The 144,179-nt window shown below is 39.8% G+C and overlaps 4 protein-coding genes, 1 long non-coding RNA gene and 4 pseudogenes across 10 annotated transcripts in view; 2 read left to right on the top strand and 7 right to left on the bottom strand.

Annotated features, from left to right (window-relative positions):
- LOC100691531 (spermatid perinuclear RNA-binding protein) overlaps positions 1-14,024 on the bottom strand; it is a 101,839-nt gene extending 87,815 nt beyond the window's left edge. Inside the window, exon 1 of one of the 2 annotated variants that reach the window (XM_025896991.1) lies at positions 13,699-14,024. The gene's annotated coding sequence lies outside the window, so the exon portion shown is untranslated. The remainder of the gene's footprint in view (positions 1-13,698) is intronic. The other variant, XM_005451485.4, reaches the window with a different exon arrangement.
- A 31,848-nt stretch (positions 14,025-45,872) lies between these two features.
- Positions 45,873-51,879, bottom strand: LOC102082140 (uncharacterized). 2 transcript variants are annotated; one of them, XR_266099.4, is made up of 3 exons: positions 51,846-51,879; positions 46,871-46,954; positions 45,873-46,476 (listed from the first exon to the last, which is right to left on the bottom strand). It is a non-coding gene; the product is annotated as an uncharacterized LOC102082140 (long non-coding RNA). The 2 variants fall into 2 exon arrangements; XR_266100.4 differs by having other exon boundaries at positions 45,873-46,472.
- Positions 51,880-59,771: 7,892 nt separating this feature from the next.
- Positions 59,772-113,186, top strand: sh2d3cb (SH2 domain containing 3Cb). 2 transcript variants are annotated; one of them, XM_005451484.4, is made up of 12 exons: positions 59,772-59,902; positions 67,465-68,200; positions 75,831-75,870; positions 77,000-77,128; positions 80,080-80,474; positions 80,845-80,936; positions 106,936-107,396; positions 107,740-107,855; positions 108,602-108,773; positions 109,881-109,992; positions 110,117-110,326; positions 111,529-113,186. In XM_005451484.4, the coding sequence occupies exons 1-12, from the start codon at positions 59,884-59,886 to the stop codon at positions 111,696-111,698; spliced, it is 2,652 nt and encodes an 883-aa protein (XP_005451541.1). In that variant the 5' UTR covers positions 59,772-59,883; the 3' UTR covers positions 111,699-113,186. The 2 variants fall into 2 exon arrangements, with proteins under 2 accessions (XP_005451541.1, XP_003444568.2); XM_003444520.5 differs by lacking the exons at positions 59,772-59,902; positions 67,465-68,200 and adding an exon at positions 68,850-68,988.
- LOC109204571 (UDP-glucuronosyltransferase 2A2 pseudogene) lies at positions 81,593-85,874 on the bottom strand (annotated as a pseudogene).
- LOC109204569 (UDP-glucuronosyltransferase 2B31-like) lies at positions 88,516-105,608 on the bottom strand. Of its 3 annotated transcripts, XM_025897142.1 has the most exons (3): positions 105,474-105,608; positions 103,527-103,918; positions 88,516-90,260 (listed from the first exon to the last, which is right to left on the bottom strand). In XM_025897142.1, the coding sequence occupies exons 2-3, from the start codon at positions 103,902-103,904 to the stop codon at positions 89,058-89,060; spliced, it is 1,581 nt and encodes a 526-aa protein (XP_025752927.1). In that variant the 5' UTR covers positions 103,905-103,918; positions 105,474-105,608; the 3' UTR covers positions 88,516-89,057. The 3 variants fall into 3 exon arrangements, with proteins under 3 accessions (XP_025752927.1, XP_025752929.1, XP_025752928.1); XM_025897144.1 differs by lacking the exon at positions 103,527-103,918 and having other exon boundaries at positions 88,516-90,652; positions 105,474-105,588; XM_025897143.1 differs by lacking the exon at positions 88,516-90,260 and having other exon boundaries at positions 101,972-103,906; positions 105,474-105,605.
- On the bottom strand, positions 92,355-105,608 carry LOC109204570 (UDP-glucuronosyltransferase 2A2 pseudogene; annotated as a pseudogene).
- Positions 95,466-105,605, bottom strand: LOC109204566 (UDP-glucuronosyltransferase 2A2 pseudogene; annotated as a pseudogene).
- On the bottom strand, positions 99,092-105,611 carry LOC109204568 (UDP-glucuronosyltransferase 2A2 pseudogene; annotated as a pseudogene).
- Positions 113,187-115,660: 2,474 nt separating the features above from the next.
- Positions 115,661-120,586, top strand: tor2a (torsin family 2, member A). The gene is made up of 5 exons (XM_005451483.4): positions 115,661-115,889; positions 116,357-116,622; positions 117,166-117,341; positions 117,603-117,730; positions 118,850-120,586. The coding sequence occupies exons 1-5, from the start codon at positions 115,769-115,771 to the stop codon at positions 119,092-119,094; spliced, it is 936 nt and encodes a 311-aa protein (XP_005451540.1). The 5' UTR covers positions 115,661-115,768; the 3' UTR covers positions 119,095-120,586.
- The last annotated feature ends 23,593 nt before the right edge of the window (positions 120,587-144,179 follow it).

The following is a 144,179-nucleotide window of genomic DNA, read 5'->3' as shown; positions in this document are numbered from 1 at the left end:
CGCATATTTCTTTGGTCGTCATGCTGTGTTTAGGGATCATTGGCTGATGTCTTGATGATGAATAAAAGGGCCAGTTTCAGCTCAATGTGCCAGTGCCACCCTGAAATCCATTTTATGCTTATCCAGTGTATAAGCTCTGTCCTCTGTCCTACATCTACAGGAAGCTGGATGAACGTGAATGCACAGAGGAGAAAGTGAAGATCATCCTTTCATGCTGTGTGCAAAGTACCCTGCTTCTATGTGTGCCTTTTTCCAGCAAACCTCAAACAAGCAGTGGGTCATGCTCCTTCCATTTGAAAGTCCATCTCTTTCAAATGGTCTAGAGACTCATTGGCAACTGCCTGGCAACCACTGGTCGCTAGGAACACATGAGTATCCAACTAAACCAGTTACTCGCTAAGGGGTAGCTAAAGTGTGAAGAGAATGACGCAAACCAGAAACGGAAATTTCCTTTTCAGAGTAAAAGCATTTCGTTGAAACATGCTAGTTTCAGGGGTAAGGCACAGCTTTTACTGTGAAGGCGAACATTGTTCTTGCCAAATCTGGAAACCAAGTATCCTCCATCCTAGTCCTGTATCCCTGGGAGGCTTCCATCACCCCTGATTCAGCACAGTAACTGGAGTTTGTGTGGAAGAACTGGAGAACACAGCCTGGTTAGTGCAGGTAATGCACTGGCATGCGTACAGCTTGTTAGGACTGGTACAAATCCTAGTTCCTTGCAGGGTTGATTGGTTATTATAAAATATATGTCAGACTTTGATTGTGACTGGCAACCCAGCATTCACCACTGACCCCCTACATGTTACTGTGAATACCTTTGACCATTATAATCATAATAATCAATGCATTATTTCCAGCAGCCTGTAAACACATCACAACTGAATTTGAGCCTGACAGCTGATCAGGAAGCTGCGCCAGTGCCAAAATGTAATACAGTATACCTTCATGTCTGTGCAAGTTCAGCATATAGAGATTAAAAAATTTGTAAGTTTACTAATGCTTCTTCATTTATAAATTAGACAGCACTAAGGGAGAACACAAACTCATGAAGTGAGACTGGTTCATCTGTTGCTGACTCTTAAAGATCAATTAATCAATATTTTTACATTAGAAATTACATTAGAAAACCCAAATAAATGTGACAGGAGATGCTTCAAGTGATTAAGTGACAGATTTATTAGTAACCCTGCAGTTATTCTGAGTACTATTGTTTTGGCTCTCTCATCTCAGACTGCACTGTTTTATTTCCAGCAGAAACAGGAGATTTAAAATGATGCTCACCTCGCCCACCCATCTTCACAGCAATCATATCAGGTATTGGCAGTCTTACAGGGTGATGTTAGGACAATCAGACTATGAAGAACAGTTTGTCCTCACAGATTTACATTGTATTTGTGACAGCGCTTATTATACAAAAAAAGTTTGTCACCCTTCCCCAAAGAGATTCTGGACTTCTCCCAAATTCAAATCACTAGAGTGGCAATAACAATATTTCATTATCTGTGGATCAAGGTGATAAAAATAAATCATCAAATGAGCAGAAATACCAGGAAAATGCAAAGACTTCTTCAACTCAGGTGGCACGGACTCTTTGCACCAACTATAGACTAATCATGGTAACAAGCACAATAGCCTCTCTTAAACTGCATTTTGAGTCAGGAAATATCTGATGTGTACACACACACAGGCACAGATCCAGTGAAAACCGGTACATTTGCTTTTCTAAGTGAACTCTCAAACAATCTTGTTCATATGTTTCTTCTCCTGCAATCATTGTATTAGCAAAATACTTCATGACCAATAAAAAGCTAAACAACATAATCATCTGGTACATGAACTAATAAGCTCAAGCAGTACTGTCAGCAGCTGGAGTCCAAGTTGGTGCAGAGGGAGCGTCTCTGGCCAGAGTACATCATCTTTCCTTCAGAAGTACTTGCTACCTCTGTGGCAGAAACTTGGCCACTGAGCCAGGAAAAAAGAGAGGACTAATTGCTAAGATCATCTTTGCTAATTTATAGGTCAATATTGGTGGAAGACTTTGGGTTTTTGTCACTATAAAAAGACAATGGATACAATGAATTTTTGTATTTCTCACAGGCAAGTCATCTTTGAAAAAATTAAAGAGATTTGTGATATTTGGCCACATACAAATGTCATATACACATTTCTCTGTAAAAGATTGACAAGTATTATACTTAAAAGTCTGAACTCTTCAACATTTCACTCTTTATCTACAGCTTCCAGTTGCTTTGTGCTCTTGAAAACATGTCAGTTTGCACATCTGGTTGCATCATCTCCCAGTGCCCTTCTTTTTTCTTTTCCTTTTTAAAAGATCTGATATGTTCAGCCCTTCCTCACCTTTTTTTTAACTGCCCATCTTTTCTTTTTCACCACTTTTGGTGGAACATTGATTTTCATTACTGCTGCACAACCTTTTACTGCTCCACGTTTAATGGTTTTCCACAGGTGGTAGTGTCCATCCATCCATTAATTTATTGCTATTCAGAGGCTATGACATAGAGTCACTATTTTAAAAAAGTTAAACTGTTAAATATTAACTTTAATTCAGGCCAAAATACCAGCCAGCAGTTAAATAGCCCATCACCAATTGTTCCAACTCCAGAGATGTACTGCTTGGGCTAGCTGGTTAGTGGAACTTTCAAAATAAGAGTAAGAGAGTTGTCCACTTGAAAACTGGCCACTCATGCAAAGTAGAAATAAAATTAGTAACCAGACATAGTTTAGTAACAGTGAGCTACTGAATAGCACCACACAAGTTCATCGTCACAATCACAATCACAACACACATTAAATAGTTAAATAGCAAATAAAGAAATACTTCAAGGGGAGAGGTCTGGCTTTTAAAGCATGTCATTGAGGAATTGAGTGTAAATGTAAGCTAACAGGGCTGTGATGAAAGTCCATGCAGGGTTTGGTAAACAAGTTCTGGTGGTGGCAGAAATAAACTGACTGGCAGCTACCACAATTCAAACATCCAGAGTGCTGCAGGGTTTCTGTTTTCAGAGCACATCAAACAGCTCGGGAGAAGAGATGTCCTCAGGGACTCTGGAAAAAAGTTTAAAAAAAAACTGTCTCAGATGATGAGATATTCATTTCACCCTAGCAAAGCCAAAGAGACGCCGGCTCCAACTGGATTCTGTCATCATCAGGGCTCTAAAGCAAGGTTACTTTCTGAGGTTTGTAATGCAGGATGAGCTGGGCTCTCTAGCTTGGTGAAATGAGGGCGAAGGACGAGCTGAAATAAGAGAAGATGGAGCTGATGGTGGTAGCAAAGTCTCTACTCAGGTTTCAGTTTTACCTCAACAGCTCTGTTCAGTTACAGAGAACAAGAAGCTTCTGCAGACCAGCCAATACACGAGAGCAGACCGGAGTCTGAAGATCAATGCTGGCAGCAGGTCGAGAGAACAATATGCTGATGTAATTGTCATTAAATGTTAGTTTCAATTCATAATTTATGTGATTACATGTGTTCAGCATTGCACAACTTCTCTGTCATAAGAAATAAAGAAAGTGAAGTTCTAATCTTAATCTCAGTCATTGGCTGTGCTTTAAAAGGACAAATGGGTTTGTGCTGATCTGACAAATTTACAAATATCAGGATAAAAAAAGAAAAAAACCCAGTTTGAATTACAGAAGCCATACTACCCAAATATTGAGTTATCCGTCTCTAAGAACAGGCTGAATCTGTGGCCTCCACTGTAATAATGCATTATTAAAGAACATCAAATCTTATTGCTCCCATCTCCATTATTTATGTTTGACTTTTGATTATGTTTCCCTTATTAGATGTTTATTGAACTGCAGCATCACAGATGCATCTTATATTTTAGATTCCTTTGAGTCATGGACTTATGGTCCAGAATACTGACAGATATTCGACGATGTTGTGGTCTTTCAGCTGAGTTAGATCAACTCTTGATGGTGGCTGGCGATGCCAATTCTTCTTCTACTCTGTAACTCTCCAGCTCACTGAGGCTACAGAGCAGAACAAGGACTACCACCCTGTAGTCCCACAGTGGAGTTAAAGTTCCCCCACTGGAGAAGAAAGTAAGAGGAACTTGTTATTGCCGCTATTTATTGTCATAAAATACAGTCTTTTTCTGTGATAAACTCTAAATTTACTGTTTGACTGCGAGTTTTAAATGTCACCATTATTGGTGGAAAAATGTATAATCTCATCTCAATAATGCACAGTCAATTTATGAACATATTTTTCAGGTTAAAATGATCAATCCCCCAGTTTGACCTGCACTCTTCAACAAAAACGGGAAGCTTGTAGCTTAAAGAGATGCAGAGATATTTCACTATTGATATGGACCAGTGACAAGTGAGATTCCCACAAGATGAAAGCAAAGTATGACCTTCACTGCTAGATTTTCTTTGTGTATTTTTTACAAACGGTGACCCAGGTATATGGGAAATCTAAATGTCATACAGTTAGCATCCAAATATTATGTCACATTTAACCTCTGATCTCATTTCGACATTTTGTATCTGCTTTTCGAGTTGACCCCAAAACACATTTCTTATCTTTAAAAACATTACTGTCAAGAGAAAGAGAATGAGCTGCCTAGTTAGTTAGAAATATAGTGTAGTACAATATTAAATAATAAGCTCAAGTTATTCATGTCCAGTTATTTACAAATGAAATATTAATAACGTACCCCTAAATGATGTTTGTGTAATCAAAATAAACATCTATAATTAATCTATAACCTGATTTTTACTGCACTACAAACGTCTTAAAGAAAGTTTCAAAAGAACAACGAAAACAAAATGAGTATATATAAAATACAATACTTTTTCCTCAAAAGTAAATACTGCTCAGAGAGTGAACTGCCTTGGGGGAGGTTAGGTGGCGAAAAGGTGGCAGTAAAGCATCTAGAAGCTGTTTGCTACCACCTTTAAACAATAAAAATAGAAAACAAACACGTTAAAAGGCAGCGCAGTAAAATGTGTGAGCGGTGATATATACTCTGTCGTACAAAGGGGAGAAACAATCAAAGCAATAAACGACTACAGCCTTAAAAAAGTTAGTAGAATTAGTAAAACAATGCTACCTTGAAGCTAGCTAGTCATTATACAACAGTTCCCAGTGAATACTTAATAGTGGTTTTGGCCTAAGCACCACATTATTTAGCAAGTTATTCCACCATTTGTCATTCATGCATGTAGTTATTAAATAAGTGTGGCAAGTCTGTCTGGGTTGAGATCTCCTAACAGCAAATACTTTCATGAGGCTGGTTTCCATGGAGAGCTTTAGCTTCCCGCGATCTTCTAAATGTGTTTTCAAAGCCTTTCCATGCTAAAAAAATAAAATAAATAAAGACAAGCTCAGTATATGTTATTCATGAAAATGGAAGATCAACAGGGAATATAAAACATCCTGAGATATTCACTTAGTGCAGGCAGCTCTGCTATAAAGACACTGTGTGCTACTGCAGGGAGGGCAAATCAAAAGGACAGCATCAGTGCCATCCCCTGCATGTACTGCAGAACCTGAAGTGACCCACAACAGCTGGGGATAGCTAAAAAAACAAAAAACATACCATGTGATGGTGCTCCAGAGCTAATGTCACAACCGACACGTTGGGAAAAGACAGTGAAGTGATTTTAGACAGCTGCACAGCTGGGATGTCCAGCATGCAGTCCACCAAAAAGGTCCAATCCCGTCCACTGGATGACTTTGTAAAAAAGGAGGGCGTGCATTTTTAACTTTTACCTGTATTTTGTCCTTAACAATCTCAATTATTTCCATTATGATTATAATATAATGTCTGCAGACAATAGATACAGTTCAATCTGACTGTAATAAAAACACCTTTCTGCGAGTATTAGGCATGATAGCCCATGAGGCACATTAGAGCCTCAGCCATTTTGATTGCAAGCATGAAGTGAGCAGCAGAGAATTCACGTTTCCTGCTAACAGATGAAAATAAGCCTCTATGACTGAACCTGTCACTTTTATATGATGGACTTACGCGTTCATATTAAATAATGCACGCCGTCCCATTTTAAATAAAACACAAAACAAACAGAAGCAGCAGAAGGGACAGCCTCAGAGCATCACATGGCCCTCTTCCATTTACTGAAGCTATGCATATTTTTAAATGGACTTATTTTATCAGAATTGCCCTAACTAAAAAAGACCAATACCAATAATCAATAAAATGCTCAATATTAGCCCTAATAATCAGCTGATCCCCATTCATAACCCATAGATAATCCTTTTCACAAATAACAGCTGCATCTTCTTTTGATTGACATAAGAACTAGGAAGTCACTGGAAACAGTTACTAACTTGTCGCGTCTTAATCTGTTAACTTCTCAGTTAATAAAAGTATCAAGGAAAAACAATTTAAAGCTCATGATACTTATGGTGGAAAAATAAACACTGCATGGTTTTGTTTTGTTTTTTGTTTTTTATGTCAGACACAATGAGTTTGTGCTGATCTGAAGTCAACCTCAGCACCACAGCTTCAAACCAACTCTTAGTATTCACTGTTTGTGTATTCCTTACATACAGCACAGGACAACTCTAATTGAAATCAAAATGTCACACACACACTTGATCCTCATTTACAAGAGCAGTGTTGCATCCTCGTCAACACTTTTAGCTGCACCCCATCCCAAGGAGGCTGAGCTCCAAGGTTAGGCTCTGGTTACCGTTTCTATTTACCTTCCTTGGGATTGGAGAAGCCAGTTGCTTCGAGCAGTGCTCTGCTGACCGAGTACAACCCCCCCCCATCTGAAACCTGAACCTGTGACGTGTGTGTGTGTATTTGTCAGGTTCAGGCAAATGCAGGGAATGCAAATGCAGGGGAGTAGTAATGGTACAGAGATCCTCTTTGTTCCCAAACACTAATATTTCCATGTTTTAAGCTGCTGACTGTCCATTACAACAGAGGTAAGGACCAGAAGATCCCAATTTCTCTTCCCTGTTGCCTTTTAAGCAGTAAAACCTGAGCAGGAGAGGATCTGTTGCTATTCCATACCAACTTGCTTTCATTTGAGCCTCAAACTGTCATATAAAACATCAGCAGCATTACAAGTGAGTGTTAAGTCGTAATCAGCTGGTTCAATCTGGCACAGACATGCGACACAGTAACATCATTTAACATAGATTAGGCATGAGGGTTTTTTAACTTACCTCTACATCTGGTAAAAAGGCTTATTTTTGGCCTCTGAATCCTTTCTAATGACTCTGATTCACTTGTTATAAGAGCGGTCCAAGACTCAAAGCCTCCCCCACAGCTAAAAATTCACTCCACACAGTGCATGACTTCAGTCTCGGATTATTTTCTTGGGTGGGTGTGGGCAATTCTTAAGAACTCTGAATTTTTCTTATCTTAATTTGATATGCATTTGTGAAGATGTGATGACAATTGTACCAAGAATCAAGAGTCCTTGGTGATGACTCTAAAGGTTAATAATGTCCAAGTTGGCCAAAGCCCAAACTCAGGCAAAATAACCCACCCACAACTGTAAGCGTTCTTGGTAACATACAGATATTTTTGAAAAATCCAGACAAACCAAACCAAGTCAACCTCCTTAGTGGATGTAAAATAAGAAAAGGGTTCGGTGACAAAGCGAAAAAATACCATCACCACTAATGTAAAAATACAATTTCTCTCAGGTTTAAAGGCGTAGTTTTGGAAGATTCCTGTATGATTCTTTGCTGCTGTGTTGCCCGCTGCTCTGCTCTATGTGACCACAACTCTGTCTGTGGGTTTGTTTGATTACCTGTACCAGGTACACCTTAGGAACCTGAAGGTTTGTATCTATATCAGATATCATGATGCCATCATGTTGCCTAGCAACCACCTAGGAACAGGCTACAATTACCCATTTTTAGCATATAAATGTGGTGTGTTTTTATATTTTATTTTGTTTTACTTTTCTCAGTTTGATTAAGCGATGGTTTCCTGGTGTAGTGGTTAATACATTCACTTTACATCAAAAGATCCCTTCTTTCAGACCTGGAAGAGAACAAGCCTAAGGGTCTGTGACACTAGCTTGTGTCTCCTAGTGCCAGTCCCTACCTTGGATAAATGGAATATCAGCTCTTCTAGCCAACAAAATATGTCAACTGTCTACAATAATAACATGAATTCTACACGAACCTTGAGCCAACACCAGTTGGGCACAAAGCTAAACTGTACAAATTCCCTGAATGTGATTAAAATTCAGCTTAGAACTTCAACGTTTACATAGACTGATATAAATATAATGTGCAGTTTCATTCATTAAGCATTTTAATAGAATGAATCAATTTGTCTAACTTTCTGGGAAGGGTAGAAGTTGTGATGTCTGATATAAATACACACTGGATTTGTCTTGATTTCTCATTTTATCTTCACCTTGTTGTGTTCCCCAGGTTTCAGTTTCTCCTCTCTTGCAATGGTCCCTATTTCAACGTCAACCAGTATAAAAGCAGCACAATACATAAGATGCCATCTTCACATTCTGTTGATAGTTTTAGTTAACTTTGAATGTTTTACACTCTTTTTAAACAAAGGGCATTTTTAGTACTGCTATAATTTATTTATCATTCAGCCCTATACGAATCTAAACATTAGTATTAGTAACAGTATTTTTAGTATTAGTATTTAGTAGTTAGTATTTAGTAGTTAGTATTTTTCTGTAACTAACACAAAAAACATCAAGTAACCCATGAAATATGAACATACAAAAAAAGATAAGTGTTATTATCCAAAGGTTTGACCGGCTCAGCCTACTTGATATCCAATTGCGTGTATGCAGCCAATTAACTAAAATGAATTTCACACCTGAATGTCACAAAGCTTCAACTACTGCCATGGTAAATCCAAATCCTTATTCAATTCTTTTTTGTGTGAAATGTCTTTTGTCAAAAGCTTTGGTGCTGCTTGGCATTGTTTGCCAGAGTCTGAGAACTCTACTGAACCTCGCAGATTCAAAAGATACTCCCAATACTGTATCTGTTGTTTTGATGATGATCTTGTAGCATCCTGTCTAAAATTGGGCACGCACTAAACAACTGTCAGGCTAATTATACATGTGATTAAGACATGATCACTGGCAAATGGCCCAGGTCTCTTCCAGTTAGACTGAGCCAGTGTTTGGAGTCAGCAGATAGCCATGTAGTGAAAGAACTCGAGTCTCAATTTTTAAGAACTAGCGACTGGCATCATCTGCTTGTTCAGCACTTCAGCTGTAGTATATCAGTCATCTATGTCAATTTGGCAAAATCAATCTCTGGAGAAAACTGACCTTAAATGTTTATGTAGTTACAAGAATATTTTGCATGGACACCAGTAGGCTGGACGTGGATTGTTTTGGTATGTTTTACAAAGAAGTGAATATGCACATTTATAAAACACTTACAAAATTGAACCAGCTTTACTCTTAAACTGACACACACACACACACACACACACGTTCAGCTATCTTTGTGAGGACCCTCATTGACATAATGGTTTCCCTAAATGCCTTCAAAAATGTGAGGACCGGGTTGTGTGTCCTCAGAAGTGACTGCTGGTTCTCACAAGTATAGTAGAATGCAGATTTCGGTCCTCACAAAGATAGCTAGACAAGAACACACACACACACACACACACACACACACACACACACACACACACACACACACAGTATTGTTTTTTGATGGTTTTTCAGGTTGTGAATAGAACAAAAACTTCTAAATGGGGGAAAAAGTAATGGAGGGAAAAATACCTTGGCAGATGTAAAGAAAGAAACATTAGTAAACGCTCGGCAAGGTTAATGGCAAGGTTCGCCAAAAACGCCGGGCACGTCAACCATTTTTACACACCAACAATCACAGCTGCAGCTATTTATAGTACGAAGAATTAATCCTCCAATTAATAATTAAACAGTTATAAGATGCCTGGCACAATTTAACACACACAATGAATTATTTACAAGGCATGAATGGTACATTGTACATATTAATATTAATGTCTGAATAGGAAAAATTCTCATTTTACATGTGAACATGACAGATCAGATTTCCAAAAAATGAGGACATTTTCTCTAAGGAATGCCTGTGGTTTTAATGATTTTTTTAAATCAGTTTTAAATAAAATGTAAACAAACTAAAGTTCCCTAACTGAGACCTTTCAAAAACAATGGCTACATAAACTCTTTTCCGCATGTCAAATCTTTTCCTCATTAAACAAACATGGTCCAGGGTGTGTTCAAATGACCACAAGGCAATGGCAATGATTACACAGCCAGTGTAGTCTCTCCTTGTAACCTGAACATCCTCATTACAGCTGCAGAGGCTGCAGAGCTCTGAGCCTTTATTCTCAACAACCATGATGAAATTATTTGACTTATTATTATCAGTCCTTTGAGACGAGAAAGATCTTTGTTGCTTTTACTCTTATGGCAGCAGGAATATGGTGATTTATTTTATGTCCATGTATCTTCACATTGCCTACATATATTTTATTCAAACCTTAAAACTCACTATAGTACACTGGATGCTTGGGTTGGACAGGCCACTTTGTCATTTTATAGACCAAACCGCTGGTAGTAGTAGGAATGTTTTCCCAGGAAACTACAAAATAACCGTAACACTAACAACAACTAGAGTAATTTAACTTTATAACTTGAGAAGCGCTGCAAAATACTGCCACAAAATAAAACAGAATGTTTTTTGTTTTTGTTTTTTACCTTGGATGTTTTATTTTCGTTCAAGTCTTTGTAACCAGCTGCTTAAATCACTGCTTTTCCACCACGTAACCATATCAGTAATTTCCATCATATTGTTTACTTTTGGGCTGCAGAACGGTTTTTTGAATATTTTCCAAAGCACTGTGCTTTGGTGGAGTTTGCTGAAGGTACTAAATCTTTATCAAAGGCTGAGATTTGCCTCCAGCTCTGAGTCTTGCTGGGGCTTGTCTTGTTGTTGTGTGCACTTGGACATGTAAACACATGGCATTGCGATAGCAATGATATTGTGAAATATTCCACTTTTAAATCACTCCAAAAAATTATACATGGATGACGTGAAATGGCACACTGAAATGGTACAGTTCCAATTCAAAATTGCTGAAAATGCCCAGATGTGTTCTTGCTCCGCCCACTCTATTGAGGGTACATTAATCATGACTTGTGTCTGCTTGGTGTAGCCAAGTACCCCAGAATGCATTTCATCTGAAACTCAAAAGCGGCAATAGTGGAGGACAGCGGCTAAAACTGTAAGTAAAATTTAAAATATTGCTGTCTTTGATGAATTAAACAAACTTTTAAAATGTTTTTAGGCATGAATGCAGATGCGTAAACTTCAAATATCTGTTTGATTTATCATCAAGACATTGCCTGCTTGCAAAAGTGCTCCGATGTTTTTGTAGATGTCCATTTCTGCTGGTCTAACGTCCAGCTGCCCCACTAGCTGTCAGTTGACCACTCATTCAAGGCTCATTATACCTGGCGGAAACACCTGAGTCCTGGCGCATGAAAGTTAAACACCAGATATAATTCACTCATATTATTTCTAACTGTTGATGTTTGGTTTATTTCAGTGGTTTACTTGTTTCTGAGAAAATTGGTTTGTTCCCTAATGTAGAAATGTGCTGTACTTATTGTAACAGCTTATCCCAAATTAAAACGAACATTAAAAATATTTTAATCCAGGAGGAAAGTATGAGCTTTTTCTCTGGAAGCAGAAACATCTGGACCAGTATGTTTATGCTGTTCATGGAGACAGATGTCAAGTTATGAAACGATAAACCATAAATGACCAAATTATGTTTTTAATATTTACTCAACTCTAGTCTAAACGCCAGCTGTCTGTTGTAAGTTGTGGGAGTCTACTAGAATAAAAATGAAATCATTCTAGCATCTGAACAGTTTGTCTTTGTTCAAAAAACAGCATGAAACAGATCATATGAATCTATGGATAACTAATGATGATCATGAAGACTAAAAGCAGTGAGGTTGCTCTGAGTAGAAAAGTGCCATATAAGAACCAGTCCATTTCCCATTTCAGTAACGTGTGCATACATGTGCCATATAAATTACATTTTAAATCTAGAGGTGCTGACTACTATCATACTAGTCTTGTTTTAAGATCTAAAGAACAGTCGCCTCATTCACCCATTCACACTTTTTTCTTTGCTTTTTCTGAGTGAGTGCTTTCTATCTAACATTCACACACATTCACATTCCAATGGATGCATCAGAAAGCAACTTTGGGTTAGCATCCTACCCAAGGATATTTGGCACGCCAACTTGGAGTAGCCAGGGATCAAACCACCAACCATCCGATTAGTAGATGACCTGCTTCACCTCCTGAGCTACAGCCAACAACAAGTGTTTACTGCAATCTTTCTAAATTAAGCTATTTTCTAAATCTTTCTATATTATTTCACCTTGGTGGCTTTTTTATACTTATTGTTCTTCTTCAAAGAAATCTAGTAATTAAGCATATCATGGGCAATTTCCATCGTAAATATTAATCAGTGAAATTAAGGGGGAATGGGAGTAAAAACATAGCCGAGGTGGGGGAATAGGCTCCGCCCCCCCCCCCGCGACCCTAAAAAGGATACGCGGAAGAGAATAAATGATGGATGGATGGGAGTAAAAACATGGAGATGAGATGGGCTGAGCTGAGATGTCATGTCATGAAATACAATGCCATTCCACCTGTCCTCTGGAAGCTCAGACTCCTGCATGAACTGAAGTACTAGCAAAGTACACAAGTACAAACTTGCGTACTTCAGTATTGAGAAAGAGTCATGCACTGCGCAGCAATAGCTACAAAAACACAGCAACCACATAAACACAAGCTTGAGTAGCCCACAGACCTGGTCCACACATTTCTGACACTGCCCCCTGGTGACACTGCACAGCTACAACATGTACGTAACAGCCTGTTCTCTTGACAAGGCAGCACATTCTATGGAAAGCAAAGGTTTTGTCCTCTGATGTGGGTGGTAAAGAAAATGCGCACCTGAAAACTTCCTAGTTTGTCCTGTTGATGTGGGGTTTTTGTTTGTTTGTTTGTTACACTATATTCTAAGAGGGCCCAGTACCACCAAAGCCCCCCCCCCCGACACGCCTCTGAGAGTAGCATGAATATTAAGGCTGTTTGACCAAAAGATCCATATTTCAGCCTTTAGCGGATGGAGTGCCCGATATTTACAGCATTACTATGAGGCAGTGCAGCAGACAAAACATGCAGCATTAACAAGGCTGCAAAGTACTGATGCTGTTCAGTGGAAACCTGCAGGGTAATGTGTGATAAATCATGCAGGGTGCAGGTGCATCTGCGCTATGCGGGCCTACCTGTCCTCCTCAAATACTCCAACAAACAGGTGCTCTTTCTCCGCTGGTCAGAGCCACAAATGAACGCCAGCGAAAACTTCATTTGGCATTTACTAGCAGGTAGTACATGAACTACCTGCAGGAGAGGGTTTATACCCTGTAGAGGAGTGCTGACAGTTTGTTTGCTCTTAAAAGCCACATTCAGGACGGTTCGCGGGTCTCCACACGCGAGGAAAACTTCCCGTTAAACTGTCCGTCTCGTGAACGAGCAGTTGGTTCAAACACGTTCAAACAAAACACGGAGTCCTGAAGCTGAGCTAAAGCCGGTCTGAAGTTACACCAGGCACCCGCAGGGCAGCAGCCGACCGCTCATCCCAAAAACTGTCACAAAAAGCGGACACTTACCTCAAACCACTGTCCGCGGACGACCGGGAGGAGAACGGAAGAGAAGAAAGCTCAGCCGGTCAGCGAGTCCAAAGCCTCCGAAAACACTTTGCTGCTGTTGTTTCTGTCCTTTAACTGAATTCAAGTCCCGCTCCGGCGTCACTTTGTATCCGGACGGAAGCTCACAACGTGGAGTGAAGCCGGTGGCGGCGGAAGCAGCAGCAACAACAACAACGGCAGCAGCACCAACGGTCTCCGGCCAGCCTGCTGCCTGTCAGCGCTCAGCGCAGGGAGAGAGCGGAGACTGAAGCCGCGCATGCGCACGACAATCGCTACTGCAAAAACAGAGATCGTCTAATGAGCAGTTGCAGTCCAGTTTGTGGGGTTCGTGCCCTGGTCACTCTATCTTTAGAGTACAGTACAGCTGTACAACATTCAAGAATTCAAGCACCATTCTTACATTCTGTCCTTTTCTGCCTCTGGAAGCAGTCTTACATTCTCAGATAAATAGGACCAGGCAACATAAAAGCTGCAATCCCCCATTATCGTTTTTTTTTTATTTTTAAAAAAAAAGCAAAACAAAACAAAACAAGATTTTGACATAAAAATCTGGTTCTTGGAACCAATCTTTTTTTCCCCTATATAAAATTTTAACCTGCAGGGCTGACATATATGCTCTTGCATTCTGTATATTTCCCTGGAATTTAAACAATAAAGAGAAGAAAAACGTAGAGAGAAGGAAACGTGATTTTTCTTTTGGGCTGTCAACAGAACAAAAATGTCAGATGGAAAAAAAACAGCAATGGAGGGCAAAAGAAACAAGTATTTGCTCACATTTTAATACAAGAGTCTGTTTGGTTTTGGGACCAATCTTATATTTTCTAATAGAATCTTAAGTAATTTTTAACATGCAGATTTTAACCCGTAGAATTTCATAACCTTTAACCTCTAGAATGAAAAATCAGAATTGAAATAAAAGGGAGTAGCATTAAATCTGTTAAAAGTCTAAAAAGTGCACATTTAAAATTCGGTAGTTATATCTTTCCAAAATGTAAAAACATGAGAATGTGGGCTTGTTTCTTTTTTAAAATAATTACACTAATTCTTTAATTATCTTTGTCACACACTTAAAAGACAAAACGTCCCCTTTTTCAACGCCTATTCCACTTAATCCCAAGGGATAATCTGGCAGAATGAGATGCACACTAAATTCCTCCATGATTCTGTAGAAATTATAAGATGATTAAATATATTAAAATTATATAGGTTAAGATCCTATAGCATACAACCAACCAGGGTCCCTTCTGATAAAATCCTCAGGTACTGGTTCCTGTAGAATTTTCTTTTGTATCCTTTAAGGACCTTTTGAGTGGAAAAATGAAAGAATGGAACTGGATTAAAATTAAGTCAGAAATGTGCTTATTTTTTGCAAGTGGTTTTTCATCTATAATTCAGTTTTGAGTTTTTCTCAAGTTATGAACACACCGAAAACTGCATAAAAGCTAATGCAATTCTATCAGAGAGATACTGTAAGTCTGCACCCACATGTCTATCATATATTTGATATAACATATAAAATATTTTAAAATACCGTTTATTTTTCCCTAAAATCTAGCCTTTTATTGAGTTTCAATAGGTGCCTGGTGGTTAATCTAGACTCTTGGAAAAGAAAGGTATAACTTAAAATATTCTGAGATAATCTAAAGTTAATCAGATGAAACATTTCAATTTCTCACACACTTGGTCTCTATTAACTCTTAAATTTAGGAAAAACTGAATGTGTCCAATCAGCATGATGCTCAGGCAGTCTATATTTGTGTGCTTTGTTGTGTATGTCTAGGTTACAACAGCTAAAGCTTCTTTACAGTTTCACTCTCAGTCAGTAATACACAGAAAAATATCTGATTCCATGGATGATATTTTAGAAATTAGTACTAAATCTAAAAGCTGTTTTATTGCTCATTATTGATGGCTGTTAATGAATAGTGAATAATAAAGATTATTGATATTAGAAAATTCAGCGCTCTGGGAACACTGAATATTCCATCTGATTTATATTCCAGATTACAGTTTATTTATGCAGTTTTTTTTCTTTTCTTCATCCAACTCAATTTCATTTATAACACAGAAACAATGGTTGGTAGATGCATTATGCTTATTTAACCTTTGTGCTTCTACAAAGTTATTTACAGTGTGTTTCTCATTCACCCGTTCACACAGCTGCTACGGAAGATGCTGGTGTGCCATCTGCAGCACCTTAGCATAGTTCATAGATCAGTTATGCTTCGGGTTCACAGGTATTTAGATTGAGTCAGATACTGTATCTATGTGCTGCAACTTCTGTCCATTTGCAACAAACCATGCACGCATTTTCATGATTTTCACTCGGCTATACAGGTTTAATTTGAGCCTAACAGAGCTTCTACTGTTGGGCTTAAATGTGCTATACACTATATAGGAAAGTAAACTGTGCTTGGAAATCTGTACTTTTCTGCATTTTAGATGCAGTGTTGGTAAGATTTTCTGTGAGATGTGCAGCTTACTCAGGGTAAGGTGTAAAGGCTGAGGGGGAGGTAAGTTCCCTGCAGATTAGATAACACAAGCCAAGGACTTTCAGGGACTCTCTGGGCACAGCTGTACTAAAAATAGAGCTCAAAATTACAACTTTAATGTAGCTACATCAGGAGGCTAGCCTCTGCTGGGTGAAGATTAATGGATGATCGTCCACAGCTATTCTTACTGTGCATGCAAGCCCTCCCATTCAACTGTTTAAATGTTCCATCTGCAGCCTCTAATTTGAAAACTGTCGTGACATTGCACACCGTGCTTTGGTGCGCAGTCAATAGCAGGCTGCTGCAAAACAACCACTCAGACCTCTGCGGCGGTCGGCGTGCACCTCTAGTCTGGCTGGTTGTAACGTGATATTCTCAGAGCTAATTTGACTTCAGCCCACAACAAAGTCACTCAGTGCACTTACCAGTTAGTGTGAATCACTTTGCTGCTGAATTATCCACAGAAAATGTGACACAGCTGTACAGTTCATATGCCCACCAACTGACAACCAGCTTTCAAAATTTAAAAACACATCCAATTACTACAGAATTAGTAGCATTAAATAAATCATTCAATCAGTTGAGCCTCTTATTTTCTGGAGCCTTGACTTCTATAATTCCCTCCATTCTACCATAAAGGAAAAGACAGTCTCTTTACTCAGACTCCCTCTGAAGGGAATAACTTGGCTGTTGGTGGGAAGTGGGTGAGGTGGCATCATCGCCTCACCCAGTTCCTAACTTTTTGTTCATTTCAGAGTGAATTTTAAGATTTTACTGTAATCTTTCAAAACCCATCTGGGTCTGGCCTCAGGCTGCATTGCAGAATTCATATCCTAGCTTTACCTCTTCTCTTCTCTGGGGCCCTTCTTGCTGTGTCATGGCTGAGAACTAAGATCACATCCACATAAAACCATCAGAACCCTGTTTTTGTTTGTTAGGTCTAGGTGAGTGTCTGGGCAATAGGCTTGCACGCACTGCATGTATGCAAGTAAAGGCTTGGTTGTACATAGAAAATAATACTGGTGATGAACAAGAACAGCAAAAAGAGATTAGCAGAGCAGAAACCATCAGCACTGCCAGTCAAATATGGCATGAGAGCAATTCTGGAACCAGCATTGCCAAACAAAGTCATGGCGATGTGAAGACACCCGCACATGAAGGTTGAAATCACAAAAGGAATGTGAGCCTATCTGGAATGTGTTTTCACTTGATTTTTAAGTCATGCTGAGAGGTAAATATGAGTGCCTGCATCATTATTCCCCACAGTCCTTCTGCTGGTCTGGACTAAAACACAAATTCTCACTTTTCAGATTTAAACTGGGTTTCTACTGAGGGGTTATAAAACACATCAGCCTCATGGACGCTGGGTGTATTTGTAGTTTTAAAGTGAAGACAGTGTGAGTGTACCTTAGATCTAAAGGTGACTGCGGTTTTGGCATCAGGACCATCTACTTGTAAAACAACCTGAAGAAGCTTGCACACGCACGTTTTAATCTTCTATTGCTTTTATTCCTTCATTTAATTTATTTATGTTAACATTCACCTATTTGCCCTTTTTTGCACTTTACTTTAACCTAACCTTGATTTTATTTGACTTAACTATCTGGCCTTCTGTTTAAACTGATCTTCTAAATACACCTCTGCTTGTGTGTTGAAGTATTTTTAAATCTCTTTGAAACATATGTTATTGTGCTGCAGCACAGATGGCGATAAACTCAACTTTGCTGTCATTCTTCTATATAGAGAGTATACTGTAGGCTACAAGTAAATGAGAGATGGACTAAGGTGCATACACAATACAGCAAACACCACAGAAACAACAGTAATTAGTACAACCAGACAGACAACAGCACTCACAACTGTGCCAATAAAATATTGAAGTCACCAGAAGGCTGTAAATTGCATACCGGTAGGAAGTGTTATTACATCATATCCTTTAAAAAAAACAAGAAAGGTTTCTGGGTTTGAACCTGTTTGTCAGGTGCACCTCTGCATGTTCTCCTTTACCCTTTTTCCACTTTTCACTAGTGCCAGGGAGAAGGAGCGATCAGCCATGTTAGTTTTCCCCACAGAAATGACCACAGCTTCTAATAGTAATACTTCATAATAACTAGTTCTTAAACCAGTGGAAATGTGGACTGGATCTCAAAAAGGCACCAAGGCAGAGCTGAACCTTCCTCAGAGAGTCCAAACATGGGCCTTTCAGGTTAACTGTTGATTCTAAATTGGCCTTAAGTGTGGATGTGAGTGTGTGGTTGTCTGGGTCGCTGTTTTTGCACTGTGATGGACTTTCCTTTCCTGGGTGTATGCTGCCTTTCAACCAATGACACCAGGACATCTGCAGATGAATACACTAATTATACTATTACTACTACAAAAATAAATAAATAAAAAATAATAAATTGATGTGCACTGGCAAAGGAGGTGCTTTCCCACTTCACCTAAACGAGGAGAGTCTGGATTTTGTGCAAGATGATCTTTGCTTGTTTCCCCTCGCTGACCTCAGAGAACCTGTGCACTGTTACAAATGGCTGCACGTACCATGAAATGACAGTCTTTGTCCTGTAACTGATGAAATTCAAGAACGCTTCTTTTTTCCTGCTGCATCCTGTTATGTGGGGCTCATTTAAATACAAGAGAGGGACAGTGGGATTTGTGTGAAGATTCACAGCAAAGGTGTGAAGACTGTTAAAGTTTCATTTTCAAGCAATGCAACTATTACATGTCTCTGTAAATTAAAGAGGAAAAAGGGAAACCACATGTTCTGTGAGCATGTCGGCATTCAAGCGTACACTCCAGGTTCTCTGCTTGTTTCAAAAAAAAAATAAATCTCAAGTCTCCTTTCACCTCAAAAGACCTGATTTTTTGTTGTTGTTGTTGTTTATGTGGAAGAATCTTTATGACAAGGCTTGCTAGTCATGTCATTGTTGAGGGGGTGTGGCCAACGGGGCACATGGAGGATGTGTTCCAGTTACCATATTAGCATGCCAAAAGAAGATTTAGTTTGACCCAGATACGGAGCATGTTAAAAGCAGTATGTCAAAAATTCCAGGTTGTTTCACAACATCTGGGCAGATTTTGCAGCACTTCCAACCACTCTGACCAACAAAGACCTGTGCCAGCTACATGTCAAACTTAAACCCCTTATTTCCCTCAGTTTAGATCAAATTTACATGTGACTTAATTTAAATAAAATAACAAATAACACAAGTTAGTGTTATTAGAATGAAGCTGTGAGGAACATTAACAGAGAAGTGAGTCATGTCTGAATGATGTCACTTTAACCACTGGATAAAACCAGCGATGATCACATGTCTGAAAAAAGTTTTACCCGTGGTTTTCAAACTTTTTTTGCACCAAAGGACTAAAATTTCAAGGTACACCACAATAATCATCTGCACAAAACAGCTCGTCTGAGTTGGCACGAGTTCTTCTTTTGATTGCACTGTCAGATAAGGGCTGCTGCTTTCTGCAATCTGGACATGGCATTCACAACTCCACCAGTATATAACTTGTACTTTGCTTTCCTTGTCTTATCTATTCTATTCTATTCTATTCTATTCTATTCTATTCTATTCTAACAGCCTTGCTTTCTCTCAGAAGGGATGTTTAGTTTGCAGTGACACACTCAAACTGAGGTCTGCTGATGATTTCAGTGCAGTTGAAGCGACAGGCCGGTATATTTCATGATACCCCCCCCCACACACACACATTTTTATGTGTTTTGCTCCATAAAAGAAAGTGATCTCTTTCCCTATTACTAACCTCTTCATTGTCAAAGACCTAAGAGATAATGTAGAGCATGTCCATGCAAGCACTTAAACTGTATATATCTACATAGATCTCTCTCTATAGATATGCATCCATCCATCCATTCAATGCAAGCAATACTTCCCCAGAGACATCTAAAAATAGACATCAATTAAAGCCCAACAAAGTAAAAGTGTATTCTCTCCTTACATTTCTAACAGTCTTCTGTCCTCTAAAGGATCTCATGTTGCCTATTTCCATCCATCATGTAAATCACTGTCGTCTTGAAGCTGCAGCTGATTATTGTTTCTGGATTTAGCTCGACTTTGAGCCACCGATGATTCATGGGTGTGTCTTTGCTCTACTTACAAAGCTTCAGCTTGTCAAGCTCTGAAACGTATGGTTTTTCTGGTTGTTTGCATATTGTGGATAACCCTCTGGTCTTCGATGGGAGGCTGACAGGAGACCAGCATGTTAGATAAGCTACTCCTGGCTCTGCTTTGACTGCCCTGAGATCAGCCACGATCTGTGCGTCAGATACGTGCAAACAGAAGTAGTGGTAGCAAGTGAATACATAATTACTCTGATTTCTCATCTTCACAAATGAATTTTCTGTTGTTAATCACATTTGCCAACATGTCTGATGGAGATGAGTTTGTAGTCTGAACAAATTTTTAATAACTCCTTTAACACTTTAGTGATGAAATCCTTCACAGTGATTATTCTGATCACCAGGAGGGAACCGTCAGTTTCCACCATGTGTGTTTGGCAAGTGAAACAGCTGCAGGTACCAGCTGCACTTTCACATCAGCATGTATGACAAATCACTTAATTGTACAGATGTGCTAACCAGCTGGTTTTATAATGCACCTCCTTATTTTTTAAAATTACTGGATTATTGACAGTTAATTCTGTCATACTGTTCTGGTTTCTAATTTGGCTGTGATATTTTTTGCTACATGAATACAGATTAATTCAATATACTTTGTTTTCTTTCCTCTAAATCTGCTGCAGTAATATCAAATCATTGAATGCTGTTTTAATCTGGTTCACTTTTTCCACTTGTTCTTGGAGGAAGGTTTATTTCTTCTCAAAGTTTTATCAAGCCCTCATATTGTTTCAGATTCCTTAAAAATGTGACAACTCATGTCCGTGAATCCACATACCTGTAATTATATGGAGTTACAGACAGGAAACACAAAGCCACTGAACTGGAACGAGGGGTGCACCAGTAAGTCATCTCAAGCCAAATCTTAAAACGAGGTGCTGTGAAGGCAACTTTTGTTTTAAAGCCTCTCAGTAAACTTAACATGTCAGGACCTTGATCCGATTCCCATTTTCTAGTGTGGCTCTTTGTGAATTTTACACTACAGGGGTCAGTGGTCCATCACAGGGAAAACACTGAGAGACAAACAACCACACTCTCTCACATCCAAACCTACGGCGAGCTGCCCTGCCCATATACTCAGACATGTCTCCCTGTTGTTGCCAATGATGTCCTGACACACTTAAAGATGAAATACTTATTATTATTTTTTTGCTGAGAGGCGATTTTGGTTCCTAGAGCCTCCAGCAGAGTGGAGCATCTCACTTTTTTGACTAATCTCAGGTGTAAAGGCAGAAAAAGCTCTCTGGCAGCAGAAGCCCAGGCAATTCAGGTAACACAAAGTAATCCTGCTGGTGAGTCACCACCACCGTGCAGATGAATAAGCTAAGAAGTGCAGCGTGCTAATATACATCACATATTATCCAAATGAGCATTTGATTTTGATGACTTTATGCCACGTCATGTTGAAAATTACAATAATTGCAGCAATTTCCATGCTTAGCTGGCTGTTCTTGTTAATTAATAATCACACTCAGGTTCAGTTGAAAGTTGGTTGCTGATGAAGATGACATGTGACAGCTGATCATTTAGGCTCCTGTGGTTTAACCCGATGTGTGCGCACCATTGTTGTGTTTGGCATCTCTCACGCTGCAGCAAGGACACACACTCGCGCTATTTTTTCTGCTCTCATTCTCCTACGATATTTCTTTTTTTCTCTCTCACATTTAAAGTCAGCTGTCTCTTTCACACAAACACACACACAATCTCACATTTACACACGCACAAAGCTGACTCCCTCCATCTGGTATGCGTTTAACGCCACAGACGTCAGGTCCCCCACGTCTATCTATAACGGTGTGCATCAGCAGCCGTCTCAGCCCTTCAAGTGGAGAGAAGGACGAGGCTTATCTGTCATGTTGCACCGCTCTCAAGTAACACTGTTTAGATGGAGAGACACACTGGCTGTTGTACTGCTGCATCAGCAAAGTGCCGGGTTACAGGGGTGAGCGTGTGTGTGTGTGCGTGTGTGTGTGTGTGTGTGTGTGTGTGGCAGCCCTGTCTGCGTCACTTAGCAGCAGGTGGACTGTGGAGTGAGAGAGCCTCCCTCACTGCTGCAACCCTACAGCCTGTTTTCATATAAACACGCACAAGTTTGGATTGTTCCACTCTTGGCATCGCTGTTCTGGTTTCACACTTATTACAATCCTGTGGATTTATGTAAGCTGAAAACTTTTGAGCCACTAGCGCTGATATTTAGACTTTCATTCCTGCTACATTATGCACAGTCTTTGACTACTTTTTAGGCCATGTTCAGCTTCACCACAGCAGTGCAAATAAAAAAAGAAGTCCACTCTTTCTTTGATTTCAGTGAAAAGAGAATTCGATATGGAAGAGATCCCTGACTACATAAGAAGTTCAGTTCAGTTTGGTTTTATTTATATGGTGCAAATTCTCAACAACAGCTATTTCAAGGTGATTTGTATTGTAAAGATCCTGCAATATTATAGAGAGGATGTTGACAGATGATCCCTTTTGAGCAGCTCTTGGCAATAGTGGGGAGGAAGAAATACGAGGTGGGAAAAAAGACAGAAAAAAGAAGCATAGACAGATGAAAAACAACAAACAATCAGGCACCATATGATCTTAAAGGCCTCATAGTACTGCATAATTCTAATAGAGCACTTCACTCTCAGACTGCTGGATTACTTGTGGTTCCCAGGATATTTAAAAGTAGAATGGGAGGCAGAGCCTTCAGCTTTCAGGCCCCTCTTCTGTGAAACCAGCTCCAAGTATGTATTCGGAAACACACACGCTCTCAGTTTTTAAGATTAGGCTGAAATCTTTGCTTTTTGACAATGCATATAGGGCTGGATCAGCCGACCCTGAATCCTCCCTTAGTTAAATTGCAGCAGACTTAGGCTGCTGGGGGACTCCCATGATTCACTGTGTGTTTCTCCTTCTCTCACCCCTTTTTCACTTACTATGTGTTTATACACCAATCTGCATTTAATCACTAGTTTTTTATTAATCTCTGCCTTCACTAAAAGCTTTGTCAAAAAGAACAGAGTGTCTGCCTCCTCCACCCAAACTGGGAGCTCCCAGGAAGCTTATGGCTGAAGGCTTTGCCATTTTACTTTTAGAGACTCAAGGAACCACAAGTATGCCTGCAGTCAGTCCAAAAGCGAAGTGCTCGGTCGGCGTGATACAATACTAATAGGGCTTTAAAATAAGACAGGTCCTGATCATCGGATGTTGTATGTAAGCAGAATAATTCAACAGGGAGCCAGTTAAGGGAAACTAACATGCATATAATCTCTCTTTCTAGTCCCTGTTAGTACTTATGGTAATAAGGAATTACAACAGTCCAGCCTACAAATAACAAATGCATTACTTTTTTTGTAGCATCACTCTGAGACAGGACAGCATTGCACAGATTAAATAAGGCAGTCCTACAGATTTGTTCAGTGCAAGCTAAAGGACACATTCACAGAGGTGCATTCTGGAGGAGAGCAGCAACTAATGCACACAGTGAACCTGCATGCTCAGAGAAATTAAATAGATTAAGCTTTGTAAACTTCATATTGTTGAAAATATGTTTGTGTTTGTTTTGTGTTTTGAGTTTCTGCATTGTAGTTGTTCCCAGTTAAATTACTCAGCTGCAGTAACTCTCTGGAGACAAACACGTGGACGAGAAATCCACTGCCAGATGGACATTTTCTGGATGCACACATCACTCAGCCATCACAAATGCTGAGCTTAGCTTTTGTTTGACAAGCGAGTTGATGTTCAGAAAGCCCGTGACGAGCCAGAAGCAGCAGATTTTTATTCAGCGCTCTCTGAAGCTGAAGCAGTGAAACACAGTGGCAGACAGCTCCGGTGGGAGTGTTCACAGGTTCGGGTCCAGAGTACTTAATTGCAGAATTTAATCAGTTTTTGAGTTTGAGTTCTGGCCTGAAATTAAACAGTGTTGAGCTATTAATCTGATTTTCAGGGGCATTTTGCAGTGGTTATTAATCTTGGGTAGCGTTAAGTTTTTTTTCCTCCTACTTCTAAATGCAAATTACAAACCTTCCAGGAGCCTTCCTGCCCTCACTAACATAATGATAGAATTTTTACGTCATTTTTGTGTGTAAATACGTTCAGATTTACCTCTGAATCTGTGCTGACGATCTCTTTTGTTCATTGATTTGTTCAAGGTTTTGGTGAGTCTTAAAATCTGTGTTCTAAGGAGCTTGGAAAGAAAAGCATCTGGACTTAAAGAAGTAATTTATGCATTGCATGTACTGTATGTGTAGCTTTTATACAGAGGATCAGTCACAAAAGTCCATCCATCTGTTTTCTCCCACTTATCTGGGTCTGGGCTGTGGGGTCAGCAGTTTAAGTGGAGATGACCAGATCCTCTCTCCACAGCCACCTCCTCCAGCTCCCCAGTGGGACACTGAAGCATTCCTAGCATCCCTGTCAGAGAGGGGAGACAGGAAGGAGAGTTAGGAGTAGCCAAGATGAGTTCAAGGAAATATTGTAATTACTGAGAACAGTTTCTTTTCTGAAACAGGAGCTCTGGAGGGGTTACTGGCAGGCAGGTGAATATCTAAAGTATGTGGATGAGAGTCAGAAAGAGTGGACAGCTAGCTGGTAAGTACATTTCAGGTGCAGGAACTGACTGAGACAATCAGGTTCAGGTGACTGGTGGTGTTTGCACAACTCCTCAGAGAAGCAGGGATCCAGGTAAACAGGTTTGCAGGTCAGACTTGAAGCAGGCAATTGAGAGGCAGATGAAAAAACAAGGTTAGAGGGCAAAAAGTGGGCCTGATTACCACCATGATGACATTGGCAGCGAACTGCACCAACTGTGGGAAGAAAAACCCAAGTGACAGAGACTCAGCTCAAGGTGGGCCAGCAAGGAAATGCCAGCCCTGGACAATTTTCCTTCTATGGACCGAGGAAAAGAGGAGATACCAAACCCAAGCCCGCCTGGACCCGAACACCTGTTTTACTCTTATGCTCTAATCTACAGATAGGACTATATATACATTGAGGACTATCTTCCCTTTTTGTAAACATGTCTGTCATTCTTCTTCATGGGTTACCCTCCATGATTGCTTGCATTTTTTGTTTTTTAAAAAAAATTCCTGTTGGACCCCAAAGCCAGACTCATGAGAGCGGAAATAAGCTTAAAACACAGATTTTATTTGCTGGCAACAGATGGTGTTATTTTTTGGCAACTGAAAAATAAAATTAGAAGAAGCCACACCATTAGAGGAGCATTGAGAGATGAGAGAGGACACAACAAAGAACACGAGCAAACTGAAGGTTTAAGTACACAAGAGGGGATTAGGGACAAGTCGAAACACCTGGGGAAAACCGCACAGCTGAACTAAATCTAACTAATAGGACAGGATGAGAGACTATCAAAATAAAACAGGAAGTAACTGGAAGCTGAAACTTGACAAAACGAAATGGGTAACTGGATCACTGCATAGACAGAACACAAACAGACTGGGCAGATACAGGGACACGACTGGGGAGTCAGAAAGGTATCACAGAAGATGGTAACTGAGTAATACAAAACCAACAAAATGAACCAAAATATAAACAGATTACAAACAGAATACCAACCATACCTTAAATATTGAACATAGTGTAGCACTCATAGTGCACTAGTGGACGTATACAGACTGAGACACACTAACTCACATTAGACTGTTGTAGTCAGTTTTATACACACATGAGATTACACCAGTCAGTAGAGGTGTCTGTAAGCAAATACAGGTGTGAGCAGCTGAGAGGCATAATAACAGTATCACCGTCCATATAAAGTAAATCACAGGAGGGATAATGGTTTTACTGCAAGACGAAGAAACATAAAAATCCTGACAGACTAGAGTCACATGCTCAACAGTGACCTCAAGGACAAAAATAATTGTGCATCTGCTTATTTGTGAATTTGCCTGACTTAGCAATCATGAAACTACAGAGTAATGCAGAAAAAGCCCTGTAAATACAGATCAGGACCATCAGTTAGTGTTAGTGTTTTTTTCTTTCTTTGTTAGATGAAACAGGGCAGAATTTAACTAAATGTAACATGGCATGCTTACAAGGATGAGGCATATTCTGTTGGGGCACACCATATTAAGGTGTCTGCTGCAATGCAGCTATTAATGTGACTGGCAGACCGCAAGTGGTTTAGATTAACATCTGAATTGTAAAATGAAAGGGGCAATATTGACTTTAATAAATACCTGCAGCCTGAAAAAAGAGTGATGGATAGACACATGGCACAAAAACGTAATTGACTTAAAAATCTTGCAATAAAAATATTTTACATTCTTCTTCACATCCTGTAATTCAGCTGCTACACAGATTATAGTGGAATGGTTTGTCACACTCCAGCTCCCCTCTGGCTCATGGCTTTACGGCTGTCTCAACCTACAGGCCCACACAAGAGTTTTCCCTTGTGCTGATTCCCCTTCAGCTGCATCTCATGGTTCTGAATTGCCATGCTGTTTCCACTGAGAAATCTACACTTACACAATATTATTTTTAGTATGTTACTCACTCCTTCATTTGGTCTGCTTGTTTTTGTCCCAGTAGTTTGTGTTTGCTGGTGCGAGAATGCTGCTGGTCATTATTGGAATGAACCGGCTGTGTCTTTGGTTACCAATTAGAGCATTCTCAGTAGATCACCAGTGCATTTGTTGAATTTGAACTGTGCATGAATTTGTAAATCTGACCAGGAGCAACTTGGGGTTCAGCATCTTACCCAAGGACAGCACAGTGAACCGGGGATGGAACCACCAACTTTCTGATTAGCAGATGACCTGCTCTACCTCCTTAGCCACAGCCACCCCAGCAGCTTCACTGAAATGTATTCTCCCTCAATTTTATCAAGGTATCTAAAAGGGTAATGTCAGGGGGTTGTTTTTGTATTAATTTTACTGATCGTCAGCAGAATGTGGATCACGTAGCAGGACAGCTGTTGTAAACATAAAAGAATATCGAGGATACATTTGAGCAGAAGCAGTTAGGAGGAAAAAAACACCTCCTGAAAGTTTGCAGGTTTGATTTATGACTACCAGAATGACATGTTTGAGGTTTTGAGGTCACGTGCTTGGCAAAAGTCATCACAGCACCGTGATCACCCATTAGGCGATCACTTGATGGATCTTCAATAAAGGATTATAAATTTTGAATGCTGTTATCTTGAGCACCTCGTGTTTGTCTTTACTTATGATTTATGTGAGGATAAAATCACAGAACTAATTAATTAAGCAAACCTCATAATTCCTTCTTAACTGGGTTTATGTGGGGCAAAGCAATTTGTGGCTGATCACTCAGCTTTACAGAATGACTTTAGTGAATAGCCGGTGTTTTTACTGAATACATGAGTGGGTTGTTGCACAACATCAGTCCCACAGTCTGCTGCAGTCACGCTTTGAAAAAGAACAACTTAGTTTATTAATAGCAAGCAAACAAAAGGCATTTATAATCTTGGCAATTCAAATGCAAATTTAGCATTTGGTTTTCTTTTGATGAGCACAAAGATCAGTAGAGAATTTTAATTTATTTGTAAAGTGAAAAATGATGCCCTTTGCTACCCCTCTGCCTATGAGGCTCCACAAGAGCAATGATTTATTTTTTATTTGCTACTGAAAATCAATTATTTACTCATTTGCATTGTTTGGCATTCATTATTTTCCACCTTTGACCAGAAATAATTAGTGTAGATGTGTAATGACTAACATGAGAGTGCAGGTGAAGACTGAGGTTCATTAATACATTTTTTTCACTGTTTTTATAATATTATAGTTATGAAACCAAGTGAAAATAGCTTTAGGCTTGCTTAATTAAAAAACCCCAAAAAGCCATCAGTCTAATTTCTTGATGAAATGTCTGAATCATTCCTGCAAACACTGTGAAACAGCATTTCTTTTGCTTCTGTGCATTTGTTAGGAATGTATTTTCATCAGCGCAGTTTAACGTGGCTGAAGTTAGATATGTTTGCATTAACCAGATATAGCAATTTAGTCTGAGGCTCTAATTGGTCCTTCAGGTGCTGCTCTGGTGGTTGTGCTTACCTTCTCCACCAGGGCAGCGCCTGAGGGTTCTGTGTCCCCCCTGGATTCAACACCCAAACTTTACTCACCTGTTGTTCATCCCAGCTGATTACTCCTGGCAGCATTTAAGGCCTCGTGGAGTATTGGCCTTTGTTGGATCGTTGTATTCTCTTCAGTTAGTGTAGCCTGGCTCTTCTCTATGTGTTTTCCTGTGATCTCCTGGCTTGTCTCTCTAATTGGAGTCTAAGGAGCTTGGAAAGAAAAGCGTCTGGACTTCTTTAAGTTGCTTGAAGACATTTCACTTCTCATCTGAGAAGTTTCTTCAGTTCTAAGAGCAACTGGTGGAGAGGCCCAGATTTTAAGACCTATGGGAGTGTCCCCAAGAGGGTCATGGACCCCCTATTGATCCTCTACCTAATCACACGAGCCAAGGTATGAAATGGGTGTGGGTCACAATCAGCCAAGGTTTCAGGTGAACCCATTGTGAAACCTAGCCCCACCCTATCATGTGATTTACTGAGGTCAAATGGCCCAGGATGTGAGTGAGTGAGTGTTAAGGTGTCTGGGAAGGAATCTCAAAATTGGATTATTGATGGCAGACAGTTGGTGTCGTAAGCCCCGCCTCTGTTAAAGATGGTCGATCACAATAGACATAGATGGCTTCTTTCACTCCTCTTTCAAACCTTCTGTCTTCTCTGTCCAAAATGTGAACAATGAAATTTTTCCCAGAAGGTTTTTCTTCTGGGTTCTAGGCTTAGGCATCATGGATGTCTCACTTAGTTTTGGCACTGGGTACATTAGGTTAAAATATTCTCCTTCATAGTTCATGCATTTATTACTTCCAGGCTGGACTACTGTAATTCATTACTATCAGGATGTCCTAAAAACTCGCTGAAAAGCCTTCAGCTGATCCAAAATGCTGCAACAAGAGTCCTGACAGGGACTAGAAAGAGAGAGCAGATTTCTCCTGTTTTGGCTTCCCTTCATTGGCTTCCTGTTAAATCCAGAATTGAATTCAAAATCCTGCTCCTCACATACAAGGTCTTAAATAATCAGGCCCCATCTTATCTTAATGACCTTGTAGTACCATATCACCCTATTAGAGCACTTCGCTCTCACACTGCAGGCCTACTTGCTGTTCCTAGAGTATTTAAAAGTAGAATGGGAGGGAGAGCCTTCAGTTTTCAGGCCCCTCTTCTGTGGAACCAGCTTCCAGTTTGGATTCAGGAGACAGACACTATCTCTACTTTCAAGATTAGGCTTCAAACTTTCCTTTTTGCTAAAGCATATAGTTAGGGCTGGACCAGGTGACCCTGAATCCTCCCTTAGTTATGCTGCAATAGGTGTAGGCTGCCGGGGATTCCCATGATGCATTGAGTGTTTCTTTTCCAGTCACCTTTCTCACTCACTATGTGTTAATAGACCTCTCTGCATCGAATCATATCTGTTATTAATCTCTGTCTCTCTTCCACAGCATGTCTTTATCCTGCCTTCCTTCTCTCACCCCAACCGGTCGCAGCAGATGGCCCCGCCCCTCCCTGAGCCTGGTTCTGCCGGAGGTTTCTTCCTGTTAAAAGGGAGTTTTTCCTTCCCAGTGTCGCCAAAGTGCTTGCTCATAGGGGGTCATATGATTGTTGGGTTTTTCTCTGTATTTATTATTGTACGATCTACTGTGCAATATAAAGCACCTTGAGGCGACTGTTGTGATTTGGCGCTATATAAATAAAATTGGATTGAATTGAGTAATAGTCACCCTGACAATGATGCATTGAGTAACACATCACTCTTAGTTACGCCATAAGATTAAAGCACAAATGCTAAAGGACACCTTGTGTGTAAATTAGCCACACTAGCAGCAAAGCCATACGAAGTGATGCCCCAGGAATGAGGACACGCAGACTGAACTAATTCATTGTAGGACAAAAACACAGTTACAGTGACCCAATCTTCAACTGCGTATTTGGCTTTGTGTTTTTATACCCACTATTTGGTTTACCAAATGATATGCATCACCTGGCTTCAGGTTACGCTGACATCATAGTGATGGTGTGTTTCAATCACAAATTGTATGAATGCATTTTACTTTTTACATGAATTTGTTTGAATTATGAAAACACATTGAGTACTGCCACGCATCGAATGATGAAGTCCAGACTGCCTTACATTAACAGTCCAGTCTTTTGGTTATATCTCACTCATGGATGTTTGTGTAATAAGATAATTCATCTTCCAAAAATAAGTTTGCTTGTCTTGTCTGGTCCATGGCTGTTCATGACAAAACCCTAATTCTTGCTGACAAGGGGAAAACCCCAAGGCACGTCCTGTCAGTTGAAGTAGATTTCATTTTGCTGATCACAGGTGTGTGAGTTATAGATGGGATTTTAGAGCCTGCTTATTCTCAGTTCTTTATGCTCGGCATCTTTTCTGAGTCCAATGTAAACACACTGTGGGGAATGGACTTAGCTCTGAGTATAAGAATATAAGAAAGCTGCTGAAGATTTCAACATTTAAAGTTTTTTGAAGTTCAGTTCAAGTTCAAACCCTGTGAAAAAATCTAAATTGACTCGGGAAGACTGCCCAAGGAAAGGAAGACGAAGACTCAGCGATTAACAGCTGCTCAGATCTGCGCTCACATCGGTGCGTCCCAGAGTTCAAGCAGCAGATACATCTGACAGCTTTGCAAAGGCTGTCTGACCAAGAATCCGAGTGATTAAATGCTCTATTAAACTCCCAGCATGGTTGTGTGTTGGTAGTCTGTAGGTGCTATGCAGAGCAGTGCAGCAACATTTTGCAGTTTTGTGCTGTCACCAAACATACTCCATAGATCATTTTGACTTTTAAAAAAAATCTTCTATTAGATGCTGCATTTGGCAGCTTTGGCTCACTTAATAAGACTTTCCCAAATGCCATAAAATTAATGAATCCAGAGATGATTGGATAAACAGTTTCAGACATGCTCATATTCTTAATCAAGACAAATTGAGCATAACATTTGTTCAGTTTTAGCCAGGAGCCAAACTCATGCTTGAAAAGAGCAGATTGCAGTTTTGATGGCTCAGTCTATATCATTTTAGAGAGACTGAATGATTTGTTGAAGGCCAATATTATCACCCAATACTATCTATTTAGTGATCTATCAGCATTAGCATTTATAACAGCCTCTAACAGTACCTATAGTATAAATCTGAAAATAACACAAGTTTTTTTTTCCTAAAAGTAGACCTTGTAGACCTGGTAGATTGATCTATGGGACGAATTTACAAAGCCTACATTGCCTCGTTCGAGTTATTGTGACCACAAGATTTTCTGAAATTACAAAACTCCTGGATTCAAACTCATCTGAGATTCTTGGTAGATAACACCTGTGGGAGGAATCTGAAAGCTCGTTCTTGAGTTACCACATGGATGTCCATGCCACTCCACATGAGATGGTCATGATGTGAAACATGCGGTCACCTTGTTGGGAGTTAGGCCCGGACTAACAGGTGCTTTTGACTGTAAAGACAATAGCAGACAATAGCGAGTCACTGCCAGTCCCTGTCAACCTCAGGGTGAACTAAAAGGTGAAAGCTTACAGCTGTGAAGGAAAAAGGTGCACTGAACTTAAGATTAATTTGCATGCCCGGCCTTAACTGTGGAAGGGTGGAACAATATTGTTTTGACTGAAGTGCTCCTGACTGAAAGGCAGTTTGTGACTATTGCACCACAGTGCTGTAAATCTGTGTAATTAATTTTGTAGATTAGTGGTTGAGATGAGAAACTTAACATTTCTCCATAAAAGCTCACAAAAGAAAACAATAAAGCCTGACATCTGCATAATGACAGGCTGAGCTTTGAACTCTTCCCGTGGCTTTTGTCCTCACTGTGTTCTCACGCACACACAAAAACATGATGTTAACAGCAGCGAACGTCTTGTCGACACATCACCTCCCTCCTCTGCTTTTCTCTTTCGCACTTTCACTTCCACTGACGCACAAATCCTTACACTCTCTCAGTTCCTTTTCTTTTTTTCTCAGAGTCACCTTCAACCTCGCTGTTAATCACTCCTTTCACTTGAGGAAACCTCTTCCTCTGTTTTCTCCTCACTGCAGATCTTCCCATCGCCTCCATCTGCCCTTCACCTCCACCGCTGAATTACAATCAAGGGATCAGAAGAGACTTAAAAGACGAGAAGCAGCTGAGCACAGCAGTGAAACAAAATCAGCGAGGTGGTGTTGGCTGTACATGTGCGTATTTAAGTTTTGAAGGGATGTGGACACATGCTGGTCACGAGGGTCTCTGACTGTGCGTATATGTATGCAATCATAAGCAAACCCAGCATTAGCTCTAATCTACTGTATAATGGAAAATAGCAGGATAAAGTTCAAAAACAGTGTGTGCTCTGCTGCAAATACATATTCTTCTTAAAATCCTCTGCATAAGTATAAATAATTTGAATCCCATCTAAAGCCTCCGTATGGCTGATTTTTAATTGAGGCATTCAATTCCTGAATCAAACTGACTTTTATAACATCTTATAATGAAAATTTCTGCCATATTAAAAAGCCACTTAATATCACTATGACCAAGAAAGATGCACCACTGCTCTGTTTCATGAAATTTGGTAGAGCTGAAAAGGGGAAGCCCACGGAGAAGGTTAATGGATGTGTTGAAGGGGAACATGCTGAGGGTTGGCGTGACAGAAGAGATGAAGTTGGGATGGGGTGAGATGGAGGAAGATGATGTGCTGTGCTGACTCCTGAAGGGAGCAGCTGAAAGAAGAAGACGAAGAAGCAGCAGTTACAATATTATCAGTGTTTACTGCGGCTATATTAATACTCATATTTACACATTAACTTGCAGGTTTTATGAAGACAATAAGATAAAAGTAAAAATGTGTATTTTGATTGTCTGGCCTGATGAAGGTGCCACAAGCATCTGATTTGTGAAGCCCAAGGCTTTGTGGAGTACAGAGGCGTCCTCACAGGAAGTGACTAAAAGTGACGTAAATGGCAACATGTAGTGGACGAGTCTCGAATTCAACTTTTCTCAACTTCGAGGCAGACTTTGAAGTGATTACCAGTGAGGGACACCATTAACTGATATATGGCAGGGTGGTAAAATATATTAGCAGGTTACCTAGGCAACGGGAGCTCTGAATATCTAGTAGCAAGTAACTGTCAGCAACAAAGTAACAAACAGCATGTGAGTCACTTCATTCTTAGAATTTTATAGATAATGACTGAATTCCGAGATAATTTTCTCAGATGGAATAAAAAAAGACAATTTTCTGTTTGACATTTTAGCATGAAGACGTTATTGCCCATACCAAAGCATTGAGTTAAAGAAGCAACGTCACTTTCTCTAATGGCCACGTGAGACTCCTATGTTCAGACATCCACCTACAGAAGAAATAAATATTTTTACAGTGTCACAAAATATCTTTTATTAAGTTAAGTTTCTCCTTCATGAGAATTTTATGAATTTTATTTATTTTGTGTTAATAATTTGTTCATTTAGATGATGTTAGGCCTTAAACTTGTAGTGTGGCCACGTTGATTCCTGTTACTGAACTTGACTTCTTGACCGTGTTTGTGCTGTCGGTGTCTTTGGGAGACACAAACCTCCCCATAGGTCAGATTTTTGCTAGTTCTAACTGGTAAAAACCCGCCCCATGGATGATTTCCTCCCAGACCTCTTTTTTCAAGACTCAAGAGGAGCTTCTATCCTCAAGCCATCCGGGCCCTAAACCAACCCCCCCCCCCCCCCCCACACACACACACACCCCACACACACACACCCCCACACCCACACCCGCCCTCTCACATCATCTATAATTGACTGAGACTCTCCTCCAGACACTCAATTCCTTTAACTTTAAATATGTTTATAGTGTCCATTCTGTAAAATAGTCAGATGTCTATTCATATTAATGTCCAGAATTCACCTGCTTGCTGCTACTACTGCACATTCACCCAATGTATATACTATATATATATATGTATATATTTATAATGTTAATCCTCTACCCCCCCCTTTTTTTTTGCACATGTCGAGGAGCGTGTCAGGATACATTTCACTGTGTGTTATACTTGTATAACTATGCATGTGACAAATAAAGAACCTTAAACCTTGAACAATGCATTTTCATCAATTAGCATCAATTAGCTTTTGGATTATTCAGCTAAACACTAATGCTAGCATGGCCATAAACCACATTCATTACGTTGCTGTACACATGAAAAGATGGAACCTGAACCTTGTGGAAAAAACTCTGATAAGGCTAAGATTGGATATTTTACTATCAGACAAGACATTTACTCTGAGAATAAAATCAAAAAGCCTTCCAGAGTTTGCAATTTGACTTAGCACATTCATGTGAACAGAACTGGATTACAAAAGCTGCTGAAAACTGAAGTACAAATGGTTTCCGTTCACAGGAAGCTACAATCATGAGTGATTAATCTTTTCCTCTTTTATCCCGTCGCTTGCTTTGGGAATAAAAGCGCTCACACTCATGTCACCTCACAGTATTTCTGTCAGATGGAGCTTGCCAACGTGTGAAGCAGCTTTCATCTCCATCTTTTCTGTCACCCAAACTCAGGTTGACTCTGCAAGGTACCAAAAGTAGAGACAGTGATAACACCTTTAAATCTGTATGGAAACGGTGTCAGAACACATTTACAGTCATGGTGTGGGGCGGAGTGGGAGTGGGTGGGAGAGGTGAGTGTGGAAGCTGTGCCTGTTAAAGAATAACAAATTTCAGGGAGCTTGAAATTTAAAACTTTCATCTGATATGCCTCACACAGGCATAGACTGTATATAAAACTCCAAAAGTTGAATCTGTTCATCTGGACGTCGCGTTTTGTGGGAGAAACGTTTCGTCACTCATCCAAGTGACTTCTTCAGTCTCAGCTGACTGCAGGTTTCCCCAAATCTTATAAACAGTACATTTGCATAATGACTGAAACCACTGAAGGAACAACGGGCTGTGAGGTCAGTTCCTTAATCATAATTATGCAAATTCTCATGACCATTGATCAACAACCACTGACCAAAACCCACTGATCAAAGACCACTGATCAATGGCCATGAGTCCCATTCACAGATAGTTGGGGAATGGTTGCAATCACAGCATTGTAAGATGGTGACAGATGGACCCTTAGGCCCCCTCCTCGATTCAGAGATGGTCTTTCCCTTTTCACGTAAATGGCCTCCTTGACTCCGCGCTCAAACCAGCGTTCTTCCCTGTCCAGGATGTGTACATCCTCATCGTTGAAAGAGTGTCCACTGGCCTGTAGGTGTAAATAGACTCCTGGCCTGACGAGGTCGCTCTTCTGTGTTGTGCCATCCGCTTCGCCAGAGGTTGTTTGGTTTCCCCGATGTATAAATCCTGGCAATCCTCCTGGCACTTAACAGCGTGCAATATATTACTCTGTTTGTGTCGGGGGACCCGATCCTTGGGGTGGACCAGTTTTTGGCGCAGCGTATTTTGGGGTTTAAAAGCCACAGAGACCCGGTGTTTAGAAAAAATGCATCTCAACTGTTCGGATACTCCTGACACGTACGGGATCACTACAGGTTTTCCGTTGGGCAGCGGTTGTCCTTCTCTCCTGGATCAGCTGGAACTTTCTTTAGGTGTCTTCCCAGCTTTGACAAAAGTCCAGCTGGGATAACCACATTTACTTATTCTTGATGTGCTGTTCTTCTGCCTCCCTGGCCGCTGTGTCAGTGGGGATGGTGTTCGCTCTGTGTTGTAGCGTCCTGATGACACCCAGTTTGTGCTCCAGTGGATGATGAGAGTCAAACCTTAGATACTGATCCGTATGTGTAGGTTTACGGTACACGTCAGCTTTATATAAAAGACAGAGATAACAAGGTACAAATACTCTGTTGCTGTACTTAATTAGAGTGTTCAGGTATCTGTACTCTGAGTATTTATTTCTCTGACAGCTTTTTTACTTTTACTTCCTACGTTTTTAAATAAATATCTATATGTTCTACAGATACTAACAATATTTATGTATATCTACAGATAATTCACTTCACTGAGCTCCTTCCCAATATTTAACCCATTTGAACCAAAATGAAGGAAACAGTAACACAAGACAATCCTATTTGTGCATTCAGCAACGGGCTTATCGCAAGGAAGAGATGAAAAAGGCAAAAGATAAAAAATAAATGATTAATGCATTAATTGTACTGGACTCGAGGGTTAAAGAGGGCTAGAACGATCCGAAACAGCAGTCCATACATTGTGGTCACAGTCTTTCAGCAGGTAATTTTAAATGTAACGTTTCAGCTCAACAAACATCAGCAAACGCAGAAACAGTTTGTGTGTAGTTTGTTGCACAGTGTGTCGCTAGCTAAAGGTGCAGCTGCTGTATTTTAATGAAAGAAAGGAGTGAGGTAACTTCACTCAGAGATGGAGAAAGACGTAGGATAGACATGACAGGAGAGGATGAAGAGAATTATAGACTGCTTAGTGACATTTGATAGACTGGAGATTTAAAGCTCGAACTTGAGTAAATTCTTTCAAATTAGAATTTGGGTTGAAATAAAATCTTTAGTATATGCTTCATGTGTTTAACTGTAACACATAAGGACAGCTGCTGCCTGTAAAGAAACCTGACCAAGGTTTGAGTAAGCGTTTAGCTTGAAGTCTACAAGATGGATTTTCAACCATTGTGAAAATTCATCCAAATATAAACTAACTGCTTCTTAGTTCTTTGCACATCTCACACTTTTCATCATTATTATTTTATTATTACAATTTTTTGTAATAATGTCATCACATGATTGTACATAGGCAAATCCATTCTGTCTTTTGCTTTCCACATGTGCTGTTTAACTGCATGCAACCAAAACTGTCTCAGAATGTATCAGTCAGTTCTCTTCAACATCCGTTGCCTATCAGTTCTTCACATTCACCAACCTATTTATCTATTACTATCTATTACTTTTGTAATTTGTAAAGGATCTGAGCACAAACTTGACATTTTTTAGCAGAGGAGGCCCTCATGATTAAAAGAAGGATCCTCGTATTTATTTCTTCAACTATTTGTTCTAGTAACTTGTTTTTGATTCTCCTTCTTTAAGGCAGTAGCAATTTATATTTGTCCTACATCTACAAAGTACAGAGCGAAGTATAAAGCTGGTGCTGTTAACTTAGCAGGTGATAAATAACCATGAATGCCCTGAAATCTACTTTTGACAAAACTAAACTAATTCGATTGAGTTTAATTAATGACACAAGGCTTACACATGGGCATGTGCAGAGAGATGTTTTTCTGCAAGAGTCACAAAAAACTTTAGAAGTTGCATCTTCCATAAGAATCAAACTGAACTGTGTGAGTTTATATGTTAAACCTTTAACTCTCAGTGACTAAAAGTGCTTATCCTGTTCTAGTGTTTGCACGTAGGCTGTTCTCATTCTCAGGATGTAACACTATGCAAGTTTCTCAAGGGGGTGGATCAGTTAGCAGTGGTACGTGTGCACAGGGTGATGCCATTAGTTACATGGTGTTGTCACTCTGAACTCATCTTTTCTCAGTGCAAAGTCTGAAGGGCTGTGCTTTACTTTCCTAAACCTAATGAAATAGTTTTAGGTCACTGACTCTAACCAGCAAGTGAAAGGAAATGCAAGAAGTGAGTGAATACAAAACTAAACAGTGAGTGGGGAAAAAGGCGGGAATGGGAATGTGAACCACGGTGTTTTGACTGATCACACCACCCCAACAGGTACTTATGTGGACTTGTCTCTAAAGTAGGGCGTTCAACCCTCAGAGGTCAATACTCCCCCTGCCCCAATGCAAAAGACACCCTATGTGTAACTGTGAGATAGCGACATCACCCACTGGTGATCTGAAGCCTCTACGTTAGTGTTTTGGCCAAAGCCGTGCTGGTTTTTGTTGCCTCAGAAGTGACCAAACTGGGAGTAGACAATGAAGTGTAACCATAATCTGTTCAGGGCGACACCCAGAGCTGCACAGCAGGTGTGGGGAACTCAAGACATCAAGGTCCGGTGTCCTGCAGGTTTTAGATATCACCCTGGGTCAAAACACCTGAATCAAATAACTAGTTCATTACCAGGCCTCTGGAGAACTTCAAGACATTTATCCATTTAAATCAGCTGTGTTGGCTCAAGGACATCTAAAACCTGCAGGACACCGGCCTTTGCGGCCTGGAGTTCCCCACCCTGCTGTACACACATACCTGCTAAGTAACAGAATACAAAATCCTAGAATTTTACTCACCAAAACTGAAGCACAAACTTTTTCTCCTTCTTTTTTTCGGTTTTTTTAAACCTGTCTAGTCTGGAAGTTTTTTATTAGGAATCATAATCTGAATGCACTGTTGTGCCAAACATATCTGCTTTGCCAAAACAAGCTAAACTGTCTACAGGCTCTGCTTGTTAGTGTGTTTCCTTTTTATTTTTTTATTTATTCGTTTTTATTATTATTCACCTGAGTACATATGAACTATAACAAACCCAGAGCTTACAGGCAGGGAGGGATAGAAGCTGTAAAGAGAAGAGAAACAAACAAAAAAGCACAAGCTTCTTAGATGGGTTGTACCACACAGCAGGCTATGTTATTTGTCAAAAGGCACAATCAAATGGAAACAGTGTCACTTTAATTGTTAATAGTCTGTAAATGGATTATTAAAAAAAACCCTTGTAAAAAACAAAAAACAAAACAAAACGGGGAAATTACCTATAGTGAGTAAAACGGTTTTCTAGGCTGCAAACATGTTTATTTATGCTGTGAAGTTTTACCACGGGACTGTATGGGGATATACTCACTTTTGGAGACAGCCTCTAGTGGCCACTAGAGGAACTGCAGACTCTTTGCTGTTTACTTGCAAAACAAGATTTGCAGGTAATACTAATTGCATTAATTGGTATATTGTTCTAATAGTGACACATGATTACATTTCACAAGGAGGAGATGAATCTCTAATTAAATTTCAGTCCATTTTAATATCTGACCAGTATTGTTCCCCCTACAGTCTCAGAGCCGGCTTGAGATTTTTGGGTTGTTTTTTTATTTTTATTTTTATTTTTTACATCAAAACAATCTCAGTTATTACTATAATCATTTCATTTTAAGACCAAAACATTCTTCAGACGTAAATTCCGGAGCAGAGACCCGACTATAGTTTAAATCCCGGAAAGCTTGTGTAACAGCTCCTAAAGGGATGATGCGTGAGTGGTGCTTTTCATGTGTTCAGAGTGAGTTTGGACTTGAGAGCAGATGATTTCCTCTCTGCACTGGCAGCCTCTGGCCAATCGCCCGAGGCCAGAGGAAGAAAGACCACATGAAGTCCTGAATTAGATGGAGCCGTAAATATTTGATGAGCTGCTGCATGTTTCCAGCAGCTTCACGGGCGTCCAAGGTCAGAAGACTGTTCCGTGTCTCACTCTCTCACACACATAGATAAAAACACACATACATGGGGACAAACTCTGAGACAAGCATTGGCAGATGCTTATACTTACACTACACATGGAAGACTGGCACACGTGTCTTAGTGAGAAAATCCATTTCCCAACCTCTTAGTCTGCCTGCATCACAAACCAAAGCTTAACCTTGAAGTTTTACCCCCCAAACAGCTGTTTGAAGAAGTAAGAATTGAACAAAATGTTAGAAAACTTCTTTTTAAAAACATCCAGAGCCTAAATTAGCATCATTTTCTAGCCTAAATGTGACCTATTTTTTTCTCATATACTGGTGGATGGCCATATTAAACACAGCCAAAGTTTAAATAATGAGGTCAGTGTCTGCACAGCTAATCCCGATGAGACACAAACTCAGGCTCAGACTGCTCTGAAAATGCCAGAACCACCTCATTTGGTTCTTTTCAGTGAGAAGCAGCAGCTCTACACTGAGCTCCTCTCAAATGACTGAGCTCTTCACCCTGTGTCTAAGGCTGACCCAGACACATTACAGAGGAAGCTCATTTGTATGCCTGTACACTTGATCCTTTTCTCTTGATCACTACCCACAGCTTGTGGCTATTTGTGAATGGATGAACACTGGTGACTGTTCACCTTCAGCTCTTTTTTTCACCACAGCAGAAGCTGAATGCAACAATCTGTCAATCACCCGCTCCACTATTACCCCACTATTCCTCCCACACAGGATATTCAGACTCAGACTCATCCCCCTCAATGAATCACCACCTAACTGTGGTGGAGATTTTTGTGTTTCCGAGTGATCCCAGGAGGGTGTTGCTGGGGTTTCTTAACCCTGGTCGGGTCTCCAAAGGAAAACTGTTTCTATTTGAGGGTCTAAATTAAGTGTGACTCAAAATATGCGTATGATGCCAACATCTACTGATCACCGGTGCACCACCCTGGGCCCACGTCGTTAGGTAAGGGACAGATTGTGAGAAACTCATGGCTGGGCCCAAAGGAGCCTTCAGTCCTGTAATTTGTGGATTGGGCATCAATCAAAGGTCTCCCCAGGTGTCCAAACTGTCTTTAGAAACTTGGCACATCACATCATCTTGTATGGGAGATTAAGAGATACAGACTAGATAAAGACTTCAATGCACAGCTGAGGTTCTGAAATCAGTAGAGAGTAAAGAGGGGCTGGAGTTTTTAGAAAGGATGCTCAGCAGGTCAGGGTGATTGAGATAGAGATAGAAATGTGCTGAGAAGGTGGTAGGAGTACTGTGAGGAGCTGATGAATGTATGAAAGTGCAGAGGATTAGTAAAGGAAAAGTGATGGCAACTATGAAGAGGATGAAGAGCGGTGGCTGGTCCAGGAGAGAGAGCAGCAGAATTTTTAACCAGACTTGTAGAGTGAGACTGAGAAATGGAGATTTTCAAGAGCAAAGGTGAAGTGCAGAACTGTCATAAAGCTGATGAGCCATACCATGAAAGAGTTATCAAAGCTGGGTAAAGAAGAGAAGTGACAACCAGTGAGCAGCATTATGGCTTCAAGCAGAGAAAGAGCACTAAAGATGCAATATTGGCTTTGAGAGTGCTGATGGAGAACCTCGGTGTCTTTGTGGATGTGGAAAAATGATAGAGAGGATCTGTGTTACTGTATGAGGGTGTTGCAAGACATGTATGAGGACAGCACGAATGTGTTGAGGTGTGAGGAGACGTTCAAGCCTACTTGTCCATACACACACTCACACACACAGAGAAAGATGCCTGATCGATTCATCAATACAATTTGTGCTCTCATACATCATTAAAGTGTCGTCAATACTCAACTCATTTATATTTAAAAGCTGCCCAGAGGGCTCCGTCTGATCCAAAAGAAAAAAACAAAACAGCACAGCAGCACATGCAAAGTCCTTGCCTCCGTCTCTCTGCTGCTGCTGGCGTCCATCCATCTGTGCTGATATATACATGCTGCTGCCACTCATCCATCTGCTGTGAAACTCAGACTGGGTTTGCATGCTCGCTGAGGTGCTGGCCAATTGATGGAAGGGAAAAGAGACTGCAGCTCTGCCTGTTCATGGAAATCAGCCTTCAAAGAGAGATTATAATAGAAGCACTAATGAAACTGCGCCACTAAGAACATCATTTAAACATTTCTGAATTTACACAGCAGAAAATAATCCAGTCTAGGTTCCTTAAAAAGCTGGGAGGGCCCATCTTCAGTGTCCTCTGTCCTCTCTAGATTTAGAACAAATTGAAACTGAGGGCTGAGTTTACATAATGAATTAATAGAATAATATTTATTGAAGATTTGCATCTAAAAGCATTGCAGTCCACTGATGTCATGTCCATCATCTATTTAAGGCTCTGAAAAGACGATCTAGCCCTCACTTGAATCTAAAGATGACATAACAGAAGTTTTGAGTCATGAAATTTTGCAAAGATCAGGAATCTTGCTGGGTCACTGCTTACAAGATTACAGCTAAAATGCCCTTGGTGGAAATTTCCAAGAAGAAAAACTGTTGAACAAAGCAGCACGCCTGCCCTTGGCCAGAATTGTGGTTGTCTGTGTGTCCATGACAAAAAGAAGACACTGCACAAAGTGGATATGACAGTGGCAATAGTTGGGATAGAACAGAAAGACTGAAATTCCTTTTCATGTGGTTAGAATTTATTTGCATAATCTCAAACAAAAAACTGTAAGAAAATATTAAACATATTGGAATTTATTGGAATTTCAAGATAAGAAAAGGCTGACAGCTTTCATGATCATCTCATACCAAGAACAAAATTGTTCTGATTTTATTAAAGCTTTGGACATTTGTCTGCAACACTGAAGCTGCAGGAAAAGTTGTTTTGTTGAAGGCCATAATTATGCAAGTAACAGTAATCTTGTTGTGGCTAAGTTTCAAGCTGGGTGTCTTTAAACCATTGGAGAAGAACACGATGATGACATAATTAAAAGAACTCTATTCAACATTTACAGCAATGAAATCAGAGTGCCACATTCATGCTGTGAAAAAGTATGGATTTCTGGATTTCTTTTTTCTCCCACATTTGATACACTTACATCTTTCAGATCAAACAAATTGTAATATTAGACAAAGATAAACTGAATAAATACAAAATGATGTTTTGATAAAAGCTATCCAATGCTACCTATGTGTGTGTGTGTGTGTGTGTGTGTGTGTGTTGTGTTAGTCCCCGAAGGGAAATTACTCCTCTGCATTTAACCCATTCACCCAGTGAAGCAGTGGGCAGCCACCAATGCAGCGCCCGGGGAGCAGTGTGTAGGGACGGTACCTTGCTCAGGGGTACCTCAGGGTAGCCGTTCAGTGGAGTCGAACCTCCGACCTTCCGATCATGGGGCAGACACTCTACCTACTGAGCTATCCCTGCCTATGTGGACCTGTGTGGAAAAGTAACCTAAACCTAATAAATAAGTACCATATTTTTCATAAGGCGCGCTGGATTATAAGGTGCATTAAGCGTAACAAACAGTCAGATAAGTCAAACTTTACTCAACTCTTTCTTCTTGCTTCCTCCACTTCCGTACCATTGATTCATTAATGTTGAATTCTCTCACAGCTGCTCTATTCCAAGTATATTGGAATATTGTGGATGGATTATCTCAGTTGTTCTGCTGACTGAAGTTTGGTCCGTTTACAGCATCCTGCCATGCGATTGCATTTGTCCCTAACCATCAGGAACCCTCACGTTAACTTTTATCGAGTGAGAAAAGGGTGGCGTTCATCCGGCAACTTTACTGTTTGTTATGCTAACATAGCTGTGTGGCTAGTGTTCACGTAGCACATCATAATATATGAGCTAGCCCAACTTCAATAACCCTACAAACGTCACTGCTGTTTAGTTTTCTGTCTTCACTTATGTTGGAAGTGATAGCAAAGCTGTACATTTTAATTTTTTCAGAAATCTCTCAGTCAGAACATGGTGTATCATGTTTAGTTGGAAACTAGCGAGCTAACTTCCTGCTAACTTCTAACTCTGTTAATAAATTATGTTTTCATGGATGTCTAGATGTTAAACTTAATTGTTACACCTGGTAAAGCAGCAATGCTGATCATTTTATTAAAGATGAAAGAATTTAGATAGTTTTTAACTCTCAGTGATGCCGCAGTGTTTGTTTGACTTTGGGACTTGAAGGGACGGAGTTTAGGACCCAGATTACTCCGTGAGGCTCCTAACTACGGTAGCTGTAATGCTCTAACAATCCATCAAGCAGTGCGGCTTCGTTGCTTACCAAAGTCATACTAAATCATTTTTTGACAGATTTTTGAGCGCCGTGTACCACATAAAATCGGTTCGAGGTCAGTAAACACAACCAGAATTCATACATAAGGCACACTGTCGATTTTTGAGAAACAAAGGATTTTAAGTGCCTCATAGTGCGGAAATACGGTATACAATCAAGTGTTTGTGATAACTGGCAATGGGTCTTTCACATTACTTGGGCAGTCTTTGCAGAATTGGTTTCATTCAGACACATTGGAGGATTTCCAGGCACGAAATACCTGTTTAAGGTCATGCAAAGGCATCTCAATCTGATTCATGTTTGGTCTTTATTAGGCCTCTTTTTATTTTCCCTTTTGAGCCATTCAGAGGTGGATGTACTGGTTTGTCCTGTTGCATAACCCAAATGCACTTGAGCTTCAGGGCATAAAACTCCTCTGTTTACCAAAGTATACCAGAGTCAAATGTGACAGTTAAAGGCCAAACCTGGTCACCCAAAGGGACAATGAGCCAAAGCACAGCAGTAAATCTACAGCAGATTGGCTCAAAAAGAAATTAAATTAATGTGTTGCAAAGGCCCAGACGAAGTCCAGACCTCAACCCAGTTGAAATGCTGTGTTGAGAGACGTTGAGAGTTGAAGCAGTACGGTAAAGAGGGTCAGCTACAATTCTTCCACAACATTGTGAGAAACTGATAAAATTATATTGAAAAAATTACTTCAAGTTATTGTTTCTGAAGTTTGTTTTACTAGCTATACTGACATTTAAGCTCACTGACATTTAACAATGGGAAAAAAGGACTTAACGCACACAGAGGTACAACCAGTAAAATGGGACAAATAGGAGCGTCCATCCATTTTCTTCCACTTTAACATATAAAAGTTCTTTTCAATATTTTGCATTTTTTAAATTTCTGTGCTGGAATTTTATGCACAAAATAAAATACAGTCTCCCCTCAAAGTTAATGCAAATGCGCCTCCTGACAAGACAGTCCTCATGTTCTTGTGAAGAGAAAAAGCTTCTTTTAAAAAAAATCCTTACTTATGATTGAGACCTTGTTAGAACAAGGGTGGGAAGCACACCTCTCGGTGAATGATTTATCGGTTTTGGTCTTTCATATCACACTGAAAGAGATTATGTGCTGCAGAAATATCTTTTTAATTCAGCAGCAACTCACAAGCCCTCATTTGTCTCTACACGAATAGAGAAACCCTTTCAGTAGTGCGTGAATCTTGTCGGGAAATGATTTCTAAGCAGTGGGATGAACTCCAAACGCACACATGAACACAGGAGGGAAAATTCACATCCTCTGTAGCCTACTTCTTGGTGATAAGTCTTCTATTTTAGGCAGTTGTTAAGACAGGTAGTTTCACCTGGGAATTACGAGAAAGCCACAGAGTGGTGATAAATCACAGCCGTAGTGATGTGCTCAGCAAATGAAGCACAGAGGGAGAGCGGGTGAAATTAGCAGCAGAATGAGTCTCCTCCAGCCTCCAGAAGCTAAAAACAAAGGCGACATGTAAAGCAGCTCTCGAGGAAAGCGGCAAACTGGGCACAGACCGCAGTGAGATGAAAATAGTGACAAACTGTTCACGTCGCAGGATGGTTACCCATCCTCTCCCCTTGTGATTTTTAAAAACAAGGCCTGCACTGCGGCTCTTGTTAACAGTAAACAGTCCTGGTTGCCTGGCAGGAAAAATACCCCAGCGTTCATCAGTCAGAGGCAAATATCTGAGACGGCAACGGCGAAAAAGAGCGGCTCATCAATATTTCAGCACACGCGATAACAAAAAGGAGGCCACTGCCTTTATGCTGACATTTCTGTGTCATTATTCACAACGAGATCTCTGTTCATTAATGCTTCAGGGTATGTATGCAAGAGGGCTGACAGGCAGGGACAAAAAACCCACAGAGAAGCTTCTGGTTCATAGTCTTGTTACACAAGATGCAAAACTACTCATGCAGAAATAAAATAAACAGGGTAAAGGGCTTTCTAAAGCACAGAAAGTGCCACAAGTGCTTCACTGCAGACATGAAGGACATAAGCAAGAAGAAGAAGTGCGTATTAATCCACCGCTGAAAGAAGTCCTCAGCTAACGCACCACATCTGAGTCAAATTTGATAAAAAAAATGAAGTGAGCTGCTGTTTGAGGAGTCTAAAAAATCAAACTACAGTACCCTGTAATTGTTTCACCATTTTTGGGAAGCCAAGTACTTTTAGAAGTTACTTTCCTTGGTGGGTAATGTCACAGATTATTTTACAGTGGACGTCATTTGAATATAACCAGTGCACACCGGTGGCATGGCAGCCAGTTTCATTTATTTCAGCCTTCTCCTTTTATGCTTTACTTTCCTCGTTGGCTCTGTCTGCCAATCTCTTCCAGGTAATCAGTGGGTGGAGCTGACCTCGTTAAGGATGCCTCACACCTGAGCAGTTTGGGCGTAGTGTAGCGTAGCTCTGGCAGAAGCTCTTCCACAGGCTGACTGACGACAAACCTTTGTGTTATTGTTGTACATGGATGCTCTCACTCATACTCTGCATACTTACTGACTTGCTGGCAGACTGTTATTTGCTTTCCTTACTTTAATGAAAATAAAACACTAAACATCTTCCTAAGAGTACATGTGGCCTCCTCTATGCCGGTGACTAATAAGTAACTTTATTAAAACCAATACTGAAACTGCACAAGGACAATTTAAAAGTAAACACGTTACCCTGTCCTGTTTTTCTACACAATAATGATCTTCAGTGCACTATAAAGAGCCACAGCTGTCTGTACTGTAGCAGGGTGAGAGGATTTACCAGTGCTGAGAAAAAAAGGGACATAATTCACATCACATTTAAAAAAGATCGTACATAAAAGATGGATGTAGTCACCTTGAGGTTGCCCACCGGTTAGTGAAGTCTCATTATGAATCCTCGAGCTGAGCGTCTCGCTGCTACTAACTTCATGTTTTGAAACTGAGAAAAAAAAAAAAGTTAAAAACTGATACAAAAGCGAGCCTGTCTCCACAGACAAGCGTAAAAATGGCAGGAATGACCAAGTCAAGTTTATTTATATAACACATTTTAGACAACAAAATATACACTATATAAACGATTCACTAAAATATCAATAGATATAAACTAAAAAAAATCAAATAAAGCAAGTGAATTAAGGCTGTGATTGCATAATAAAAGCCAGGGTATTGAGAACATTAACACATTAACCATGTGTACAGCCGGGTTATTCATGTCATGTAATTATACTGTAAACAATAAATGCTTCGTAACTACAAATGAGATCACAGGTCTCGTGCTGCTGGTTAGTCCAAAATTACAGGCTGAGAAAATTCAGCCTGCTACAGTTGAACTGTTTGAATCAGGAATGTGCTCCCGCCTCCTGCTTTGGCTAATGTTCTTGCAGCATCCTTGCATATCAGCTGAAAGAAGAATCCAAATGCAAATGTAGTTTTAAAGGCTGTGTGCTTGACTTTACATAACATGAGGAGTAGATTAGGTTCGAATCTGTCCTAGAACGAGGCTCTTTCCACTCAGTGATCCCTTCTGATTGATCGAGATCTGATTCTGTGTTTCATTCAGAATTACTTTAGTCGACTGCCACAGGAAAGTGCCGTGCGTTTAATTAATGTGCAGTGATTTAGCATTGAGCACAGTGAAAAAAAAAAACATCATAAATTAGCAAGCTTACAGCTCAGCGGGCCAGATGGTGTCATTAGATGAGGGACACATTTTAATTTGATCAACCAGATGTCCTCATATTCTCCATGTTTATTTGCGGTAAAGAGACCTTGACAAAATCATGTCAGACGTCATTTTTCTTTGCTGACAGATGGCGCAGCCAGGAAAGTCCTTCAGCAGCCGCTCAATTCTTTCAGGGACACTTTCGAGAAGACTCTCCTGTGATTTCACTTCATGATCCCACAATGTTTTAAATTGATTGTAGACCTGGAACACAACTCTGATGTACTTTTTAAATTGATTAATGCCTCCCCCAAAATGCTAACACAACAAGTTGTCAATCAAAAGGTAGGCATGATCCTAAGCAAATCCTGCTTCATCTTTGTTTTACTCTAAATGGGAGAACAATTTGTGAAAGGAGCAACTTGCTTTTTAAAATAATATTTGAAACCAGAAGTTCTAATATCTGGAGGGTTTTTGGAGTAGAGCTGCCACTCCTGCATATCAAAAGGAGCCAGATGAAGTGGTTTGGGCATCTGGTTCGGAGGCCACCGAGGGATTTTCTGGGCACACCCAAAAGGGAAGAGACCCTTGGGTAGACCCAGAACCTGGTGGAAAAGCCTGGAAACACCTCGGGATCCCCCAGGAGGAACTGAAAAGTCTGGAATACCCTGGTTAGCCTGCTGCTAGCATGACCAAATGTTAGATAAGCAGAAAAGAATAGAAGGATAGAAGTCATATATACGGTGAGAAATAAGCTAATTTTCCCACTAACTTCCATACAGTTGGATTTTTTATGAAATTCAGATACTGTATATAAACGATGGCATAGACACAAGTTATGCTGCCAATGTTTGCAGCTTGGATGGCAAGCTAATGCTAATTATTGCTAAATAAAAAATTATTAAAATACATTTCACTCACCAAAACAAGCAAGCTGCATTATTTGTTAAATATTTGCATTAATACGCTCAAAAAGGCCCCAATAGCACACATACGGTCAAGAGGTCCAGTTTGGTGAGTTCAGCCTGCTCCTAGGTTTAAGTCACTTAACAAAAAACAAAAACAGTTGTTGGGAAGGGAAACTTACTAACGCTGTGACGGCCTTAAAGTTGAACTGCAACATTTATTCAGGAGGAGCCTTGTTGAAAGGAAGCACCCCCTGCTGGCTGCCGGCAAGAATGCAGGTTTAAAGCACTTTCTCTTGGCCTCCAGTTTTCAGACCCAGAGTCTATGTCCAAATGAACTAATATGTTTTATTTATTTCTGATTGACATACTTTTTAAACTAAACTGTTAAAAAAAGATACATATAAAATATAACCAAGCTTTGATGGTGTGACAATGTCATGGTAATATATGCTTACATATATATGCACAAAATGTTAAGGCTGGGGAGTTATAATCTTAATCTTAAATTAATTTTAAGATTTTTAAGATAATGATTATTGCAAACAAAATGCTGAAGATGCCTGAATGCTCTCTAACGTTTTATCGACCCATCCATCCACCCCTCCTCCCCACTCTGATTTGAGGCACTATAACGAGAGCTCTCAGAGGACGATGTTGCTCAAACATAAATATGTCTTTTTGGGCCCTTTCTGCTGATGTTGCCAGTTGAGATCAATTAGCAGTAAAACTGTTACCAAGTTACAGCCTTTATATCACAAATATGTTCCAAGTTTGTTTGTTTTTGTTACTGTAAGATGAGGAAAACTTGGATTTGCTTTGGTCGTGTCTCCGCATTTGACCGAAAGACTGACGTCCTTTTTGAGAGTGAACACACAGCTTAAAGCTTGACATTATTTAAAGTGAAAACAGTGTTAAGCTGACAGTAGATTTCATTATTTTTGGAGCAAATAGAACAGAAAGTGAACTGAACTGATTCACAACTCTTCCAGGATTACACCCTGACCGTGTCTAAGCCTCAGGGAAGTCCTAAACTGATGTGGAAACAAACACAATTTCATTTTTTAAGGACAAATGAAACTTTATTAGTGGTAGATAAAAAAGGGGATGCTTATTTTCACCCCATGCAGACAGTAATCCTATTTTGAGAACACACACAACTGTGGTGGATTTTTGTTTGATATGTATAACTATGTAACTATATACACTATATATCTATGCGCACTGAACATATATATTTAACGTTCATGTAGAGTCTTAAGCACAAGACATTTTGCTTCACCGAGGTTTATTAAGTTGGTACTGTAACAGGGCAGTTAATGTAGGGGGAGAGTTCTCTTGAATAATTTACTTAATAATTAATTAATTTAACATCTTTAATGCAGCACAACCAAAACAGTAACATTGTAACAGAGATCCTGAACACATAACGATAAAATATCATACAAAGTACACACACACACACACACACACACACACACACTTTGAACCCAAACTGAAGTGTTTTTAAGCATGTAACCTATGTATTATATGTTATAAGATTGTGCCACTTGCTGAATAAGATTTAATAATTAGGATTAATATCTGACCTTTGACCGTGTCATGACCTATTGTGATAAGCCAGAGCAGGGGTACTCAGAGTCCTGACTGGCCTTTGGCCAAGACCTTGGCCGCTATCTGACCCCAGCAGCTGTGCGGGGCGTGTGGGAAAGTTACCCAGCAGCAGGGGGCGGCGATACTGGTCCCTATATTAGGGGACCAGAGGACGCCCCCAGGGCTCTTTTCCTCCTGCTGCTGCTACCTGTCCGTCTCTGTGTTGCTCTGTTGTCTGTGCTTAAGGCTGTACACCCCAGGGTTTTGCTTTGCTTGTTTTCTGCTCTGTAATTTTCTTGCTAAATGTCTGTATGTATTTTTCCTGCTGTTCATATGATTCAGTGTATTAAACTCTGTTCCAAGAATTCTACTCTTTTACAGAGCATCTTTTTGAGTGTCTTGGTTTTAATTGGATTTGGATCTCCACATCGTTGGTGGAAGAAGGTTATCAGAATGGCTTCAAAATTTGCGACCACACAACTCCAAACTGATCCTGGGTCAATGAAAGTGCTTTCAGATGCAGATACTCCCGAGTCATGCTGCATCTCACTTTGATTTCATAAAAGACAGAATATTTTACCACAGATCTGTAAATCCAAAATCTGTAAATCTGACTGCAAACCTGCAAGTTGTATTCTTTTATGCTGGTCTTTATTATTTCACTGATCCTTATTTTACCTAAAGCTCCCCTCTCTCTAACTCTCTGAGCAACTTTATGCTTTTACTTCACTATATTAATTCAAGTATTAATGATTTTTGCATACAAAATATATGCTTTTTTTCCCCATATCCTTTAACCATGATACCAGCGAAACAGAGCATTCAAGATCCCCAAAGAGTGCAGCGTGCCTTCAGAAAGCTCAGAGAAACCAACAGAGATCAAGATTTAAAGAGAGATATCAATTTAGTATTTTTTCACTTTTCAGATATTATTCTGGGTAATTAATCGACTGCAGTTATAAATCTGGTGCATTACAAAAAAGTTTTTGCATATATTCTATATCCTAGAAAGAAAGCTGGATATACTTTCAGTATATTTATTGTAGAAAAAGAGCCGCAAAAACACTGTAAAATAAAGTGGCTCAATATAGAAAATTATTTAAATGATCTAAATAATCTAAAAATGAAGCAAAATGTCTCATTGGATAAAAACATGCTTGTGATGGCTGCACTTACAGCCACACAGTGGTAATATTAGTGGCTTATACATAACACTGCGTTGATGTTTGTCTTTCTTTAAATATACCCATATGGAAAAGATATATATAAATCTTATAAAGTTTGTATCTGTCTTGTGTGAAACTTGTATGAAAAGCATACAAGAGTGAAAACAAATATAAGATCCCTTGAAAAATTATATAAATGAAACTTGTGTGTTTTGGATACTTACTAAAACAATATATGAAAGTAATGAGAAAGTGGCCACTTTCATGAGTAAATCATTTAAGCCTTATATGATTCACTATATGAAGTAGGACACATCTTATGCAAGTCTTTTATAAGTTTTTACTATTTTGTTTTCCATATGGGAAGGAATTAATTTACAGGACAATGAATAACTGGTTTTGGTTTAGAATTAATTCTCATACTCACATAACACTGTATTCTAAAATAATCGTGCACATTTTAGTTTACACTGTATGATTCAATCTCTTCGTTTTCTGAGTTACCTCAGTTGCAGCTGCTCCAGTCCCTTGATTGAGGAGCCAAGAGGTGCAAAAGGGGTGGAGCAAGCCTATATGGAGAGCAGCAAATTGGCTCATACCATAACTCGGGATCATAGGGGGGAATTGGAGTTCGTTATGTTAGTTTCAGTTAGAATTTGTGTGTCTTACCCCTGTTTGTGTTTTTGTGGGCTGATCAGCCTTTCCTTTGGCTCGTTTGGTTAGGTCAGTTTGTTTGAGTTATCAGTGTTGTTTGTTGTCAATTTTGAGTAGAGTTCTGTTATTTTGACCTCTTTTTATGGGCCCAAGATTTAGATTTTTTGTATGATTTAACGAACTATGTTTTGGGGTTAAATAGAAAAACCTTTTTTGGACTTTAAGCTGTGCCTGAGTTTCCTTTGCTGCTCGGTCCATCACAATGCTGTAAATATAATGGCAATAATGAGTCCAAAAATAAACAAATCAATAAAACAAAATACTTACTGATCTGTTTGTTGGCTCTGTAAAATAAACCAAAATTTCTCTTTGTGTTTGGTATGTGCAGTGGTGTAAGGGCAGCAAACAGTGCGGGGTATTTAAAATAAAATAACTCGTAGACGTGAGAGGTCTGAGGAGTTTCTCTTTGAAATTGAAGAAGTTTGAAGAGTCATGAAAGTTTCCTGTAAGTGTCCTTGTAGTCATTTTCTAAGCTGTAAGCCAGGTCAAAGTTCTCTTGAGAAAATTTTAAAAACATTACAAGAATTTGTTTGAGCTGGTTATTCTCTTGGATGCCAAAGATTTGTGAAAGGACCATCGGAGAGAGAAAAAAACAACACTTCAGATATATTTGAAGTGAATTCTTCTGGTCTTACTCAGTTAGGATTCTAAATGCAGTAACGGGTGTGAGTACCATCGCTTCCTCTGGCAGTGAATTAACTGGGAAGTGGAGATCTGTACTTCAGTGAAGTTTAGAGACCCTGAAATTGAAGATGAAAACAAGATATGGACAAACTGCACAAGAGCACAAATTAAACAGACAGACTCTTATCAATACTTGGAAACTAAACCGCTTCCTTCCTTATAATAAGAGCTTCTGTTAAAACTGTGAAGTACATGCTGCTGCTCATAAAGACATGAAAACAGTCACCAGTGACCTCGAGTTCCCTCTCGCTGCTGTTTGAGGACTTATGCTGCCACCTAGTGGCTAAGACCAGAAACATGAAGAACACGAAGGCCACAGCAGCAGTCAGTCAGCAACGAACTATATATTTAGGCTTTTTTGGGTGAAGAGTATCTCTATCCTCTAACACTCACCTCTAACCTACGATATCCTAGAAAGAAAGAAGGATTTACTTACAATATATTTATTGTAGAAAAAGATCCACAAAAGCAAAATAAAGTAAAATAAAATGTCTCAATATAGAAAATTATGTAAATTCTCTAAATATCTAAATAAATATCTAAATCCTCTAACACAATCACAGCTTAGGCAAGTTTGGCTCGTTTGCAAGTTCAAGAAACTTTTTCACTCAGCACTCAGTGTAAGATGAGATAGTGGGCGTGATAGCAGAAAAATGTTGAGGTGGACCGTTTTGCGGTGATGGATGGGTTTTTTTTTCACACATGTAAATTTGCACGTTGAAGTGTTTGCTGTTCAGGAAGTTGTCTCATACAGAAACGACCTACTGCCCTACTTAGTCTCTTTCTGCTGTACCTGCACGGTGGCAGTCGTTGTTTTGCTGCATTTTAGCAAATACACTTACTGTCAGCTGTGAGAGTACTTTGATTTGCTGTTTTCATACAGTAACATGTCTTCCTTGGTACAGCCTTTGTTTGTCTGTGCTTACTCAATGTTTAGATGACATAACAGCTGGTGTATGCAGCAGACAGAAAGTCACAGCTGGCAGCTGGGACAGAACAAAACACAGTTCAGGCCCAGTAACAGACCAGTCTGTGTGTGAAACGAGCTTTTATTCCTCGAAAATGTCTCACAAACCTCAGTCTGTGTCAGCAGCAGTGTGTAAACGTAGAACAGAACCGATTAAAGGAAGTTTGGATATCACTTGTCCTTAGCCAAAATGCTTTCAGAATAAATGTTATCAAACTTTAGAAATTATGAGTCACTGAAACCAGAAATGACGCTTAAAACGGCTGATGGTTTGTTGGTTTTCATGACGTGTTTGTCGGTCAATTCTAAGATTAAAGTTCCTAACTGAAACCAGAAATTAGTGAAATATTTTTTAGTAGGTGCTCATTTTCTGATGGCCAGTCTCTCAAAACTATCAACCACTTGAGCTTTTGAGCTCTACTCTGACCTGGACTTTTCTTTTAGTGGGAAATCTGTAATCCTACAAGGTAAAGTTAGACATTTAAAAAAAACATATTAAAATATGGGTGGTACGGTGGCATGATGGTTAGCACTGTTGCCTCACAGCAAGGAAGTCATGAGTTCTATTCCATCAGGCCGGGTCTTTCTGTGTGGAGTTTGTATGTTGTCCCCGTGTTTGTGTGGTTCCAGCTTCCTCCCAAAGTCCAAAGACATGTAGTTAGTGGGGATAGGTTATCTGGAAACTCTAAGTTGCCCATAGTTGCGACACATTGGTGCCTCCCACCCTAAGACAGCTGGGATAGGCTCCACCGTACCCCACAACCCTGAAAAGGATAAGCAAAGGCAAATGGATGGACATTAAAATATATATTTTAATGTACACTGCTCAAAACAATTAAAATACCATTTTTTAAACAGAGTATATATTAAGACATTTAAACCTCTGGGACATAGATCTGGTCCACTGAGTACCAGTAGTACAGAAGTTAATTAGTTTCAGTTGCTTTGGTGTTTATGGAATCAACAGCAGGTTCAGTGGAGGGGCAACAATGAGACAACCCCTGAAACAGGAATAGTTTTGTTGGTGACAGCTGCTGACATTTTTCCCTGCTCATCTTTTTTTGACTCTTTTTCAGTAGTTTTGCATTGGGCTGTTGAGACCTGGACCCTGCAGAGGGTGCACAGGTAGCTCACCTCCTCCACAATGGCACATCAACACGTGCCATTACCAGAAGGTCTGCTGTGTGTCCCAGTACAGGTTTAAGGGCATGCAGGAGATTCCAGGAGATAGTCGGTTAATGTAAGAGAGCTGGACAGGGCCATAGAAGGTCCTTAACCCATTAGCAGGACCGGTATCTGCTCCTTCAAGCAAGCAGGAACAGGATGAGCACTGCCAGAGTTACAAAGATGATCTCCAGCAGGACACTGACGTGAATGTGTCTGACCTAACAGTCAGAAACAGACTTTGTCAAAGTGGCCTGAGAACTGAATGTCCTTTAGTGGAACCTGTGATTACTTCCTGGCTCTATGGAGCCAGATTGGCATGTACCAGAGCATTTCAGAAGTGGCAAATCCACCACTGGCACCCTGTACTTTTCACAGATGAGAGCAGGTTGACTCTGACCACGTGCGACAGACGTGAAAAGGTCAGAAGAGGGTGGGGAGAACATTATGTTACCTGTGACATCATTTGACATGATGAGAGAGATAGCCTCTATTAGTCTAACCTGGATTCAGGTTAGGCGAGCGTTATGGGCCAATCACCACCGATTTCAAAGCTATACCACCGATGTCAAACGGTGGTGGTCCAATGCCCGTCTGGGGCAACATATCCATGAAGGGGTGCACAGATCTCTACAGGCAGGTCAGCGGCACCCCGACCGCCATTAGGTATCAAGATGAAATCCTAGGACTCATTGTCAGACCCTACGCTAGTCCTGGGTTCCTTGGTTACATGACAATGCACAGCATATGCAGGCAGTTTCTGGAGGATGAAGAAATTGATACCACTGACCAACCCGTAATGCTTGCCTAACCTGAATCCAATAGGACACCTCTGGGACATTATGCTTTGTCCATGGGTGGCTGCCAGGTTGCGCCTCAGACTGTCCAGGAGCTCAGTGATGTCCCGGTCCAGATCTGAGGGGAGATCCTCAAAGAAACAATCCTTGGTCTCATAGGGAACATTCCCCAACGCTGTTAAGCATGCATACGAGCATGTGGGGGACGTGCAAACTACTATTTTGCCAAAATGGACTAGCTGGCTGCATTATTTTTTCACTTTGATTTTCAGGGCGTCTTTGAATTCAACTCTCTGTAGGTTTATTCTGAACACATCATGCTGTCCATAGCAGTACAGACATCCAGAATGCTGTTTGTTCCCATTAGATCTGAAGGGTTTTCAAAGCGTGCCTTTAATTTTTTTTCTAACAGACTATATATTTGATTTACTGTTCCTTAGAATTTGAAGTGTCTTTCCTCTTTCGTGCCATGTATCATTGAATAAATTAGTTTGGTTGTAGAGACATCTGTAAACAGACACGTTGCCAAGTGATGAAACAAACTGACATCATGTCATAATATTCTGGGTAATTGATGAAACTGCAACGATGGGATCTGGCTTTGCCGGACTCAAAATAAAGTCGATCTATTTGTGGTTGAATAGCCTCTGTGTAACTGCTTCCCTTTTTCAGATTTTTAGATTGTTACATAGTGAAGAGAGGTAAAATATTAACACATAAAGTGGCCACAAACAGACATCCAACTCATCAAAATAATGTAGATGTGTGTAAACGACCACCAGTCGGCTGTTTTAACTGTCGTATTTGGATTCAGGAAATCAAAATCCATTAGAAACAGCCCACACTGAAGCAGACACGTTTGAAAAATCTATGGCCACCATCACCAGATGTCGTAACCTCTTCATGTCACGTCCGGTGTGGCAGACGTGTGGAATTGAAGATAGGACCTAAAATGCGGCAGCTCTGGTGCAGGTGAGTATTTATTGAACCGGAGTAGATACAAACAATAGAGGCAGGTAATCACGAAACTGGAAAACCTAAACTGGGCAAACTAACAAAACAAACCAGAAACGTAGGTGCAGGGAGACACAGGAAAATCCACAGGAAGACGGACAGAGAGACGCAGGGAGACTGAGGGGAACAACACAGACGAACCAGCAACGAGGACGGGTGAACACACACTATAAATACACACCAGTAATCAGGGGATGGGAAACAGGAGGGAAACACACCTGGGAAACATAACAACTAACAGGGCAGGGGAAACGTAAACAGAACTCGCTGACATAAGACAGAGACCTTCAAAGTAAAACAGGAAACCCATGCATATAATGACACAGACTCAGAGACGCGGACTAAACACAGAGACCTACTACACTAAGGGGATGCACAAGCAGGGAAGACACCAAACAGAGGGAACACCACTAAACCCTAGGAAACCCAAAACAACAGTTATATTACAAACCATCAAAAGTAAAAGTACAGAACCAAAAACACTGGGTCACCGACCCAGGACCATGACACTTCAGCTCCAAACTCAGCCAGGATTTCAATTTCTTGCGGCTCAAGTACTAAATTGTTATTATTATTAGTTTGTGTTGACTTGTGTGGATAATTAAATGTTAGATAATTCAGTGTGATGGCTTTTATAACAGAGCAATCTCCATAGTGAGATGTCCATAATGAAAACTGAAATTTGTTAAATGTAATGAAAAGTCTATTGTGCATTCTTTTTCATTTTCCTTTGTGTTTGTCTCCTCGCAGTCACTCTTCTATTGCCACTAATCTCTAACTGGGATTGTTCAGTGGGAACTTTTAACTGGTTTCTCTGAGTCCTGCAGCCTGAGGGGTTTTCCTTGTGTCTCCTTCCAAGTAATGGTTTAGAGACACTGCTTGTCCTCTGAGAGCATTACTACAAAGCCTTCTGTGCATTTTAAAATAATTTTCTGTTCTGTTTTTTATTTAAACCAAGTGTGATGCATTGATCTTCTGATGCTGTGCTCACATCAGGTGCTTTGGGCCCAGCTGATTCAGTTCCCCAAAGTGGTTTAAAGCTGTGCACGTCCTTAGAAACCTTCAGTCCAGCTATGAGTTGACTCCCAGTCCCTTCTTTGTCAGAATAAAAACTGGACTTTAGATTCTTTAACCTCATCTCAACAGTTCAGGATACTTTGTAAAAATGCTACCATGGAAACGAATTGCAGTTTTTTCTCAGAATACATAAACAGCTGTCACGTCAGCCGCTTACAGTAAAGTTCCCAACAGAAGCTCCGCCTTTAAAGAGTCTCCTTTTTCATTTAGATTTTTTTTTCTAAGAAACCAGTCATGGCCACACTAATGGTCCTTGACAAATAAAGAATAAAACTAAATCCCATTGTTGCTTAGTGCGGGAAGCTTGAGGCACATACACATTTCTTGGAGCCTGATTAAAATGAAAACTACCTGAGAATCATTTGAATGCTGGAATTAACATAGCTGATGACACTTATCTGCTTCAGTCTGATTGCTGACCTGGAAATAAAGCGGAATCTGAAATATTTCATCATTTCAGAAAATCTTGTGCTCCTACCGCCTCTGACTAGTCTTCGGCTTTGCATGAATGAAGGACTGATGTCTGATATGGTCACAGAGTTTTGAACGTCAGTGAGTGGAAGTGGTTAAAAAAAAAGTTACATGACAAAAAGGTGCAGATGAATGTAAAATCCTTTCAGTTGGTGTTGGGATTTTGCTTCACCAGGAAATGTTGGCAGGAAATGTTGCAAGATGCTGACAGCTCTGTGCCTCCACCTACTGAGCCTGTAAACAGACGAAAGTCCTCGTGCTGTGCTTACATGTTTTCCTTTCCCATGATTCGTGTCTGTTAAAGAGGAATGTTCGGTGCTATAACAGCTTGAAAAAAAGCAATGAGAATATGAGCAGACAGCAACACTTGCTTGCATGTTCTTTAATATTCTGTAATATTTTCTGCACTACACTTGTCTATAATTGTAACTTTTATTTAAATACATTTTCATATAAAGTAATCATGTTAAATTATATATATATAATTTACTTTAACAATTCAATTCCACCATCAGGCTGGGGTCTTTCTGTTTGCTTGTCCTCCCCGTGTTTGCGTGGGTTCTCTCCGGGAACAAAGTAGGAAACCCCCCAAAAAGGTTATTGTGAATAATGTTTTAAAAATGGGGATATGATTTTTTTTCTTTTGCCTTCTGCAGTTGGGTCATGCTAGAAAAGGATTTTGAATCACTCCTTTTAGAAATGTTTAACATGCAGGGCGTTTCAGAGGAGTTTGGACGCCACCCAGTGATTTTAAGAACTGAAACAGGAAGTGAAACTATTTAAATTGGCAGTGTTTGCTTTAAAAAGACTTTTAAAAAATTGGTTTAAATGCGACTTTTTAGGCTTTGACTTGGTATGGTGTACAGCAGAAACATGCCAAACACTCTGCCGAGCCAACAGGACTATGTTACTTAAAGAATGCATTATTTTATTGATCATCAGCGTCTCTTTTTTTCTACTTTTGATCAAAAATCTGACTGTATGGATAAAGCTTATGATGCAGATGTAATGAAAGAAGAAAAGCAAGAAAATAAAAATAAGTATATTAAAACACACACACAGTAGATACCGATGGATACTGTAAACATACACGTTTGATTATGGCAGACACACATAATCAAACATTATATAGTTTGCTAAAAGGCAACAACAGACAAGAGATGATTTATTTGTATATAGTCCCCACGTCTTGAATATATCTTTAAATTCATAACTGCTGCTAATGTTTCTTGTGTATAGATTATAGAGATACCAAAAAAAGAGGGTTCAGCTACCACTGTGTACCTACTAGTGTCTGAATTTATTCACATAAATTATATTTAAAGTAAAAATATATAATTTTCTTCTAGGAACCACAGTGTGAGTTCCTGTTTGTTGATATGTTGGTTGGGTAGTGACTTAGTGAGAAAACAGTCATTTGCTGTTGCATCTCACACTTCCAGTGTAAAGTGACGATATGATTTGTCATCTGATTGCTACAAGACAGCATAGCGAAAACTTGAAATGTTACCCCCAGCTTCCGCTGCGTTCACAAGACAGGAAGTAGATTCATTCTGTTGAGTAAAGAGCATGGTGCTGGAAAGACGTGGAGGACACTGGTTTTAAAGAGTGCTTTACATGTAATCAGGAAACCCACACACTCCACCAGTGAGCCATGAGCAAACGGAAACTGAGTAAGTTATGTTTTATTTTGTTGACAGGGAATTATTTGGAAGAATATATATAATCACAGTACCTGTTATCTGTCGCTCTAAAGGATCCAGCGAAGGTAAATCAAATCCGTCAGTGAGAGGAACACCTGATGGTAGACGGAACTTTCTCTGATTTTAGGCTGATTTTAAAGACTGTTTAAAGTTTTACATTTTGGTGTAAAATACTAAAAAGAAAAGGTAGTGACAGCAGAATTCACACAAAGCATTAAAGTAAAAAAAAATCTTTGCTCTGAAGTCCAGTAATATTTTTTTCTAAAGTTTAGATCATCCACAGGTCACAAGATAAAACTGGCTGGGCATGATATGAATTAAAGTTGTGCTTCTGTTCTATACAAAGCTTAAAACCTCAGTTTCAGGATTGAAACAGTCATTTTCCAACATTTTTGTTGGATGACTTATCATCTTACAACATTACAGATCTACTAACAAGGAAGTTTAAATTTAGGATGTAACTATAAGTTAAAGGTGTAATCCTTCTAAGTAATAGTACAAAAGTTGTGGCATCAAACCAGCCTGTGTCTCTCTGCCGGGCACGCAGCTTTCTGAGATAAATCTACAGATTTCATGTGACATGTTGTAAATAGATATTTGGGATCTTGATCATCCATTCGTCCATTCTCTTCCGCTTATCCTTATCAGGGTCATGGGGGGATCTCAGTTCAGTTCAGTTCAACTTTCTTTATATAACTCCAAATCACAACAACAGTTGCCTCAGTGTGGTTTATATGGTAAGATGAGGACCATACGATAAAACAGAGGAATACCCAGCAACATTATGAGCAGGACCTTTGGCGACAGTAGGAAGGAAAAACTCCCTTTTAACAGGAAGAAGCCTCCGGCAGGACCAGACTCAGGAGAGGGGCGGGGCCATCTGCCACTACCAGTTGGGGTGAGAGGAGGAAGACAGGGCAAAAGACATGCTGTGGAAGAGAGACAGAGATTAATAACAAGTAATAATTAAATGCAGAGAGGTGTATAAACACATAGTCAGTGAAAAAGAAATGTATTATGGAAATCCCCCAGCAGCCTTTAACTATTGCAGCATAACTAAGGGAGGATTCAGGGTCACCTGATCCAGCAGTAAACTGTATGCTTTAGCAAAAAAAGAAAAAGTCTGATCTTAAAAGTAGAGATGTGTCTGTCTCCCGAATCCAAGCTGGGAGCTGGTTCTTTAGAAGAGGCCTGAAAACTGAAGGCTCTGCCTCCCATTCTATTTTTAAATATTGTACGAACCACAAGTAAACCTGCAGCCTGAGAGCGAAGTGCTCTAATGGGGTGATATGGTACGATGAGGTCTTTGATATAAGATGGAGCCTGACTATTCACAATCTTGTATGTGAGGAGCCGGATTTTAACTTTAATTTTGGATTTAACAGGGAGCCAATGAAGGGAAGCAATACATGAGAAATATGCTCTGTTTCTAGTCCCTGTCAGGACCCTTGCTGCAGCATTCTGGAGCAACTTTGAGGGTTTCAAGACATCCTGATAATAACAAATTACATTAGTCCAGCCTGGAAGTAGGAAGTAAGCCTAATAAGCCATTTGAAGACATTCATTTTTTAAAATGTTTTACACACAGGTGATAAATTACCATTAAATGTTCTAAACTGTGTTGTAGAAAAGTCCAGTGACTGTGTATCTGCAATGGAAGTTGCAGAAACTGGAAACACTCTCCATGTTTAATTTGTTTGTGACGGCCGTTTTTCACTAAATGCGATCGGGTGAGAATTTGTGTATTAAAGTAGTTATCAGTGTTGTTTTTGCAAAGCAGATCTTGATCTCAGTCAGACTTCCTGACACAAAACTATTTACTGCTGCCTTGCCACTTCTGCTTACTCCTTCTATCACTGCGGCTGGTGCTGCACATTTTACTGTAATCGATAGTTCAAACACCTCCCCCTCTGCTGTGGTCTTCTGTTTATTCTTTTAGCTACTTAAATTCTGTTGTTGTCTTTAACAGTTCTGCCATTTTTGGTGTTCACTGGTGTTCACTTCACTTTCTTTGCTTTTTTGTCTGTCGCTTGCACAACTTTTTCATATGTTTGACTGATTGCTGTTGCCATCTTATTTTTCCAAAGCCCAAAGTAACCATTACATGCAAAGGTAAAGCTATCAGCTGAACTTGCAGACTTCTGAAATATGCCATATGATGAAAGCCAAAAGAATTTTAAACAATTCATTAAATTTGTAACCAGATAATGTTTATTGTATGTTTTTTAAATTATGTTTTTAATCAGATTGGAATATCACAGCAGCCAAATGACGAAAGCAGCGTCTCAAATTTGTTTTTGAGTCTGGTCTCCTAAAAACAACCTGCAACCTGTCCTAGCAGACTCAGACTGACACAGTCACTCTCTGACTGACTTTCTAATAACTACCTTCTTATTTGTAAGTGCAAACAGATTGCCTAAGCATGGCAATCAATCTGACTCAGCACCCAGTTTGTGTCTTTGCAGTCAGAGGTTCTCCTTTTATTCAGCTGGTTGTATTCATGTTATATTCCTATATAAAGCAAGGCTGCAAACGCCTTTGTCATGTTACAGTTAAATGATATCCTGCAGCAGCTACGTCACTGTTTGTGGAGGAATTTCTGAATCTCTTTTTCAGATCTTTGAGCTTCTGGCTGGATTATGAAAGTAGGTTTCTGGGTATGTGGATGGCAACATATATGTGATCTTCACTCATTTATCATGCTTACTTGCCACATTTTCACAAAGTGATTTCATGCAATTGCTAACTTTCAATCTAAAAATAAGAGTAGACTAACTCAGTTTTGATGCACCAAAGTGAGACTGAAGTGAGTGATCGCAGTCCTTCGAAGCAACCATTTCAAAAGCGAGTAGGGAACTTGTTTATTGCACAAAGTTACAGTAATTTTAGTCAGACCACAGTCTTCCACCACAGTTTTCCTTGGTGTGACTTTAGCACTGAAAAGAAATGTTACTTCGAATCAACTTTAACAATTACCATCATTTTGTTACAGCTAAGTTTATTTGTTTTACTAAGACTGTAATTTAATATAAACCTTTGACTTGAAGTACAGATTCTCATATTTGACAAATTGTTTGTGTTGATTATTTTCATGGTAAGTTATTTTTAATTTTAGGTACAGTGAAATAAACAGTGTTAACCCAGAAATCCCATTTTTCTGTTGCAACAGTCGAGTGCAATGCAACACTTTTTCAGTGTAGAAGCATTTTTAAAATTAAGCAATCTCTAGTGGTTTTATGTAAAAGCATATAAATAAAATGAGCTCAGGTGGCCACTTTTAGATCGGGCACAATCCTTATTTACCTATATAAGTTCAGTCACCACCAGTAGACTCGAACCCCAGTGTACTTAAGTCTGCTGGAGACAAAATGAATGAAAACCATCAATTATCTGAACTGCTAGAGGCTGAGAGGCTCACACCGACTCATTCATACCTTAGATTAATTCAGAATCACCATTTAACCCAACATGCATGTCTTTGGGCTGCGGCAGGAAGCTGGAGCATCGGGAGAGAACACACGACACTAAAGAAGTGCCCCGAAACAGGAACCTCCTCCTGTGAGGTGACATTGCGACCCACACCATGACATGATAAAATACATCTTGTTTAACATCTGTTGATATCAGTCACAAATATTTGAGCATTGAAAATCCCCCCAAAAACTTAGTGTAACTTATCACAGGCTACATTTGTAAATATTATAATATGGAACTGTAACAAAGCGGAGGAAGTAATCTAAAGCAAATATATTTGAAACTGTCTTGTATGTATGGTACATAAGACATGAATAATATTACTATATATTAACTTTTAGTAGAGCTGAAGTAGAAAAGTAGTAGTAGAAACACAGAGACAGTGGTATTAGACCAGTCTGGTAAAAGAGGCTGATGTAAGTTTATTTGTGCAAGCCCATAAATGAATGTGCTCTATTGATGCTCGTTCCTGCGTGTCCGCTGTTGCTTTGTCCACTGTTCCACTTACAAACATCTTTTTGCTCCATTGTAAACGAAGCATAGACGCGCCTTTGTGCTGTTTGAAGGAACAGCGGCCCGGCTGAGCGCACAGAGCTGAGCTAAGAAAAGACAGCGAATTCCTGCTGACAGGACAACAGGCCTCTGTGCATCTCTTCTTCTGCTGCTTGACTTGGTAGCTGTCTTAAAACAACTGATTTTCACCCATGAGGCAGCCTGAGGACATTTATTCAGTCTGTGAAAACAAATCAGCTTCAGGCTTCGGCACAACAACAGCCTCCAATGGAGCTCAGTTGAGTAGTTTTAAAAAGTTAAAATTTTAAAGTCACGTTGTTGCTTTTAGTGTCATGTTGTCCTTTGACATTTACAGAAATAGCTTAGGATCATAAATGCTGAAGTGAATCTGCCTGCTGTACAAAAACATTCATTTTGGCACATCGTGGCACTATTTTTTAAAACAGAAATTGGCAAAGGACCTAGCTGCACATTTTGTAAAATCTCCTTGTCTGCTGTTATAATTTGGCACTATATAAATAAATCAGATCTGAGTTAACTGTAGATCATTTTTCCTCAGCTCTTCAGCGTAATTGTATCTCAAAGAAAGCGAAACAAGTTTAAAAACAGAATGAACTCAACGCCTAACAAGTCCTTTGGGATTTTTTAATATTTCCACAAGCAAACAAATGCAATTGCTACCAAAATAAAACAGGAAGTGCATGTCAGAGAGACAAAGCACGCATTGACAACAAACAGAGGGAGACAAAGGGAATGAAAAACAGTCCAGGTAGCAGGCATGCACAGTCGGGCCTGGTCTGGGCTACTTTTGGTATGTACGGTTTAGTTATGGCACCATCAGGTGTTCTGTGGGTATAAAGCAGGTTAGGCATGGGTTATAGAAAGTACTATGTGGGCCAGATGTGCCCCAGATGTCACAACTGATCTGACCTCCGGCTCAAGGTTCAATGTGGTTCATAGGAAACCGCAGATGTGGGCCATATCTAGGCCAAATGTTCATTTCTCTCTGAGATGAGACAGGACAGCACTAAAAAACACAGAGAAGGGGATGAATTAAGTAAAAACAGGAAGCAAAACTCACCATAAACTTAACAAAAGCCAACAGCATAGTAAGGAATAAATGACACAAAGGGAAATGCCCACATCTGTTTTTTGGAAAGAGAGGTGGTTTTTAAGTTGATTGTTTAGTACTACTGTGTTTAACTTAACTCTGTTCAGTGGGATGTGCTCTGAAATATGACAGGCAATAAAGATCATTTTCTCATTGTTATGGTCATGGAAATCGATTAAGAACAATGTGGAAGTGACACATGCTGGCTCAAGTGTAAAAGATAACATCTACCCTCCATCAACCCCATCTTTGTATCTCTCTCCGAATCATGAGTCCATGTTTAGCTGCTGATTTAAATACAGTCAGTGCCTCCAGAGCCTAATTGGTCCTTTGGGAAAACACTTGAACACTGGTGAAAGTTCAGAAGCTTCACCTCATAAGAGAGAAACAAGAGTCCGACGACATTCCTCAAATGCCTCCAACGCAAAGAAAACATGTTGGTTTGCAGCTGTAGGTCTAAATAGGGACATAATGGCTCTGCACTGATGCTTATGTGTGTTTAAAATGTGAATGTTCATGTCACTAAGGGGCTAACCCAAATTAAAAAGATGACCCTGTGCAGGGATCAACCAGTGCATCACTGCAAAACGAGCCAGATTAAAATCATTTTGTCGCTTTTAAACTTGATGAATTTGGGGGTTTTCAGTTTTTAGCACACAGGTTGTGTTTTCCTGTTTTTCTATTTTTTAGAAGATAAAAGATGACAAAGAAATTGATTGAAATCACTCAGCAAGCAAAAAAGTTGAGAAACTCTCTGACTAAATACCTAAAGTCAGAGAATATAAAGACATCATGAACTAAAAAAACAATTTAAAAAAACTGCATGTTCATGTTTCCAAAACACGTCCGATAAACAAGCTTGAAATCACAGACTGTATACAAAAGATGGATGCTACCATGATGTCCTTTCTTTTTTGAGCTCTTATTTTGAAGATAACTTTAAACACAGTCTCACAGTATTTTAAAAGGATTCCAGGAATAATCTGACTAACAATGTCACCTGGTATGAGTTACGAATCATCTCAAGATTTTACTGAGTAAACTTCTATTAGCAAGTAACAAATCTGTCAAAAATAAAACAAACATGTGGGTATATAAAGTCTGTGGTTCTGACACAAGCCTATCACTGTTCCTAAAAAGGTGTCATGTTTTGTTTACTTTATATATATGGTTAGGTTTATATATGGTTTATATATATGGTTTAGGCCCTACAAAGGCACTACTAATTACTTGGTTAGGGTTAGAAAAACGTGGTTTTTCTGAGGTTTGGTTCAAAATATGAGGTTACAGGTCGACTATTGCATTTGAATGTGATGCCAAGACCTTGTTACTATTGCAATTTGTGACGTGCTGAGAGTGAGAATGAGCCCTACTGTGGCAAATGCTGCATAAAACCTTTGGACAGAAATGTGAGACAGCAGCAGCTTTGAGAAAACATCTGTATATGACACAACAGGGAGGAAACAGCTGGCATTTTAGGTCACTGCCAGGTGTTTTTTTTTGTTTTTTTAAATAAAACCAGACCTCATACAGGGATCTGACAAGGAAGCCAAAATCACTGTACACTCTATACCCTGCTTACCCGTCTATTTCACTCTAAATGGGACTAACATTTACAAAATGAACATCAAGTTTTATTAAAGAGGACTTTAAGCTGGGTCAGTACAGTGGTTAGCTCTGTTCCTTTTCAGGAAATCTGGATGGGGACTTTCTGATTAGAGTTTTCATGTTTTCCCCGTTTTTGCGTGGGCTTTCTACAGGTACTCCAGCTTCCTCCTACAGTCCAAAGACATAATGAGTAGGGTTAGTTTGGTGATTTTAAATTGGCTGTTGCTCTGTGTTAGCCCTGTAATAGCTGGGATAGGCTCCAGCCTCCCTGTGTCACTGATAAGGATAACCGGAAGAGAATGGGTGGATGGAGGACTTTAAACGGGCAATTAAGACCATAAAGTCATCAGCAAAGTGTATACTGATGTCATAGATTAAATCAGAAGAGGCTAAATTTCTCATAGTCTTCTATACATTCAGACATGCTTTTGCAACCAAAGGAGTCACCCCCTGTTGGCCATTCGGAAGACTGAAAGCACTTCATTATTCAGAGCCAAAGGCTAAATCCATCATTTATATACTCTAAGCTGCCATCATACAATCCGTGTCATTCATAACCAGTTTTATTTTTTCATATCTTTTAGTTAAAACATTTTCCAACCCTGCAGTTCTGTTGACACATCAATATCCATGAAAGTCTGAACCAGAAGCAAAGCAATTTATGCTCTTTTGACTCAATGAAGGGCTGAAAGTTTTCAAAGAATGTATTTTGCTTGATTGATTTTTGCAAGTGTTCTCCATCTGCGTAATTTCAAAATCCCTTTATTAACGTTTTTGCACTTTAAAAAAAATGTAAACCCCTTTTTAACTAACTCTTCTTCTCCAGATTTAAAACTGTTCGGGAGCCTCTCCAACCTCTCCTTCCGCCGCTCAACGGGGAAGAAGAGCACCAAAGAGCCCCTGGAGTGTGATGGGAACCTTTCCGGGGGCAAATCTGCAGGGATGGGCAACCAGTCGGTGGACGACATGGAGTCCTGCCTCCACAGCTCCACCTACGCCCGATCCTGTGAGATGTACACACATGTGGGGACTGTGCCTCGCAATGACAAGCAGAAGAAGAGCTTCAAGGGGCTGAAGGAGAAGAAGGCCAAGACAGAGGAGGAGGAGGAGGAGGAGAAAGGGATGAGCGAGAGGCAGGGCAATTTGAAGGCGGGAGAGCATGTCCGGGACTCGCCCCTGCTTGGTGCTCTGACAAGCCTTAGTGTGAACAATATGGAAAAGCCTCAGCCAGCTTCTGCATTGGCCCGGTCACTGCCAGTGACACCGACATCCAGCCGGACTTCACCTTTGACCTCAGAATCTGACAGCTGTGATCCTGCTGTGGAACCTTTAACCAGCAGTGAGGCATTAAAGAGCAAGAATGATTTAGAAATAGCCAGAGAGCCTTCAGTTAAGAGCCACAAGGCCACTTCGAACCAGGATCTGTATGTGCCGATGGATCCTATAGCTGAAACAGCCCACAGCCACCTGGACCCCCAAACAGAGAGACCGCGAGGCGTCACACGTACACAGGAAACCACCACAACCGTGAAAAGCTCACAGGAAGTGGAGTATGCTGACAAGTGAGATGTTTATTTATTTTTCTCTCAGAAGATGCAGGTCAGAAGTACACATCCTGATTGTTATTCAGGCAGTCAATTCATATCAGTAGAAAAACGTTTTTACTTAGAAACATAAGAAAAACAGACTGAAAATTCACAAAAGTGTCTTTGTGAGAAAAACTATTAGTAGAAAATAATAATAATCACGAGAGTTTGAAAAAAGGTCGTTTCATGACCTGACACCCAGCTGCTTTTTAGTGGAAATAAATTTAATATTGACTTGACCTGAAATAAATCAGTCACTTAATCGATCTATTGGTCTATTAAATTATCTATTAAAAATAAAAAGATATAAATATTAAAAATAAAACATAAAAATTAAATCTACTTAAATTAAAATAAAAAATAATATAAAATGCACAACACTCTATAAGCTCGAGTCACTGAATCAAATAATGCTGGATAAAAATATTTAAAATGAATAGATCTAAAAATGTAAATACAATGAAATAATAGAAAATATAGTCTGTAACAGAAGAGACAATAAAAGTAACTCTGTGGTAAAATAATAACTAATTAATTATTGAAAAGAAACTAAGTAACATTATGACACTCTCTAAAAAATAAAACTCTCAAATATTCAACACATGAAGATTAAAATGCACTGTGAAAGTGGCTGTCGCTGCGGACATGCGCAGTAGCACCGCTCCCACTCACTATCAGTCAGCTGGGCAAAGCCGTGAGGACTGACCTCGGGACAAGATGTGTGAAGTTGGGGACTTAAAGTTAAGCGGTGCGAGGAGGGAAAGGTGAGAAAACCGCATCCGCTATTAACTCTTTATTCACTGATAACACAGAGGCAGGCTGTGAGATCAGAGTTTGTGTTTCTTTAATATGAACACACACAAACTGAGGGTTGTTTTTTTTCTGAAACAGAGAGACAGAAAACTATCTGTCACGATCATCTGTTAATCTGCTTCGGGGGAAGTTTCAGCTCCGAGGCTTTGATATTTTTATCCCTTCGATCGCTTTTTTTTCGTTTGAAGTATATTTTTAAAGGCGGAAATAGAGGCGTGTTTTTGGTTAGTTTGGTGCCATAAAACCTGAAACGTGGATCAGTAAAACATTTACTAGCTACAAGTCGACTTTGAAGTGAGTGGGCTTGCTGGCTCTGGACCGGTCTGTTAGTTACATAAGCGGAGGAATTTGATCCTGCGCTGCTTCACTCTGAATAGTGATAAGACTTCTTTGGCAGAGATGCAGCAGCAGGTTTAACTTCGTCTCTTTTCCACCTGACTTGTATGTCCCGCTGCATGCTGTCACAGTTTCGCGACCTTGTGTCAGTCGCTTAGTGCTGGCTTCAAGGAAAAGCATCCAAATTATAAAAGAAATGAATGATTCTCATACAAATAAAAGGCTATGGAATTACTTAAATGTTATGGCCCTGCAGGTAAAAGTCTTAATCAAGCTGAAGTAAATGATCAGGTCTTCAAATGTGGGTAAAAACCTGAATTAAAGTTTATAAATCAGAAAATAAAGCACAGACAGTAAAAAACACTTAAGATTACTTTGGCATGTCTATATTTCCCCAAATGAAAGTCAATGAAATGAAAATTCAATTTTTTTTCTAGACTAAGGAAACGTCACAAACTCTGTGACAAATTCTGGTGTGTAGCATGAAATTGAATTTTTTGGTAATTGCTTTTTCCAGTAGATATTGTCCTGTTATTCCTATTAACATTATGCTGTAATCAAGAATTTAGTTTGTAAAAACTAAAATCATCAGAATTTGACTTTAAGTTAGTTTTCGTTTGCAAAGATCTGTTTCAAGCTTCTAAATGTCACCAAACATTTGAGTAAAACAGTGAAGTGACGGTGTGATTCGTGTAGATGTAGTAATATCTGATACCAGTGAATTACTGGAAAAATAAAGCTCAGAGGTGAAAAAATTTACAAAGTCAGAATCGCAAAAGTGCTCAAAAAATTGAACAAAATATCGATACATCCAAAATCTCAACTTCATATACAGTTCATCTGACAGCTGTGATAACAGGCCTGCTAATTATCACCAGCCTGATCATTTGATTTGAACTCGCTTAACCTGCGAATTCAATTCAGAGAATTCAAGAGGTTAACGAAGGCCAACAAGAGTGAAAGTAAAAGGAAATGTGTCTGTATCTGTAAAACAACAACCTCTGAAATGATGAGAATGATGAATATTTGGTTGTTTTACTTAAAAATCGTCTTATGTTGTTTCATTATGAAGTCTTATTGTTAGCATTTTGGCTCCTGTCATTTTATTTATTAATGTTTTGGATACAGAAATAACCATATCTGAAGGAAGAGGTGTTTGTCTTTATTCATAGACTGTATGTGTGCATCACACAGAAGACAAGTACCTATCAACTAGTGCTAAGAATATCAGTCACCAGCACTGACGCTAACACATCTCAGATGTTTTGTAGCAGACAGAAAGTCGTATTATTGGTCAGATAATTCTATTAAAAACTCTCCAAAAAGCACAAACTACACAGACACAGTGAGTCATGTTCAGAAAGTCCAGTTAGGGGCGACGAGCACCCGTTCTTTCAAACTCAAAGCTTTAGGAGAAAGAAGATCTCCCAACCAAAAAACCTCTGTATCTGTTTAAAAAACTAACAGCAAATGGCTTTAAGACTCACATCAGCCTCGAAGGAAAGCTTTTAGTTTTATTATCGACTTTCAGTAGCAGAATCAGAGGAAATGGTGTCCCGTAGCTGTCAGGGAAAAAGGTTCAGAGTGGATTTCTGGATAAACAGAGACGACTTTTAAACGTCCAGCCTCCCATTAACAGTGTGTTTCTTTTAACTACTGGTGCAGTGCCTGTTCTGGGTAAGTGTAGCCCCAACTTACAGATTTTCCCTGACTGTGCAGTTAATTGGAAGTTGCTGGTTTGAAAAGAAGAACGCTGTATGGTCACACTTGTTGAATGTGCATGTAGTGAAAACATAACTGAATGACTTAAGCTGTTTGTCACAGGAAACCAAAGACTAACATTTTTTTAAATGTCTGTTTGTGTTTTTGAGAACTGGTCTGAATTTTGTTATTCCACATTTCAACCCTGCACCATGGGGACAGTACAACGCCTTAAGATGTAGACGATGGTCTTCAAACCTCAGTGTGGGACCAAAACACCGCCATGTCGGACACTTTTAGATGTGGTATCGCTAAACTAAGTGACGTGCGTTCATGTGGATGAATGCCCTCACAAAGATATTTAAACAAACATGGCTGTGTTTGTATGTGGGCCCCGTCCCTGCAGATAAAGTGGAGCCACAGTCACAGTAGTGGACTCACTAGGACCAGGAAAACGATGAGAACTCTTCATCCAAACGACCAGAAACCCATCAAGTTTGAGGCATATCCCACGAACGATCGATGAGACAGGCGAATTGGAGATTTCTCAAATTATTAGTAAGAGTACAGAAGAGCAGTTTTAGTTTCCTAAAATTACCCACAGCCCAGCCGCAGAGGTGTCACATCAGCTTTCAGCTGTTCACAGTTTCAGAGGAATTGCACTGCCAGAACTGAGCACGTTCTGAATTCTCACCTCATTGCAATAAAGGAGGTAATTCAAGTTTAAGAAGCCATCAGAGCAGAAGTGGTCATTGAGGCTGAACTTGACCTGCTTTTAAAAAGTCATCCAGGTTTGGTGACTTTCTTTTTCCACTCTGTGTTTGTTGCAGTCAGCCTCAGCTCTTTGCAACTAATGTCATTATTAGGGAAGCGTTAAACCACAGGCAGAGTCTCTCTGACTGTGTGGCTGTTGTTTGATGGCGTAACAGCTGCTGGCAGTCAGAGCAGGAACTGCTGTAAGATTTGGTGCTGGTTTGAGGAGTGCAGCCCTGAAGTGGAGGGAGTTTCCCCCTCATGGATAAGGCCACTGCAAGCACTCTTATAACTTAACAGTGAACAGACTTTAACTGTGGTTTGCTCCAAGTGTGAAGAAAAAATGTGAGCAGAAGAATATTGACCGAGTGTGAAGGTATCCTGTCCACGTATAGGTGGATGTTGACCACTGGTTATAAGCTGGTTATAAGCTTATTCTTAGATATAGCTGCAGGTCTCCAGTTTGTCGCCTTTAAATAGAGATAAAAACATCTATCATTATATCTCACATCAGGTGACCTGAGCCGTCTCCTTACAGAGACCTCAGGGTTGAGGGCGTTACTCTTTTATCCTCTGGGTTGTGTGAAAAGTAGTGAAAAATTCAAACACAATCACCGGGCAACCACCAGTCTTTTTTCCTGTTCTCAAGGAGGTTCACATCCTATTTTTACAGAATTCGTCATTAATAAGTAATAAGCTACATTCCTCATTGCAAGGAAATGACTGAGTCATTATGTGTTTTGAATGGAAAAATCAGCTTAACTTTTTAATAAATAATTACATGAATATAGCAAATATATAATACAATATAAATGTTCTGAACCTGCATTTATTGGTTAAGTAATAAGCTACAGTCGATTACAAGATAGATAAAAAGAAAAAATGTAAAAATATATTTGCATTTGCACTTTCAGTCTTTACTGCTATCATATGTGGTCGTTTGCTGTCACCCGATATCTGATCCACATCAGACGACTGTATCCATACTCGCTTTTAAACCATTTGGAACGTCTAGGCATGCATTTATTTTATTTTATTCTGTGTGATGTGTCGTAGGGGTAGAGGTGCTCTCTGTTTTTATTCGCTCCAAGGATCTCAGAATTGGAACATCCTGATACTTGGAAGCTTGGAGTTTTTCAGCCCTGAGTTTGAAGAAGCACGTATGAAGCAGCTTTTACTGGAATGAATGGGGTGCCGTGTTGTATCCTGGGAGCTTTGTCTTTCTCTGACTTCCTGTTTATTATATTGTCCTCAATAATACCATAAAAATACCCCCCTCCTCCTCCTCCTTTCTAGCCCTAAAGGGTTTAATCTAATAATTAAAACAGCCAGTGAGCGTCTGCATCATTCCGAAACAGCACAAGCAGTATATCAGGGCTTAAAATCATCTGCGTGGGGTTTAGTTTTTGAATGCCAGCGAGTTTCTCATGCTGTATGTCCACATCTGTGAGTGTGTGCTGCCTGTACTCAGAGTTTGTGTTTGGGAACAAAAGGTCACCTCCCTTGACTCTTGGAAGTATGCAGCCAGTTGAGGAAGAGCAGAGAGTTTCACCCTGCCAGTGTGCTGTGTTTCTGCGCTGACATAACGCATCAGAGCTGTCAGAAAGAAACAAAGCTTTTGGGGGTTTTTTTGGGGTTTTTTTTGTTTAAAGCATCATTTTAAAAGTGTCAGTGGTCCTCTGGGTGCTGAGTTTAGTTTTGTGAGCCCCAAAGGCCTCAGATTTGGTGAGGATCCAGCTGTTGTGTGGATGGACATCATGGAGAAAAAATGTTTCTTTTGCTTCAGTCTGAAAAACAGACCGTTTGCAGATACGAGCAGGAATATTCCCAATCCTCCCTGGAGGAGTTTGTTGGGTTGCATGTTGTTGCTGGGCGGTGTCGAATGAACTCACTGCTGCTGTCAGAGAGTTTCGCAAGAGGGCCGATGGACAGGAGACAGAAAAAAGCATGTACAACTTCTGCTGCTGCTACCAGAACTATGATAATATTGCTACTCACATATCAAGATATGGGATTTTTAAAAAATCAAGTAAATTTAATGACAAACAATAAGGAAAACGTGCTGTTTGAAAACAGGGCTGTTGGATTTCCAGCCTTTAATCAAGGCCGAACAATAAAAGAAAAAAGCTGAATTTGACCATGATGTCAGTTGTTTGCTGTTTTGCATCTGATACCATAGAGTTGCTATGTCAATGACACGTTGTCAGACCACAACTCTGCAACAGTTTAAACTCTAATCTTGCATGAGTGCGACAGGAAATATGTCACAGTAGATGAAAATTACAAAACACGTTGAATGTTTGTTGAAAGTTGCATAAAATGTGGTTTCTGGAAACAGCGGGCACCAAAGCCCCCGTGGCTACATTTAGTAGTTACCTGACTCAGACACACTGAATCCTGTGGAGGTTCAGTGGATGATGTAGCAGTGTCAGCTATTTCAACATCTTGCAGGCTCTACTGTGATTCTGACGCGTCGCAGAAGCGACCGTCTTCTCTGCAACTCTAAAAATAGTGCCAGTTGTAGCTGCACAGAGCAGATGGGGGGTTAGGACGACATGGTATGGTGTAAACATTACATGCAAACACGCTGTGCAGCTCCAGTGTATTAACTGACTCCCAGCTATAGACTGTATAAAAGTTGGACATAAATATTGTGGCGTCTGATACTGGTTAGTAAAACACCGCCATGAAGCTTTGAGCTGAGCGGCCTCAGACATGACAGGCGGAGGTGGGCGGGGGGAGAGATCTGACTGAACCACCCCACAGTTGCTAGTTAACAACTTCTCAATTACGAGTCATTGGCAGCTGATCAAGCGGCAGGCGATTCTCTCTCCTCTAACAAGGCTCCCTGAGAAACACAAGGGCTATACTGAAACTTTGATGTTTTATGATTTTTTGTTATAACATGCTGACGTCAGCCATTTTTTAAAATTACAATATGATCAAGGGCAAATGCTTAGCCTACCTAGATACTCGTGCCCCCCAAGGCCTAGCTTATTGTTGTGAAGTTTGAAGACGATCCATAAAAAATTCTGGGTAATATAAAGTTTTTACTGATTGTCACATTTGCTGTGATCTTGACCTCATTTTCACCTAAGTTAAATCAGCGCTGGATGCTGTCGGTATCTACCATCACACAGAATCTGAGAATGATATGTGGACGCTAGACTGCGAACAGGCAGACCGATTACATACTTGATTACAATATGACCTTAAAGTAGCAACTGAGACCAGAAACTATTTAAAATTGTGTTTAGTGTGTTTAGTGAGGTCATACAGCAATGAGCTGAGTCCTGTTTTTACACAGACTTCTGTACAATGTCTTTGCCCCCCTGGTGGTCATTAAAAAGAATACACATTTAGGGCACTACCACTTTGGCTTCACTCTTCTGACACAGAAACTAGTCATTGGTCCCAGATTCTTCCTGGTTGGATCTTTATTGTATGTTGGTCGATCGATTTTTCTTTTCCCATCACTGCTCTGTTGATCTCTACTGAGCAATTTATGTACACTTAATTTATTCAGAGCAGCCGTCATTCATGAAAACACAGAGCTCTTGTATCGCATCCAATAAGAAACAAAAAATTAAAAGTAGAAGAAAAATAAATAAACAAATACTAACCTGACCAATACAGGATTTTAAAGACTGATACCGATATTTGGTGATTTTGTTTTTTTCTAGCAGAAAGATGAAACCAACACATTTTTCTAAGATGTGTTAAACATAGTTGTTTATTTATTTACTTGATTGTCATCTGCCAAACTCTGCTCAGATCAGCTGGAGTTTATTTGTGGCATTGGATGTGTTGAAGAGAGAGAACCCTCTTCTTTAATTTGCTTTGTTTAATATTTATTTTTCCCTGTTATTAATACCTCATTAGACTCTTTTTTTTTAGAAACTTTCACGTGAATTATTAGCTGTTAGGTAATTGGGGACTCTTACAAAAAAAAAGTTCAAACTAATATTTTTAATAAATCAAACTTGTTTCCTTTGTTTTTTAGGCATCGGGACATGACAGATGGTGGAGGAGAATATGTGAAAGTAAGCTTACTTTTTTGTGTGACTTTAAAGTATATTTTACTCTCATTTTGATTCAGCTTCCTTTTGCTTTCTCACTTCCTCTGGTCAAGCCTTTTTCCAGCTGTATATAGGACCTCTCACCTCTGTGATTCCCTACACTCGGCTCTGTGGCTCTAATTCAATGAGGACAGTGACAGAAAAGCCTCGGGGAATGTGGCCCCTCTGCGGTGACATACTTCTGAGCTGACTTGGTTACCGCTGGGAATGGTGGTGTCTCGGCCGGCGGCCTTGTTTAGGAAAGGTGGAGAGAGACGTGGAGAGCAAGACGATTTCCACTCCATTGACTTATAATTGGATATTTGACAAACACACTTGTCTAAATGGTACAAGCTGCCAGTGAATGATAATGCTAATGAAATTAGAGCTGGAGGCTTCCAGGTCTTTACCACACAACACACACACCATCTTATTTTGTTTTGAAGTGGTCCTGGCCCCGTTCCCAGCCTTTGATTCACAGTTCAACGGGGCAAACCATTCTGTCAAAGCAGAAGGGGGTGGGAGGTGTCAGGGACCAGAAAAACAACATGTCACCTATAAAGCTGAGGAATGTGTTTGTGTGTGTGTCCACACTCCCAGTATTCCCAGCTTGTCCTCAACATAAACTTTTGTATACAGTAGCTTCTTCTTCTTTTTTTTTTGCATAAAGACACGACAGACAAAGGCCGCTGAGCGATGACCCCCACCTAACAATTACGTTGCCACAGTGACAAGGCCAAAACTCCAGCATGGGTCTGGGTTTTGGGCCTCTGGTGCCGCCACTGTGGATGCCAGTGTGGGAATGCCAGAGCTGTCCATCCTCCCTCTCTCTATTCCTCCTCTCTCATCCCACTCTGTCCTCTGTTAACAGACATTCACACAAAAACAGCAGAGAAGGCTGCAGATTGGCTACATGCTTGTATTTTAGCCATTTCTTTAAAAAGCCAATCTGGTTTAGACTTTTTTTCAGGAAGGAAAAACGCGGAAGATAAAAGACTGGGATTTGACCTTTAGCCAGCAGAGGTCACACAATGGCTTAAACTCATGTTGTTGCCTTCCTGTGTTCGTACATGGGGGGGTTGTTTCTCAACGTGCGCCTGTCATGTCTTTTAAGTTCTCCAAGGAGAAGTTCTGGTTGGAGGCGCCGTCTGAGAAACTGAGGAAGCAGCTGGAGGAAGAGCTGAGGCTGAGCGGCACAAACCTGAAGAGCCACGCTTGGTACCACGGATGCATCCCCTGGCAGGTCTGCCTCTGACCTATGCACATGCAAATACACACATTTTTTTTTTGCAGCTGTCATTACTTGTGTTATTTAGGGTTACACAAAAAGGAACTATGAATAAAGGATGTTTTTAGCTTTCATACATTAAGTTCAGACAACGTTGAGAGAATCAGTTCTGGACATTATGCACCACTACTTATGCAGCATACGGCAGGAAATAGTCTGTTTCAGTCCTGAACATACTGGCTGTTCAATGTTTAGGCATCGAGGGGTACTCAGTTGTTACGAGACAGTTAAACAGCATCACTTGCATGGAACTGGGCATCACACAGGCCAGACTCTAATGGACTGTTTAATTTTGACCAAGCATTTCCAGGGCTGCACGGTGTGTCAACAGGTAGACCCAACAACTACCTGCTAGGCCTATGACCTCCATTAAATTGACTTACCAAACTGGACCTCTCAACCATGTTTAGTATCTTGCGGAGCACTTTTAATGATGCTATCTGGCAAATAATATGGCTTGCTTTGTAGTAAATACTTTCCATGAATTTGGTTGTAGGTAGCATTAGCTAGTAAGTTTAAATGTGTATGAATATTCCAGCTCTAAGAAACTAAGAAATGTGGCATTGACCAAAGACGAAGCTTCAAAATGCAGAGGCTTAAATCAGTGGGTGGTCTCACAATGGCTACTTCTATTTATAGTCCAATTGCCCGACTGTGGTTCTGACGGCTACGTCAGGTAATATCTGGAAAAATACATGTGGGGGAGAAAAAAACAGTTCCCAGCATCTGCCCTGCAAGCAAGCAAGCGTTTTCACCACAAACCAGCTCTGAACATTACGTAACAAAAATGGCTTTAGTTTCTTAGTTACTGGTCGACGTCACTACAGACTAGACCGTGGGATAGTAATCGATTAGAAATGCAGCAATGAAACAAAAACAAGAGAGTGGAAATAGTGGGCAGTGGTGGTTAAGTGGGTGTGGGGATGGTAGTGACTGGGGGGGAGGGTATACTCTCAGAGGTTGGTTTAATTTTGGTTTCTTTACTTTCCCTTTCACTTTTTCAAAACATTGGACTCCAGTTGCTTCATCACCAAAGTTTCGATGCTGGTGATGAAGCAACTGGAGCTAAAGAAAACTGGCATACTTAACCAATCAGGGAAACCTTCAGAAGTACTACACATCTCCTGACCCAGAGTGTAAGTGAGCATGAACCAAAGAGTCAAAGTTTGTTTTTCAACACGCAACAAAAGTCTTGTAGGAGTGTGCATTTCCATAATTGTTCATACAGTCGACCCACTAACGGAAAAATATTTTTCCTGTGATGTGCTCTGTGGGCTGTTTTTTCACCGAATCTGCTGTTGGTTTTGTCAGATATTTGTCTAGGCTGTGAAAGGAAAGGACTTTTAGGTGTTCTCCTTATTAGGACAGGGATTGTTTTGTGCCGATATGTGTGAATATGAAAGGTTTAGTGTTAGATTGTTAATCGGAATCTACACAGGTGATACTGAGTAACAAAAAAGTAACATAAAGAGTAATGTAACAAAGTAGTTCTACAGAGAATAAAGAAGAAAACTAAAACATAAAATGAAGTTAAAAAATATGTAATGTTCAGAAGTCAGATGTATCCAACATCCTTTAATGGAAGGACAAGCTGATAGGCTGTTGTGGGAATGAAGGCTACATGAAGGGAAAAGGTTGTTGTTTCAGGGGAAAAGCTCATGCTGTGTTAAAAAGCATCTTCAATCTAAGAGTCTAATGAGCTCACTGAAACATGGATAACTATATCACCATTAGAACACCTTTTCTTTTGCATCTTTTCTTTTTCTGTCAGATTTGCTGTATTGCTTCCTGATAAAACAGAGAGTATCTTTGGGTTTTGAAAAAACATTTTATTAAAGCAAGCTTGTTTTAAAGAAATGCCTTTGCCCCATCCAGCTAGAACTGGATTCAGAGCAGAACTGAACAATCAGAACCTGTAGAAATAACTTCCATGGGTTTTCTTAATTGCTTATCCAGTTGAGGGTCAATGGGGCCTGTCCCAGCAGACAGAGGGTGAAAGGTGGAGTACACTCTGGACAGTTTGCCGGTTTATCGCAGTGCTAACAGAGAGACAGAAAACCATTCACATTTGCAAAACCCAGAGAGAACCCATACAGTCACAGGGAGAACCTGCAAACCCCACACAGCAAAGCGCTAGCCTGCAAAGCTTACCACTGAACTACTGCATTTATTCAGATACCACAGTCATGTAGCTATTAGGCCACAAGAGGGAGCGTCGGGCTAAACTTTGGAGACAGAATGATGTTAGAAGGAGTTTAGGTATACTTTATAGTACAAAACCCCTTCAAAAGGTTTTCCTCTCTGTTCAATACATGGCACCCTCTATTCTTAGTTTTGATTTTAAATACAAAACTCAAAAAAGCAGAAAGCAGAAGCAGAAAAGCTGATGCTTCCACAATTCTTAACAATCATTTAGTGTCAATACGAAAAGGGAATTTAGTGAAATAAAGGTCAGCATGATAGTGTTTGGAAATGCTTGTTTATTTTTCATGAATCCTGTTTACTTTAACTTAGTTTGACTTTATTTTTTCCCCTGGTGGTTCACCGTCCAGCAGCAGCCCTATTCAAGCCTCACAGTTTGAGAAACACTTTCAGGAATGAGATTTAAACTAACTTGGATTTCTTCCTCTGTGTCTGAGTGTTTAGATGTGCAAATGTTAAAAACCTTTCACAAATATTGTTTACATCACTATTAAAAACAGATACATTTTGAGTGATGTGACTAGTATTGTATTTTTTTGTCTTGAACTCAATTCATTCCAAACAATTTTTAAAATAAACCTTATATATCAATTAGACAAAATAAAATAAAAGTGAAACATCACACTGCGTCTTTAATCACATTGGTATGAATGTAACAATGATGAAATGTCTAATAACTAACAGAAATTAAAACATCTGTTCAGGTGTCGGAGAGCCTTGTGGTGAACCATGGCGACTTCCTCGTCAGGGACTCTCAGTCCAGTCAGGGTGACTTTGTCCTTACCAGCCGGTGGGAGCAGAAAACACTTCACTTCCTCATCGGGAAGGTGGTGGTTCAGTCCGCTGAGACGTACACTCGGGTTCAGTACAGCTTGGAGGGCGAGGCCTTCGACTCCTTACCTGCCCTTGTTCATTTCTATGTGGGCAGCCGGGCGGCTCTGACTCGGTGGAGCGGAGCTCAGATTCACCAGCCAGTCAACAGGACGTTGCCACTTAGCTACCTGGAGACGGCTTTCCGCACCACTGCCATCACCTCATCGGGTCAAAAGGGGCTGAGGAACGGTAGCATGGGAGGAGAGGAGAGGGTCTGTCCGAGAAGGTGTGGTTCCACTTGTTTAATTCCTTTTAAGTTACGATTTTTATGTGTAACATAATAAATGCACAGCATGAACTCATGTGAAAAACTATGACACATGAGGACTGTAAATGAATTGTCTGACTTTTGACTGTTTAAGGCTATAAAGTTTATTTTATAGTAAGAAAGAAAAACATAATCCAATAAAAAGTTTGCCACGTTGAATTTCTTGATTCACATGGGGAAAAACAATGGAGGGCTTCATAGAGCAGTTAATTAAAAACATGAACTCATCCTCTTTACAATCTTGTATTAATCTGCTAAAGTAAATGTGGTGGATGAAATTAAAATGAGTCCTGTGGTTCTGTAATATGTGCCATCTCTCTCTATGTAGTCCTTCCTCTAACAACCACAAGGAGGCAGACGTGAACAGGGAACAGGATGGCCAGCTGAGTCCTGGAGAATTGTTTCTTTCTACTAGCCGCTGTAAGTTAAACCTTTTCTCCTCTTGCCTCACAGCTTGATAATCCCCTAAATACTCATCAGTATTATGATGAATCAATAGTACAGCAGTAGGAAGAGGGTCAAGAAAAAGAGTCTTATTTGGGTTGTTATTGCCCCAACAGCCTGGTCTGCCTGGCTTTTAGTCAACAGCCAGGAACTTCAACCTGATTCGGAGGATCTGTGGCTGCTTGCTCTCTGGCTTGTATAACCTCAGCAGCAGGTCACTTGTGTAGACCTGGGCTAAACCCTTAGACACCTTAACCTCTCAACATACACCGAATTAGGGTCAAGCGGTGATTTAGCCACATACTAACTGAGCATTCTGTCAGAATCGACATGATTTTATGTTTTAAATATAGTCAGTTTGCTTTTCCAGTAAAAGATGACATCTGATGAATAGTAAGAGTTAAAAGAAATCATTCAAAATTTATTCAAAGAACAAAGTATAACAAGATCTGGGCAAGAATAATCAGGAATTCTAATAAAGACATCAAACTGTTGATAAAGGTTCAAATTTAATTTCAAACTTAGGAAGTAATCCATCACGGTTGATGCAAAATATCATTGTCAAATACATTTCAATGAACTTTAATTCACTGTGAAAGCCATGTCCTAAACATTTTCTGAATGTCAAAAACTTGGGAAAACAACTTTAAATGAATGAAAGAATACATATTCTGTTTGGTTTATTAGGCTTAATAATAGGGTAAGGTTTATGATTGGGGTCACTGCCGATGATGATGCATGCACACTACCAGTCAAAAGTTTGGACACCTTCTCATTGAATGGGTTTTCTTTATTTTTACTACTTTCTAGTAAAAATACATGTTTCTGCTTCTTTAGATACATACTGAAGACATCAAATATATGAAGCAAGATATCTGGAATTATGTATACATATATATATATAAGATAAATAACTCCAAATATGTCTCATATTTTATATTCCTGAAAGTAGCCACCCTTTGCTTTGTTGACAGCGTTGCAAACCTTTAGCCTTCTCTCAGTGAGCTTCGTGATGTAGTCACCTGAAATGGTTTTCACTTCACAGGTGTGCCTTGTCAGGCTTCATTTGCGGAATTTCTTGCCTTCTTAATGGGGTTGGGACCATCAGTTGTGTTGTGCAGAAGTCAGATTGGTACACAGCTGATAGCCCTATTTAACAACTGTTAGAATTCATATTATGGCAAGAATCAATCAGCTAAGTAAAGAGAAACGACAGTTCATCATTACTTTAAGAGCTGAAGGTCAGTCGATCCGTAAAATTGTTAAAACTTTGAATGTGCCCCCAAGTGCAATCGCAAAAACCATCAAACGCTACAATGAAACTGGCTCACATTAGGACCACCCCAGGAAAGGAAGACCAAGAGTCACCTCTGCTGCTGAGGACAAATTCATTCGAGTCACCAGCCTCAGAAACTGCAAGTTAACAGCACCTCAGATTAGAGCCCAGATAAATGCCACACAGAGTTCCAGCAGCAGACACATCTCTACATCAGCTGTTCAGAGGACACTGTGTGAATCAGGTCTTTATCATCAAATAGCAGTTAAGTAACCACGACTAAGGAAAAGCATCAAGCAGAAGAAATTTGTTTAGGACAAGAAACACAAGGAATGGACATTAGACCACTGGAAATCTGTGCTTTGGTCTGATGAGTCCAAATTTGAGATCTTTGGTTCCACCTGCCGTGTCTTTGTGCAATGCAGAAAATGTGAACGAATGCAGCTGCATGCCATCCCATGCGGCTTGTGTTTACTTGGACCATCATTTATTTTTCAACAGGACAATGACCTCAAACACACCTCCAGGCTGTGTAAGGGCTATTTGATAAAGAAGGAGAGTGATAAGAGTGCTGTGCCAGATGGCCTGGCCTCCATAGTCACCTGACCTAAACCCAATTGAGATGGTTTGGGATGAGATGGACAGCAAAGTGAAGGCAAAAAGGCCAACAAGTGCTTGTGATCTCTGGAAACTCCTTCAAGACTGTTGGAAAACTATTTCGAGTGACCTCTTGAAGCTCAACGAGAGAATGCCAAGAGTGTGCAAAGCAGTAATCAAAGCAAAGGGAGGCTATTTTGAAGAATCTAAAGTCAAAAATATTTTTTGTTATTTCACACTTTTTTGTTTAAATTCAGTATGTGTTCATTCATAGTTTTGATGCCTTGACAGAGAGTCTACAAAGTAAATACTCAAGAAAATAAAGAAAACCCATTAAATGAGAAGGTGTGCCCAAACATTTGTAGACATCAAAGGTTTAAAAGACAAAACTAGTAAGAATTTAAATTGTGTTTTTTGAAGCTGCAAACTAATTAGATAGCAGAAATCCCAAAATCATGTAGTAATTATTAATATAGCTAGATTAATAATTACATCAGCAATAAAAACATTTAGGCATTTTCTTAAATAACCAATCCTGACAGATTGTGATTAATGCTGACAGGTAAGACAGTGCAACAGTGTGGTTTTCATTATATATATTGCTCACTGTGTCTGTATTACGGTAAATATAATGGCCAAATTGCGAATGTTTTTTTTTTTCTGTAATTACATTTTAATTTCATTTAACTTTTTGAAGGGTACATGTATGGATTATAAAGATTATACATCATCAGTAATGTCAGTCAGCAACATTGCCTTGTTTATCTGTATTCACACTTGACAAGATGAAAATTCAAAAAACATTTATATTGAGCTCATTTTCAGAAACTAAATACAGAAGTAAGTGGTTACAAATTTTGTAACACAATCATCATTCCTTTTTGACTTTGTTTCTGTAAAATAACTTATGCAACAGAAACCTGAATGCTGAAACAAAAATGGTAAATACTAGCAAAATAACTGCCAGCAGAAAAGCTGCCACATCGATCGAGTAGTACTGGATCCTGGACATCTTGTAAGACTCCGTCCTTAAGTGCGCCGCTCCTTTGTGCCGCATGACAAACTCGATCCAGAACATGGCTCGGTCCAGCGGTTTCATAGGCTGATCTCTTTGGATGCTGGACAGCTCCTTCATCTTCTCCCTGTAGGATGGTTGGTAGAGCACCTCCTTTAGCGCCTCCAAGAAGTTTTCTTTGTTCACTGTTGCAATATCAAGGACTTTGGCCACACCTCTTGCTTTCATCCTGAAGAAGTTATCAGCCTGGTCAAACATAAGTGGCAGGCCAACCAGGGGCACACCGTGGTAAATGGCCTCCTGTATCCCATTGGTGCCTCCATGGGCCACAAACACTCTGGTCTTGGGGTGACCCAGGAGGTCATTTTGGGGCAACCAGTCCAAGATTCGCGTGTTATTACCGAGGGTGGATGGTCTTTTGCCTTTGTGCCTCCAAATCACCTTCTGAGGAAGTTCTGCAAAAGCAGCAGCAATGTCTTCAGCAATGTCCTCTGGAAGTTCTTCCACCACAGATCCCAGTGTCATCACAATGACACCATGTTCACCTGAGCTCTGCACAAAGTCCTCTAGCTCTTTAGACAGGGGCTTGGAGGGTTTGCACTGAAATCCTGACATGTAGACAACGTTTGGCATTGTGGGTCGAGGGAACTCAAAGGTGAAATCATTTCTCATCAGCCAGATGTCTGCTGACTGAAACAGCTCCATGTAATGTACATCACTGCCAAAATGACGATGGACAAAAGGTTTGTAGTTTGGTTCTGTGATATACCAATTTTGTAAAGTTAAGAAGAAAAAGTAGAGCATATTCTGGACACGCTGAATGAAAGTCATCTTGTCAGTCAGCTCTGACAGGGGTGTAGGGATGTAAGAGAGTGGGGAAGGTGCAATTGCAAAATGGCAATGAAAGTGGACATTAAAGACAAGTGGAAGACCCAAACGGTGAGCCATAAGAACACCTGCACCAATCCAAGGATCAGTCAGAACCAAATCATATTTGGCATCACGGAGGCTCTGCATCAGCTTGGTATCCTCAAACATTCCCTCAACCATCTCAAGCACCTTGACATGCATTTGAATCAGCTGTTTCATTAAGTCATACTCCATTGATAATCGAGTCCAAAGTGAAGCACCTTGTCGACGCATGGTCAGTGTTTCCATTACAAATGCCCCAAAACGCTCTTTATCAATTCCGGCCGAGGAATTTATAGTGATGGTCTTGTAGTGAGGGGACTCTGACTTGATGTACCAGGTGTCATTTGGCCGCACCACTGTGACTTCATGACCTCTGGAGTGAAGCTCTTCAATGATGATATTCATGTTGATCCAGTGACTTCCATCCACAGGGAACACTAAGACTTTCCCTCCATTTACCAACAATGTAGAGCATAGCAGCACTGCAAGTGCCACCAAGTTTGGATGGGACATCTCTGAAAGAGTCAGACAAAGATGTCAAGATGTTAGATTATTACTTAAGCCAATGGTTTGAGTTCAACACTTTGTATCACCCTAATAACCAATGAGAAATATACCTGAGATAAAGTTTAAGTTGGGAAAATATGGAGTGGCCATTATTTACACTTGATCACTGGAGGCCAGATGTATTTGCCAGCTCTGCTTTGGTTTTGGCTTCGATAAGATAACAACTCAGATTTAAAGGTTAAGATATAGATGTAGATTATTATCTTAATGTCACGAGCATCTTACTCACAGCAGTGATCATCCTGGGCAGTTGACCTCATTCATGATAAGTTAGTGAATTTGCTGCTAAATTTTCATACCTTTTTAACATCGCAGTCACAAGGAAACAACAAAACAAGAAATAACTTCTGTATAACTAAAAAATGATCCCCCAAAAGAGCATGAGACTTCTTCTCTTGATTAGAGTTATGGTGTAATTTCAGGTTTTGGAAGCAGTCCATCAATGTTAATGTCAAATGTTACAATCAGAGAAATTTTGATGACCTTTAGTTGAATTCCACAGTCAACATTCATATAAACTACTGGTCAAAGTTTTAAAACACCCCCAGTTTTTCTAGTTAATTTAATTGAAAATTATGCAGTTTAGTGTCTAATTGCACACTGAAATAAAAACATAGTACAATTAAGCAATTGGAGTTAAAAAAAGAAATCATGGAATCAATTTATAGACAAAATCTATTCTAAACTTTTCACTCATCAAAGTAGCCACTTTTGGCAGATATAACAGCCGAGCATACCCGTGGCATTCTTCCTACAGTAAAAATCAAATATTCTTTACAGAGTTCTTCCCATATGTGTTGCAGAAGTTCCCATAAATGTATGGCCATTGTAGGCTGCTTTGCTTTCACTCTTCTGTCCTGTTCATCCTAAACCAGCTCGATGGGGTTTAAGTCCTGAGACTGTGCTGCCACTCCATGTTTTCAAGCTTACCATCTTGTTCTTTTTTCCTGAGGTAGTTCTGGCATAGCTTGGACTTATGTTTTGGGTCATTATCTTGCTGTAGGATGAACCTCTGACCAACTAGATGCAGAGGGTATTGCATGGTGCTGCAGAATGCTGTGGTAGCTGCTTTGGTTCAGGGTGCTGCTCATTCTGTACAAATCACCAACCCTGGATCCAGCAAAACGGCCCCAGACCATCATACTTCCTCCTCCATGTTTGACAGTGGATGGCACACACCGGGGAACAAGCTTTTCGCCTACTCGATGGCGTACAAAGATCCTGCCTGATTAACCGAAGATTTCTAATTTTGATTCATCAGTCCATTATATCTTCTTCTAGTTTTCAGTGGTCCAATGGTGGCGTTTCATGACCCAGGAAAGCCTCTATGTCTTATTATGACACCTTAGCAATGGCTTTCTTCTTGGCTTTCTTTCATCCTGTCAAACCTGCAGCTCAAAGTCTTCTTTTCACAGTTGAAACTGAGACTTGCTTACTACGACCACTAAGCTGTGCTTGAAGCTGTTGTCCTGTGAGCCGCTTATCATTCAAGCTGTTAACTCTCAGAAGCTTGTCCTCTGATTCAGTTGTGGCTTTGGGTCTGCCCGACCTCTTCCTGTCAGAGTTTCCCCCAGTTTCTGAGTGCCTTTTGATGGTGAAGGAAACTGTACTCACTGACACCTTGACTTTCTTTGCAATTTCTCTGTAGGACAGACCTACATTTTTAATTGTTTTGATGGTCTGGCTCTCTTCCATTGTTAATTGTCTTTCTCGCCCTTTTTGTAGCAACACACTGCTTTCTGCTGTACAATACTGTTCAACTGATGCTCATTAGGGTCTGGTACCACAGTGTGTTCCCACACTGCTTTTATGGAGACAGAGAGGGGTGTAAGTGATCCAGAAAAGTTGGGACACCTGTAGGAATTAATAGCACCAGCTTTCAAGGCTTGATCAACCTCCATTGCTGCAGAACAGCTTTAAATTGTTAACCAATTTTATGTTCCCTGAAGTCTTCTTTAGTTTCAGTAACTAAAAACTTGTATTGATTCAGGTCAAATTAAATAATTTGAGGAAACACAAATAAGCGTCTTTATTTCTTATTTGAAAGTGACCAAATATTTCTGTTCTTCAGGATGAGACCAATTTGAGCAAATTCGTGAGCCTTTGCGTTCTTCCAGTTAAGTAGTACAGTCCAATATATCACTTTACTCATATTCTGTTTGCATAAGGTTAATGACGAGGTTGGTGTCATTGCCGATGATGACTTAGACCTCAAAAAGTTTAAGAGTAAAAACAAGAAGAACTTTTCAAAAATTTCATGTTTTTTTTTTAAAAAAGGGTAATGCTCAAATCTGACAAAAAAAAACCTGACTTCTAAAGAAAACTCACATAATAAATAGGTGTCAGATGAAAAACTTTCATAAATCCTGAATATATGATTCAACTAGTTAAATACGGAGCCCCGCAAGGGACATCGCGGAAAAAAAAATGAAGATGAACTTCTGCGAGATCTCGCAAAACTTTTGCGAGATCTCGCAAAGTAGGCTGCGTCCTTCGGAGGCCGCCAGCTCGAAGCTGACCGGGAGGTCGAGGGACGATGTGTCGGGAGTGCGGTGTTCCCCCCAGCTCTAGTGGGCCTCGACCTCCCGGTCAGCTTCGAGCTGGTGGGTAACAGATGTCTCCGAAATGTCGGAGCACTTTTGCAAATAAGTGATGTCTTGATAAAAAGTGCAGATATTTGAAGTTTACACAGCTACATTCATGCCTGAAAATATCTTAAAAGTTTATTTTGTGACCCAGAAAGAGTAATATTAAAACTAAGTAGCTGCCGCCATTGTTGAAAAATGGAATTGGCTGGGCCGTGTTATAAATTCTGGGGTAGGTTGGGCCACGAAGGATACACCGACTCAGCCTTCAAATGCGACCTGCGAAGGATTGCAGCCTATTTTGCGAGATCTCGCAAAAGTTCATCTTTATTTTTTTTTTTTCCTCCAATGTCCCTTACGGGGCTCTGAAGTTAAATGTAGTTAAGTTAAAAATAAATGTAACAATGGAGACATTGCTGTATATATTTTTAGTGTTCTATGGTAATATGTAATACTGGGCACCAAAATGGTTGTAGCAGATTTCAAGTTACTTTATTTTCTATTCCAGCAACATTTAAAATAGAGTGGGAAAAATATACAGTACATAGTGAACTTCAGTTACTTGCACACTGTTTCTATATTACTGTGAATATGTTGGTCAGGTTACAGCAATTTTTTAATACATTTGAAAAATATCACCATAAAATTCTGTGACATTTCTACAACAATACATATAATAAAATATATTCTATAGTTGAGCACTGCATGAGGCCAAACTCTTCTTATGTGCTCTTAATAAAGGTTTGAATATCATCACCATACAGGAGTGAGAAACATTTAATTGTCTTCCTGTTTAACTGTTAGACAATTTTAGGAAATGTGGTGATTCTTAAAGTGTTTACAACAGCAGAATATTCAAAGTCATATTAATTTAAACCCGTAACTGATTTGCTTTACTTATTTTCTACTTTGCCACCAAACTTGCCTGCAATGTATTTACATTTCAAAGTTTCAAGATCCAAATGCAAATGAACAAAAAGACATCTAAAATATGAGTAGACTGAGGTCATTAGAAAATGTGAGGTTTGTATTGTTGCACTGAGCTGCACACACTCAAGTTTGTTACACTACGAGTACAAATGTATCTCTGTTCTTCTCCTGAATAGAGAACAGATGGCAAGCATACAAATTTTGTAACACAATCATCATTCCTTTTTGACTTTGCTTCTGTAAAATAACTTATGCAACAGAAACCTGACTGCTGAAATAAAAATGGTAAATACTAGAAAAATAACTGCCAGCAGAAAAGCTGCCACATCCATCGAGTAGTACTGGATCCTGGACATCTTGTAAGACTCCGTCCTTAAGTGCGCCGCTCCTTTGTGCCGCATGACAAACTCGATCCAGAACATGGCTCGGTCCAGCGGTTTCATAGGCTGATCTCTTTGGATGCTGGACAGCTCCTTCATCTTCTCCCTGTAGGATGGTTGGTAGAGCACCTCCTTTAGCGCCTCCAAGAAGTTTTCTTTGTTCACTGTTGCAATATCAAGGACTTTGGCCACACCTCTTGCTTTCATCCTGAAGAAGTTATCAGCCTGGTCAAACATAAGTGGCAGGCCAACCAGGGGCACACCGTGGTAAATGGCCTCCTGTATCCCATTGGTGCCTCCGTGGGCCACAAACACTCTGGTCTTGGGGTGACCCAGGAGGTCATTTTGGGGCAACCAGTCCAAGATTCGCGTGTTATTACCGAGGGTGGATGGTCTTTTGCCTTTGTGCCTCCAAATCACCTTCTGAGGAAGTTCTGCAAAAGCAGCAGCAATGTCTTCAGCAATGTCCTCTGGAAGTTCTTCTACCAGTGTTCCCAGTGTCATCACAATGACACCATGTTCACCCGAGCTCTGCACAAAGTCCTCTAGCTCTTTAGACAGGGGCTTGGAGGGTTTGCACTGAAATCCTGACATGTAGACAACGTTTGGCATTGTGGGTCGAGGGAACTCAAAGGTGAAATCATTTCTCATCAGCCAGATGTCTGCTGACTGAAACAGCTCCATGTAATGTACATCACTGCCAAAATGACGATGGACAAATGGTTTGTAGTTTGGTTCTGTGACGAACCAAATTTGAAAACTTGTGAAGAAAAAGTAGAGCATATTCTGGACACGCTGAATGAAAGTCATCTTGTCAGTCAGCTCTGTCCCTGGTATAGGGATGTATGAGAGTGGGGAAGGTGCAATTGCTATATGGCCTTCACCCTGAATAGTCCATCGGACATTAAAGACAAGTGGAAGACGCAGTCGGTGAGCCATAAGAACACCTGTACCAATCGTAGGATCAGTAAGAACCAAATCATATTTGGCATCATGGAGGCTCTGCATCAGCTTGGTGTCCTCAAACATGCGTTCCACCATCTCAAGCACTTTTTTATTCATTTCATAAAACTCTTTCACTAAATCATATTCCATTGATAAACGTGTCCAAAGTGAAGCACCTTGTCGACGCATGATTAGTGTTTTCATAACAAATCCACCAAAGCGTTCTTCATCAAATCCAGCAGAGGAATTTATAGTGATGGACTTGTAGTGAGGGGACTCTGACTTGATGTACCAGGTGTCATTTGGCCGCACCACTGTGACTTCATGACCTCTGGAGTGAAGCTCTTCAATTATGATATTCATGTTGATCCAGTGACTTCCATCCACAGGGAACACCAAGACTTTCCCTCCATTTACCAACAATGTAGAGCATAGCAGCACTGCAAGTGTCACCAAGTTTGGATGGGACATCTCTGAAAGAGAGTCTGACAAAGATGTCAAGATGTTAGATCGTCTCTTATGAGCAAGGTGTTTGAGTTCAACAGTTTGTATCACCTTAATAACTAATGAGAGATATACCCTAGACAAAGTTTAAGTTGGGAAAATATGGACTGGCCAATATTTAAACTTGACCACTGGATGTGAGATGTATTTGCCAACTCAGATTTAAAGGTTAAGATATAGATGTAGACTTTATTATCTTAAAGTCGTGAGCCTCTCACTCACAGCAGTGAGCATCTCGTACAGTTGATCTCATTATTGATAAGTTAGGGACTTTGTTGCTAAATTTTCATACCTTTTTAACACCGTAGTCACAAGAAAACAGCAATACAAGAAATAACTTCTGTATTACTAAACAATGATTCCACCAAAAAAACATGAAACTTGTCCTCTTGATTAGGGTTCATTTCAAATGTTACAATCAGCTAAACCTTTTTTGTACTTAATTTGAATTCTAGAGTCAACATTTATATATGTAAACTTCATTGATTCTTATAAATATTCATGTTTAACATTTAATCTTTTACTTTTAGTTTTTGAATATGACTTTGCTCATTATCTGCAGTAGTGTTTTGTTTTAAGAGATAAATTAAAGTTTGTGTTCCTTCAGTAAATAGAGGCTGACAAGAAGTTTGGGAGCTAGAGACGAGATGTTGTACAGTAAAGGTGATTTTGGTGTGGAACCCCAGACTGTTCATATGATCTTAATTTAAGTCTAGATATGAGGAAAAAATGGCAAAATTCACTGTACCATTTGAAAAAAAATAAATAAATGAAAAAAAAAAGAAGCAATGCAGGTAAATTTGAGAAACTAAAGTGAAACTCTAAACACTATGAGATTATCCTTCAAGTCTTCTTTGGTTTCAATAACTAAAAACTTGCATTGATTCAGGTAAATTTAATAATCTAAGGAAACACAAATAAGCTTCTTTATTTCTTATTTGAAAGCGATGGAAAATTTCTGTTCTCCAGGATAAGACCAGTTTGAACAAATTCTTCAACTTTCACGTTCTTCCAGTAAAGTGATACAGTCCAATATTTCACTTTACTCATGCAGCAAATAAGACATTAGTGCTTCATGAAAAGTAATCATATTAATCCTAACCCTAACTTTGTTGTTTTTCATATATTGTCAGTGAGAATGTTTAGTAGTTTTTTGTCTGATTATCAAAACCTTAGGAAACAGTTTTAAATAAATACTACTCAGGGTTGGGGTCATTGCCGATGATGACTTTGACTTCAAAAGGTTTAAGAGTAAAAACAATAAGAACTTTTAAAATGTTTCATGTAACAAAATGGTAAAGCTGAAACTTGACAAAAATAGTGACTTCAATTATCCCTCAGTGAAAAAAGAAAAATCGCATAATAAATAGGTGTCAGATGAAAAACTTTCATAAATCCTGAATATATGATTTAACTAGTTAAATCTAGTTATGTTATTATTACATTGAACAATGAAGACATTTCTGTACATATTTTTTGTTAAAACAGCAAAGTGATGAATAGTGATCCATAGTTAAATGTAATAAAGTGCGTGTATCAAGTTGAATCAAGATTCAAGTTACTTTATTTTGTATTCCAGCTGCATTTAAAATAGAGTGGTAAAAATATACAGTACATAGTGAACTTTAGCTACTTGCACACTGTTTCTATATTACTGTGAATATGCTGGTCAGGTTACAGAAGTTTTTGTAATAAATTTCGAAAATATCACCATCAAATTCTGTAACATTTCTACAAAAATACATATAATAAAATATATTCTATTGTTGAGCACTGCATGAGGCCAAACTCTTCTTATGTGCTCTTAATAAAGGATTAGGCATCATCACCATATGACAGTCAGAAACATTTAATTGTCTCCCTGTTTAACTGTTAGACAGTTTTAGGAAATGTGGTGATTCTCAAAGTGTCTACAACAACAAAATCAAATGAATTTAAACCCATAACTGATTCATCAATTTGCTTGCCTGATTTTCAAACTTTTTACTGAACAACACTGAAAATAATTTCTATTTTAAGTTTTTAAGATCCTGACAAAGAAACAAAAAGACATTTGAAATATGAGTAGACCAAGGTTATTAGAAAATTTGAGGTTTGTATAGCTGAACTGAGCTGCACACACTCAGGTTTGTTTGACTGCCAGTACAAATTTATCTCTTTCTTTCTCCTGAATAGAGAACAGGCGACAAGCATAAAAATGTTGTGACACAATCATCATTCCTTTTTGACTTTGCTTCTGTAAAATAACTTATGCAACAGAAACCTGACTGCTGAAACAAAAATGGTAAATACTAGCAAAATAACTGCCAACAGAAAGGCTGCCACATCCATCGAGTAGTACTGGATGCTGGACATCTTGTAAGACTCCGTCCTTAAGTGCGCCGCTCCTTTGTGCCGCATGACAAACTCGATCCAGAACATGGCTCGGTCCAGCGGTTTCATAGGCTGATCTCTTTGGATGCTGGACAGCTCCTTCATCTTCTCCCTGTAGGATGGTTGGTAGAGCACCTCCTTTAGCGCCTCCAAGAAGTTTTCTTTGTTCACTGTTGCAATATCAAGGACTTTGGCCACACCTCTTGCTTTCATCCTGAAGAAGTTATCAGCCTGGTCAAATATAAGGGGCAGGCCAACCAGGGGCACACCGTGGTAAATGGCCTCCTGTATCCCATTGGTGCCTCCATGGGCCACAAACACTCTGGTCTTGGGGTGACCCAGGAGGTCATTTTGGGGCAACCAGTCCAAGATTCGCGTGTTATTACCGAGGGTGGATGGTCTTTTGCCTTTGTGCCTCCAAATCACCTTCTGAGGAAGTTCTGCAAAAGCAGCAGCAATGTCTTCAGCAATGTCCTCTGGAAGTTTTTCCACCACAGATCCTAGTGTCATCACAATGACACCATGTTCACCCGAGCTCTGCACAAAGTCCTCTAGCTCTTTAGACAGGGGCTTGGAGGGTTTGCACTGAAATCCTGACATGTAGACAACGTTTGGCATTGTGGGTCGAGGGAACTCAAAGGTGAAATCATTTCTCATCAGCCAGATGTCTGCTGATTGAAACAGCTCCATGTAATGTACATCACTGCCAAAATGACGATGGACAAATGGTTTGTAGTTTGGTTCTGTGATATACCAATTTTGTAAAGTTAAGAAGAAAAAGTAGAGCATATTCTGGACACGCTGAATGAAAGTCATCTTGTCAGTCAGCTCTGACCCTGGTATAGGGATGTAAGAGAGTGGGGAAGGTGCAATTGCAAAGTGGCCTTCACCCTGAATAGTCCATCGGACATTAAAGACAAGTGGAAGACGCAGTCGGTGAGCCATAAGAACACCTGTACCAACTGCAGGATCAGTCAGAACCAAATCATATTTGGCATCACGGAGGCTCTGCATCAGCTTGGTATCCTCAAACATTCCCTCAACCATCTCAAGCGCCTTGACATGCATTTGATACAACTGTTTCACTAAGTCATACTCCATCGATAAGCGAGTCCAAAGTGAAGCACCTTGTCGACGCATGGTCAGTGTTTCCATTACAAATGCCCCAAAGTGCTCTTTGTTAAAACCATTTGAGAACTTTATAGTGATGGTCTTGTAGTGAGGGGACTCTGACTTGATGTACCAGGTGTCATTTGGCCGCACCACTGTGACTTCATGACCTCTGGAGTGAAGCTCTTCGATGATGATATTCATGTTGATCCAGTGACTTCCATCCACAGGGAACACCAAGACTTTCCCTCCATTTACCAACAATGTAGAGCATAGCAGCACTGCAAGTGCCACCAAGTTTGGATGGGACATCTCTGAAAGAGAGTCTGACAAAGATGTTAAGATGTTAGATCATCTCTTATGAGCAAGGTGTTTGAGTTGAAGAGTTTGTATCACCCTAATAAATAAGGAGAAATACTTGAGATAAAGTTTAAGTTGGGAAAATATGAACTGGCCAATATTTAAGCGTGACCACTGGATGTCAGACGTATTTGTCAGCTGCTTTGGTTTTGGCTTCGATAAGATAAAAACTTAGATTTAAAGGTTAAGATATAGGTGTGAATTATTATCTTAAAGTCACGAGCCTCTTACTCACAGCAGTGATCATCCTATACAGTTGATGTCATTATAGATAAGTTAGAGATTATTTGCTAGGTTTTGATACGTTTTCAACACTGTAGTCACAAGGAAACAGCAAAAGTTTTAAATAAATAGATATTACATATTCTGTTCGCATAGGGTTAATGTGGGGGTTTGGGTCATTGCCGATGATGACTTAAACCTCAAAAGATTTAAGAGTAAACACAATAAGAACTTTAAAAATGTGTCATGTGATAAAAGGGTAAAGCTCAAATCTTACCAAAAAATGATTTCAATTATCCCTCAATGAAAAAAGAAAGAGAAAACAAAGAATAAATAGGTGTCAAATGAAAAACGTTCATAAATTCTGAATATATGATTCAACGATTTAAATATAGTTATGTTTATAATAAATGTAACACTGGAGACATTTCTGTATATATTTTTTTCATCATTAAAGGGATCAATAGTGATCTAGGGTAATACGTAATACATTGCATCAGAATGGTCGTATGAGATCTTAAATTACTTTATTTTGTGTTCCAGCAACATTTATAATAGAGTGGGAAAAATATAAAGAACATAGTGAATTTCATTTACTTGCACACTGTTTCTATAATACTGTGAATGTTTTGGTCTGGTTACAGAAGTTTTTTTTAATATAGATTTGAAAAAATAGCAGCATAAAATTTTGTAACATTTGTGCAAACGTACATACAATAAAATATTCTCTATTGTTGAGCACTACATGAAACCAAACTCTTCTTATGTGCCCTCAATGAAGGATTGGACATCATCACCATACGTCAGTCAGAAAAATGTAATTGTCTCCCCTTTTAACTGTCAGACAATTTTAGGAAATGTAGTGATTTTATTTTTAAAGTGTTTACAACAGAAGAATATTCAAAATTAATATAAACCCGTAACTCATTTGCTTTACCCATTTTCATCATCATTCCTGTTTGACTTTGTTTCTGTAAAATAACTTATGCAACAGAAACCTGACTGCTGAAATAAAAATGGTAAATACTAGAAAAATAACTGCCAGCAGAAAAGCTGCCACATCCATCGAGTAGTACTGGATCCTGGACATCTTGTAAGACTCCGTCCTTAAGTGCGCCGCTCCTTTGTGCCGCATGACAAACTCGATCCAGAACATGGCTCGGTCCAGCGGTTTCATAGGCTGATCTCTTTGGATGCTGGACAGCTCCTTCATCTTCTCCCTGTAGGATGGTTGGTAGAGCACCTCCTTTAGCGCCTCCAAGAAGTTTTCTTTGTTCACTGTTGCAATATCAAGGACTTTGGCCACACCTCTTGCTTTCATCCTGAAGAAGTTATCAGCCTGGTCAAACATAAGTGGCAGGCCAACCAGGGGCACACCGTGGTAAATGGCCTCCTGTATCCCATTGGTGCCTCCATGGGCCACAAACACTCTGGTCTTGGGGTGACCCAGGAGGTCATTTTGGGGCAACCAGTCCAAGATTCGCGTGTTATTACCGAGGGTGGATGGTCTTTTGCCTTTGTGCCTCCAAATCACCTTCTGAGGAAGTTCTGCAAAAGCAGCAGCAATGTCTTCAGCAATGTCCTCTGGAAGTTCTTCTACCAGTGTTCCCAGTGTCATCACAATGACACCATGTTCACCCGAACTCTGCACAAAGTCCTCTAGCTCTTTAGACAGGGGCTTGGAGGGTTTGCACTGAAATCCTGACATGTAGACAACGTTTGGCATTGTGGGTCGAGGGAACTCAAAGGTGAAATCATTTCTCATCAGCCAGATGTCTGCTGACTGAAACAGCTCCATGTAATGTACGTCACTGCCAAAATGACGATGGACAAATGGTTTGTAGTTTGGTTCTGTGATATACCAAATTTGTAAAGTATAGAAGAAAAAGTAGAGCATATTCTGGACACGCTGAATGAAAGTCATCTTGTCAGTCAGCTCTGACCCTGGTGTAGGGATGTATGAGAGTGGGGAAGGCGCAATTGCAAAATGACCTTCACCCTGAATTGTCCATCTGACATTAAAGACAAGTGGAAGACGCAGACGGTGAGCCATTAAAGCACCAGTACCAATCCCAGGATCAGTCAGAACCAAATCATATTTGGCATCATGGAGGCTCTGCATCAGCTTGGTGTCCTCAAACATTCCCTCAACCATTTCAAGCACCTTCACATGCATTTGATAAAAATGTGTCATCAGATCATACTCCATTGATAATCGAGTCCAAAGTGAAGCACCTTGTCGACGCATGTCTAGTATTTTCATAACAAATCCCCCAAAGCGTTCTTCATCAAATCCAGCAGAGGAATTTATAGTGATGGTCTTGTAGTGAGGGGACTCTGACTTGATGTACCAGGTGTCGTTTGGCCGCACCACTGTGATTTCATGACCTCTGGAGTGAAGCTCTTCAACAATGATATTCATGTTGATCCAGTGACTTCCATCCAGTGGGAACACCAAGACTTTCCCTCCATTTACCAACAATGTAGAGCATAGCAGCACTGCAAGTGCCACCAAGTTTGGATGGGACATCTCTGAAAGAGAGTCTGACAAAGATGTCAAGATGTTAGATCGTCTCTTATGAGGAGATGGTGTTTGAGTTCAACAGTTTGTATCACCTTAATAACTAATGAGAGATATACCCTAGACAAAGTTTAAGTTGGGAAAATATGGACTGGCCAATATTTAAACTTGACCACTGGATGTGAGATGTATTTGCCAACTCAGATTTAAAGGTTAAGATATAGATGTAGACTTTATTATCTTAAAGTCGTGAGCCTCTCACTCACAGCAGTGAGCATCTCGTACAGTTGATCTCATTATTGATAAGTTAGGGACTTTGCTGCTAAATTTTCATACCTTTTTAACACCGTAGTCACAAGAAAACAGCAATACAAGAAATAACTTCTGTATTACTAAACAATGATTCCACCAAAAAACATGAAACTTGTCCTCTTGATTAGGGTTAATTTCAAATGCTACAATCAGCTAAACCTTTTTGTACTTAATTTGAATTCTAGAGTCAACATTTATATATGTAAACTTCATTGATTCTTATAAATATTCATGTTTAACATTTAATCTTTTACTTTTAGTTTTTGAATATGACTTTGCTCATTATCTGCAGTAGTGTTTTGTTTTAAGAGATAAATTAAAGTTTGTGTTCCTTCAGTAAATAGAGGCTGACAAGAAGTTTGGGAGCTAGAGACGAGATGTTGTACAGTAAAGGTGATTTTGGTGTGGAACCCCAGACTGTTCATATGATCTTAATTTAAGTCTAGATATGAGGAAAAAATGGCAAAATTCACTGTACCATTTGAAAAAAAATAAATAAATGAAAAAAAAAAAGAAGCAATGCAGGTGAATTTGAGAAACTAAAGTGAAACTCTAAACACTATGAGATTATCCTTCAAGTCTTCTTTGGTTTCAATAACTAAAAACTTGCATTGATTCAGGTAAATTAAATAATCTAAGGAAACACAAATAAGCTTCTTTATTTCTTATTTGAAAGCGATGGAAAATTTCTGTTCTCCAGGATAAGACCAGTTTGAACAAATTCTTCAACTTTCACGTTCTTCCAGTAAAGTGATACAGTCCAATATTTCACTTTACTCATGCAGCAAATAAGACATTAGTGCTTCATGAAAAGTAATCATATTAATCCTAACCCTAACTTTGTTGTTTTTCATATATTGTCAGTGAGAATGTTTAGTAGTTTTTTGTCTGATTATCAAAACCTTAGGAAACAGTTTTAAATAAATACTACTCAGGGTTGGGGTCATTGCCGATGATGACTTTGACTTCAAAAGGTTTAAGAGTAAAAACAATAAGAACTTTTAAAATGTTTCATGTAACAAAATGGTAAGGCTGAAACTTGACAAAAATAGTGACTTCAATTATCCCTCAGTGAAAAAAGAAAAATCGCATAATAAATAGGTGTCAGATGAAAAACTTTCATAAATCCCGAATATATGATTTAACTAGTTAAATCTAGTTATGTTATTATTACATTGAACAATGAAGACATTTCTGTACATATTTTTTGTTAAAACAGCAAAGTGATGAATAGTGATCCATAGTTAAATGTAATAAAGTGCGTGTATCAAGTTGAATCAAGATTCAAGTTACTTTATTTTGTATTCCAGCTGCATTTAAAATAGAGTGTTAAAAATATACAGTACATAGTGAACTTTAGCTACTTGCACACTGTTTCTATATTACTGTGAATATGCTGGTCAGGTTACAGAAGTTTTTGTAATAAATTTCAAAAATATCACCATCAAATTCTGTAACATTTCTACAAAAATACATATAATAAAATATATTCTATTGTTGAGCACTGCATGAGGCCAAACTCTTCTTATGTGCTCTTAATAAAGGATTAGGCATCATCACCATATGACAGTCAGAAACATTTAATTGTCTCCCTGTCTAACTGTTAGACAGTTTTAGCAAATGTGGTGATTCTCAAAGTGTCTACAACAACAGAATATTCAAAATCAAATGAATTTAAACCCATAACTGATTCATCAATTTGCTTGCCTGATTTTCAAACTTTTTACTGAACAACACTGAAAATAATTTCTATTTTAAGTTTTTAAGATCCTGACAAAGAAACAAAAAGACATTTGAAATATGAGTAGACCAAGGTTATTAGAAAATTTGAGGTTTGTATAGCTGAACTGAGCTGCACACACTCAGGTTTGTTTGACTGCCAGTACAAATTTATCTCTTTCTTTCTCCTGAATAGAGAACAGGCGACAAGCATAAAAATGTTGTGACACAATCATCATTCCTTTTTGACTTTGTTTCTGTAAAATAAATTATGCATCAGAAATCTGAATGCTGAAACAAAAATGGTAAATACTAGCAAAATAACTGCCAGCAGAAAGGCTGCCACATCCATCGAGTAGTACTGGATGCTGGACATCTTGTAAGACTCCGTCCTTAAGTGTGCCGCTCCTTTGTGCCGCATGACAAACTCGATCCAGAACATGGCTCGGTCCAGCGGTTTCATAGGCTGATCTCTTTGGATGCTGGACAGCTCCTTCATCTTCTCCCTGTAGGATGGTTGGTAGAGTGCCTCCTTTAGCGACTCCAAGAAGTTTTCTTTGTTCACTGTTGCAATATCAAGGACTTTGGCCACACCTCTTGCTTTCATCCTGAAGAGGTTATCAGCCTGGTCAAACATAAGTGGCAGGCCAACCAGGGGCACACCGTGGTAAATGGCCTCCTGTATCCCATTGGTGCCTCCGTGGGCCACAAACACTCTGGTCTTGGGGTGACCCAGGAGGTCATTTTGGGGCAACCAGTCCAAGATTAATGTGTTATTACCGAGGGTGGATGGTCTTTTGCCTTTGTGCCGCCAAATCACCTTCTGTGGAAGTTCTGCAAAGGCAGCAGCAATGTCTTCAGCGATGTCCTCTGGAAGTTTTTCCACCACAGATCCCAGTGTCATCACAATGACACCATGTTCACCCGAACTCTGCACAAAGTCCTCTAGCTCTTTAGACAGGGGCTTGGAGGGTTTGCACTGAAATCCTGACATGTAGACAACGTTTGGCATTGTGGGTCGAGGGAACTCAAAGGTGAAATCATTTCTCATCAGCCAGATGTCTGCTGACTGAAACAGCTCCATGTAATGTACGTCACTGCCAAAATGACGATGGACAAATGGTTTGTAGTTTGGTTCTGTGATATACCAATTTTGTAAAGTTAAGAAGAAAAAGTAGAGCATATTCTGGACACGCTGAATGAAAGTCATCTTGTCAGTCAGCTCTGACCCTGGTATAGGGATGTATGAGAGTGGGGAAGGTGCAATTGCAAAATGGCCTTCACCCTGAATAGTCCATCGGACATTAAAGACAAGTGGAAGACCCAAACGGTGAGCCATAAGAACACCTGTACCAACTGCAGGATCAGTCAGAACCAAATCATATTTGGCATCACGGAGGCTCTGCATCAGCTTGGTGTCCTCAAACATTCCCTCAACCATCTCAAGCGCCTTGACATGCATTTGAATCAGCTGTTTCACTAAGTCATGCTCCATCGATAAGCGAGTCCAAAGTGAAGCACCTTGTCGACGCATGGTCAGTGTTTCCATTACAAATGCCCCAAAGTGCTCTTTGTTAAAACCATTTGAGAACTTTATAGTGATGGACTTGTAGTGAGGGGACTCTGACTTGATGTACCAGGTGTCGTTTGGCCGCACCACTGTGACTTCATGACCTCTGGAGTGAAGCTCTTCGATGATGATGTTCATGTTGATCCAGTGACTTCCATCCACAGGGAACACCAAGACTTTCCCTCCATTTACCAACAATGTAGAGCATAGCAGCACTGCAAGTGCCACCAAGTTTGGATGGCACATCTCTGAAAGAGAGTCTGACAAAGATGTCAAGATGTTAGATCGTCTCTTATGAGCAAGGTGTTTGAGTTGAAGAGTTTGTAGCACCCTAATAAATAAGGAGAAATACTTGAGATAAAGTTTAAGTTGGGAAAATATGAACTGGCCAATATTTAAGCTTGACCACTGGATGTCAGACGTATTTGTCAGCTGCTTTGGTTTTGGCTTCGATAAGATAAAAACTTAGATTTAAAGGTTAAGATATAGGTGTGAATTATTATCTTAAAGTCACGAGCCTCTTATTCACAGCAGTGATCATCCTATACAGTTGATGTCATTATAGATAAGTTAGAGATTATTTGCTAGGTTTTGATACTTTTTCAACACTGTAGTCACAAGGAAACAGCAAAAGTTTTAAATAAACAGATATTACATGTTCTGTTCGCATAGGGTTAATGTGGGGGTTTGGGTCATTGCCGATGATGACTTAAACCTCAAAAGATTTAAGAGTAAACACAATAAGAACTTTAAAAATGTGTCATGTGATAAAAGGGTAAAGCTAAAATCTTACCAAAAAAATGACTTCAATTATCCCTCAATGAAAAAAGAAAGAGAAAACAAAGAATAAATAGGTGTCAAATGAAAAACGTTCATAAATTTTGAATATATGATTCAAGGATTTAAATATAGTTATGTTTATAATAAATGTAACACTGGAGACATTTCTGTATATATTTTTTTCATCATTAAAAGGATCAATAGTGATCTAGGGTAATACGTAATACATTGCATCAGAATGGTCGTATGAGATCTTAAATTACTTTATTTTGTGTTCCAGCAACATTTATAATACAGTGGGAAAATATAAAGAACATAGTGAATTTCATTTACTTGCACACTGTTTCTATAATACTGTGAATGTTTTGGTCTGGTTACAGAAGTTTTTTTTAATATAGATTTGAAAAAATAGCAGCATAAAATTTTGTAACATTTGTGCAAACATACATACAATAAAATATTCTCTATTGTTGAGCACTACATGAAGCCAAACTCTTCTTATGTGCCCTCAATGAAGGATTGGACATCATCACCATACGTCAGTCAGAAAAATGTAATTGTCTCCACTTTTAACTGTCAGACAATTTTAGGAAATGTGGTGATTTTATTTTTAAAGTGTTTACAACAGAAGAATATTGAAAATTAATATAAACCCGTAACTCATTTGCTTTACCCATTTTCATCATCATTCCTGTTTGATTTTGTTTCTGTAAAATAACTTATGCAACAGAAACCTGACTGCTGAAACAAAAATGGTAAATACTAGAAAAATAACTGCCAGCAGAAAAGCTGCCACATCCATCGAGTAGTACTGGATGCTGGACATCTTGTAAGACTCCGTCCTTAAGTGCGCCGCTCCTTTGTGCCGCATGACAAACTCGATCCAGAACATGGCTCGGTCCAGCGGTTTCATAGGCTGATCTCTTTGGATGCTGGACAGCTCCTTCATCTTCTCCCTGTAGGATGGTTGGTAGAGCACCTCCTTTAGCGCCTCCAAGAAGTTTTCTTTGTTCACTGTTGCAATATCAAGGACTTTGGCCACACCTCTTGCTTTCATCCTGAAGAAGTTATCAGCCTGGTCAAACAAAAGTGGCAGGCCAACCAGGGGCACACCGTGGTAAATGGCCTCCTGTATCCCATTGGTGCCTCCGTGGGCCACAAACACTCTGGTCTTGGGGTGACCCAGGAGTTCATTTTGGGGCAACCAGTCCAAGATTCGCGTGTTATTACCGAGGGTGGATGGTCTTTTGCCTTTGTGCCTCCATATCACCTTCTGAGGAAGTTCTGCAAAAGCAGCAGCAATGTCTTCAGCGATGTCCTCTGGAAGTTCTTCTACCAGTGTTCCCAGTGTCATCACAATGACACCATGTTCACCCGAACTCTGCACAAAGTCCTCTAGCTCTTTAGACAGGGGCTTGGAGGGTTTGCACTGAAATCCTGACATGTAGACAACGTTTGGCATTGTGGGTCGAGGGAACTCAAAGGTGAAATCATTTCTCATCAGCCAGATGTCTGCTGACTGAAACAGCTCCATGTAATGTACGTCACTGCCAAAATGACGATGGAAAAATGGTTTGTAGTTTGGTTCTGTGATACACCAAAATCGTAAAGTATAGAAGAAAAAGTAGAGCATATTCTGGACACGCTGAATGAAAGTCATCTTGTCAGTCAGCTCTGACCCTGGTATGGGGATGTATGAGAGTGGGGAAGGTGCAATTGCAAAATGGCCTTCACCCTGAATAGTCCATCTGACATTAAAGACAAGTGGAAGACGCAGACGGTGAGCCATTAAAGCACCTGTACCAATCGTAGGATCAGTCAGAACCAAATCATATTTGGCGTCATGGAGGCTCTGCATCAGCTTGGTGTCCTCAAACATGCGTTCCACCATCTCAAGCGCCTTGACATGCAATTCATAAAACTCTTTCACTAAATCATACTCCATCGATAAACGAGTCCAAAGAGAAGCACCTTGTCGACGCATGATTAGTGTTTTCATAACAAATGCTCCAAAGCGCTTATGATCAAAACCATTTGAGTATGTTATAGTGATGGACTTGTAGTGAGGGGACTCTGACTTGATCTGCCAGGTGTCGTTTGGCCGCACCACTGTGACTTCATGACCTCTGGAATGAAGCTCTTCAATGATGATATTCATGTTGATCCAGTGACTTCCATCCACAGGGAACACCAAGACTTTCCCTCCATTTACCAACAATGTAGAGCATAGCAGCACTGCAAGTGCCACCAAGTTTGGATGGCACATCTCTGAAAGAGATTCTGACAAAGATGTTAAGATGTCAAATCTCTCCTTCTGTTTAGTAAGGGCTTTGAGTTTAAGGTTTTCTATCAACTTAAAAACAAACAAAAATGAGTGAGAAAATTCCTTCCTGCATACACACTGGAAGATATTGGCAGTGATGTAGTGACTCCAGATCAAGAAATGACAATGAATTTCTGCAACTTGCAATGATGACAACCAAAACGTAAGTTATAAATGTTTAAGAAAACCTTAGATGCTATCTAGTCATTCTTATTAAACATAAGCATGACATTTAAATCCAAGAGGCCAATTTATTTTCCTGATTAGAAGTCGGGATGTATTTAAAAAGGTAACTTCTGATCCTTGTAATTTCACTTTGGGAATGTGGCATTGTAATATACTGTGGTATTTTACAATGCACATCGTTAGTAATCTAGATTGCTAATCTGAGTAAATAACATAACTCAGTCATTTCAGTTTATGTTTGACAGCAAAGGTTGCTGTATAGCTAAAACCACCCTGATTCACACCACCACCAGTCTTTCTACAAAGGATTTCCAGTAGTTTTTCACTAAGCTGAGGCACCCTACTTTAATACTTGCATAGCTTCCAGATTTTCTGCAGCTGACTGGTTCAACTGCAGTGTGGGAATTCCTCCCTCTAAATCTCAGGAGGTTTAAAAGAAGGTAACAAAGCTGTTTGCTGTTTTTTGTTCCCTCTCTGGTTTCACAGCTGCCAGCAATAATGGGTATCAAATTATAAAGCAAAATGTAAAAGCTGCCATTGTTTAATGGTAAATGGTAAATGGCCTGTATTTGTATAGCACTTTACTTTGTCCCTATGGACCCCAAAGCGCTTTACACTACATTCAGTCATTCACACACACACATTCACACACTGGTGATGGCAAGCTACATTGTAGCCACAGCTGCCCTGGGGCACACTGACAGAGGCGAGGCTGCCGGACACTGGCGCCACCGGGCCCTCTGACCACCACCAGTCAAAAGACCTTTTGTGCTTGCAAGACTTAACATTTTTTCCTTAGTTCCAAAATTAAAATAATCAAAACAAAACAAAACTTTATTAGAAAAATCTTTCTGTTTTGCAACAAAAAAGTAACTCCATGTTCTCTCTGTATTTAGTTTGAGAAAGTCTGAACTTGTGTGACCTTTAAAGCTTCCTTCTTTTTTTCGAAAAGAAAACAATTTTCCAAGCTGAAATGCATCCGATTCCAAAACAATTCATTCTTTTTCTTGCTTTTGTTCCATGTGATCAGAACAAACTATGACTGTGAATGAGGATGGTTTATATAGTGAGATTCCTCCATGCAGTCATAATGCTCAGCCTTGTTATTGTTGAGAGGAGACATCTGGAAAATCTTCTATTCCTCTGTGAGAATCCATATGCTACTACTTAGCTGGTCGGTCATGCATATGTCAGAACAGAACTTGCAGCGTAACTACACAAAGAAATGCTCTAAAACAGCATTAAAGGTATTTTGGGTTTACATTAAAATGCCATTTTATCTTCTAAAACTCTTGCTGATCTTGGGTTTTTGATCTAAGTACTTACCTAGAGCGTCCCTGTAAAAAGATCTCACGTTTCAACCAGAGCCTGTTGTTTGTGTGTCTAGCCTGCTTCACAGCCGGTCTCTGAGTGAATGACTGCCGTCGGGCTCTGACGAGCAAAACACCTCTGACCGCGTCGGCTCTAAGGTAGCAGCAGTAAGGTTCAGAGCCTTTTGTAGTTTTCAGCAGCAAGGTTGGTTGCATAAGAGAGAACTGAATCAAATGCTCACGTTGTGAACTCTGATCTATAGATGTAGTAGATAATACTGTTGCTACAGGTTACTAGACAAAGGCAAGTGTATCTGAAATGAATAAGGGGTTTGGGGTGAAGACATTTGAGGATAAAATGGAAGTAATTGAAAAATTGAAGGCAACATAGAAATAACGTGCAAATGTGGACAGAAAGCAGTAAAACTTTATGAGAATACCACACATGGGTAATGTGTAATTATTAAACTGTTGTAATTGAGTGTGATGTAAGTAGAAGGTTATCGGCGTGTTTAGTCAAACAGTGTGTTCATCTACATGAACTTCATTACCTCGCCCTCTGACTTACAAAAGTGAACGTGTTGTTTCACAAGACAAATAAATTGCACATTAAAACAAATAGCAGGGCATGAGTTAATGAGCAGGAAAAAAACATTAACAAGAAAAAATTCCCAAGTAAAGCTGCAATAGAGTTCGAAAGAGTTAATGCAAGTCTTCAAAAGATACATTGTACTGTAGGTGTGTCCTGTTAATTGATTAATTAATTAAATGATTCACATGATTCTACTGGATGTCCTCACATGGTAGATTAATTGCATTCAGAGACAACAATTAATGATAAAAAGGAATCCACATTTCTGTTTATTAAAAAACAAATTGAGCAGTGCTGCTTGATATTAACTGACATGACTGAGTGAAGTCAAAGAAACCAAAGACGGTGAATAAACTAAATGACATAAAAGTTTGTAAGTAAAGATCCAAATCAGGGAGAGAAATATTATGGCATCGGTAAACTCAATCTAGACAATAATGAAGGCAGAAATTAACTGACAGAAAGGAAGTGAAAATGCAGAAAGCAAAAAAGAAATTATCCTTCAAAATAAAGCAGGAAGTAAACTGAAAAAGGGAAACACCGAGACACAGACTAAGGTGAAAATAAGAGGCGCACAAAATATGAAAGTTTAACATTAATTAACTATGAGTCAACCCAAAAGCCATGATGGTATAATATTCCTCTCGAGCCCTAAATTAATTGTCCAAAACTATTAACCACAGTGATCAGCTATACTGATGATATTTTTATCAGTTTATTTCATTGTCATGCGTTCATTAGTCTATAATAATCATCCACAAAGAATGTGCCACTTTCTCTTATTATGTATCTCAAGTAGTGTCTGAAATATTTATATTTATTCTGCTTTTTTTGGATAAATATTTGTAAACATCTTTTTCCTCCTTTTCCCTCCCTTCTTCTCCAGCCCCCCAATCCAGAACTCCGTCCAGCAGCCGGACTCCCACTGTGACTCCGTCCCTGCCGAGGCGCTCGGACACCGTCCAACCTCTGCCCTCTCCCAGCAGCACCCTACAGAGACAGCATCTTGACAGACCCCAACCTCACCACACCCAGGTCTCTCCCTCCTCTCATGCAGACGGGAGCTGCTACACAGAGCTGTACCCTGGTCCTCAGAGCTATGTGGAGAGGCTGCAGGCAGAAGAAGGGTCAGCAGGGGTCGACCCACTGAGGGCCGAGGATGGGAATGTGTACTTTTCGCCTGTGGTGGAGACGGTCTCCTGTTTCAAACCCAGCAGGTACCAGTCACCACTGATGGGAAAAGAGAATAAGCCTCTAGAAGTGGGCATCCTGCGGAGGGTGAAGGAGCTTCTGGCGGAGGTCGATCCCAGGACGGTGGCCAAACACATCACCAAGGCTGACTGCATGGTACTGTTTATAGCTGCACTAATCAATATTTGTAAAGTAATAGGGATTTTTTTAAGGATGGACTGCAGCTCTGCAGAAAGGTTTAGGGATTGCTTTATTTTAGTCTGAATGCAGTGGCAACTATGCAGAAGGAAAACTAGGGCTAGCCATGCGTTAGTGATAACAGGTAAACTATGGGGTATTTGTTTGAATGCAAATTCTAAACCATTTCTAAATCAAAGTGTTATTGATGTGTGAAAACATGCAGATGTTTCAGGAGATTTTAAAGTGTATTTTCCTGCTCATCCTGTTTCTGCTAACTGAAATCTAATGCAGCAGTTCTCACATCTGTGTGTGGTCCTAGGTGGCCAGAATTCTGGAGGTCACACCAGAGGTGCAAAGAATGATGGGTGTTACCTCTGGGATGGAGCTGCTCACGCTGCCACATGGACAACAGTTAAGACTAGACCTGCTGGAGAGGTGAATACTGTTCAACCAGTTCAGCTCTTCATAGCGTGATAGAGCGGTGTATATCTGACATCATACATACATTGCAAAAGCATAAAAATAGTTTTTTTGCCTAGATTCTATGTAAAAGATTGATGTAAGTGAACTGTAACCTCATCACGAGCCTTCTAGGCTGCTGTTTGTTGAGACTTTTGTCCATCAAGTTGGTTTTTAGTTATCTGCAAAGTTATCTACTAGCAAATTTTTTTACAAACTGGAACCATAAACTATAATGCTGCTAATTAAGTTACTAGACTAGACTAGAGAGACCAACCTGGCTTTGTTACCAGGCTATAAGACTTTCTGCTGTTAAGTGGGGCATTTATACACAGGAGTCTGTGGGGTTTGGGTCATTTTTGTAGTCAGGCTCAAGTCATTAGGGAAACTGCCGTTTTTGGGACTTCTGCCTCGAGTTCCTTTTTCAGCCACAAAAGTTGTTACTTGAGTGTCACAACAGCAATGACATGGTGTGTTATTCCTAATTTATTCATAGTAATTCATAATTCTTTCGATCTTTTTTTTTAGCCTTCTTTTAACTACATGATTTATTTAGTCTGTTTGAAACCATATGTCTGCTTTCCCTCTCAATCTTGTCTCCCTATTCCCGGCTCCTGCTGCTTGAAATGGAAGTCTTATTCTGAATTTAAGGACCTCTTTAAGCAAAATGTGATCACTGTATGGGCTGATATGACATGTGATATAACATAACATTCCTGCAGGTTTCAAACCATGTCGATCATGTTGGCTGTACATGTGTTGGGCTGCACGGGGACGACCGAAGAACGAGCCTGCCTGCTTCATAAAATCATCCAAATCGCTGCTGAGCTCAAGAGCACAATGGGCAATATGTTTGGCTTCGCTGCTGTCATGAGAGCCTTGGAGCTGCCGCAGGTAAACACGCACTGCACGGAGCTTTGGTTATTTGTGTTCATGGAGATAGTGGAGACACACAGGAAACAACCAGTAGAGCAAGGGATGTGTAACAAAGGTTGCCCGGGGTGAGGTTAAACCAGGGTATAGGTAAGAGATTAACAAATATTATTGACTTGACGGCACAGCATAGTACAATAAACACTGAGGCTGTAACCCCTTGCCTACTGTGTATACTGCTATAGCGTGACAGTATCGCACCATGACTCACCTTTAGTGAGGATGCTTAATTTCAGGAATAGCTGAGAGGCGCTCTGATATTTAATGTTATCGCTTACTTGATTTAGCCTTTGACCCTCTTTTCGGTTTCCCTGCTTCAAGGTGTCAGGCTGTAAAATGTCACAATTCTGATATCAGGGTCCTTTATCACATTCTCAAACAAAAGGTGCAAAGTCATTTATTGATAACTTATCAACCCTTCAGTGACTTTTTAACTCAAATGCAGAAAAGTTTCTTCACTTTAAATTTTTTCTTAGTTATTATTAATATATTTTTAAAATTTAGCCTGTCTTGTCTGGCAAAATTTCTGTGCATATTCAAAAAAACTTTCTTTACATAAAAAAGAAGTCACCTCTGAATATTTTTAGGAATCATATACATCTCAACTATATTTTCAGACTGAAAAAAAAAGACAGGCACAATTTCCTTAAGATTAGCTGTCAAAATAACAAAAACTCTAAAGGTGGCTTATAACTGTACAGCTATATAAAGCTCTTTGAGTGCTTAAGTAGAGTAGAAAAGCACTATATAAGAATCAGTCCATTTGACTTAATTTTTTAAATGTTCACAATCACTTTGTTTTGAGGCTCTTGAGGCCCATTTGGTAACATCTTCAGGCTAAGCTGCCTGTGCCTGCATGTGGAAACCGTCATTACTGCCAGCTTTCAATAGACTAGAATAGAATAGAGTAGCCCTCTATTGTCATTGTATATGTACAACAAAATTGTGGGTTCAGCTGTGCAGGTAATATAAATAGTAAGACAAATCGAATGACTAAAAAACAAAATGAATATATGCAAAACAAGAAGAAGGCACAAACAGCATTGGTGTTGTTCTTCGGTCTTTCAGGTGTCCCGTCTGCAGGAGACTTGGATGGCCTTACGGCAGCGGCACACAGAAGGCGCCATTCTCTACGAAAAAACTCTCAGGCCATTTATGAAGAGCCTGAACGATGGAAGAGGTAGAGCATCTCGTGAACTCCACACCACATGATAAAAGCATGGAGAAACAATTGCTGCTCATTCCTTGGTGCTATACCGTTGTTTCCACAACAAACATGATCTCTGTATCTGTCAACCCTCCAGAAAGCTGTCCGCTGTCCAACACCACTTTCCCCCACGTCCTCCCTCTTCTGACTCTGATGGAGAAGAATGCGGTGGTGGGTGAGGAGGGGACAGAACTGTGGGAAACAGTGGAAGTCGGGGTGGAAGTGGTCATGTTCCACCTTGGGGCGGCAAGAACCATTGCCCAGCTAGGGGGCATCTACCGCGCTAACGCTGAGAGCAAACTACAAGGTGAGAGAGCTTTGACAAAAACAAAATGCAGTATGTCTGCTTTATAACATTAGCAAATTAAATACAAACCTTTAGAAAATTTAAACATGAAAGACCACAGGGATCCGTCTTGGGACCTGCTGTATTTACCCTCCACACAGTTGCCATTCCACTGCAGGAACTCGGATCGCATGTTAGGTGCTGCAGCTTCCTGCTGTTCTTCATGTTGTTTGTAATGTGCTTTCACTTTTTTTCCCTTTCTTTTTTTCAATGCTGCTTTCCTCAAATTTTAGCAGAAAAGTAGCCTAGCATTTCTTAGCAGCCACTTAAGCATTGGTAGCCTAGAACATGTTTTTTTTTTCAATCTGGAAAAAGTCCAACACACTGGTTCCAACCAGGTGGCAACCTGCAATAAAATATAATAAAGTCAGATTGAGGCATGCATGAAATGCATGCAAGTCAAACTACATTTGAAACCTTTTATTGAAGAGACTGGTACATGCTCTTTCACTTCTCCTGTAAATAAACTCTTCCTTTCTTCTTCTGCTCCTGATGGGGTCTCCATCCATCTCACCCTATGCCCATCATCCTCCACTGTCACGCCAACCCTCTGCATGCCAAATCTTTTCTGTGGTCTTCCTCTCTTCCTCCTGCCTGGCAGTTCAACGTTCAGCATCCTTTGTCCAATACATCCACCATCCCTCCTCTACATGTCCAAATCATCTCAGTCTTGCCTCTCTAACAAACCCATCAACCTGGGCTGTCTTCTGATATACTCTTTTCCTGTCTATCCCGGTCACTTCCAATGAAAATCTTCAGCTTTGCCTCCTGTCTTTTTGTCAGGGGCACTGCCTCTAAACCATGCATCATAGCAGGTCTCACTTCCATCTAGTAAAACTTCTCTTTCGCTCTGGCTTCTGTCACACATCACCCCTCATGCTCATCCACACTCCCTCCACCCTGGCTTGACTCTCTTCTTCACCTTTCTTGTGCACTCTACGTCTGTTCTGATGTTTGACCTCCGATATTTAGACTCTACCTTCATTACCTCTGCTCCTTGCAGCTTCCCTGTTCATCCCTCTTATTCACACACATGTATTCTGTTCTTGTTCATGTTTGAGACAGGTCCAGTTACAGGGACCTCTGTGGTAGAAATGGTAGTCCTCTTGTTCCTCTCTACACTCCTGTGCTGCTATTAATGGTAAACTGATGTGATGTTGCAGGTTTCCGGGAGCAGGCCGAAGTCCTGGAGCTTTTCCTGACCGATTTCCAGATGCGGCTGCTGTGGGGGAGCCGGGGGGCCGAGGAGAAACAGGCTCTGCGATACTCTAAGTTTGACCAGGTGCTCACCGCCCTGTCCAACAAGCTGGAGCCACCCATCAGACGACACTGACCCCAGCACTGTTTTTAGAGGCCTTGTTTATGGAATGAGCTCATGCCTACATACATGGGCAATTACTGTGTTGGACACTGAGGAGCTCCTCCACTGAAAGCTCATTAAAAGGGAAAGCGCTGTGATCTTTCAAACAAGGAGGCTTCTTAAGCGTGTAGACACCAGAACGAAGCAGTGCGCCCACTTAGTTCAAATCTGTCACATGTAGCAGACCGGGATACTTGAAGAGTGAGAGTGAAATTTTTTAATGCTTACCTTCCCATACCAGCACTTTTCCAGTTCCTTTGAAGCTAAACTGATGTAACTCAAGGTTGAAGAACTTTATCTGAAAGCTTCACCAGAATGAGGACAGTTTGTGAAAGAAACCACTAAATGCTTTGATGGAGTCTCCAGAGGGTGTTGCACTGCTTCAAAAACGTCACAGATGAACATTGTCCTGTGTTAGTTTACCTAACAAAGGACTGCGTCTACTCCACAGTGGCACAGGACGACATGATTTAGAAGTGTAAATATGTGGTGCTCTTTCAGGTTACCGAGGCTGTGCCTCAGTCTGATAGGCTCATGTTTGTAAATGTTTAAATCTCCCTAAAGGCTGGACCTTAGCTAAATCCACAAACATATGTCACATTGTAGAATGTAATAACAGAATAACTGTACATCTGCATTTCAGTTTTTGTTGAGTTTTTTGTATCTTTTCAATAATTAGGATTTTATCATTTGAAGAGAATATTAAATGTAACCTGGGGTCAGTTCGTGTTTCCTCTTTGTTTCTTTTTTCTTCTTATTATAACGATGTCACTATTAATGATAGCACAGATATCTTAAAATATCTGTGACTGTACGCTTTACTTTGTGAGTTTTGCTTAAATGCTTCTCCAGAGCATATATCACGTCAGTATTGTTATCCTGACTGCACGAGTACAGCACACAGGTGCAGATCATTTCTGTAATCTTAAACAGTTTTACTCTTTATTTATCAAAAAGTGTAAATAAACGTTTATTTCACTGGAGGTTGTTTTATTGAATAAAAACAGTCATGCTTGTGAACTAGCTGGCAACTCGAGCTGCGCTGCAGCATACACACCAACATGCCTCACTTTCCCCGGGCCGTATAACAAAGCCAACCTCTACTTTTTGTGGTCTATTTAGCTGTAAATGTCCCCTCTCTGCCTTTGACATGTCGGTGCTGAAGCTTTTCTAAATCACTGCCTGCTGTTTCAATGCTTCCACCATTAAAGCATCTTCCTACAGGCTTGAGGAGGTTACCGATCACTCCCCAATGTCAGTCTGTGTGTGGCATATTTCTGTGGCGTGATGAACTCGGGCCCTAAATGCCAAACTCTTCCTTTATTCTTCTGCTGTGGTGAATTTACATTTCAAAGTGAATCACCTGCTTCTAAACCCGGTTACAATCAGGAAAATGAAATCAACAAAACCACTTCAGATTTTTGACACTCATTAGTTAAACTGCAGGAAAAGACATAAAGACCTGGATGACCTGTAACTTTGTGATTCTAAATTCAGATAAAACTGAGGTTATTGTAATAGGACCTAAAAATCTAATATGATGAGAAATATGATATCTTACTCCAGATCGCATTACTTTGGCCTCCAGTAACGCTGTGAGGAACCTTGGAATATGTCTTCCATTTGCACAATATCTCTAAAATACCTGTTTAGTTGTAAACTTGTTATTAATCTCTGTCTCTCTTCCCCAGCCTGTCTTTTGTCCTGTCTTCCTCCCCTCACCTCAATCGGTCACTGCAGATGGTGACCCTGAGCCTGGTTCTGCCGGAGGTTTCTCCCTCTTGAAAGGGAGTTCTTCCTTCCCACTGTCGTGAAAGTGCTTCCTCATAGGGGGTCATATGATTGTTGGGGTTTTCTCTGTATGTATTGTAGGGACTACCTTCCAATATAAAGTGCCTTGAGGCGACTGTTGTTGTGATTTTTTTTATTTTTATTAGTCCTTTATTTATCCAGGTAAAAATCTCATTGAGATCAAAAATCTCATTTCCAAGAGAGACCTGGCATCATGGCAACAAAAGTCACATACCACATAGGTATATAACATTTAAAACAAATACAATATCCCATACCAACATGTGTAAAATATACAATAACAGATCAAATTAAGAGTACATTAAAAACAATCACACTGAGTAAAAGAGCGGTTCTCTCGTTCCTTTAAGACAGACTTAAACTCTCCCAAGGTAACCAATTCTGATAATTTCAGTTCCTTTGATTTGGCACTGTATAAATAAAATTGAATTGAATTAAAAATTCGTGATTTTTGTTACAGGGTAACACGTACAAATGTACAAAAACCATACAAACAAATCATGGAAATGCATCATTAAAAATGTGTCTGTGCCAAAACCCATATGCAGGAGGTAGAGAACACTGAACAAAAAGTTTAAGTTTTAAGTGAAGATTCTAAATTTAAAAACTTAAGCAAGGGGAGCAAGAGAATAAATTAAAAGAGCTGCAGAAGACAGAACAGAAACATGTAGAGATAACACATCACAAGAGAACGACAGGTCTATTTTATACACTGTGAGCTGATCGGGGATGGGAAACAGGAGACAGCTGGAAGCAATGAAGACAATCAGTCAAAAAGTCTGAGTCAAGAAACTAGAGAAAATAATCAGAGTACAACACTTCCTGTGCTGAAGCAGCACCAACATTCCTTAGTCTGTTTCCCAAACCTCAAAAACATAAACCTGAGGAACTGAAGGTATACACCCAGTTACCATTATTATAAGGTGTTTTAAAATGTAACATTGCAAAATAATGTATTTTAGTTTGAAAAAAAGGTTTAACCTTCGCATGAAGCTTAGGTCACTGTTAATAAAACTACAAAAACAGACATCTCACTGAGGTGCATATCTTGCTGGGAAGTGTGCTGTCCATGACAAAAGTGAGGGGAAAAAACCTTAAACAAACAAATTAAGTTATTTTATTTTTTTTCTGGAATATAAGCAAGGACCCAGAATGTTATAACACATGACTCCGTCAAAGATCATTTTCACATTAATGGCTCCCTCTGCTGTATGCAGGACACAACTTGGATTTATAGCTCTGGGTTTTTTTGTTTTGACTTGCTAATAGAAGACCTTTCACAAACACAAACACATTTTATTTGAATTTTTCAAAAATCTACATGCATAATTACATAAAATGGATATTAAACATGTATAAGAAATTACTGCAAATTGGATTTTTAAGTATGATATTTTAACCCAGATGGTTTGTCTCTGTCTCATTTGGAGCTACAACAACAAAGTTTTTTTTAAAATATCCTGTTGTTTAAAGTTCCTAGAAAGTATGGAATCATACCAGGTAAATAAGTAAATAAATAAACAAACAAACATCAAAGTGATAAAAAATGAGGTTTAGAGCCATCCCATTTAGGTTTATGAATATAAATTATATAACCTATTACTTTACACCATGTTTCCTATTTTTACCCATGTTTCAGTATGCAAGATTCTATTTATCTAGTAAAATTAAAGGCGCACTAAATATGTATGTGGCCTTTCCGCACTTATTAGTCTACCTTCTGCTTCTGTTTCACTGTTACCGAAACGCCATATGGAATATCTGTGAATTAACTGGAAGTCTCGGGTTCAGGTTTGATGTTTTCGACTAAAAACAAGAAAGTTTGTAACTTGTTAGCAATAACCCTGTTAAACTTGGTGTCACAACTTTCTTTCAGACAAACAAAAAAAGACCCCAACCAAACAAAGAAAAAAAAAATCCTGATACCAGACCTTTTTCGCCCTCTTATTCCCCATTCCAGTTAAAGTAAATGGTAGAAGAGAAACTGCGTCTATCATGTCAGGCAGATTTCTAGTAAAGTTTGCCAGTCTTGCGTTTTTTGGACTGTGACCCTCCAACGTGTCCTATAATTCACGCCCCGTGCTGGATGCTCTCTGGGAATTGTAGTCCAGTTTGTCACTGAGCTACGTCTTTCTGGGCGCCTTCCAGGGAGGAAAAAACTACAAAACTAGCCGGTAGCGATAAGGAGAAGCTCCAAACTGAGTGTTTCTGTCTGCCGGTAGGCAGCCAAAATGTTGGCGAGACTATTTGTGCTGTTTTCGTTCTTTTGTAACCCAGTCTGCTGCGTTTTCCAGAAACTTTACTGCACCATATCGGACAGCTGCGACTGTGACTTTAAGCCGAATATTAGAGGTGAGACGTGCTTGTCGATGCTAACCTACGGAGGCTGCTTCGTGTTAGCCAGCTAGCTTTGTACCAAAACAAAGTGCAAACAGCTTGTTTATGAAACCGTACTTTGTTGTTGCTGTATTATACTGCATATGTTTCCTATAAAAATTATATCAGCTAACTGTTTTTTGTTTTTTTAGTGTACAGGTGTTCCCGAGGAGGCAATTGAGGCTTTCATTGTAGCTTATTCCTGCTTTTCTAATTGGTACACTAGCTGGCTGAATACAAGAAATCCCTTACAATATCTGAAATTAAATTAGCTAGTTGTCTACTTTGCAGGTTTTTCATGACAACAGCCACGAGAAGTAGATTTTTCTTGCACTGCTTTGTTCCTATAACCCTTTATTGTGGTTATTACAGGGCACCCCACCCCTCTAGTATTGCACCAACAAAGATTGTGACGGTCTTTTTTTTCTTTTTCTGATCGCTAGACTTGGAGTGGGACCTCTACAAGAATGTCTATGGACAGCATCTGGCTCAGGACATTGTGTCAGAGGAGGTGGCAAGGTTCCTTCATAATAAAAGCCCCAGTCGGCCACTGGTGCTGTCTTTCCACGGCTCCTCTGGGACGGGAAAGACGCTGGTCAGCTCTATGCTGGGAAATCATCTGTACGGCTCAGCCATGAGCAGCCCGTATGTCCACCAGTTTGTCCCCACGCTGCACTTCCCCTTGCCCCACCGAGTCAAGCAGTACAGGGTATGTTGAGAAAGACAAATGGTAATATGTAAAATCCGAAGTAATGTACTAGTCGTTTTATTGTGTGTTCACTATAAAATGTTTGTTGACCATAACAAAGGGAAGTTTGAATGCTGTCATTCCTAATGTGCAAACAGGACACTGCTTTCTTCTTAGGAGCACACATTCAGAACTTACGAGAGAGTCCTGTGATTTTGCTCCCAATTTCAGGGAGATGAGCTGGTCAAAACAAAAATGATCACACAAGTAGACACAAAAAAGATACTTGACTCATTTGATCATTTTTGTTTTATGTTCAGCAGACTCTGTCTATAGAATTAACTAAGTGGGAACTAGTTAGTAATCATTTAATTATATACTAAAATTTCACAAGCGAGTGCCGCCTTTCAGACTACAGTATTTGCAGTTATGCATGTTACACAGCCTATAATTAAGTAATAAAAACAGAACAGCAGCAGATGTAATTAAAAGCATTGTTAGTTGCAGTCATAGGTGATGTGTTGGGAGCTTGTGAAATTAAATATCCATCCTTTGGTTTTGTAGGAGGAGCTGAAGGACTGGGTGCAGGGAAACCTGACTGAGTGCGCTCGATCAGTTTTCATTTTTGATGAGATGGAGAAGATGCCTCCAGGCCTCATTGATGTCCTGGAGCCCTTGTTGGGTCCGTCTCATGTTGTATTTCGCACCAACTACCGCAAGGCGATATACGTCTTTATCAGGTACTAAACACTCCCCTAATGCAGTGAGGCATGTCCAGTGTTTAGCTTCCTAAAGCACCAAGAAGGATCTATATGAAATTAATTCTGCAGATATGAACTCTCTCCAGAAGAAGTTCTTGTATTGTCTTTGTCAAAATAGCTTAAAGCTTTCATTTGTGGTTAATGCTCATAACTTTATTTCTCTCCCGGTGATGCTTAAAGAAGAAACATTTTTTTTATTACAAAGGGACGGGCAGCTTATTTTGTGTTTCTTGTGTGCAGCACTGCAGGAGAGGAGGTGATAAACAAAGTGGCTCTGGAGAACCGTCAGGCTGGACGAGAGAGAGAGGAGATCAAGTTGGACGACCTGCAGGAGGCCATCGCACAGGCAGTTTACAACAATAACACAAGTAAGACTCATTTTACATGTTTAAGTAGTCCATCCTCATAGTTAAGGCGGCTTCATCCCAAACCGCTTCAGAGTTTAAGTTCAGTATTTTCTGTGTATACGATAGAATAAAACAGAATAGAATGGCACTTGTCATTGTACATGTACAACGAAATTGTGGGTACTTGTGGAGTTCTCAGCTGATCAACTGAGAACTGAATAAAATATAAATAATAGTAGAAATAACAAAAAGGAGAAATAGATACAAAAACAAGAGGAAGGCAAATATTAGAGAACAAGTTGCAAAGTGCTTGAAGTAGAAAAAGTAAAAGTAACAATAACTATGATAAAATAATAATGTTTTCTATTTACAGAGCACATAAAAATACTTTACAGATCAATTCTTAAGTTCAATAACATTTAAAGGGAGAAACAAATTAAAAAAAGAAGTAATTACAATCAAATTAAATGGGTCACAAACGCTTGGCCAGTAGGCTATAGCCTCAGCACCAGATAACAGTCAGATGGGAGCCTGGACAAAGACTCAGATCGTCGAGTAAAGGTCTCTTAGTTCAGATATGTAGCACAGAGAGAAGCCATGAAGGACCTTGAAATAGATCCTAAAATCAATTCCAAGTCATACTGTGAGCCATTATCAGGAGGGAAACGTGTGATGTGATGACTTTTGTTGGTTGACAGTCCGGCTTCTGTATAACCTGGATTTCAGGTGAAGCAGGTGAAGAGCCTGATGCATGTTGAAAGTGTGAGAAGGTTAAGACATTTTAAATGCTGGTGTCAGGAGGTAAAAGAGTTTTTTCATGTCAGTGTTCTCGTCTTGGTTTGTTCAAACACAATGTTTTTACTGTGTGTTCACTAAAAGAGGAAGAAAGCAGTGATACCGATACTTTGGTGCTCTTCCAGAGCTAAAACTGGTCTTCTGACTTTGATTCATTTAAGTTAATCATGAAAGTAAAATTAAAGCCCGTAATAGAAGCAGCATCATTGCTCTGCAGCAGTGCATCATAATGAAGACAGAAATTAAGCAGCCTCTTTGAGCTAATTTTCCAGTGCATTGCTGATGAACGCTTACTTACCCTTTCATTACTTTAGTAACTGAAGTGAGTTTGTAACCCCCATCCAGGCGGCCTCTTCCAGTCCAACATCATTCAGCAGAAGCTCATCACCCGCTTTGTTCCCTTCCTGCCGCTGAGCCGATACCACGTCGAGCGCTGCGTGCACTCGCAGCTCTGCCAGCGGGGCAGCTGCAGCCGCAACGACGTGGTGGAGGCAGTAGGGGGCGACATGATCTACACTCCATCTAAGGGAAAGTACTTCTCCAGCACTGGCTGTAAGACTGTCCCTGCCAAAATCAACTTTTTCCTGTGAGCTGAGGGGAACAGGGGTTTAATTTTTAGGACTGAAAGGGAAACTCTGATAAAGATGCTCACATGCAGGTCAGAGTCAGAGCAGCATCTGAAGGCTAGGATGCCCTGGGAGCATGAAATCAAGGGGAGTGGAACTCCTGACTGTCTGGATTTGCAATCAGTGCAGTCAGTCTCCATGAAGGTATTGTTGGTGTTTTCTGACTTTTTCAGGAGTCATACCACACTCTACCTCAAACCCAGCTCTACCTTTCAATTTTTATATATTTTTGTTGGTATGGTATGGTTTCAGATTTCAAAGGCTTCAACTGGAAGTTGTTAATTGATGTTTTCTTGTTTTTAGGCTCATTATTTATCCAGTCTTAATTTATTCTTTGTCAACACCGCCATCCCTTCACGTTCATGCTGATGAGTTGTCACAGCTGGAGGTTATTTGGTGAAAATGAGCGAAGACCTTTTTGTTTGTTTGTTTGTTTTGTCTTCATTTCATTTTTCTAATGTTTTTACCAAAAAGAATCACAGAAGATTGTTTTTAATGTTTTCATTTTGGGTAACATTTGTTAGCAAAAGCTGCTGTCCTGCAGGCTCGATGCCATATTTTGGGAGCATGTGAGCACTTCTGCCATCAGGTGGCAGTAAAGACTTTGTTTTGACAAGTGTAACGGAGGTGAAGCAGAGTTCACCAAGAGCTCAGTGCATTTTAATTCACTTACTCCCATGTGAGTGAGTTCTGTAGTGCTTTTATTTTGTTTCATTGCTTTAAACTGTACTGTAAAGGCAGCAGGTACGCAGGTTTTTAAAACGCTGAAAGTGCACTTTATGGAGTATTAAAAAGACCTGATGTTCTTTGTCAATTATGAAATATTGCCAAAAGTTTGGATTGTTTACACAAAATTACTAATTATAAAGTATTAAATTTTTCTTGTGATAAATTGCGTGTTAAATGCAGTGAAGAACAAGGGTAACGGAGTTCACAGGATGAAGATGAAATTCTTATCGTATCAGGGTGACGGTTGACACACACAGAGGCTCGTAAAACTCAAGACAGCTGCAGGGATCAGCGTTCATTAACTTTGCTTTCAGTACAGAAAAGTCTAATCGTCGAATCAAACGCCAGTTTTTTTTGATTGATTTTTACTTTTTCCACTCAGCTTTGCTGTGTTGCTATGGAGAAGGCAGACTCTAGGCTAAAAAATCTGTCATGTTTTGTATGAAAATTTTTATGCCATCCATAATCGGCGACAGTTCGACTCCTCACACTACCATGGTTAATACAATCTCCACAACAAAATACTTTGGTTTTTGTCCTTGTTGTTTCTTCTGAGTTACACAAGTTTCAGGTCCAGCTTCTGAACATTCATGACTGAAGCTTTTGAGGTATTGTGCACCTTTTACTGCTACAATGTAAAGCAAAAATAAAATGTAATGGCACAACACAAGAAAGGTGTTCTGTGCCTTTTGTCCAGTATTAAAACGGAGATTTCTGTTTTCTTGCATTTTAATGGAAAATATTCTTTTTACTTCTGAGAATATCAACAAATATTTCTGGGACAACTTCACCACTTCCAAAGGTACATGGAGAAGATCAAAGATCTGATGACGTGAAGACTCCAGCAACAAGTTTTAGGGAACAGCTTTATTAGGTGACCAATGCAGAGGTTTTTTTGTTTTGGTCAGTTGACCCTGGTGAAGGCCACAAGCTGAAACGCGTTTGATCACCTAATAAAGTTGTTCCCATTACTTCTGTGAATATGAAATGTAACTACAGCTTTATTTGTTTATTTATTGTTGATTAAATTTTTTTAACAGTTACCACTCTAATTTCAAAGAAAGACAGTAAAGGGTCCAATTACTTTTGGACCCTTTGGGTGCTTTCTGTTAAATCAGGCAACTGGTCACTGCAGGACTCCAGGCTTCAAGGGCCGGTGTCCTGCAGGTTTTAGATCTCACCCTGGGTCAACACACCTGAATCAAATGATTAGTTCATTACCAGGCCTCTGGAAAACTTCAAGACATGTTGAGGAGGTAATTTAGCCATTTAAATGAGCTGTGTTGGATCAAGGACCTGCAGGACACCAGCCCTTGAGGCCTGGAGTTCCCCACTCCTTTGCTAAATTAATCTCCAGTTTCTTTTTTTTTCTTTTTTTTGCTGAACCAACACGAAGTTACATTCATTCTTCTGTTTATAATGTATTGTGATTTTTTTTTTTTGCCACATTGGAAACCCAAGTGCTCAGAGCGACTGAATCGAGAAGTTGTTTAACGTAAATACATTCGGAGTTCTGTGTTTCTCATAATGACACTCATACTGAAAATGCTTAGTTAGACCCCACAATCACAAAAAACTGAACACACCTTAGACATTTGCAGCCGCATTCTTTGAAAATAAAAAGAAGTACATTTTGAAAATTAAATTTTTTTCAGCTCTTTATGAATGAATTCAGATGTACTTAGTTTGAATCAGTTTTGCTGACTTTGAGGAGCAAGACCCCAAAAGGTTGATTCTGTTCATCTGGCTGTAGCATTTTCAGTGGGAGAAAACGCTACATCCAAGTGACTTCTTCAGTCTCAGCTGACTGCAGGAACAGAATCAACCTTTTGGGATTTACTTACCTGGATGATTGAGCATGCATCAAGACTTTGAGGGGAAAGACTGTGCATGACAAAGCTGCTGTTAAATTTACTACAATGTGACGAGGCTTTCTAAAGATAAATCACTGTTTTGTACGGTAACTACATATCCATAGTCTAACGGTTGAAATATCAAGAGACTGAAAGACATCTGTAAAATCTGCAGTGAAGTCAATGTTCTTCACATAAAGTGGTTAACGACTGTTATTTGGTGTAACTCAACAAGTAGATAATGGTCATGTAATGCAACAACATTGTTTTAAAATAATGGACAGATGTAAGTTTGATTTATCACATTTTGGTCTGTCTTGTCTGTACCAGTCTATCACAAGTCTAAATGAGCCTTGCAGTGGACTGCCTACCTGTTCAGGTTGTACCTTACCTCTCGCCCTATCAAAGCTGGGATAGAATAGAATAAGCTGAAGACGATTGTTGTAGTCGTCCCCAGTCTTGAAACTCTATTAATAACTTGTTAACATCAGACGCGCATCTTTCTCCTTTTTTCTTTAATGTTGTTCATTTAAAACACATCCTTTCTCAACATTATCCAGCACTGAAAACTTTATAAAAGCCTGTTTTTCTCGTATTTTATTACAAATTGCTGGAAAAAGAGTGAAGCATGATTTTTATCCACCTGTCATTGATTGTGAATGACTGGAGCTGCTGTGTATCAGCTCTCTGTACGAGATGCGATGCTGATTAGATCTCTGAGAAAGACGTAGCTCTGATATCTCCTTGAGCAGGAAATTAATAGTTTCTCCATCGGAAATGAACAGGTGTCAGAGGTCTTCAGGAGGAGTGTTTGTTCACTCTTTTTAGTCCGTGAAGCTACATTCTCACTTGTGTGGACATTTCTCTTAACTTACTTGACATTAGATCCAAGTCATTTACGCATCACACCTCATTTTTACACTGAGTTGGCACAGTGGGGTGGTACTTAGCACCATCCTCTCACAGCAAGAAAGTCCTGGGTTTGAATCCTTTCTGTGTGGGTTCTCTCTGGTAAAGACACACATGGGGTTAAATTACATGGTGATTCTAAATTGGCTGTAGGTGTGAAAGTGTGAATGGTTGTTTGTTCTCTTTGTTAGCCCTGCGACAGACTGGGTACCTGTGCAGATCATACCCCTCCTCTTGTCCTGTGAGAGCAGGGAGAGGCTCCAGAATCATTACACTTCCAGCTGCATTCTTTAATTGCCAACAGGGGGCGATACCCATGTTTGCAAAAAATATTCAAGTTCCACAGAAGTCTAAGGGGAAACAGGTCATGGACTGAAAACACTTTTATGATGGTTTTTGGGCTAAATCACTCATTTTTATCTCACATGGTTATCAAGTTTCAGAAAGGAGAATTGTCCTGGGTATGCTGGTTAATTAACAATTTGAGACTGACAAGTCGTTAGCTGGTAGATCTGGTTTCAACACAGCAGCGGCTCAAATGCACGAAGCCCGAAACTGGAGTTCACTAACCAATAGGTGACAGCACTGGTGAGTTGACTCATTTTTTTGACTTTGTGAATTTATAACTTTAACTCACATTATTTAATGTATAATTTGTGAAAAACTTCTTGCATTGAATTTGATATAAATATTGACAATACTTCACAGGCCCTTGACTAGATGTTCCTGTTCATGTTGAGGCTGAGATTCTCATCCACCTAACACAGACACTTATACCGGATAAACATCAGCACACCAGCTGATATTAGTATTTAGGTAAAAGCACCACCCCATCAGATTTCTTATCTACCCTCTGTTGGGACACTGAGTAGCATGTAAATAAAAACAGATTGCAATAATTGGCAAATCTCATAAATGCATATTTTAATCACAATAAAAAATAGAAAATATATATTTCAAAAAAGCTAGTTTTGAGTTTGATGGCAGCAAGATGTTTCAAAAGTTGAGACAGGGACAACAAAATGCTGTAAAAAGTTGGTGTTACTTAAAGAAAACAGCTGGAGGAATATCGTGTATTTAACTGGTAACAGGTTAGGATAGATGGAGATTAGTAACATGATTGGGAACGATATGAGCAACTTAGAAAATCAAAGTTTCTCAAAAGTAAAGATAGGCAGAGGCTCAGTAATCCATAAAAAAAACTTTATCTACAAATTGTGGAACAATTTTAAAGTAAAGTTCTTCAGTATAAGATATCTCATCACCTACAGTACATAATATCAAAAGACTCAGAGATTCTAGAAAAATCTGTGTGTAATGGATAAAAGTTTGAAAACTATGGATGTCTGTGATCTTATGGCCTTCAGGGCAACACTGGATTAAAAAACAGGCATGATTAAGTCATAGAAATCATTGCATGGGCTCAGGAACACTTCCACAAATCAGTGTCTGTGAACAGCTCGTGGAGCCATCCACAAATGCAGAGCAAAGCTTCATTATATAAGGAAGAACTCATATCTGTACATATCTCATTCTCTGGCCCAAAGCTTGTTTAATATCAACTGAGGCAAAGTGGAAAACAAAAATGACATTATTTTTGGAAAACATGGATGCACCATCCTCCAGACTAAAGAGGAGAGTGGCCTTCTGGCTTGTTAAAAGCACTCATACTATCATTAACAGTATGGTTTCAAAGCAGAAGTATTCAGTGTTCGTACTTTAAAGTTTTGATATGTTTTCTATATTGTGAATAAAATAACTGTTAATGAGATTTGTGAACAATTGTATTTTATTTTCTTTACATTTTACACTGTCTGGCCACTTTTTTGGAATTGGCTTTTTCCAAATCCTAGCACACAGTCGCCTAAACATGAGATTTAACAATTAACCCTGGAGTCAAAACTCTGGGGTAAAAGTTTTATTTTTTTTTTTAAATTTACATCTTCATATGTTCATTTCAATGCAGTTTTATTTGTTTAGCACCCGTTTTGCATGTGTGGACATGTGTTGCGGTACCACGTCTCACAGCTAAACACATTCAGTAATTAGGTAAGCGAGCACTTAGAAAGAAGAGCACTCCAGTGCCAGAATACCTTTGTTGGTAGTGTGTGTGAGCAGCAGTGTGCTTTGAGTTAATTTCTCGAGTTTCTCTTTTTGCGACTGACTTCTAGGTTTTGTTTGTCTTTATTTTAGGTAAACCTAACAGATGTAAACGGAAACTACCTTTATCCCTACACTGCAACCTTTCATGCCATTCACGCTGTGGTATGTGTCAACACGACGTGTAGTTACGTTTCCTGGGAGGGAGGTGCACGTCAGGTTTCAACGTAGGGTTAAAATGGGGTCCCGTCATGATGTAAGTAACGACGTAGATCTGACACAGAAGTATAATTTACCTGTTTAAACAACACCTGGCAACTGCAGGGAGGAAGAACCCTTTAAACATGAAGAAGCAGAACTAGGCTCAGGGAGGGGCAGCTATCTAAAGTGACTGGTTAGAGGGTGAGCAGAAACTACACAAAATAAGGAATTGTGCCACATAAATTCATGGGAAAACTGCAGGAGAGGTGCATTACTGGACGTTTCCAATTTTGGCAGTATTCCCAGATGAAAGAAGGCAGACTTATTTGAAATAAAGAACATAAATTAATCAAAAATGACCAAAAATATTAATCACATAAGAACTGGATGTCATGCTGGTGTCATCCAAAGTAAGAATCATGGTTAGGCACGGTGCTTCTGAGATTTGAGAACATGATCGTTTCTCAAACATAACGATTCAGTTTGGTTGTAGATCCATGTTAGGAGACAAAATTCGGTTTAAATATTGATTCTTCATTTGGTCAGATTTTACTCTCTTGAGCAACGAGATGTGCTTGAAGTATGCACCCCAAGAAACTTCGAGTTAAACAACGTTAGAGTCAAGTTTGTCATTTAAATGTCAAATTTTGGGCCAAGGCCAATGAAAACTTTTCAGATGCTGCCAGATTTCTACTGTAGCTTGTTTTCTCAGCCAACTTGGTTTCTTTGGAGATGCCCAACTGCCATTTTTCTCACCTGCTGGAGGTGACCGACCAAACAGGAAACCAGCCAAAACCTCCAAACTTCAGTTTCCTCTCTGCTTGATGACATTTTGGAAACATCTCCTCATCCTTTCAAAAGGCACCAGGCTGCCTCCTATATATGCCACATCTCACCACGACCCTGCTGTGATGACTTCATCAACCCCCACCCTCTGCTCTCCGCCCTCCACCCCACCCACCAATACCACCACCACACAGGCTGTGTGAGGAAGAGGAGGGGTTCAAAGGTCAGCTTAGAGGCCTCTTCACCCCAGCTGCTGTTGCTGTGTGCTGCCATCTATGCAGTTCAGGACAATGAGAGACGCATGGAAAGAAAAAGCCAGGATGACCGTAACACACACACACACACACACACACACACACACACACACACACACACACACACACACACACACACACACACACACACCGTGACCTTTGAGCCCTTTTTCACACGCTCCCAGTAGAACAGCTGGACAAGCCTTTATTTTTTCCTAGGTAACAGTAGTGTAGTTATATTAATTTATTCTTCTGCAATTTAATGTTGTGCTCCACCCCCAACTCCCTATTCACCACATTTACCTCCTTACCCCTCCTCCCCCTTTTTATCCTCTTCCTCCTCTCTGCTTCTTCATCAAAAATCTGTGTAAAAAGCAACTTTCACCTCACACTTTACCTCCTCACCCCTTGCCAACCCTCCCTTCTTCCTTCCTTCCACCAGAGCCGGGTGGTGACAGTGGTGGGGGCAACAATGGGACGCTGCTCCTTCCTCCCCCCTCCCTTTGCACCTCCACATCTGTGAGTGCCCCTCTGTCTTCTCATTCTTCTCCCTAACCGCTCCATTATTAAGCCTCTTTCACTTGTAAATGTGGCCAGCGATACTTCTGATGGGTCTTTTATGCACGCGGCCGGGGTCAGGAGAAAGGTAGGGGCCACAGTGGAGGGAGGGGGTGGGTCATGGTTGAGGGTGGCGAGATGGTGGAGGGGCAGTGGATTCAGGAGTCTTGTGCTGTTTTGTTTTTTTTCCTCCCTTTGCAGGCCGGAGTGTGAGGGGACAATTGTGACAAAGAGTTAAATCCTTTTTTGTGTGTGCAGTCATTTGGGACGGTTGGGACGGGCCTGCATTCCTGCAGCCGGCTGTCCCCCCAGTAGGATGGAGAGGAATGGGACGGCATGTAGGAATGAGGTGTAGGAATGACCAGAGTGAGAGCTCACTCAAAAGTTGCACATGATATATAAATAAATTTGTGTGTGTAGAATAGCATACCATCATATGCAAAAGTTCATAGATTTTAAAAGGAAATATAATTGTATATATAAAATCTATCAACCTTTAAATGTAATGGGGAAAAAAATATGGAATAACCGTCATTTTAGTAATCTACTGCCTGAAGTTTGACTTCCAAACATATATGATCTTGTACAGTGTACAATACTGCAGCTTCAGCAGTGTTTGGCTTTTTATGATTTATATTTAGAAACCATAAAGTTCAAACACATGATGTAATGATCAAGAAAGAAAGAAGCCTGCCAAAGCAAGTCCGACCCCACAGACTCCCATTTTAAAAAGCCCAGCTTTACCAGAGAAGTAAACATGTTTACTGTAGCCAATTTCCCCCAGTATTATAGCTGGTATACAAAGCAGGTTACAGGATAAGAGATGTAGATATTTTGATTAACAGGTGTGTTTGCAACACAGGTGGCTCCAGCTGCAAAATGTCTGCAAAGTACACTCTCAGCTGGACCTCTAGATATTCTGCTAAAGTCTCTTAAAGCAATTTCACTGCAACTATGTGACCAATAATCTGGGTTGTTGTGAGATTAATTGTATTCGCAACCATTCAAGAAGTCTGCGTTGTCGTCAGTGTAATTTTAGTTGGGGTTTTTTTCAAGTCAAGTCAAATTGCTTTATCGTCATTCCAACCATGTGCAGTGGTACAGTACACAGTGAAACGAGACAACGATCCTCCAAGACCATGCTACATGTGACATAGGCAATCAACACAGGGCTACATAAAGTGCAAGTGTGCAAAAATTGCAAAAAAACCAAAACAAAGACGACGCAACACCAGACAGAACAGAACGATACAACAACGACACAAGTTACGCATGTTACTCATCACTAATTAGGAAGTATCTGTGTCGCTGCTGCATTCATGTCATTTATTGATGAAGAACCGAACTTGGCAGCATTAGCTGACAGCTAAGCACCTCACTGTTCTCAATATAATTACTTTTTGACGTGCTAGAGTCATAGACAGTCGTTAATAGGTGCCCTAAATTAACAGCATTGGTAGTTACCATGATAATGTTTCTGTAAGGGTCACTTTACCATTATGTGCAAGCTCTATAATCAAAATAATATTTTAATGCTAAAATACAATTGCTGTCATTATCAATGAATTTTAAAATGTACTGTTTTACAAAAAAGCTGCAAAAAATGGCAAAGAGCTTATTTTTTGTTAAATTACTTTCGTTTACTTGCATTCCTGAACAGAATATTTTCATTTTAATGGTGGAATGCTATATTTAATTAATTACTGACTTAGTGGTGGCTTAAACTTGGCAAACTTGATTTTCGTTTGTTATTTGCTAAATAAATAAAAAAGATAAGTTTACGTTTTAAACAAGTTGACAGATGTCTGAAATACAGTCGAATACATTTTTTAAGCACTGCAGCTTCTGGATCAGAAAACTTGCCACCAGATGTTGTGGTGCTGACAGTTGTGGTTTAGTGAAAAAGCCTGCAGAAGCTTCCCTTCTTCAAGTTAATATGCTTTTGCCAACTAAATATTTGTCAAATTGCTGCCTGGATCAGACTCACTAGCAATTTTTCTTTTTCTCCTCCAGGAAGTGTCACATTCTTGTGTCTTTCAGATGTCACGGTGAGATTCTAGAAACAAAGTCTCAGAATATAACATTTAACAAAGTCTCTCCAACCCCAGAAATCCCCAAAACTAGACAAGAACAGCAACCTGTGCAGAACAATTTACAACCACAGCTGTCATTCTAATATAATCATTTACAGTTTGCAAGGTGCTGCAGTCCTCTTTACAATAGAAACAGTGATCCAGCCCAGCTTCTCCAGTTCATCTCAATGGACAGCAAACACAGGACTGGTTGGTGGGGTGTATACACAAACTTGACAATATGGTGGGGACATGAAAGGAGAATGGAATGTACCATTCAGTAACCTGTAACAAAGCTTACACCAGACTAGACATTTTGATTATACTTGATATATCTGGTGACGTGTGGATATAGCTTAAACTGGACCATTACTTGTCAGTGGCCTGTTTGACTGCAGCCACTGCATCAAGGCACCCAAAGGACAGGATGTGTGACAAGGTAATACACCTGTACCATGTGATAGAGCTCCCTTATTTTACATCCCAAGCTGGGCATTAACCTTGAAATGGTGCCTCACAGAGCTTTTAGCTAAGACGACCTGTTCCATGTGTCAGTCACTGTTTAAAGCAGCAGGTGAGTTTAAAAAAACCTAATGAAAAAGCCAATTTGTCTGCAATTGGCTTTTTCAGAGGTTCCAATGTTGAATTTTGGCGTTCCCTTTTTTTGCTCTCCCAAGCAGACTATTAACCGCCATGCTACCTGCTCAGACCTGACTGGCTAATAGAAGCAGACTAAAGTGAAGCCAGAAAGCTTCCAGATTGGTGTTTTGGAAAAAGCTTTAACTTGTTTGTTTCTATGTTGTGCGCGTATTTTATGTGATAAGTGTAATTTTCCTTTTGTGAAATGATTGTTGTTTAGGTTGCCACTGAATGGCCTCCATGGTGTCATAGCCTGATTTGTGCTCTGTGGGATTATCTGTTATTTTAGCTTCTGTCCTGACCTCTGCCACACACACACACAGACACACAGTAGAGGGTGGGCTCAGTGGCAATCGAGTCTCCAGGACAACAGGTGAACAAAGGGGACGCAGTGGGGGGAATGTGAGGCGAGGACGTCACCGAGTGGGCTGGGGGTGAAGGTTGATTCCTGGAGAGGGCTGATGGGAGATGAGTTGTTAGTCGGGGGTGTGTGATCAGGTTGACCTTGGCCTCAATGTGATGGTCAGATGGGGTGCGAAGGCCACCGGCCGTGAGGGAGGAGGCAGAGGATGAAGAGCAGGGAAGGATAAAGGGTGTGACGCCTCTCGCTCTCTTCAAACCTGCAGTGATTAATGACAAAACACACACGCTCACACACACACAGAGCACCCCGGCTGACCCCTGTGAGCCTGCTGCTCAAACAGCCAGCCCCGGGTCTTTGGCGTGGTCACTTTCCCAACACTTCTGATTGATGAGCGATTTCTTTCCCACCACATATTATGGTAATAGCGCTGAAAGAGATGAGGAGCTGCGACTCTGCAGCTGCTCTGCACAGCTCGCTGATCCCACCGAACAAGCAGCAGCACAATCGCAGTGTTTGCTTTTAAAAGTAGATGTCATTTAGGCAGATTGTTTACGTGCAGGAATGAGTGCACCAAAAGCCTCATGGGTGTGTATGTGTGCAAGAGGAAAAAATATGTGTTTATTAAGTTTCCCATCTTATATAGTCTTTGCACATTTAAATTTTTTTTCTCTAAATTTAAACTTTTTCCACACACAAAACCCTCCTGACCATTAGTAAATAATAATAGTAAATTATTTAAATTGACTATTTATATACTTTTTAAACCTCATATTGTATCTAGTCTAAATATCATAATCCAATCTAAGGTTTTCACATAGTTTAACACATACTTTAACATTTTATTGTCATTGTTTGCATAAAAATAACAGTTAAATACTGTTTCATTGTTTTTTCCCACCACTTTTAAAAAACCATACATGTGCTTTTTAAAAAATATTTTTCTCAAATTCTGAGACTTTTAATCCAAGATGTGTCAGATTTATTTTTCTTCTTCAAAATGTATAAATAAGTCTATTCGCTGAAAAGAAGGCAAATCATGTAACTTGGAGAAAAGAAAGATAAACAATCTATACTTTACATCATTGTTGCATTTTTATTCACGTGAACACTGTTTTAAACACAGAGTAATCTAGAACTAATCACATCCTTGTGGGAAAGAACAATTATATTTCAAGTCAGCAGGGTGCTATGACTTTTCTTCTTCTTCCAAAATTGCTCAATAACGGTCTAAATCACAGATGCACAATCCTCGGAGCTTCCTTCTAATTCTCAACAGTGCAAAAATACTATAACCCAGTCAGTTCATCCTCTAACCAGGAGTGTCTAACATACAGCTGGAAGCTTTGTTTCTGAGGTTTTTTAGAAATGACCACAGTGGTTCTACTTGATTTGTATATGGACCAAAATGATTTTGACACCTCTGTTGTTTAATGGTTCCCAAAGTGTGTGCTGAGGTACATTGGTATGCTGTGAGGCACGGCCAGGTGTGCCTTCTGATTTTTCTGTGTCAAACATTATTATTAGAGCAGTATACACACTCACACCTCCTGAGAAAATCCTTAACACTTCTGTTAAAAGGAGTCTCAGTCTTTCTGTACAGTTGCCAGATGCCAGATTAAAGACTGTGATTGACAGCAGGGCGGCTGTTATGAAAAACGGACCACTTTCTTGTGGGTTAAGATGCTAAGATTTTCATTGGTAGTGACCAGGATGGACAGGATTTGAAATGAACACATCACAGGAACAGCTCAGGTTTGGCAGTTTTATAAAGTTAGAGAGGCAAGGCTGAGATGGAGTGGACATGTGCAGAGGAGGGATAGTGGATGTACTGGGTAAAAGATGTTTAAGATGGAGCTGCCAGGAAGACCACAGGGAAGATTTGTGGTTGTAGTGAGGGAAGACATGCTCAAGTTGGTGTGACAGGAGGATGCTGGGATAGGGTAAGATCCCAAATCAGGGAAAGAAGGAAAATAATCATTTTAACTGAACAACTATATTTATAAACAACGTCTGAAGGTTATACTCCTACCAGCATCTTTACTGTTAACAAATTTACCCATAAATCTTCATCCAGATTCTTTGTCTCTTTCCAACTGCTAACCAGACACAATCAGTTAGTGATGATTCAGAGTAATTAAATCAGGGAATATTTTCTTTAAATATTAGTGCTTTGAAAGCAAGACAACATCCAAAGCCTAAAAAAGAGCCAAGACAAAGTGCTCAACATGAATGAAAGGAATTCCTTGACTGATTTATTGAGAAAGCACCGCGACCCTGAGGTCAGTTCGGCCTTTCCTCCATGAAGGCATTTTTAAAGCTGTCTTTTTTTATTTGTGGCACTTTAGCCAAACTCTGCATGGCTGCATGTTTTGCAACCGCACAGGCGTCATCGCAGTGATGCATTGCTGCGTTGGTAGTTGAAGGACTTTTCTTTCTATTCACTGTTAAAAAAAACACCCAGAAACCTCCCACCCTCTTTACAATATTAATTAAAGCACCTCTACTCCTCGTTACAGGAACAGTCGACCACAAAGACGTGAAGTTTCTGCTACATAAAAAAAAACATGTCCTCCACTGGCCAAGCAGTAAATGTTGCTTAAAATAAACAAAGCAGATGATTGGCTGGAAGGAGGCGGTGATGTCAGAGCGCCCCTGCTGAACTGCAGCTGTGTGTCTGCAGCTGGGATTGAACAGTGGTGCAGTGTGGGGTTAGAGAAGGTGGTGGTGGGGGGGTGGTATGGTAGTGATGGCAGCCCGGTCGCAGACGGGTGAAGACGTCCCAGGCGTCGCCGGCTGGCGATGAAATGGTAGAGCAAATGGCGGCTCAAAGAAAAGGATGTAAGGATGAAAAGGGTGTAAGTTCACACAGGCAGCACGCGCTTTAGTGTTTTGTGTGCGTGAGTCGTAAAGGTAGCCACTTTTTTTAGATCCGTTGTTTTAAGGGCCAAAACATGGCCGCCAGTTTTCACTGCAAAGCGCCAGCGGCGGTGATATTTTCACTGCTGCCGATGATGATGGCGTTTGGGTGGGTGTGCGTTGTTGGGAATGAGAAGGGGAGGGGATCATATCATATGGACATCTGCAGTCCCTCTGACACCTCCAACCAAAAGCATTAACCCCTTTCAGTCTCACCAGCACACAGCGGAGGCGACCCGCTTATTGTACCTGTCCACAACTGCCTCTGCAGACGAAGGGGCTCACACACACACATGTACCTACGAACGGCCTCCTCGCATCTACTGAAAAGACGTCCCGTCTCCGTGGAGTCACAGGAGGTCATTTCCCTGGCGTTCCTGTAGACGCCTGTGAGATGCTGGTTCTGCTGCCTGAGTGTGTGTGTGTGTGTGTGTGATGGGAATAAGGGAGGGAGGGATGCTGGGAAGGAGGTCGTGATGTGACGTCACCTCTGTGATGCTCCCACACCCCCTCCTTTTCTTCTTCCTCCTCCTCCGCCCACATCCGGTCCCCTCCCTTCATCTCTATCTCCGTCCTCCGTGCTTTATACTCTGCGGCGTTAAATGTGTGTGTGCGCGTGTGTGTCCCGACGATGACACAACCTGGGTCACGTGACTGTGGAAGTGATGGTGTTCTTGGGAACAGAAGGAGGTGGGATGTGAAGGAGGAAGTGAGTGACCCAGAGCAGAACGCAAGCGAGACGAATGCCGTCCGGCGGTGACCAACATGGAGGCCGAAACCGGAAGAGAAAGCATTTTCAAAGGTTTTAAAGCTGCGTCAGCACCTAAAATCATATTCATATTCAATTAATCCGGAGAATATGTGTGAAGAGATAAAGAGATGAAGACGGACATGAACTCGTCTTTTTGTTCTGAGATGCAGGCCAAAGATGTCTGCCTGAAACAGTGAACAGGCAGCTGACGTGCTCACAAAGGAGCTTTTTCAAACCTGTATGTCCAAACTTCTTTTCTATAGTTTGTGATTTCAAGCATTTTCACAAAGATTTCAAGTTACACCAAACAATCCCGAGTTTCACCATCGAGCTTTCAGGACCCCAGAGTTAGTGGAAACACATCAGCGATCAGTCTATACCTCATCAGCAGATGCCAGCGAGGTTAAATGGCTCTAATGATCCCTCTAATCATTACACTGCTCTCCTAATTGTTTCCTCAAGATATCTTTGTCATCAATATTACTGCCGATACTGATCAATCCCTCGTTGAGCTGCACTCAGCTGCAAGTGCGCCTGAAGTTACCCTCAATGCCAGAACGAGTGAAGCTTCAGCTACATCAGCACTTCAGCCGCAAACGTTTTTGCGACTTTGTAGAATTTCTTCAAATGATGGGAAATAAACTGAGGGTTTGGTTCTATGTTTGAATGCTCTTCAAAGCTGAATGACTTTATAACATTCCCACTAGAAATGTTACCATTTATAATTTTATATTTTCAAAAATTATTCCTAGGAATAATTTTTTAAAAAGCTGAAAATGAAACCAAATGTAATAATCCAGCAAATTTAAACCAATTAGTCAGAAGCCCACAAATCCCCGCCAATGTTACACAGTTATTAGTTTTTTTGTTTTAGGGCTCTTGCTTTAAAATTTTGCCATTTTCTAGTAAATTGCTGGATGATTTTTATCTCCTCCGGCATCTAAAAGAAATGAAAGCGAGCACAGATGAGGGTTTGCAAAAAGAGAGCTGGTTTTATGTAGAGTTTTACAGAAAAGTGGAAGAACCAGACATGTTTTGATTAACCAGTCTGAGTCTGTACACCAAGAAACAATATCAGAAAACAGAGACTCTGATTTTTACTTTTAACCTCATAATTCCAGATTTTGCCAATTCAAAACTGATACCAGCTACAAGAACTTTTCCTGAATAAAACACTCTTTGGTTTTAAAGGAAAATCTAGTGTTTTATCCAAATTATGGCTAATTTTGTTACCTGAAACTCAAATTTAAAGCATTCCTGATCTCAACATGTTGTTTGGATATGAGAGGGTCTCCTGTCTGATCTACTCATTATGGAGCATTCATTGACACTCAGCAGACAAACATTGTGGTTTTCTTTCTTTCTTTTTTTGGTCTCCCCAACTTGGGTGGTGGTGCATTTACCACATGCGCACACACACACACACACACAAACACACACACCTCCCTGAGTTTTTAATCCTGTGAGCTCCATCCCAGAGCAGCTCGGCTCCTGGGGCAACACGCTGAGAGCGGATTACAGCAGCAAATTAGTCTAAGGACACCCAACGCATCCGAGCTGAGGTGATGCTGTGGTGTGAAAATCAAACAGACCCCTGTCCCAAACCCAAAGGAGGCCAAAGTCAAACTGAGCGTTTGGTTTACCCTGCTGCTGACAGCTTTTCAGATTCCTGTGGTGCCACAGTTTTCACACGACTGCAGATTTTAACTGAAAAAATAAAATCAAAAATCTTCAGCGGGTTGTTTCAGATAGAAAAATCTCACTGTGGGAACAATTCTATTTAAAAAAAAAAAATTCATATGAATTGCAGTTGTATTTTTAATGGATTTATTTAGTTTGTCTTACAACTAATGAAATTTTCCCAAACTTGGCCATTTCTTTCTTTCTTTTCTTTTCTTTTTTCTGCCAAAATCCAAACTTCTCATGAAAAAGAAAATAAACTGGGACTCCAAAACATGGTGGGCCTTTTGGATCAAAAGAACATTTCATTTCATTCATTCCTTTTCCAACTTTTTAACATGCTAAACTTTAACTCATGCTCTGATAAATTAAATGGAATTTTAAAAAAAAAAAAAAAAGCTGATGCATGTGGAGGGAAATAAACACAAAAACATGAAGAAAAGAAGAAAAATGGAACAAAAAAAAATCGGATTCTTCCAATGATCATTAATTCTTTATTATTCATTAACAGTAGAATGAGTACAAACGAATTCCTCTTTATTGGCTTGTAATGGCGTCCTTTATCAAAAGGATAAAGGGTTTGGAAAAGGTCACGGTTTGTTAAACAAAATTAAAATGATACATTCCTGAAGAATTATGCAAATTATAATCCCCAAAACGCCAACAAAAGGCGGTAACAAAAGCTCACCAGTGGAGCGACAATAAACCTTCCCAGCGAGGTTTTCAGCAGGAAAAGTGCGAATAAAGAGAGAAGCTGTGGAGCTGGGCCTGCCGGAGAAATATTAGTTTCACTCCAACAACTTAGAAAAAACGTCTCAGCTTGTAAAATACTTCATTATCACTCTTTATTTATTTATTTACTTATTTTTGCTTGGCCTCCTCCTTCTCTTCCAACTCCTGCAGGCCCGTAATGAAACGAAATCTGGAGGGGGGGAAGCGAGTGTTTAAATGGTTTCTGATTCGCTAAAATGAATCAAAAATGAGGAGAAATGAAAGTTTAAGATGGCAGGAAAAAAATTACAGTGGCCCTCTAATAGAAATCCCTCAGTACACATCAAAATGGAAACAAACGCGTTAAACGTAATCATGCTTTTAAAAGAAAAACCAAACGAGGAACATGCAGAGGAGGGAAAAAACAGACTTTATCCTGGTGAAGGAGGAGCAGGAGGTGCAGGAGCGTCCAGCAACAGATGTCCAGGCACAATTCTCGGGTTGGATTTGAAATTTCACAAGAATTGCGTTTGGACAATCAGCAGCTAGAGCTCAAAATAAGACAAATAAATGAACCAGAAAAAGGAAAAGGAGCCAAACTGAGACGCGCGTGAGGGAGAGAGAGGCTTTAAAGGAGGGGGTTCAGGTGTTTACAAGTGACTCTCCTTCATCACGATTCAATCTGAGCTCAAAGTGAGGTCAACAGCAGCGCCACATAAAGCCACATTATCCAATTACAGGCGCTAATTAGCCACTCTCCAAAATAAAATCTCCCAAAACAGCAGCTGATGGAGCGGGAAAAAGGAAATCTCCCTCCATTCATAAACACCAAACCCAGACACGAACTCATCTGCTGATCAAAGGAGGAATCCGGGAATCAAAGCAGTTTTGTGCCCAAAAAAAACTCCTCTCCGCCATATCTGCACCTGTTAAGACGCATCTGTCCTCCATCCTCCCATCCTTCCTTTCCCCTTGTCGTCCCCCCTCCCCATTACCCCCCGAAAAAGAAAAAAAAAAAAAAAAAAAAAAGCTAAAAGAAAAGAAAAGAAAAGATGCAACTACCATCTACCTCTCTTTCACCTTTTTTCCCCTGCAAAAAAAAAAAAAAAAAAAAAAAAAAAAGACAAATGACACGCAGGTTGCATGATGCACCTGCTCCTCCGCGTGTAGTTCCAGGAGAGCGAATTGGAAGCAGCAGGCTACTCCAGCAGCACCGAGAGAAAAAAAGAAAAAAAGATGCTGGAAATAGAAGCAAAGAGACGGACAGCGAAGCTGGACGCTCCCCCGGATGGTCGCATGGAGAGTCGGCGTGCGAGTGGACAGCATACCGCTACCACCAACAACACCGCAGCTGCTGACTCCCGACTCCTTCTGTCGCTGCTGCTCTCCTCCTCCTCTTCATCCTCCTCCTTCTCTCCTACTGGCCGATTTGGTGGGCTTTTTCTGGGGCTCCTCCAACAATGAGCCCCCGTGCGTCCGTGTCACCGAGAGAGAGCTCCGGAGTGGGGCCGCTCCGCTCTTGGTACAGAGATTTGAATAAACACATACACACGCACCGCGGGGGTGATGATAAATGCCCATTGTGCCCCGAGGAGGAGAAGAAGAAGAAGAAGTAATGAATCTGCACTGAGAGAGAGAGAGAGAGAGAGAGAGCAGCTGCCAATGAAGGAGCAAACCTCTTAAAGAAACAACGGTCTCATTTTCCCCCTTTCTCTCTCTCTTTTTCAGCTTTTTCTTCTTTCCTAATTACAATCAAAACACTGTTAACCCTCCTACACAAACACTGCACTGTAACTCTCTCTCTCTGTCACACACACGCACGCACACACACACTGTGTGTGCATGACGTTTTCTTTTTTGCTGAGACAGTTGGAGCTTGCAGAGACTTCCCTTGCTGATGATGTGATGGTGGGAAAACAACAACAACAACAAACAAAGAGGGGGGACATAAAATCACAGTGACCTCAAGCAAAGAGATTTTTTTTTTAGGAAACCTGTGCATCATAAACAGCCAGTGTTTTTAATCCTATTTTATCCCTATTTTAAAGAAAAAGTCTTTATTCACTCTTCATTATATTCTTAGTTCTGTCCTGAAACAGATCAAATTTTTTCGTTGAGCTTGAAAGTTAAAAACAACATTTAAAGAAGAAATGCTGCTGGTTCGAATCACAGGAGCCTGTGAAAGTGAGACTTAATTAAAATATATAATTAAAAAAATAGAGAAACTTTCTTTGGTTGTTGTAATAATAAAATTTTTGAATATGTCTGTTATGTATGTGCTTGGAAAATATTTTAATTAAGAAAGAAATCATGTAAATTATAAAACTGTAAATTTATTAGCATGTAAATTCTAGATTCTAGTTGTTCATTGATTTAATACGAACATGAAAGAAACCACGATCAGCGAGCAGTTATAGAAGTTCCCACCTTATCTCAGTAATCATGCTAAGCTAAAAGCTAATGAAATTCTCTTTTGGGTCTCTCCATCTGACTGGGAAGATGGAGCTTTGTACAAGACACATTAAAATGAATTCATTAGTAAATAAAGATTAAAGGATTTAAAGACTTACATTTTGTGAATTAGGTGGTCAACAACCTGTAAAAGTGCAAAAACGTTTTGCATTCTTTTTTTCTATCACATATGACAGAAATACAGATATTGTAATATGAGCTGTGAATCATGAAAACTAAACTTTCCTATAGTTTTTCTGTTTGCCTACAAAAAACAAAACAAAACAAATAAAAAAACACATAAAAAACCTTTTGACCTTATAAGTCAACATAAGCATGAGAATCTATTCCTGCTAATGAATCATAATTTTTTAAGTCAAATAATAAGCACACTCTGAGCCATGTTTGTGTTGCAGACCTAACACCTTAAAAAATTAATTGATGCAAATTAATATTTTGTGGTTAAGCTTTTGGTTAATCCATTAAGAACTCTCTCCAATTTATCATCAGATTATTAAGAAAACATAAAAAGAGGTTTTTGTTCAATTTTATCCTTAATCCAATTTATAATAAAGTATAGTAAAGTGTATATAAATAAACTTACCATATTAAAGTTAAAGAGAAATTTGAAATTTAGTCAGCTGAAATTGTATTATTTTTCTTTTCTTAGATTTTGCAAATAATAATTAATAACAATGTAAACTTTCCTGTTTTGATCACTGTTAACCCATCAAGGAACACTTTTCCTTATATATCTACTGAAGTGTGCAAATACTTTATTTTCAGCAGCTGTGAACATATTGACAGTTTATGGTAGTGAACAATCATAAAACTCAAAGTCACAGACAAATCACACTCTCAGTTTGACAGCTATTTTAAATGATAAAAATCATATTAGCAAGAGAGCTTGTTTGCACTACCAGAAAAGGAAAAAAATCTCCAAGGTTTTTTTTTTATGATCCAAAGGTCAAAAAGTTTACTTACTAACATGTGGGAAAATAGCTCAAGATTGAGGAAATAACTCAATAATAATAAATAATAATTTTGATCTGATTATTCATTTTTAATTTTTTTTTTTCCAGTTATGGAAACAACCCTTTTTGTTTAACTCCTTGTGTTTTACCATTTTAACTGCTATAATTTTGGACAACAAAGAAGAAAAATTAAATACCAGTGATGCTTGACGAGGTTAGTGAAATGGGCTAGCTGACATATAACGATATAACTAGAGTACTAAGGTTAGGCTAATTAAACACTTTAGTATGGGGAAGATGTGAGGGTTCTGTAGTTATTTATATTCTGTAGTTATTTATATTTATATTTAATTTAATAACTGTACAGTACTCTCTGTATATAGTAACCATTGTCCTTAATGTAAATATGTAAGAAAAATTGTGTATGTTTCTGTTCTGTGTCCTGTGTACTGTTTGTTTGTATATGTGTCTTTTTGGCTGCTGTTACAACCAAATTTCCCCTTGTGGGACAATTAAAGGATTATTCTATTCTATTCTATTCTATTCTATTCTAAATTGTTCTCAATAACAGTTCATAAAGATGAATGTGTCCGGCAGGAAGAAGACGGACCAAACATCAGCAAAGAAAACGTCTAAAAGAAGTCCATCCACAACATGAGGTTGATCATTAAAATGTTTCTACATGGTTTAGATTATGTGCTATGGAAATCTCCTGAAACTAAGCTTAATGTCCACTCTTAAATCTAAGCTGGCCCAAGAGTCTGTCTTCAGTGACTGATATAGCACGTTAAAAAGATGACAACCTCAATGAGCGCAGGGTTGATACATGATCACTTAATCCTTACCTTCAGTTGTATTTATACATTGTTTCTATGGTGAATGTTTAAATTAAACATGGCCAAAGTTTCAAACGATAAAGTCAGTCTACCATTAATCTTACGAGAACAAAGCTCAGGTTTCAGACGGTTCTAACAGGCTGAATTTCTGCGACTTTTTTCAACACTTGGATCTGTATGATGTCATAAAAGCAGACATCCCTAATATGGTCATCTGAAGCAGGGAAGCCCCACCCACCTGCTATTCAAACTTTGTCTTTATGAGGGGCAGCCAGTCAGATTAAAGTTGTCTCACAGGGAGAGGGGAGGGAGGTAAAAGAGTTTGTTTTAGACAGATTATTAACTGAGGGGCTGCTCCAGTGTCCAGCCGAACATAGATAGAGCTCTGGATCACTCAAGTACTTTTGTATAATGCAAGATTAAATATATAGAAGCTGGAAATTAGCAGAAGAGACGCCCTTTCCTAAAGTGAAACCTTGAGGGCCATTTAAGAGGAACCTCTTATATATGGTTTAACAGTATAACATGGTTTAACAGTAATAATATAGCATATGTGTTATTTTATTTGAAAAATCACAGTGTAAATACTTGTTTCAGTTGTCTCTATTATGCCATGATGTCTTTTCCTCTAAAAGAAAAATATTCTGGGAAAAAAAATGTGCAAAGCTGTGTATTTTACACATTTACCCAACTATTTCTATAGTTCTAAAATATCTGAGTGTGGCAACTACAGTATGTTAAGGATTTTGGAAACAATATGATTATAAATTGTATTTTACTTTGAAAGTGATACTACCTACTGCACTACAAACAAAAATCACTAGGTGCAGAATTATACAAAATGAGAGAAATGCTTAGAAACGTAGGGCTGTGTGTGAAATCTAAAGTATATCTAAATATTGGCATCGGTCATGGTTGACATTTGGTTTTTCATGGTGGTCTGAAAGCTTGAAATAAAACCTACATTGTGGAGTCAACATCCTTTTTATTCTTCGGTTGCACTCCTTGAGCACTGCTCTAAATAAACCCATCAGCTTAAAGCCAAATGTAAACAGTTAGACAAGGGGTTAAAGGATAAATTACCCAGCAGGCTTTGCCTTCAGGGCGATGGCAAATGTTTCCATCCCTTCTCATCAGACATGCCAGTGGTTTCCCTCTGCCCTGCTCTGCTCTATACGGTGAGTTAACATTTCCGTTGCTGGGAACATCTTTGCACGTTGGATGCTCATTTGCCTCTTAAAGGGCCCCGCTGCTGCCTTTTCATGGGCCTGTAAGAATAATTTAGTGCGGGAGGCCTGAGATCACTGGAGATTATGGCTATGAAAGGAGAAAAGGACGCGTTATTAATGCTTGCTCATCGGAAAGAGGCGAATGAGAAAGGGGTCCCCGATGGGCCTGGATTCACTGTAACACGCTGAACTGCCATGGGAAACCAGGATGGCTTCAGTCTATTCTGTGATTATGGAAGAATAAAAAAGAAACTGTAGTGATACTGAAGGACCACAGATGCAGCACATGTCCCTGCTGTAACATTACAGTAATGCATGAAGAGATAAAACACACTAAGGTCGCTGTTAGCTTACTATTTAGCACCACAGTGAGTCCCTTAGGATATTTAAAGGATATATTTAGGAAATCATGAAGGTATTCTCAGCCATACTATCATCATAACTCAGTACAGTATTGTAAGAATACAATTTTAAATAGGTTAACAAAATTTCTGCTGTAAAAAAAAGTATTGGCACTAGTCAAAAAAACAACAACAAAAAAAGAATTCTTAGGTTTACAAGCCTCACCTTTACTGTTACTTCAGCGGGAAATCTGTGCCGTAGCTACATCATAGGTGCAAACTCCTCTGAAACCCTACATCGCAACCTAAGGAGTAACGGCTGAATTATGCTTTGGGAAATCTACGTTGTAACTTGTGATGTAACAGGAAACAGCTCTAAACCCTCCCTTAACCTTAAATGTAAGTTGACGTGCATCTCCCGAGAAATTTAACTACACGTCGGCTCAACCCAGCCCACAACAACTTGAATGGCGTAAAATGTTGTTGTGTAGGGTTAAGAGGGGTTTCTGGTTACGTCGTAAGTTAGGATGTAGATTTCGCGGAAGTCTACATCAACCTTTAGCTGGGGGGTTGGAGATATATTTGTACATATTTCAGAAACTGCCGCCAAAAAGTAGCACAGAAAAATTGCACAGGAACAATCAACGGTACTTCACAGACCGTCACAGTAGTGTGGACTGTACTGACTTGATGCAACTGCATTTCTAGAACAGAATTTATCTTCCAAAGATGCACAATTAGGATTTTGGAGGACTTCACAGGAGCGTGTTTGCCACAACCGCACATATTGTACCACCACAACATAAATTTCAACAATGACGTTGGCCACTTATGTAGTTTCCATTATAGGCTGTCCAAAGACTCACAAAGTCTTCAGACATCTTTGTCTCGTTTCACCATTAAACCTTTTCTCCAGAAGGCATTTGGCTTGCAGAAAATTTCAGTCAAGCTTGAACATATCAGTTATGGAGCAGAAGCTTCTTTCTCTGCTAGCACCCTGGTGTTCCAGCACTTTCAATTCATGGCAGGCTTGAGTCTTGGTGGCTTCATGGTTTGTTCTTGAACAACCTGATCAATTCCCTTACGGACTGCACTGGTGACAGTTTGGGTGTTGTTCCAGACGCTGGCAAAGCGGTGACATATTAGAAAACTTGTACTTATGTGAAACTGTTTTATGTCCCAACTTGTGTAACTCTACTATTCTTTGGACTTTCCCATTGCTTTGAGCAATGACCAATCCGATGAGTTCAGAAAGAAAAACTACCAGCTATAGTCAGTCATGATTACTAAAGAGAAGTTAGGTTAGGCCTTGTCAACTTAAAAGAAGCTTTAGCCCCACTTATTAAAAGAATTAAGTGAGTGTATGTATTTGAGCCTTTAGGCATACTTTTGACCCTGTGTGTATTAGAGAAAATCCAAAATAAATTCAAACTTGTGTCATTAAAGAGGCATCTCTCTCTCTCTGGATAATAGCTATTGTAGCTTTGTTTTGATAGCATTAAAGCCCTTACAGTCAAAATACATATTCAAAGTCTGGAAGTACGCGATCATTGACACTGTATGTAAGTCATGAACCTCTAAGCTGAGTCGGAATTAAGACATTAGTTTAGTGGTTTTAGATTTAACTAGAATACTCTGAGGATAGTTCTTGATTTTGTTTATCCCACTGAAAAAAATCCCCAAATTCAATAAGCTGACCCTCTGCTAAAATGGAGGTTCAGGCCTTATCCTTTAACATTCCCAAAGGTTCAGATAATCATATTATGAGGTCAGTGCATGTAAAGATAATCCCTGTTATCCCAAAAGTTCAGGCTTCAGACACTTAGTTTCAGGGAGTTTTTTCTTACATTTGGATCAGTATGATGTCATAGAGACAGGTAGCCCCACCTACCTGCTGTTCAAACCTCCTGAGGCCAATCAGAAGGAAGCTAGTTTAAAGGCAGAATCACCTTAAAGAAAGAGGACCTCCAACAGCTTATTTCACATTAGGGCTAAACTGAGGGGCTGCAGCACGTCCCAGTGTAAGATGAATAAGGATTATTTTGAACACTGAATTCCCCTGAGCTCCTCTGGTAGAGTCAAAGTATAAAAACATGGAGCTAGAAATGTGCGAAATAATCCATTAAAGTTGAGACATTTTACTCAGAAATATAAGTCTTTGGTCAAGCTTTGGGAAAAGTCGGGAGTAGGGTTCACCAAGTGAGGACCAACTTTTATTCAAGTGTGAAAAATGATGTTCTAAAGGGCCAATTATAAAGCATCATTGATAAAATATATACATACCATTAATATAGCTCTCCTTAATAAGCTAAATTATCTAAAATCCCACTGCCAGCAGAGTCCGAGGGCTCGTTTTGTGGTACTTCAGAGTTAGAGGGAAGACCCCCCACTGGGCTGCTATTCCAGGGAATAGAGTGCAGGGGGAGGGTTTGAGGGCTGTTCTTGAATACATTTAGTTTTTTTTCTCTAAAGGTTGGGTGTTCAGCCTGCTTTTGACCTTTGACCCCACAGAAGAAAAGTTACTGAAGCTGCTGGTAAGGCCTCATAAAGCTGACCAGAGAGGAAGGGCTGGGAAAGTGGCCTGATGGAGGCAAAAGGTGGCTTAACAGGGTCACAGCAGAGAAAGATGGGGGGTTTTAGGAGGGCGAGGCGTGTTCAGGGTGTCCATGTGTGTGTGTGGTGGGGGGTGTCATAG

The sequence above is a fragment of the Oreochromis niloticus genome, linkage group LG12 (assembly GCF_001858045.2).
Source record: "Oreochromis niloticus isolate F11D_XX linkage group LG12, O_niloticus_UMD_NMBU, whole genome shotgun sequence".
In the NCBI taxonomy this organism is placed as follows: Eukaryota; Metazoa; Chordata; class Actinopteri; order Cichliformes; family Cichlidae; genus Oreochromis; species Oreochromis niloticus.
The sequence above is the reverse complement of the archived record's forward strand: the minus strand, read 5'-3'. Positions and strand labels throughout refer to the sequence as shown.

Excerpts from the sequence above, each read along its gene's own strand:
- sh2d3cb (XM_005451484.4), top strand. Across the intron at positions 107,856-108,601 it reads AGACTAGACCTGCTGGAGAG|GTTTCAAACCATGTCGATCA; the intron begins GTGAATACTGTT and ends ACATTCCTGCAG. Across the intron at positions 109,993-110,116 it reads GAGCCTGAACGATGGAAGAG|AAAGCTGTCCGCTGTCCAAC; the intron begins GTAGAGCATCTC and ends TCAACCCTCCAG.
- LOC109204569 (XM_025897142.1), bottom strand. The coding sequence starts at position 103,904 with ATGTGCCATCCAAACTTGGTGGCACTTGCAGTGCTGCTATGCTCTACA. Across the intron at positions 90,261-103,526 it reads ATGTCAAGGCGCTTGAGATG|GTGGAACGCATGTTTGAGGA; the intron begins GTGGAACGCATG and ends GTGCTTGAGATG.
- tor2a (XM_005451483.4), top strand. The coding sequence starts at position 115,769 with ATGTTGGCGAGACTATTTGTGCTGTTTTCGTTCTTTTGTAACCCAGTC. Across the intron at positions 117,342-117,602 it reads GCGATATACGTCTTTATCAG|CACTGCAGGAGAGGAGGTGA; the intron begins GTACTAAACACT and ends TCTTGTGTGCAG. Across the intron at positions 117,731-118,849 it reads AGTTTACAACAATAACACAA|GCGGCCTCTTCCAGTCCAAC; the intron begins GTAAGACTCATT and ends ACCCCCATCCAG.